Genomic DNA, 116309 nt, shown 5'->3' with positions numbered 1-116309 from the left:
TGGAGGATAAACTAGAAATAATGGTTGCTCTGTAGGTACTTACTGACAATTCCCTAATGACAGCAGTGTTGATTGTCAATTTTGAGAATTCAATTTGCCGAATAATTCGTACAATATAGAATTATAGTTTTCCAACATTGGAAGGAAGTGACGACGCCCCTAAACGCACACATGACGGTGATAAAGGCGCGTATAATTGACGAGTTTTTTTCCGGTGACGGATGAACTCGAAAGTGGTCTATTAATTACGAATGTAACAATAATTATTGATGCTACGGTTACATTGTGTTATTGTTACACTAAATTTATTAAATTTAAATCTTCTTTAGCTGTGTTGCTTAATTCTTTCATATTTCAAATGCGAAAATATAGTTTGTTGTTGAGAACTCGGGCTGAGAAAAGTGTTCACTTTTTGAAGTATTTAACTGCACACATTCTCTTATTACGTCATTATATACTTTGAACAATGGATGAAGAGATTTATTTTACCAATTTTGTTTTGGATGAAAAACTTTATGGATGCATTTTGCGTTTGAAACGAAAATGAAACAATATCAAGACACAAATTTCATACAGCTATAGATACAAACGCAGCTCTAAAAAAATGATACATCAACTCGGAGGCAAAGTTTGCTAACTGCTAAGTTGGATACTATAATCTGAGGTAAACCTAACATCCGTAATGGACGGCAATGCAATCATATTGAAAGATAACATGAAACTACACCACATGCTTTCAACCAAAATATCGGATGGGAATATCAACATTGCGAGAGTAAAAAAGTATTTCTCACCAAAAGCATGGCAAACATTTAAAAAGATTGCCTTATCTTCTAAAAGGAATATCGCAGAATGGAATTGCACGGTATGCGATACAGACGTTCACATCGGAGGGTAGGAGGAGTCCTGATCCTGAAATCCTGGGCTTAAAAACATGAATTGACAATCATGAGACACTTTAAGTTTATGCTGAGAGAGACTACTATATAACGTTATAAAAGCATATAAGCAAACATAAAATGCAGATAAACTAACATGCATGCAATAGCTATTATAAAGCACTAAAAGTAATTCAAGCATTAAGAACACAAATAAAAAATGATGCCTAATAATTTAAAAGCCAGAGTATACAAGATAAATAAATAAATAATAGTCCCCTGAGGAACACTTGTCTATTCATTAGACTCTTGCTTCGTAAACATGGTAAATGTTGAAAGACATACGCATGAATTTAATCAGAGAAAGATCAAATCAAATAACTCAAATAAACTTTATACTAAGTCGACCAATTAAAAAGCATAATTAACAGTAAAACATTTAAACCGACCTACTAAATGTACAAACTCAACATTTAACATCATCGACAGACACACCTGCAAAACCATAGAGTGAGACTTTTAGTTACACAGTGTATAATTGTCCTAAAAAGAGAATTTATCGGGTCCATTAATTGCAAATCGAATGAGGCAAAGCCAAACCGATATGAATTTTATTGACCCGATAAATTCCATATCCTGACTGTTTTGTTATATTACAAATTATCATATTCAAATAAAGTCTTAACTATTTATCAATATTTCGTGTGTATTTAGTCTTAATGCCATCATATTAAGCACCGAGGTGATCTCAGAAGACTGCAGACGATCATATAACCCGATTTAACTTAAAAATAGATAGCGAACTCGTGCAATTATACTTTTTCAGGTCTGTTTGAGTTAATATCGTAGGTTTAAAATATATGTTTATCATTCAATTCAATTCAATTCATTCATTCATTGCTTTATTTATAGTCGGCATGTTACATTACAAATAAACATAAGCTCTCTGAGCTTTTATAACCGACAAATACATACATTTACATCATAGTCATACACAATACAAATATTTCAACATAAAAGACATACAACATACATTTCATGCACATTTAGGTTGCACTATTTAAATACTATATATTATACACATGCATAAGCATAATCACTAAAAGCAAACATAAAAACTAAAGCACAGCATTCACAAATTTAAAAAAAGTTAAGCAAACAGTCACAAAAAAGCAGCACTATTATGTTTCAAGCTGTAACATAACATAAATAAAACTAAGCACATGCATTGCAATAGCATTAGTTGCCATTCCATGAGTTTATTAGACTCTTGTCAAGTTGAATTGTGTAAAAGATGTTTCAGTTCTAAAGTGTTTTTTTTTTAAGTATTTGCCAAGTAGTTTTAAAACATTTAGTTGTCTGTATGCTTTTTTGCTAATGTTTGATATATGTGTGTTGAAATTTAGTTCAAAGTCAATGATGATGCCTAATAGTTTGACCTCTTTTCACAATTTATTTTGTTACCTGCTAGATCAAATGTATTTTTTTTGCCAATTGTTTTTTTTTGCCAATTGCCAAAGCTTGAAAATTTTCAGGGTTTGCCTTCATCTGATTGGAAGAAAACCATTTTTGTACATTGTTCTTTTTATGCAATGGTACAACTTGTGCCTCTTTTAATTTGTCTGGAAATGTGGCTGATTTTATAGTCTTGTTTATCAATTCAGTTATTGGTAAGATAAGATAAGATAAGAAAACTTTATTTTGATTCGGCATACGTACAAATAAGCAACACAAGCTCTAAGGAGCTTTTGACCGAAGATAAAAATATATAAATAACATAAAAACAGTGCATTTTAACATATAAAACAACCTGTAATACCATAAATAATAAACAGCTCAAGAATTATCTGCAAGCAGAACAGCGACATTCCAAGCCGTTCCAGGACAGAAAAAGACTTTTAAAATGTGAAAAAAACTGTTTTCAGTCCTGAAATGGTTTGGAAGGCTGTTCCATAAAGTAGCGGCAGCACATTTGAACGATTTTGTTTACCGTAACGGCTTGACTTTACCTGTGGAGTTTCAAGAATATTTACATACCTGTAAGAATATTTAGATTTTTTGACATTCACCAAATTTTGTAAGCACGCAGGAGCTATGTTGTGAATAATTTTAAAAGTTTCTAGAGCCATTGTTCTTATCCGTCTTGTTTTGTGATAACTGGTTGTGCTAGTTTTAGGAGTTTAACTGATATGCCATCTATTCCTGATGCCTTTTTATGTTTTTTTTTTTTTTAAGTTGTTTATCTACAAATTCATTTGAGATGGCACTAAATTCTAGTTGTTGTGTGGCAGTTTTGGTTTCGTTTTTTTTTTGTAACACTTCGATGGTTATTATTAGCAGGTGTGTTGTTGCCTATATCTTTAGACACATTTATAAAAAATCATTGAAGTGTTCTGCTACATTCTTTTGGTCGCTTATTATGGTTTCTTCATCACATAGAATGATATTTTAAAGTTGTGAAGTTGCTACCTTTGATTGTAATGAAAGGTTTAATAGTAGGCCAGAAATCAGATGTTTTTGGTCCGCCTATGCAGCGTTCGTAAAAGTATGTTCTAATTGATTTTTTTCTTTATTTCATTGACTAGATTTCTCTGTTGTCTATAGAGTTCCCAGTTATTACCTGATTTTTGTTTGTTATACCTATTGTACAGTTGTCTTTTTTTTGTACACTGCTTTTCGTAGCTCCAGGTTCATAAATGGTGCTGGTTGTTTACCTTGTTTTCTTTTTTTCAAGGGAGCATGTTGGACGGTCCAAAACATTTCCCACAGCCTTCTCAAAATCTGAATATATAGATATAGGAAGATGTGGTGTGAGTGCCAATGAGACAACTCTCCATCCAAATAACAATGTAAGAAGTAAACCATTATAGGTTAAAGTACGGCCTTTAACATGGAGCCTTGGCTCACACCGAACAACAAGCTATAAAGGGCCCCAAAATTACTAGTGTAAAACCATTCAAACGGGAAAACCAACGGTCTTATCTATATAAACAAAACGAGAAACACGTATATATTACATAAACAAACGACAACTACTGTACATCAGATTCCTGACTTAGGACAGGTGCAAACATTTGCAGCGGGATTAAACGTTTTAATGGATCCAAACCTTCTCCCTTTTTCTGAAACAATAGCATAACATCACAATATAGAAAAACACACGATAAATATCAATTGGCAGACTTAACTCAATCAAAAAACGTATGATTACACAATGAACGAATAAATTTGATCTGCGATATCTGAATACAAATGCACAGTTAATTAAATATTAGAGACAAACATTCATGACCAAAAAGCTAACAAACAAATTCAAACACACTGAGAAATATTTAACCAATCAATGTTCACTTTAGAAAAAAAACCGGTTTTTAATAATCTTGAAGTTTATACAAATGTTGTAAGAATAAGTGAAAAATTGAAGATATTACAAATAATCAAAGCTGGTGTACAGACAAGATCAATATAAATAAAAAATAACAAAAAAAACATTATAAACAGTATCAACAGGTCGAATTAACAAGAAAATACGATTTGAGAGTACTCGCAGTTACTGACAGCTAGTTAAAAGCCAAAACCAATTAATAGTAAAAAATCCTGCATCAGAGACTAAAATCGACTAAAACACATCACAGGGATTTAGTATTTTAATGTCATTAATAGTCAAAGAAGACATGCCTTGTGCAATGCCAAAAATAAATGTATCGACAGGTAGTAGTATATTGAAGAGCGACTTCTATAGAAATAAAAGTTAACGTGGTTGTGTCTCTATACATCTCGCCTCAAAAGATAATGAAATTTAGTTATGTTTTGATTGGCTGATGACAAAATCAATATTAGTGCCAATGTGAACTATATTCAGAGATCTAATTACAATATTGGTACGATAACCCTTACTTATAAGTTTGTTTAAAGGTTCGATGAGTTTACAAGGATGCCTGATTTATATCTTCTTAATCTATTATTCTAGAAAATTCAATTTTTTTCTAAGTCTTGGTCTAATTTTTGTCGAGCCTGCAACTTTTGTTGCAGAAAGCTCGACATAGGGATAGTGATCCGGCGGCGGCGGTGTTAGCTCACTTCTTAAAAGGTTTATATTTTAGAAGGTGAAAGACCTGGATGCTTCATACTTTGTATATAGATGCCTCATGATACGAAGTTTCCGTCAGTCACATGTCCAATGTCCTTGACCTCATTTTCATGGTTCAGTGACCACTTGAAAAAAAAGTTCAGAATTTTTGTATTGTTGAATTCTCTCTTATTATAAGAAATAGGATAACTATATTTGGTATGTGCGTACCTTGCAAGGTTCTCATGCCCGTCAGACAGTTTTCACTTGACCTCGACCTCATTTCATGGATCAGTGAACAAGGTTAAGTTTTGGTGGTCAAGTCCATATCTCAGATACTATAAGCAATAGGGCTAGTATATTTGGTGTATGGAAGGACTGTAAGGTGTACATGTCCAACTGGCAGGTGTCACCTGACCTTTACCTCATTTTCATGGTTCAGTGGTTATAGTTAAGTTTTTGTGTTTTGGTCTGTTTTTCTCATACTTTATGCAATAGGTCTACTATATTTGTTGTATGGAATGATTGTAAGGTGTACAAGTCTAGCGGGCAGATGTCATCTGACCTTGACCTCATTTTCATGGTTCAGTGGTCAAAGTTAATTTTTTAAGTTTTGGTCTTTTATCAAATATTATATGCCAAAGGTCAACTATATTTGGTGTATGGAAATATTTTATGATCTATATGTCAGTCGCACAGGTTTTATGTGACCTTGACCTCAATTTCACGGTTCATTACACAGTGTTAAGTTTTTTGTGTTTTGGTCTATCTTTCTAAAACTTTACGTAATAGGTCAACTATATTTGTTGTATGGAAGCATTGTTAGCTGTACATGTCTGCCTGGTATGGTTCATCTAACCTTGACCTCATTTTCATGGTTCAATGGTCTTTGTTTAGCTATCTTGATTAATGTTAAGTTTATATGACAGTTGTAATAAAGCTTTATACTTAGGACTATCAACATAATATCAATGATTAGTAAAGAAGGCGAGACATTTCAGTGTGTTCACTCTTGTTTAAAGCGTCTATACGTTTTATACTCTGTGGTCTTATTTGAAATTTGACCCTTTATCTGTACACTGATCATAGTGTGTTCATCACTAATACCACCATTAAAATTTCTTATATTCATACATACTGAGTCAGATTTATTTGTCAGTACAATATTTATCAGAATTGGATTATTCCCCTTAGTATGACATGTAGCTATATATATATATATTCATGAACCAGATTTGTTAAATCACAAACATCACAAGCATCTTTTAAAGAATTACCTTTCTCATTTACTAGCATATCATAATTGAGATCGGCTAACATTAAAATATTATCATATTTTGTTGAAGCTTTGTCAAAGGTATCTATAAAGTCTTTGCTAAATTCTGAATTTGACATAGATGGTGGTCTTTATAACCCTGTTACCAGCCATTTTCTATTATTGACAAATAGGGTTACACACATTGATTCTAATGAGTTAAATTCTAAATCACACTTCCTGTCACCTACCAGATTTGATCGAGCATATGCTACAAGTCTAGCTCCCCGTTCTGATTTCTATCCGCTCTCCAAAAATTATAGTCATTAACACGAAACTGAGCATCTGGAAAAAACTGTCTATTTTAGTTTCAGCAATAAATAACATTTCAACTAGACTAGATGATAGCAAGTCTTTAATTAAGCAAAATTATGCCTTAGGCTATTTATATTTAAGTATGCACAGGTGAATTGCATTAGATGTTTCTTTTTATGTTCTCTGAGTTGGTCAAATACATCACTATCACTTGGTGATTGGTTATTTTCATCAATAGCTGATGTATCATTTTGGTAAATAAGTGATGATGAAAGAGAGGAAAAAGAATTTTCCTCATTACTATTGATCTCATAGGAATTGTTGAAAAAGGAGTCGCTAAATTGAAACGTGTTGCACTCTGGACATACCCACGGATCGTCAGTATTGCACATCTTATAATCTGTTGGGGTGATGTTCGCACATTTGATATGCCACCAGCAGTTGCATGATTCACAGTATATTGCACGATGGTTTTTAGCAACTTGTCTATGACGCTATAGGCCACAGGGTTTCTTTACTGGACCAGGATTTAATGATATATCACCGCTTATTATCAGAATTATCATTAGTCTATGACATCTATGTGATATGTTTATAGGTTAAAAACATAGAGGTGGTCTTCTGTATTTCATATGGTAAAACAGCATTGAATGATTGTCAACATGCAGGTCATTTCAATAATTGTTTTTCCCCTGTATAACGATATTTTTTTTTTATATATAGTTAGTCAATCAGTCAGTCAGTTTGTGAATAATTAAAAAATAAAAATTGAGTGGATGATTCCTTGTCGTGATAATTATGCTCATGTAAAAGATTGACGAAAGATACCAGAGGGACAGTCACAATCATAAATCGAAACTGTGATGATTCCAACAATGATGCAGATAACAATGTATCTTTTTTCAAGATGTTTTCGCCCAACCTCTCCCATTAAACCAATATTTATGTTTTGTTTTTGTTTACATTGATAAATATTTACATATTTTTAAGCAACTTTCATTGTCCCAAAAATATAATTTAATTGGGTGTTACTTTTTCGAGAAACCCCACATCTCACTGCCAGATAATAGAATAAGTTTCTCTGCGTGATCAAAAATATGTAAACAGGTTTTTATCTTATAAATTTATAAAATTGCAAGTCAATACAGAGAAATCAAAAGTAATGGTTTTTAATTCAAACGGAAAGTCTTTTCTGAACGAATTTTATTATAATGGCAAATCCTTAGAGACAGTTAATACTTATTGTTACTTGGGTATAAATATTAGATATAATGGCAGTTTTAATGTCGCCATCACTTCGCTTATGGAAAAAGCTAGGAAAGCGTACTTTAAAATAAAGAAAACAATAGGATTAGATAACCCTTGTAAACTTCTGGAAAAACTTTTTGATTCCTTAGTAGCCCCTATTCTCCTTTATTGTAGTGAAATCTGGGGGATTATTTCGACATTTAAAGACAGTGATGCCTACGAAAAGTTGCATTTAAAATTTATTAAAGAAATCTTGGGAGTACACTGTAAGGCCTCGAATGATGCATGTCGTTCCGAACTTGCAAGACTGCCATTGAAAAATAGGATAATGTTATCTAGCATTAAATTCTGGGATCATTTAATCACTTCAGAAGGAAGTTTAGTTCACCAAATATATAATGCTACAAAAAAAAGCAACCCATGGGTTAAAAAGTTAAATATTATTATTCAAAACTTAGGTTTATCTTATTTGTCAAATGATAACCTTACTATTAAACCCCTGTTTGATTTCATAAAACAAAGACTAACTGATCAGGGTTTTCAGGAACAACATGCAAATATTTCAGCATCTCCTAAATTAATATTTTTCCAGAGTGTCTACAAAATTAATGAACGGGCAGGTTATGTTGATGCTTTAAAAAATAGATCAGATCGATCATCATTATGTAAATTAAGAGTTAGTGCTCATAACCTTGCCATTGAAAGAGGAAGATATTTAAAAATGCCCAGAGACCAAAGAATTTGTGAAATCTGTAAAAGTGGCGAAATTGAAAATGAACAGCACATGTTGCTACACTGTAGCGGTTACTCCAGTATTAGAGAGTCTTTTGTATTAAAAATGTGTAATATTACAGGAAAAAGTGTAACCACATTGTGTGATAAAAATAAAATAAATCTCATACTTAATAATACATCCTATAAGGCACTAAAATTATCTTCCTCTTTCGTAACAAATTGTTTTAATGCTAGAAGTAATCTATTGTAATAGATTTTCATTATACCTTTAATCGTTTATTCACATATATATATAATTGTTTGTATTTTACTACCATGTATAGCAAATTGTTTATCCATTCGGTCATTACCATTTATTGTAAATGCGTTCGTGCCAATAAAATATTGTCTATTGTCTATTGTCTATTTATATTATAAAACATATTTATCGTTTTGGATCAACTGAATCTTATACTCAGAATTACGTTTGTTGTCATGTTTAAATAAAATTGTGTTGGTATTTGGATGAGTTTAAACGCGGACCTCTAAGAGGACACCTCCATGTTTCGTCCTTTCGGAATTTCGGATTTGAGCCTCAGGGAGAATTAATTATTTAAGGTTATAATATTTTTTAAGTGAACCGATCGTTGTGAACACTACAAAAAAAATCCATTTTTAAACAAACATTTTCGAAGTTTCACAAAAGAATAAAACATTTGGAAAAAATATAAATAGAAAATAAGTATAACAATCCTGAAATAGCGGATCCCTTTAATCACGTGATTTATTAGTTTTGAATAGCCGCCATCTTTGCTGTTTCCTGTTTGTGGTCGTTTCCTGATTATCGTGAAGTGTCGCCAAACAATAATCCTGCATAAAATTAAGAGAAAAAAATCATTGCATCAAATGCGTTTTCCATAACTTTATCACATCCTAGCGCTTGCTCAACTAGTAATAGACATAATCTTTCAAACCACGAAGTGGGTGTGAGCACAAGAACACCAGCTTTTCGCAAGACATGCCGGTCAGAAAACAAGGTGCATTGCATTCCTGTTTATCACGACAGTGTTCTCCCCAGGAGTTTTTGAAGGCGCAAAATTCAAGGGCGTGTTACTCTTTTTTTTAGATTGAACTTGAGTGATCTGAAGCAATCAGTTATAAATCATGACATGCTAAATGAGTTATAATGTTTTGTGTTATGTGTTTAATAATGCAGAGTATAAAGTACAAGAATGTATATGAAATAAAATGATTTTAAACATAATTTTTTTTCATATTCAGTCAATTATAAAAGAAGTCAAAATATAAATATTCATCTCTATACTCTCTGCTCCTTCTAGGGATTATATTGTTTCAAGATAGTGTTATTTTGTTGTACAGTCTGTTCCTCAATTTTGTCTTTATCCTCTTTTAATAGGGTTGAAAACCCCCTCTTACAACAAATGTATAATAACTTTTGCTTATATATCCCCTTTAACATATATAAGCTATGAAAAACTCAGGCAGCCATGTTATTGAAACCAGAGACAGGTGCTTGCTGTTATCACTTACTAAAACTTTAGCTCGTTGGTAGGAGAAGCAAAGACATCTGCTTATACTGTCAGTGTAGAGGAAGGTGTATTCCCCCTTTTATTAGAAGTCATTTGGTTGAAAAAAATCTACTTCCATCATCTGCCTTTAGCTTAGAAGTCAACCCTTTGTTATTAGCAGAGAAAATGTTCATTCAGAATTAATAAAATTGTTTACGGTTAAGATACTTGGAATACAACTTTTTAAAACAAAAATGTTTTAATGAACAGCTGACTAGTTTCCGTAGTTTGACATTACTCCCTTCCGTGTGTATTATTCTTAAAACATATCTTTGGCAGGTAAATATAAACGAAACTTTACAAATTCGTTAAAGTTAAAAGCATTGAAATTATTTACTAGTGACAGCAGCGAATCCGTACCCGGTCGTGTTGATTGTCACATATTTCCCGACGCACGGATTTACGATCTATGTTCAATGATCATTTTATTTTTAAAAACACAAGTTTGAGACGAATTTACCTTGCAAGCAACTTTTTATCACTTTCTATTTAAATAAATAACTCCTAGTTATCTTAAATCGAAGTTTATTTAATTTTTTTCATCTACAAATACTCTCATTCATAATTTTCATCGTAAATATCTTTATCAATGTGTATTCAAATTTATCACGTGTAATCAGCGCGTTCATTGGTCGTGTTAAAATAGATTTTTCTTCTCGACCAATGAAAAAATTCGTTATTTAAATGGTCAAGTGATCACACACACGATGCGAAAATACAATGTATTTGCGATCTATTTCTTTAATTTCTGCACGGCAGTTTTTATTTGTTTTAATTTTATTCTACACATGTCTATCTTTTTTATAATCATTTACGCTATTACATGATAACATAGTCCGATAAGGCTGAGATAAGCGTGGCTCAGGTAAAACTTGTTCAGAGTTCAGTATCAGTTATTGCGTAACACTGACTGACCTCTCAGCTGTGATCAGCAACTTGTCAATTTTAACCAATATTTATCATGAAAATGTGAAAATTAACACGCTGCGGGATCAAGTATTAAGGGACAACGGCCAATTAAGACGCTGCGGGATCTACGAAAATATTATGAAGGCGCTGCGGCACCGCAGCGTCATATCGGCCTGGGGAGAACACTGCACGAATATATATAAAATCGGTATATAAAAGGCTCATTGTTATAACCACGTTATATATAATATTACAACAAACACCATTATAATATATCTGGGATACCTGTCGAATCTCGTCAACAAATTACTGCTTATTATTTTTTCAATCACATAGACCTAACCTGCTTACAAGTTTTTTGTTGGTGGTGGTGGTGGGGGGGGGGGGGGGGGGGGGTCTGATCCCAGATCGCGCTTATTGTTTTTAAAGATTCTGTATCCTATTTTGATTGTTAAGTCAGATTCCAGTATACCATTTTTATTGTTTTGCCACATTCTTGTATCCCGTTTACACTTTGTACGTAAGCAATTCTCATTTTTTGTAATTTCCTGTGTCTCTCTAGACCATGTCCTGTTTTCACGACACAATAATTTAACTTGTCACTCTTTCAAAAAAATCAGCAGTCCCACGTCACGCATAGAACCTAATGAGACCCATCTTACATATAGGTAAAAAAAAATGTAGGTTGAAATTCATTTATAATTTGCAGTAAACATACGCATTGGGACTTTCCACCCAGGAACTGTTTACCCTAAGTTCATTTGCCCTGGATTGCTTCTCCCTTCTTTTATTGAAAAAAACATTCATATTAGGGTATTATAATTAAAGTTAAATAAATCTATTCAGATATTTACATGCACATGTATATGGTATATAATTTCTAGTACTATTAATGAAAACACATGAGAATATTTATAATATAAGGGCATGTTTGTAAGCATTAATTGTTCTTAATAATATATTTCTCACTGATTGTTGTAATAATTGTCTTTGATGGATTAATAATTAAAACAACATTTTTATTAGTAAATAAGTACATGAAATTAGTAAAAATAATTGTGTACTAATTGTTAAACATAGAAACAAGGATTCATAAGTTCATTTGTTATAAATATACTGTATTAAGTGACTGACTAGAGTTATAAATATGTAAAAAATATCAAAATTAAAAGATAAATACATTGTATTGCAATATTCATCAATGCAAACCAAAGGAAAATATTTGGTTGCAGCAATACTATTATTCAACAAATTTTTCAACAATCTTTAACATACTCTGTACATGTTCAAATTTTATATGAACATGATTATGCAAGTAGACAACACTATATAAAATAAAAATCAAGGCAAATTGACCCTGACTATGTGCTAGGGCCAATGAACCCAGGTTCTAAAATTATCAAAATACAAAGGCTTTCCCTTTACTATAAAAGTTAACATCTTCTTGATAAATTAACCCAGATAATTCATTCACTCCCCATGAAAGACCTTCTCTACTGTGAGGAACTGAATTCCTTTTATGATTAAAACATGTTCACATTAATGCTCTCTGTGTGAGAGAGCCAATCAGAAGAAATACAATGTTTTTGAGGAAGATAAACACAAACAAAAAAACATTTCCCTCTTTAAATTGAGTTATAAATCTAGTGAAAACAAGACCTACATGTATACATGTAGTTGTTAATTTCTGTGTCGTTTGGTCTCTTGTGGAGATTGGTTTCACACCATCTGTTATAAAAGCAAAATATATTGAGCATACTTTTTACTATCCTCAGCACTGCTGAATATTTGAAATAGATTAAACATGATTACATTGTAAATTGTGTTTTTTTCTTTCAAAAACAGCAATGTGAATAAACTCAAAGGAAAATTTAACCATTCAGATTTATGCAAATAGAAAAACAAATAAGACAAACTGCAACAAACATCAATCACTGAATTACAGGCTTGCGTAGTATATAAAATTCTTATATATTACAAAAAAAATGTATTTTAGTGTTCAAATTTATATTCAAATTGAATATTTTAAAACTGAAATGAAACATGAAACATGAAAAATGTGATTTAAAAAAAAATTGAAAAGTCCTTAGAATGCACATGCAAATTTCTCAAAATTTCTATTCTTTTTGTTACTTCATGTAAGTGCTAGTGATTATATACATGCACATGTATTCAGTGTAAGTTTCATCTTTTGGTTTACAGTTTATCAGGATACATGTACCTGATTGTTTATGTCTTTGAAAATGAAGAGGTCACTGCAAACATGATTGTAAATGTTGCTTCGAATTCCAAACAAGATGTTTAACATCACTTACAATAAAGCAATTTTTTTTTTTTTTTCTTTTCATAGATGCCCACCGGGCTTTAGAGTTGTTAGAGGACTATCATTCCAGGCTAAGTCTTCCACAAGACACTCAGCTCAAGGTTGCCATAGAGAAGGTCATCCGAATTTTCAAAAGTCGTCTATTTCAGGCACTTCTTGGTATGTAAAAGTAATATTTAAAATTGAAGTTCTTCTTTTATTTAAGAAAAAATCTTTGAGCCTTTGGCTCAATTTTTCTACATCAGCCTTTTTAACATTAGGTACGTGCACATTAACTTTTCATTGCATGATACACAAATTATGATTAAGGCATTTATTATTATCCACATGTATATCAAAACTGAAAATTATTGCATTTAGATAAGTGTTTTGATATGATAATATAGGGTTATTGCATGAATATTGTCCCAAATAGAATTTTATATTTCACAAGGTTGCGAGTGAAATATATGTTCTACGAGGGACAATATTCCCCAATATTCATGCAATAAACCTTTTATTGTATTGCAATATAACATTTAAAGGAAACATTGCTTTAAACTTGCGATTTAGATTTTGTTGTTGATGACGTCATGAACTTTGAAGATTTATTGCACTAGTGCAATATTGGAATTTATTGCACGCAATCTGTTGGTTACTTTCTGTGGGAAATATTATATTGCTATGCAATAAATATATAATTTCACACACATGAAAATTAACTGGTACTTTGCACAAAGTTACTCATTTAGTAACAGTTACTACATTACAATTAAATACTGAATTTGGCATGTGCAGAGGCTAAAACTCTGTTCATGGTTGTAACCTATCAAAATTTTACATAATGTACTGTCCCATTAGAATAAAAAAAAGTATCTGATATAAATGGAGCTAATTGAAAATGATACTAACTTCTGTTTTCAGACATACAAGAGTTCTATGAGTATACATTGTTAGATGACTCAAAATCGATACAACAGAAGACATTGGAGACCTTACAGATAGCTAACAAGTGGGAGAGAGAACCACCTATCACTAATGCTCTTTCTAAACTTGAGGTTGTTATTGTACCTAAAAATGTTAATTTATGATTTTACAGAATGCTCAGATATCAATATCATACATTTTGTAATCTCAATACATGTATGTTACCCATTTAAGATGGTACAAATAAGAAGATGTTGTATGACTGTTAATGAGACAATCTTCAATCCAAGTTACTATGCACACAAAATTAAGATTAATAGGACAAAGTATAGCATTCAACATGGAGGCTTGGAAAATTGAGACAAAACTCTATCATATTTGTTTTTACATACATAAATTGACTAAAATTAACAAAGCTGTCTTATAAACCAAAGGAAATAGCTACACAAATCAAATTGTCAAGTGTGTTTAACAGTTCTGTAATAGTTGCATTTTAAATAAATAAATTTGTATACAACCACTAAAGTTTTGCATTAGTACATGTAAATTGTTGTCAGCGTTATTGTCAAAAGACTTTTGGTTTCCAGACAATATCTTAATACAAGTGTATAGATTCACACCACAAAAGTTAGGTTGGGATTGATTTTTGTGATCATTAAAAATTCAAACAGAATAATTGTTCTTGCTAATCAACCAATCAAAATACAGAAATTTGTTGATTCAAGCAAAAACTTTGTACTCTGAGTACTGTGTAAAGTATAATGACAATAAGCTCTAGAGATCAATCTACAATTCATTTTAAACCAATCTTTATCTGTCTGTCAGAAGTTTTATTTTGCAAATTATGTTTATAGAAAACAGTTTCACCTCCTGATGAAGAGTTGCCTCCCCCTCCACCAGAGTTACAAAATAGACAGGTTGAACCAAAGACGAATGCATTAGCATCTGTGTCCCCTGTCAAACCACCAGTTGTTAGCACATACCATGAAGACGATATTGACAACACTCTTCCACCACCGGTAAGTAGAGATATATCCTTCTACACAAGTTACTCACCATTACCTTAATACATGTATCAGCAATTACTTTAGAGTCTTGTTATGGGGTCAACATGGTCTCTTAATGTTACTGTGTGCTTTATCTGTTAGGTTATTGTATCTTCTTGAACTCTTTGTACGGAACATAGAAATACGGAGGGTCTGACCTTCGGCCTGGTCTTGTTAGCGCTCTCATGTGTACATATCATGCAAAAAATCATAGGATTATTTCAGCAATGGTTTGATCAGTGCTGATCAGTTATTGTAAAAAAAGTTATGCCCCTTTGAAAACATTGATTATATGTAAAATTGCAATATTAGCACTTTCATTTGTACAATTCTCGCCAGAATTTTATGCAACTTATATCATAGGTTTATATAAGCTATGTCTTTGAAAAGTATGAAAATTAATTATTTTGAAGAGTTAATCCCCCAAGATATTAATTTTATGGAAAATTGCCTCATGAGAACTCTAATGTGTACAATTCTTGCCAGATTTTCATGAAATTTCATCAATGTCTCAGACAAATAAAAAAATCAGTGCTGATCAACTATTTTTCAAGGAGTGTTTATTTTGATTACTATGGAAAATTGCGTTGGTAGCACTCTCATGTGTATAATTCTTGACAGAATTTTATTAATATTAAAACATAGGTTTATATCATCAGAGTCTTTGGTTTTTTTTAATATCAGTGCTTATGATATTATATTTTTAACAAGTTACCCCTTCGGAAATTGAATTATAGGGGAAATTTCAGTGCATTTGCTCTGTGACATTCATTTCTTTTTAGATATTTATTAATCTTTTTTATTAAGTTTAAGAACAAAAATATGTTTTTTATTTAGTTATTGCCCTTGTACTTTGAATAAATAAAATATGTACAAAACAGGGGACATAAAAACTCTGGTCTTATTAGATATTCATTATATGCCATACTTTTGTAATTGTTTTGATTCTGTAAATTCAGAAAAATTCAAAAGTATGATGCATTTCTCTTTATGATATGCTAAAATATTGTCATTTGTACATGATGGGCTACAAAGCACTGAAGTTTGCTGTACATATTAAAATTTATTTTTATAGCTCTGTTGTAAAAAGGAAATTGATCGTGACTCTGAAAAATATCTAAATTGCCTCTCTTTTATCAAATTGTTACAATTAGCTGTGTTAAGATTTTTGATTAGTTAACATCTGAATAATAACTTCTTGACAATCATTTCCTTCATAACCAAACAGTTCATCTGGATTGCTAGATTATGTTAGGTTCTGTTTCTTCATTGAATTTCAATTACTTTGGAAATTTTACAAATGTTTGTTTCCTGATGAGAATGTTTATGTAGAAGTAATTCTGATACACCATAACGGGTTCAGCTATTATTCAACTGATAAAATTAAAGTATTGTTTTGGTTTTTTATCAACTCTTTAAAAGATGGTATGAAAGTTTTTCCTTGCCATTTTTTTTCCACAGATAAAATTAATAGGACTTTGAAGAGCTTGATACATGTAGTCTATAGGTTGCATTTCTGTAAATATTGACAATGCAATTTCCCATAGGAACTCCTTTTACTACTAAAACTGTACCACTTTTACCATGTTAACTATGAAGTTTTGAAAAAAATCTTATCCTAGTAAGGAAAGTTCATATGCACTACAATTTTTTTCAAAGGTCGAAATATTGAGGCATATTTTCAATGTTTATCAGTCAGAGCTCTGACATAAACAAGTCAGAATAAACTGACTTCTTCAAGTCAGAAAATGTTTTGAAATTCTGACCTGTACGGGTCAATTTTGTTTTGCGTAGTTTTCCGTCAAACCAGAAGTTATTTTGAATTTGCCGCCGATCTAAGACACATACGATCACGTGGTTTTTTGCGAGATATCACGTGTTTGAGAGTCGTTGTTTTGGGAGTTCCTCGAACGAGAAGTTATTAAAAATATAGTGATTATTTACGTTTTTTTTGTGAAAATCTAGGTCAATGTGGTCATTTTCAGAAGGTAATACATATTACCTCCGTATTTTCATGGCCATTTTAATATTTTTTACGTGTAAAGAAGGTCTTTGCAAGTGATTTTGTTGCTGTTTCATGAAGGCGCGTGACCTGTAAATACGGACGCGTGGCCTTTGAAATGACCTGGTGTCTGACAATTCTGACTTGTTCAGGTCAGCAAATGTTGTTATGATAATGAACTGTTATTTTCGGGAGACAACTCGTGTTGTCTTAAACAGTATTAACATTGTTAACCAGTCAGTGCGATTTTAAAAGTAAAATTATTGCTTCGAGCTGAACATAGTCACGTGATTTTTCTATTTTTAAACTTAATCATGAATTGACTTTTTAACCTTTCCGAGTTTGCGGCTTATTAAATATATTTGTTTTTTCGTTTCTCCCAATGAGAAAAACGATCTTTTGAATATTGATATTAATGAAAATGAAATGAAAATCGGAATAATTTTAATAAAGGAAAAAGGAAGGGAGGGTTTAACTAAAGAACCAAATATTTTTTTATTTTTATTTAAAAAAAAATGATTTTAACTTGAGAACATTAAGAGATTCACAAAACGGGTTTTCAGTTATGATTATGGAATAAATGATATTAAAAGCAAATCAAATGAAATGTAGGATGAGTCTCCAGGGAGCACCCCTACCCCTGTCATTTAACTTGTGAACAGTCGAGATCCCTGACCCCTAAACTCAATTTGTTCTCTCTGTAAGGCAGCAACCATTTGATTTTCTGGGGGGGGGGGGGGGGGGGGGGCTATGGATATTTTTTTCGGACCAACTTTTTTTTTTGCGACAGGTGGAAAACATTTTTTTTCTTTCAATTTTAGCATTATACATATAGTGGCAGCTGAGGGTGATACAAACAATTTTTTTTTTCTCAGGGTCACAAATAAATTATTTTTTTCTCCAAAAACTGGAAACAAACTTTTTTTCCAAAAAAAATCCATAGCCCCCCCAGAAAATCAAATGGTTGCTGCTTAAAATATTATGAAATATACCAGGCTAGAATTGTTTTACATTGTCTTATCGGGGCTTTTATAGCTAACTATGTGCGGTATGGGCTTTGCTCATTGTTGAAGGCCGTACAGTGACTTATAATTGTAAATGTTTGTGTCATTTTGGTCTTTTGTGGATAGTTGTCTCATTGGCAATCATACCACATCTTCTTTTTTATATAGTCTCTATGGATCGCCCCACCCCTTGTCATTTGAGAATGATCTTTTTTCTTGAAAATGGTTGAGATCCCCTTTAAACCATACATATACTGTATTTTTTTTTAATAATGTCAAATTGATTTGAATGAAATATACTGGGCTAGACTCTGGGTTTACCCCCTCCCCTGCCATTTGCGAATGTTCTCATATTTTGTAAACGGCCTAGATCCCCACCCCTAAACCATATATATTCTTGTATGGGAAAATAAAACAAACCCAATGAAATATAGGGGAAGTCCCTTGGGGGGGGGGGGTCTGGTCTGGATCACCACCCCTTAACCACATAATATTCCTGTTCGTCATTTCAAGAAGATTTGAATGACAAACAGGGTCAATCCCTAGAAGTTACCTACATGTATGCATTTCACTTTACTAGACCAAACCAATTTGTACTTGAACTTGCTCAATGTCAGGTGACCATGGGAATGACAAATTATTGGAGCTTTGTTTGAGAGACCTCCTAACAGCATCCTGTTACAATTATTTTTATCTGCTGAGAGACCACCTTTACATATTATATTGATCAGTGTTTCAGCAAACAACAGAATTGTCTATTCAGTATTATTTTCCTCTCACATGAATCACTTCTTAATTACATGGCATATCTGTTTTCCTATGAAGTTACACATCTATAATTCTTACCCCAGATGCTTAGCCACATAAAGCATTAACCTTTTATTTAAAATATAGATAGTCTTTGTTTCTACAGAAGTGAGAAGAACATTGGAAGTCAGTATGTTCTGACTTATAAAAGTCGGAATGAAACGCGCGTCTGGCGTACTAAATTACAATCCTGGTACTTTTGATAACTATTCTGACTTTAATTTAATAAGACTCAGAATGATCTGAAGATACTGACTTGTTTTTAATGTTTAGAGTATTTTAGAAAATGAATGCTCTTGTCATGCTAGTACCATAAGAATCCCTGACAAGATTTTGTTCCCAAAAAATATATATTAAAAATAACAAGTGTACAATTGAACATAAATTACAAAGTTATAAATGTTGCTAAAAAATCCATTTAAAAACACACAATAAATAGTTGTCATTCAACTTTGACAGTGAAAATATTATGTATTATATGTACCGCTTCTTGAAGGACAACAAAGTCACCAAACTTAGTCTGATTTTCTAAGTATTTTCTCCTCAACATTTTTTTAAAACATAACATAATTTGACCTGTTTAAGTCAGTTTACAGAAGAAAAAAAATCCGATCAAACTAGGTTTCTTCATCTTAGCCCCCCCTTTTTTCTCCTTATCTGAATCTGCTACTGTTGAGTTAATTAATTGATATATTTTTTTAAGAAACAATTCAGTCAAATGGTTTTTGGAATAATGTTTTTTACAACCAAAACATAACAGAAAAATAGTCGTGAAAATACAGAAATAAAATACATTTTTAAGATATATAATTTGATGAAATTTGTTAACAAAATACATTTGAATATAAAATATACCAAAAACATTTTTTATAGTCCTCATTATTGTGACTTGAGGGGACCTTATTTCGTCATTCTTTTATCTGGTTTCCCATACATTTTAAAATCAATATGAAAATCCTAGACTTAAAAGTGGAAATAAGTTTAGTTTTGACTGACTCTTTGAAGTCAGAACATGATTTGACCTGTTAAAGTCAGTTTACAGAGATAAATTAAATCCAATGAAAACTAGGTCTTCTTCTTCTAAAAGCCCCTTTTCTGAATCTGCTACTGTTGAGTTAATTGATAAGTTTATTAGAAACAATTCAGTCAAATGGTTTAAAATAATATATTTTACAATCAAAAGATCCATGTGTTAACTTAACAGAAAAGAAAGATCATGAAAATACAGAAATATGATAAAATTTAAAGATGATTTGATGAAATTTGTAAACAAAATATATTTGAATACTTTACTATTGGGTGTCTTTTATCTGATTTTCCCATACATTCTTAAATGCATATGACAATGCCAGACTAAAAAGTTGTAATAATTAGCTAAAGTGAAGTTTTTGACTGACTCTTTGAAGTCAGAACATAATTTGACCAGTTTAAAACAGAATAAAATTGAGAATGGAAATGGGGAATGTGTCAAAGAGACAACAACCCGACCAAATAAAAAAACCAACAGCAGAAGGTCACCAACAGGTCTTCAATGTAGCGAGCAATTCCTTTTCTGTACATTTTAAATCAATATGAAAAACTAGACTTAAAATGAAATAAGTTTAAGTTTAGTTGGGACGGACTCTTTGAAGTCAGACCACGATTTGACCTGTTAAAGTCAGTTGACAGGAAAAAAATGTCCAATCAAAACTAGGTCTTCTTCCTTTGATATCTGAATCTGCTACTGTTGAGTTAATTAATTCATATTTTTTTTAAGAAACAATTCAGTCAAATGGTTTTTAAAATAATGCTTTTTTAAAACCAAAAGTTCCAAATCTTAATTAAACAGAAAAAAAGTCATGAAAATACAGAAATAATTAATATTATACACTATTTTTTTTTTTAGATATTTTGATGAAAATCTTTAGAAATCAAAATGCATTTGAATATTGAATATATCAAATTAAAATGTTCCATACATTTTTAAATCAATATGAAAATCCTGGACTTAAAAGTTGAAATTAGTTTAGTTTTGACAGACTCTTTGAAGTCAGAACATGATTTGACCTGATAAAGTCAGTTTACAGGGGGGGGGGGGGAATCCAATCAAACTAGGTTTCTTCATCTTAGCATCCCCCTTTTCCTTTATCTGAATCTGCTACTGTTGATTTAAATTAATTGATAAAAAAAAATTAAGAAACAATTCAGTCAAATGGTTTTTAGAATATATTTTTTTACAACTTTAAGATCTATATGTCATGTATGTAAAAAAGTCATGAAAAGGCAGAAATAGAATAAATTTTTAAGATATTAATTTGATATAATTTGTTAGCAAAATACATTTAAATATAAAATATACCAAAAACATTTTTTATAGTCCTCATTATTGTGACTTAAGGGGAGCTTATTTCGTCAGTCTTTTATCTGGTTTCCCATACATTTTAAAATCAATATGAAAATCCTAGACTTAAAAGTGGAAATAAGTTTAGTTTTGACTGACTCTTTGAAGTCAGAACATGATTTGACCTGTTAAAGTCAGTTTACAGAGATAAATTTAATCCAATGAAAACTAGGTCTTCTTCTTCTAAACCCCCCCTTTTCTGAATCTGCTACTGTTGAGTTAACTGATAAGTTTATTAGAAACAATTCAGTCAAATGGTTTAAAATAATATATTTTACAACCAAAAGTTCAATGTGTTAAATTAACATAGGGAAGGTCATGAAAATACAGAAATATAATAAAATTTCAAGATGATTTGATGAAATTTGTAAACAAAAATATTTAAATATAAAATATACCAAAGACATTTTTTTATAGTCCTTGTTATTGTGACTTTATTATTGGGTGTCTTTTATCTGATTTTCCAATACATTCTTAAATGCATATGACAATGCCAGACTAAAAAGTTGTAATAATTAGCTAAAGTGAAGTTTTTGACTGACTCTTTGAAGTCAGAACATAATTTGACCAGTTTAAAACAAAATTATACATTTAAATATTGAATATACAAAATAAACTTTTTTATAGTCCTCATTATTGTGCCGTATGGGGACCTTATTTCCTCTGTCTTTTCTGTACATTTTAAATCAATATGAAAAAACTAGACTATAAAGTTGAAATAAGTTTAGTTGGGACTGACTCTTTGAAGTCAGAACATGATTTGACCTGTTAAAGTCAGTTGACAGGGAAAAAATGTCCAATCAAAACTAGGTCTTCTTCCTTTAAGCCCCCTCCATATCTGAATCTGCTACTGTAGAGTTAATTAATTCATAAATTTTTTTAAGAAACAATTCAGTCAAATGGTTTTTAAAATAAAGTTTTTTTTTAAACCAAAAGTTTCAAATGTTAGTTGAAGAGAAAAAAAGTCATGAAAATACAGAAATATAATAAATTTTTAAGATAATTTGAAGAAATTTGTTAACAAAATATATTTGAATATTAAATACTAGTATACCAATGCAAATACACTTTTTTATAGTCCACATTTTTGTGACTTTATTATTGGGTGTCTTTTATCTGAGTTTCTTATACATTTTTAAATGCATATGACAATCCCAGACTTAAAGTTGCAATACTTAATTAAAGTATAGTATTTTACTGACTCCTTGAAGTCAGAACATAATGCGACTTGTTCAAGTCAGTTTGCACAACAGGATTTACCTCAATGAAATATTAAGATATCAAAAATATACCAAATAAACTTTTATATAGTTCTTACAATTGTGACTTAATATTTGTGATTTTTTTTCCTACTTGTATCCATACATTCTAACTATAACATCACAATCATGATAATGCCTGACTTTTACAGAACTTTGCAAGCCATTTAGTTTTTGACGGACTCTTTTAAGTCAGAACATGATTTGACCTGTTCAAGTCAGTTTGAAGAACAAAATTTCCAATCAAAGCTAAGTGTTCTTCCTCTTAGTCTTAGCCCCCTTCTGAATCTGCCACTGTTGAGTTTATTTATTAATAAGTTTTTTAAGAAACAATTAAATCAAATGGTCATTTATCTTAGAGGATCTTGCATGTAGTTTATGTGTCTTTTATCTGACTTTTCCATACATAACATTAATATCATACATGTATGGCAATGCCTGACTTAAAAATTTCCATAAACTTAGTTTTTGACTGATTTTTTTAAGTAAGAACATGATTTGACCTGTTTAAGTCAATTTGTCTGAACATGCCCATTTGACCTGTTTAAGTCAATTTGTCTGAACATGATTTGACCTGTTCAAGTCAGATTGCAGAACAAATTTTCCAATCAAAGCTAGGTGTACAATGAGTTCCTTTAAGTCATGCTTCTACATCTGCCATCTGTGAATTTATTATTTGATAAATGTTTAGAAACAATTAAGTGAAATGGTTATTTATTTTAGGGGATCTTACATACATTTCCTATGTTCTGACGTTCCCATACTTTCATTTGATATCATATGTCAGTGCACCACTCTAAAAATTGCAATAAAATTAGTTTTGGACTGACTTGTTTAAAAGAAAATGCATTTAAATATTGAATATATACCAAATAATTTGTTTTATAGTCCTCATTGTGACTTGAGGGGACCTTATTTCCTCTGTGCTATATATCTGGCTTTCCCATACATTTTTAAATCAATATGACAGATCTAGACTTGGTTGAAATAAGTTTAGTTTTGACTGACTTTTTTAAGTCAGAACATAGTGTGACTTGTTTGAGTCAGTTAGCACAGCAGTATTTACCTCAATGAAATATTAAAATAATAAATGTTTTGCTCTTGATAAATTTAGCTTAAAGTGGATGAGAATAAATCCTTTATTTTTCCTTGGAAGATTCAAGGTATTGTCATGGTACTAGTAAATGTATCCAATATTGTATTTTGTAAATCTTTTGATAATGACAGAAAATTGCATGATCCATTTTTTCTCCTCTGGTTTTTGTTTGTATTTTGAAATGATTGAATTTGATGAGATAGATATTTTATGTTAAGATTCTGGTATTAGAAGAAGGTTTGATGAGCCCCACTTTTTAAACTCTTTGATTGGAAACTAGTAATCATTATCATGATTATACTTTTATGGAGATTGGTAACAAAGTGGTAGTAATGACTGCTTCAAGTCAGAACAAAAAATGACCTCTCTAAGTCAAAATGCCTCAAAAAGGGACATAAATCTTATTAGAATATGAAGATATTAAGTCACAATATTTTGTGCAAAAGCTGACCTGTGGAAGTCATTTTATGATAAATTAAAGTCTGACATAAACTGACCTGTACAAGTCATATTCTGTTGAGTGCAAGAAGGGAGACAACACTTACATCAAATTATATCTGACCTATGGAAGTCATTTTATTCTGACTTGTTTATGTCAGAGCTCTGACTGTTTATATGATCTGAACTTTTCAGAGTTTAAACTAACACTAATGTTCTTAACTACCCTTACCTCCAATGAAGGGTTACCACAGATTTCAATGTAAACAATATGCACATGTCTATTTACTGGTAACGTTCCCAAGTTATGTCTCTATGAAATGGAACACAGAGAGCACAACTGGGAACCAGTATGTAAACAAAATTTATTTTCTATGCATATTCAAGATCTCCTTAAAAGAGGCGTTGTTTGAGAAACAGCTGTATATACAAAGTGCAACCTATACAACCATTTATTCAAATAGAAAACTCTTTAAAATAAGTTTTTCTCACATTAATACTCATTTATCAGAATTATAACCTGAAAGAAATCACTGTGTATACTCTTAAGTTTTGTTTTACTGTACATTTTATACCCCAGCTGTATTTACTAAGTGTAATGTTACCTTAAAATCATTTTCATAAGACTGAAAAAATTTTGGATTGTATACCTGTAATGGTATGATGTTGTCTTTGTTGCCCGAAGACACATTTGGTTTCCGGACAATAACTTTAATTCATGTGAATGGATCTCTTTGAAATTTGACAAGAATGTTAAATACCACAAAACGAAGGTTGGGATTGCTTTTGGGGATAATGGTCCCACCAGTTTAGGAATAAGGGCCCAAAAGGGCCCCAAAACAAACATTTTTCTACTTTCAGGAACAAAAACTTGTGTCTAAGTTCGCAATGTGTAATACCACAATTAAAAGGTTTGGATTCTTTTTGGGGTCTTTGGTGTCAACAATTTAGGAATCAAGGGCCCAAAAGGGGCCAAAAATATACATTTTGTAGTTTCTGGACAATACCTTGTGTGTAAGTGTATGGATCTCTCTGACATTGTACCACAAAGTTCCATATCACTTAAAGAAGGCTGTGGTTGAGTTTGATGGTTATTGTCTTATTCATGCAGGAATGAGGGGCCATAAAAGGGCCATACACAATTTTTTCAAATTTCAAACTTTTGAAGTTTCAAGAAGAAATCTTAAATTGCACAGTATTGCACAATAGATTTGTAAGATCTTGACATTTGTGTTGTGTCAGAAACCTATATTATGTCAATAATTTGATCACAATCAAAACTCAGACAGTATTAAGCTGGTAAACAACTGACTTCATACAAGATTAGAGCAGCACTAAAATGGTTCTAAATCGTGAAGGGTTGGTTAAAAATATATTAAACCTGTATAACACTGAGCTTAGCTCAATCATTGATAGGCATGCACCATTAAAATCGATACATCATAATGCGTCCTAAAACTGAGTGGTATACAGACAAACTCCGCTTAGCTATGATAGACCGTCAAAAAGCAGAACAACGAATGGGGAAATTGAATTTGACAGTTCATCGTCAAATATTTCACGATACCTGTCTGAAAGCAAGCAGGCTTCTCCTTAAATCCTAGAAGGACTATTTTTCAACAAAAATATCTGAGATAGAACATGATCAAAAGCAATTGCATTGTTTGACAAATGACTTAATGGGCAATAGGCGAGAAAACATACTACCTTCGCATAAAGATGAAAAAGTTCTGGCTGACAAATTTTGTGAAATTTATGTTTGAAAAATAAGTGCCATTCATGACAATCTCACGGCTAAGAATGATGCAGCAAATTACAACCGTGATACAATGAGAGCTGATATAAAATTCAAAGGTGAATCATTAAGATCGTTATCGCCAGTTTCAAATGACGAACTTTGTAAAATTATCTTGGCTGCTTCAACAGAGTCTTGAAAACTTGATTCGTAAATCCATCAAAACCATATGAACTTATTACAAGTGGAAACCATAAAACAACAGATCATAAAAAAATTGCTAAGACGTTCAATAATTATTTCACCTCTTGTGTTGAAAAATTAAGGCATAGCAGGGCACCAAGCAACTCAAATTTTACTACTCTGACAAACTATGTACAAATGAATTTCCTGAAAAAAGGCATAATAAATTCATCATTCCTCCAGTAAAAGTTTCAGAACTATTTGCTGAAATAACTAAACTAGATGTTAAGACATCTTCTGGTTCTGGCAATATAGGTCCAAAGATTTTAAAACTGAGTGCGTATGGGGATGTCTAGAAGTCTTATTTAGTTCTTCTGGCATTATTGTCCCAAGGTCCTGTGTTGGCAATGTACCTTTGCTTTTCCCATCTACGGCATCATTTGGCATAGATCTATAATTTGTTGTAAAAAGGAAATCTTCAGAAACCACTTGGCTAAAAGACTGACATGTAGATCATATTATTGTCCAGCCTTCGAAAAAGCGAGACATAGCGATCCTACATTTATTTCTTCTGGCATTATTGTCCCAAGGTCCACCTGACCTTGACCTTATTTCATTGATCAGTTATCAAGGTTAAAGTCAAGCAATTAGGTCCATTTCTCAAATACTATAAGAAGTAGGTCAACATGGTTAATGAAATGGTTGAAATGGGTACATGCCATTCTGACTGGTATTATTAGTTACATAGTGTGCTAGTGACCTAATACGGTATATATGGGGTCAGGAAACTCCATATGGGGTGAGAGCAAAGCTTGAATCCCCATATGGAATATACTGACTTCATATATACTGTATTACGTCACTAGCACACTATGTAACGAATTTATCTTACCGACTACTGGTATCTGAATGTGTGAAATTAAGGCAAGTGATTCTCAAAATGAGCAAGTCTTCCATTCTGTTATATAGCATTAAGAAATAACTTCCATTGATCCTTCAAAAACAGATGCCAACAAAAACGACTTGTAAGGTTTAAATGTGTTTTATGAATTTATTTCAATCTTAATCATCAATTTCTTTGTCTGTTGAAACTTTTAAGTTTTTTCTCACTATATCTACCGTTTTGCTTTTATAAAGGGATATAACACCATTACTAACCGTGTATGAAATAAGCCTCTCCCCCTTCTTACCTAATATGGATATAAAGGGACGTATAACTCCACTACTAACTGTGTATGAGATAAGCCCCGCCTCCCTACTAACCTAATATCAAATATACACGGATTGCATGCGGACGCTTTTAACCAATCATATTCCTGGAAATGTAAAGGAGGTAAGATAAAATCTGATCTTGACCTCAGTTTCATGATTCATTGCTTTTCTACCTGTATTCTTGATAAGATTGATCCAGTCTGCCTATATAGAATTATTTGTTTCATCTTTGCAACTGGCATTCTTTTCAATAACTACACATGCTGAGTATATGTGCAATGTGCAAAACTGATATTTTTATGATATTTTTACGATAGTAGAGGGGCATTATGTTTGCTGGTCTGTAGTGCTTTAGGTTTAAGTTTTTGGTCAGGGTAGTTTTTGATGAGGTTGAAATCCAATCAACTCTTAACTTAGTACACATGTTCCCCATGATATGATCTGTCTAATTTAATTGCCAAATTAGATTTTTGACTCCAACTTAACGGTCCACTGAACATAGAAATGATAGTGCAAGGAGGCATCCTTCTTGTTAATGATTTAAAATGGGGTTTTGTAGCCTGCGGAAAGTAAGCCATAGGTTTTGCTTTTAGAGTTGAGACGAGGTAGGTGTCAACAAATTGTTGCTTAATTAAATCAGTGTAATAGAAACTACCTGTGATTGATCAATGATAGTATCTATTTATTCAAATTACTATCGGTACATATCAGTTTGAGGCTAATTTTGAGACCCTGCCCTCTATTTCATAGTCTGGCGACTTTCAATTAATAATCAATTTTTATTATTAAATTTTCATGTTTAATCAGTTTGCTAGAAAGTACTTGTGATAGATCAAGGATATTTCCTACATGATGGTCCAGAGATTGAAATAAAAGCAATTTTCGATGTCAATTTTTTTCTGATCAAATCAGTGCAGATCAATGATATTTTCCCTTATTAATTTTCATTACAATTAATTGCATATCAGTTTTTAAAAACAAATTATTCAGGTTTAGAAATGTCAGAACAAAAATACCTAATTTTTATTCTCATCTTGAAATCAATAGCTTATGCCCCTTTTAAAAAAATCCATTGAAGTTTTAGAATCCAATTTTTTTTTATCAGAATATCAGAATATACTCTTATTGTACAGACAACAGATAAACTAAAAAGAAGATGTAAAATAAAAAAATGATTTATTGAAAATCAACCAATTTTCTTAGAATGAAATCTGAGTTCATCATTATATCATGAAACAGACAGTTTAATGGCCACAGCTATTATCTTTTCTATTGAGTAAATGGTTTCCCAGCACTAATGACTGGTTCTGATGATTGAAACTGCATTGAATGTTCTGCCATATTACACGGAAAGAACATAAATTTATACTAAAGCTGTTCAAATTATAACTATTCAAACAAGTGGAAAGCTTTATTTGTGAAGTATGAATTGAGAAAAAAGATATTCAGGAATACAGTAAATTGTAATATATTTTTTTTAAATTAAGTATGAAGAAAATGTAAGTACTCCTGCCCAATCCTGCCTGTAGTTGTGATTGCAATGGCCTTTCCTTTATAACATATACTATGTATACCCTCCATACTTTTGTATTACTGCTACAGCTGTCAGATCTATGTTGACTGCAGTGACATCAATCTTGCAAATCATGGTCCATAAATGCTTTCCAAAAGTTGAGAAATCTGTGCAAAGTAGCCTTCCTTTGGTTGTATAGGGAGTTATTTAGTGGTGAATGATTTAGGACCCATGTATTTTTATCTATTATCCTAAATGCATGCATTGTTAGTTCAGAAACAAAAAGCAGAAATTTAGAAGACTTGGCAAAACCATTTATAATTCCTAAGCTGAGTAAGCAATACAATGAAGACAAATTTATTTCCATTCAGCATTGTTGGGTTGCTGTAATTATGAGACGATTTAATCACATTAAATCCTGTATAAAGATGTAATTGCAATAAAACCATGTCTTTAAGTGTACAAATCTGTAAATCCCAACCCCCCCACCCCATCTCAATATAGGTGATGTCACTGTACTCGGTGCTATAAAAAACTGCTTAAAGTTTCCTTTTATATTAACTAGGCTTTCACATGGTACTCTATAGTATATATTTTAGCAGTTGATCAAAGTAAACAAGGTTTTTGTATTTCTCATACAATAGTTAAAACTAAGAAAAAACAATCACAGATATCTGTTATAAATATTTTATGACTAACTGTCTTTCTTCAGCTATTTTTTTTCCACAAAATGAAGAAATAATTGTTAATAAAAGGAAAGGCAAGTATAGCCAAGAAAGTATTGGATTGAGTTATAATGGTAATATTAACGGCAAGTTCAGAATAGAATGATTTACTAGTGGGATGACAGTTCACCGAACTTTAATATTTAACAAATCATAGTCTACAAATTCTAATCAGGAATTTTGTTCATTGCTTGGATTGTGGAATTTCTTTAGTTATTGTCATTTGAAAAAATGAAAAATTATCTTTTGCCTCATTTATGCAGAATTTAATGATGTTTGCTCAGTTTCCTTTTGTTTTCCTGAAAAAAAAACTTGTTTGAAAATGGATTTATTTGAAATTTATTTGGAATTTCCAACATTTGACAGTTATTCTTTTCATGAGAATGTCTTCTTTTCTGATGAGTTTGTATAAATTTCATGGCAGGAAATATTGGAAAATTGACAATATGAATATTGTTACATCAGTTTCTGGACATGTAATTAATACAGAAAGCTATTAGATCCTATGACTATCAAATATGCTGTTCTAGGACACTAAGTTTGTTAATACCCTGACTAAATGAAGACTTGAAAGACAATTAACGCAATGTTTTTTGTAGTTTTTACAATGTATATGGATTTGCAATTGGATTTTTCCTTACTGTGTGATGGAATGGAGTGTCATTGAGACTCCAAGCTATTAATTAAAATGAAGGATAGCTCAGATTCAAAGAATGCAAAGTACCTTGGATCAATCTTTTCTTTCTGGGTGTTCCGTTCCAGAAACAAAGGACGATCTGTTAGCTTTAAGAAGTATGTAGATACAATTATGTATGATTATGAGGATGGTACAGTAAATTACATATTGGTAAGTCTAAGTGGATATGTATTGTAGTCGTAAGATCACTTTATTATTTGTTTGATAGAAGTCATTTTATTTAACTGCCTTTTAATAAAACAACAAAGACAACAACACCCTTCAATTACCGCATGGTAAGAGTTTATTATAGTCAACATGTTTTGCCTTTTGTTAGGACTTTTTTACAATTCGAAATAAGCTTTCATTTTTAGCGCAATTGGCACTTTGGGTAATGTGAGCTATTGTAACTGCTGGACATGTACATCTGTTGTTTTTGTCTGTCATCATATTTTTCTGTTGCCATTAACTGTCACAATAACCTTCTCATAAACACTATTCAGCTTTTTATTTGTTTCTTGCCATCAATACACTTTATCACTATTTGTTTGCCATTACTGGACATCACAAAAGTATCTGTAAACTTTTGACGTCATAATAGAAAATATGATACCACAATGGAAAAGGAATGGTTGTATATGAAGTCAAAAGTTCAAGCGGATCAGATTCACAGGTCAAGCCGAACAGATTTCCAAATAGTGATATGGTTTATCAACAGGACTACTATGGCTAAAAAAAATATAATGGTACAATGCATTGATTGTCTTGTATCTTGAAAACCAAATTAAAAAAAGGAAATCTGAAGGCGTAGAAATGTCCCTAACGTCAGTTTCTACCTACTTCCTGTTTTCCATCAAAATTATCAGAATTTTCCCTACAAAGATATTGACTTTGTCATTGCTTTATTAGGGGGTACCCATTTAGTATTTTAAAGTCCTCATTAACCGCTGATTACTGTTTATTGAAACTAAAAATGCTATTATGAACCCTTTGATTTATTTATATATAAGAATTGTTTTTGGGGTTACCCTTACAAAACCATTGCTTTGTATGGTGTTACCAATTTGTATCCACAAATCCTTCTTAACTCTTATATTGAAACTTTCTCACAATCTATCATTTAATGTTATTGTGCACCTATCATATTTTGTATTTTATCCCAATCATAATGACATTCTCACAGTTTTCCTCATCAAATGATGTGCACACTTCAGTACTAATTTATATCCCTTTCTCTTAAACACCTTATCAGAATTTAATGAAATTTTCTCAGAATCCTCGCTATATAATGGCATAAGGCACATTCTATTTGATTTTAAACTCAATTATTTTAAGGTTTCTTATATTACACAATCATATACTTTTGCAAGGGAGTATCATTTTGTGATTATTACTCATAGTACCTTCACAGTTATTTCATGATGAGCATGCAAGATAGATTTTTCTTTCTAGTCTATTAATATTAATATTAAGAATATAATCTTGCTGGTCATTGCTGATGGCTTTGCTTTGTGCTCCGTACATTCATCTGTTGCATGTCTGTTTAAAGAAAAGGATCTCATAATATCTCTGTGTGAAATAAATCAATTATAATATTCTTGTCATTTTTCTGTCATCTAAATGCTAACTCATTATTTAATTTGTTGGAGATTTTCCTAGAAAATGTCTAAAATCTTTTATAATATTTATAAAGTCGATTATTTCCATTTATGGTACAAAGCATTATAGAAAATGTCCTGAAAAAGAGTGGTGATGTCATGATCAATTCTTTAAACCCTCACTTACTGAACATTGCTGAAGGATGTTTTGATAATCAAAGTAAACTAAGATTTGGTATGATATATTTATTTTGATTTAAGCTCCTGTCTCATACAGCTAACCTTTTCATGCTTTTGATTTAAAAAAATGTTATTTGAATGATAATTTCAAATAAAGGTATTTAAATTGGTCTATTGTCTCTTTTCTTGAACAATTTTCTTCACGTTTTCTAGTTATTAAGATATGTACACAAGAAGGCTAATAGTTGAACACATCTCTGAAATGTTTGGTCCCAGAGTATTGACTGTGTTATAAATATATGAGCTCTACTCACAGTTTTCTCATCATATAAACATTTATTTTGAGAAAAAGGGTTTATGTTTACGAGTAAGTGATAATTTGAATAAAAAAGAGAAATTGCAGGCTAAGTACTAACATTTTCAAACATTAGTAGAAATTGAGTTTTGTGCATAAAAGCTGTAAAGGAAATAGAGATTAAGGTGCATGAAGTCACACAGATATTAAGAGACATATCTCTGATTGCCTTAAAAGCAGCTGAAAGTAAAATGATTAATGAAGAAGTATTGGTTTCTAATGGATAATCCATAGTGATATGTAATGGTTTTAAAATATCTGTCTTTTTCAAAAAGATGATGTTGTTTTGCATAAAATGGCTCACAGAAGATACCAAATGTTAAGCTTGTACTAGTTATTGTAGCTTATGGTTCTCTCTTAAATAAACTTTATCACCTTGCATCTTCAACATTTGGTGACCACATTTAGAGTAGTTGCATCTCCTAGACTTCCGAAACACATGATGGATGAGAATGTTTGTATTGATAGGTCAATATTTGATATTGATGATAGTTTTAATGTGCCATGCAGCAAGGATGTAAGTGTCCATAATGGCAAGTTCCTTTGAGGTGTCGAAAATATGACAGAAAAGCCATTTGTTTTTAATCCATTATCAACAATCAATACCTTGGATGACAAACTTCATCCTGACTGTAGACAGAAAGTGTCAACTGATTTTTCATGTGTCAAAAAGTTATCTAATTGTTACATATCTACCTTCATTAAAGCCTATTGAAACTTTGAGGCTATGGAGATTCTAAAGTTATAAAGGCGTGAATGAAAATGAAATGAAATAGAGTGAAGTGTCAAGATGAATATGACTACTTTAAAAGAAAAAACCCAGATCATACACAGTGATGGTATTAAACTACAAACAGCTGCTTTTATAAAAATAAGCACAAAGACGTCCTTTGAAAAATCCCAAAACATACCAATGTATTAACCAATCAAAAGAGAATTGTACTTCCTAAAGTAACTGAAAGGCTTACAAGTCCTTGCATAGTTCACAGCCAGTTTTAATTCCTTTCAACCAAAGTATTTGACAGAATTAGACAAAAATATATATTGTCATTTGATTCTACAAAATTGCAAATGGTAGAGTTTCTTTTGAGTTGATATGGACTCTTGATTTTAAGGAAAGTGACATAAACATACAGACTTTTTTTCGAGGGGAAGGGAGGGAGGTCTGAAGATGCATTTAGGGGAGATTAACTGATAGCAACTATTTTAAAATATGCACTTAAATTTCCAGCCTTTTTCATAATTACTGAAACAAAAAATCATGAAGTAGATGTTGAAATGGCTACATACACTTTTTTAATGCAATTTTTGTGTTCTTCTGAAAATTGTTGCAACATACCCTCTGGGTTTTAGTGGATTTAATTATTTAAGAAGTTTTAATAATGTACAAGACCAAAAGACAGGAAAATTGCTTTTTATACTTGAAAATTGAGTTTCAACATATGCTGTCATTCCCATCTGAAACCTCATTGCTTAATATTGGATTGTCTGACTCTTAAGTATATGAAGACAGTCGTTAGAAGGCTATGATTAAGTGTTAAAAGGATCTGTAATTGACTCAAATAGAACCAAAGTTGACAACATGATTTCTGAGAGGTAATATAAGACCTATTGTATGGAGATCACAATTGGGTTATCATTGTCTGTAAGAATAGCCAATGTCATTAAATGGACAATTCTGTAATCTTTGAAGTGACAGTGGAACTATACCTTGTAGGACAAGTTTGTGAAAGGAATAGGGTCTTTTCTTTAGGGAATAAATTTATATTCCTATTTCCACTGTATTGAGTAGCAGCTATATGTAACACAGATTTTATTGAGATATGTGACACCATGTATTAGGTTTGATTTTACACAAGGCTTCTAATCAGGCTGTGTTAAGTCTGTTTGATTACTTCTTGAAACCATTGAAACCAAAAGTTGATTTTTTTCACAAATTTCCTAGACTTTTAATGATTAAAGTTAGTGATACAGGCCCTTTTAAATCTGTATGGTGATCTCTAGATGTCTGTTTTATAGATAACTTGTTGATCATTTATATCATTGATACCAATATCTACCCACATCTCCTTTAAATCATTTTTTTCCCTACCGAAACAGTTGCTTGCTGAATGATTTATCCAAATAGTTTGATTGGACATAAGTCACATAACATATAATTTTATTGAATGATTTAGAAGAGGACAGCAATGCTATTTTGTTTATGTGTGCATTTAAATGGAGCAGTAGTGATTTGTATATTTGTAGTGATTTTGTTATTCCCTGTAGCTCATTTCAATAGTTCAGTCCACTACATGTCCCTGTAATTTAATCATACTCCTACAGCTCATCTATTCTTGTGGAAGTTTTACATGTCCAATTATAGTTAGGGTTAGATAATCAGATTTGGCAGCAATCAAAACATTTTTTGTTATTATCAATTGTCTATCAATCATCTCTTGTTAGATTGCAGATCTGGGATTTAGTTTACACACATAGATTTGTTGATCTACTGGGACCATGGTCAGCAGTTGTTATTGGTTCACAACATCTATGTTTTTGACAGTAAACATATACTGGTATATAAAAAGATTAGCAGGCCAAAAATTATTATTAAAAAGCAATTTTGCTTTTAGCTGATTTGGTTAACTAGAATTTTGAAACAAAAATACAACAAACATAGAAGTATAGCGATGAAATGAAATACAAGTTTTCACATTGATATGGTATTTCAATTTTTTTATGTTTTACCTGTCCATACTTCCCAAAGTTGGTTTCCGTTCTCTAACTCTAGTTTGCCTCAACCAAATGTTATAAAACTTATATATACCGCACATTACCACAAAACAAAGGGGAAGTTTGAGTTTTGGTGGAGTTATGCCTCTTAACAAATGGAAAAATGCTGAAATTTGTTTCCGTTCTATTAGTAAACTTATGTTTGCCTTTATCAAATGCAATGAACTTTATACACAATGCTTATTACCACAAAATACATATCAAGTTTGAATTTTGGGGGTGTCACTTTTATTGTTCAATAAATATGCCCCTTTACAAATGGAAATATTGCTGAATTTTCAGTTTCTGTTTTGCCTCAACCAAATGTTATGAAACTTATACAAGATACTTATACCACAAAACTCAAATCAATTACAAATTTGGGTCGTGTCTCTTTTACCTTTCTTCAGTTATGTCCCTTATAACTTTATATGATTTGTATCATCTGTGTCTGGGACACATTCCCCATTTATTTGTACTTGAAACATTTATTTCTTTAGAACTGTATGTAACTCTATGAATAATAACTAAAAGAGTTATTTTTATGATATTGAAATTGTAGAAGCACATCATTACAGTTGACACTGTAACTGTATTCTTCATCAATAGTGAAGTTTTTTAGTTGACTTAATTTTGTCCCTTGATAATACTACTACCAGTATGTTCACAAATGTAATAAGTTATTGTGTTGTTCTATTTGTACAAGACCAGTGAAATACTTTTTAGAACTATTCCCATGAGCATAATTTGATTGCTGAAGTTATAGGATCAATTTCCTTTTTTTCGCCCAGTTACATGGCTCAATAATTTGATCAATGGATAGGTTTGAGATTTTTTGGTTTGTTATGGTACTAAAAATCATTAGTTAAAGATTTTGACTAAGGTTTTTTTTCTCAGTAGAACTTGTTAATTTTTAACCTTTGATTGTGTTGCATATCCAAGCACTTGTTGATATTGATTGAAAAAGAACCAGAAAAAATATGAAATAAAACCCAAATGAAATGGAACATTAACTTTTTGACAGAATTTCATGTAAACAGTTTAAGCTGGTTACTTTTTCTTTGAAGTAGCAAACTGGCCCTTAACAATGATGAATACTAGTTCAGTTATAAATGAACTGTAATTTAAAAAAAAAAACACAAGATTTAACTATAGGTTGCTGTACACCTCTAGCTTAAGTGAAAGTCATGTTGACTATTATTTGTCGTACAGTTATTGACAATAACATTCTGGTTATATTTTTTGAAACTTGACTTTGACACAGGAACTACCTCTCATTCAGTTCAGCCTCTCAGGAGCACTTTGAAGATGATATCTGCTAAAAATGGGGAAAATGTATGAATTTATTTTTATCTCAGATTACATAGTGAAATGTTAATCTTTTAACACATGATTTAATGTTAAAGGTGGCATGTGTAATATTCCAACTGTCCAATATACAAGTAGCAAATGTTGGTTCCCATCTATGTTGATTCATCTATGATCCGACCAAGTTCCTAAACAGACTGAAACAAAACATTAGCAGAAACTACCCTCTTGCAGAGTATTTAATGTTGAACATATACTTCTGAATACTTAAAGGTATCTACCGATATTCTTAAATGACCAATCAAAATCTAAATTCCAAAAAAAAGTTGTCAACCATACTCAAAGACAGTTCTCAAGCAAATGAATATTTTTACTTGTATGCTTTATTACACAATACGGTGTGACCAGTGTGTCATAATTGTTACGGGAAAAGTTACTTTATACGATACAATAACATTACACCTTTATATAATGATTCACGTAACAGTAATGGAAAATTCCTTTTAGTATCCTAATATCTTTTATATCTAGTATTATAAACACTGGTAATTAAAAAGAAAAATTAGCCATAATTTGCTTGACATTGACATTTTAAGTTTCAGCTAACTCAAAACAAATCAAATATAGAATTACTATTTATGTTGTTTTCCTGCAGCTTGTACAAAGATATATAATGTGCTTCTTTCACACTTCTGTCGTTTAAGAATTTCTAGATAGAAATTAAAGGCAATGAATGTTGACAACATTTCACACATCTTGTTGTAATGTCCTAATATTGTAGTCTTATCTACATTATGATTTTGTTTTAATAGGGTCTATGTGGAATGGGATTTTTTTAACAATTGAGTTATTAGTCCATTACTTCTGTGAACAGTTTTTCTTGTGCAAGATTCTGTAATTATTTATAAATGCACTGACTTCTTCTTGTCTGTATTCAGTTTTATGATAGTTACACAGAAATATCAAATTTTACTTTTGATGCATCATGTACAAGCTCTTTATGATGGGAAATAACCAAGTCCATCCTTACAATGTTTTCATTAATGTAAACTTTGTAAACTTCTTTTTTCTACATTTGCCTTTTTAAAACTTTTGTTCAGGTAAGAGCATGCTTAAAATTTCTTTTTTTTTCTTTCAATTTTTAAAGTTTTTCTTTTATGTTGTCTCATAATTTAATTAAATGTACATTAATTTTGCTATTTTCATGATATTTTCCTTTCCTTTTGAAGTGTTATTATTATTTAAAATGATATTATTTATGCATGTTTAATTGTGTCAGGAAATGTTGAGGTAATTGTTATTTTAGCTTTTTATTCATCACAACCATTACGTTAATGTTTGCTCTTGGTCAGCATGAAAAACCGAATTTGACAAAATTTAAATGTTCAAAATGTCTCTTTTGCAAATAATCCCCCCAAACCCCCTTACACCAGGAATGGGGTATTAAATAAGTTGCTATCTATCTGTGTGTTAGATTTTCTTTTAAAGCTATTGTATGTGTGAAAACTTTCCAATTCCAAATATGCTTTTGAAAAAACTGCAAATATGTATAAGTTAGGTAGATATTTAGATGGAGAGGATACAGGATGACGTTACTCATACATTCAGAGAGGGAAAGGGGAGTGTATGATTTCGGTCTCATCTGTTGCTGAAGGCGAGACCATTGTTGCTTTTCTGGTGGCATCTTTGACAATTGTCAATTGTTTTTTGCTGGTCAGTTGATAGGAACTACATGTGATAAATCAAGTTATTTTTTGTAAATTTGCATTAATATCTGCATAAAAATTGTTTGACATTTTTGACATTGTTTCTATTTTGATCCCGGTGTCACTATGTCATAAGCAGTTTTCAATGTATCTACTCAAGTTTGTTTGATAGGAACTACTTGAGATAGATCAATTGTATTTTCTGTAAATTTTGCATTGCTCTCAATTTATCTCAGTTTGTCGACTATTTTGAGGCCCTGCCCCTATGTCATGTTCCAGCAACTTTGAATCAATAAGTAATGTTGCTGTCCAATAGAAAATCGTTTGTAGAATTTTCTGTTGGTAGGCGAGATATAATTCAGTGTCCACATTTTGAGAATAAGTATCACTAAGGCATTTATTTGAGTTAAATAAAACGATTATCTTTTTTTCTTTCAGCCTCAAGGTTCAGATGCTGGTGATTCAGAATATGTAAGTTTTATAGATTATATGTTACACTTAAAGTTGTCATGTTACAAGGCAAATGTTTTTGGCCACTAGAATGCACCTTATTGCTATTCCTGGCTGACCCGAGAATCTGTGCCACTTGAAATATTGATGTCATATAACAATCCCTTTTCCATTGTGGCGTCAGATATTTTGTTTTATGACATCAAAATTTTACGGATCCTGTGTGATGTCTAGTAATGGCAGACAAATAGTTAAAGGTTTCATTGTTTGATGTTGAAATATTTTTTGTAGTGGATAATTTTAAATGCTAATACTGATCAACATTTGAAAATCAGGTCATGATCTCTATTTATTTTAATATATTAGAGACTTGGTTATTATGCATTCACAATTTTGCAAAGTGAAAAATTCAATTTCATTTTGAACTAGTCTTTTTAATTAAAAAAGAAGACTATCTTGAAATATTTGAATTGCAACTAAATGGTTAAAAATTTGACAAATGCACGAGGTGATACTATTCCAAGGGAGTTAACTCAAAATAAGACCAAGTTTACTAACATTGCCAACTGCATATTAACATATGCAGTGCTTAAAAAAATACTTTTATCTCTAAAAGACTTTTTTGTTTGTTTTTTGTTTGCATAGTAGGGTTGTTTTGTTAATTGAGGTATACCCTACACATTTATATCTATATCAAGTATTTTGATACAAAAAGATATGTGAAGAGACATTTAACAATAATGTTTATACATTAGAGAAAATACAAGGATCAATAGGGTATTTTTTATATTGCAATCTAGGCCATTTTGAGTGCATTAATTAATACATTTTTTGTATAGTCTGAATTCCTATCTAGTTCTTTGTAAATTCTAAATGTTATTTGTAAATTATTAGGGCCTCGCCTTAAGGCGGGTCACCCTATAGTGATCAGTCTGTCCGTCCGTCTGTCCGTCCGTAACACTTTTGTGTCCGCTCCATATCTAGAGAACCATTATGATTTCATACTTTATACTTTACATGTGTATTAACCACCACCACCAGAGGGTGTGTCATGATGTATGTACAACTTCCTAGGTCAAAGGTCAAGGTAAAAAAACTGGTTTCAGTTGACAACCCCGTGTCCTGTGGTGAAGATCGTGTCCGCTCCATATCTAGATAACCCTTATGATTTCAAAGTTTATACTTGACATGTGTATTAACCACCACCAGAGGGTGTGTCATGATGTATGTACAACTTCCTAGGTCAAAGGTCTGTCTGTCTGTTGGTCTGAACATCGCTAACAAATTTGATCCACACTATATTTTGAGAGGAAAGCTGTTATTATTTCATACTTTATACCTGACAAACATTTTCAACTTAACATATATATTAACCAACACCAGAGAATGTGTCATAATGTATGCATCCTAGGTCAAAGGTCAGTCCGTCGGTCTGTCCATCCGTTCGTTGTTCTTAACAAATTGTGTCCGCTCTACCTCTCGAGAACCGTTAATATTTCATACTTTATACTTGGTGGATCATAATATATTGAAAGCATAATTCTAAAAATATGTGACAAATATCAATTGGGCAGCACCTTTAAACATATTGTTCAAACATCAATCCATATATCCAGAAGTCACCTTAGAGTAGTCAACAATAAGTTCACATCATGCAGTCAAATCACTATTATACTATGAAAGTAAGTTGAGAATATTTATCAGTTTTAACTTAAAATCTTAGAATAAAATCACAAATGAGACTATATGTAATAACTTCAAATAATGCTTCATATCAGATTATCCATACAACTTATTTACCCCACGTTATTGACAGCGGGGCCCACAGAGATGGCTCCCATCTCAATGATATCTAGTTCACTTAAACAGTTTAAATGAACCTAACTTCATGAATGATTCTCAATGGGAAAACAATTATGTAACAAACAAATTCTTTGATAGCTTTCCTACTTGGTAGGATCTGTTTTTATGGTTGTTTGTCAGCAAAGTCAAATACTATACAGTAATTTTGAAATGTTTGACTGATATGTTTTTCTAGAGTTATAGAACTTTGACCATTTTTGGCTTTTTGAAGTAATGATATATATTGAATACTGCACTGAGCCCATATTCTTGCAAGTTTCCATACTAAATAAAATTGTTTGTCATATTATGTAGTCTACCACTCTATATCCCCATTATGGTTTTCAATTTTTGCTAGGGTTATATCCCTGTTCTAGGAAGGGGGTTATATTGCATCTGTCTGTCAGTCAGACTGATTGTCCAAGAAATATATCCTTTACAAACAAATGTCAAATGTATATTACACCAATACTACTGAACGAAATGACTTTATGCAGTAAGCAGTACACCAGTGATGAGTTGTTAAGGACAACACTTTATTTTCATTTTCTTAGCAATTTTCAAAATGTTAAAAATTCCATGAAATTGGAAACAGATATTGGGGAAAACTATAATACCATTGATAAAAATTAGGGATGATTAAAACTGTGTATTCATATACACAACCATGTCTTCATAGCAAGCTATTACTTTTTCTTATGAATAAACATAATAGGGAATGTGTCAAAGAGACAATAACTTGACCAAAGAACACTGAGAAAACCCAAAGCCACACAAGAACTTACCACACCCACAGGTTAGCTCCAGCTAGGGCCTTAACAAATAAGTATACTAGTCCAGTGAAATGAAACCTCCCATTTAACTCTTTGACATACCATTCAACCAAAATAAAAGATAACAAAAAGGCAATTAGTTCCATTTTTTCCCCAAAGTTGGTCCTAATGTATGCAAAAAGCGTCTATTTTGAAGTTTTTTCATTCTTCATGTGGACCTGGATGTCCCAGTAATGCATCCAACTGTAGTTTGCATGTAGGGTGAACCCAATTGAACACATATATAACAACAGTTGTTAGGTCAGAGTGATACTGATCTGGGTACATTAGTCTAAAGAAGGTCATTTGCACCATAATTCAAAATTTTCTGATTTTTTCTGATTATGTACTTAAACTAGACCTGCAACCGGAAGTAGTAATAGCCTAGATGTATTTTGATAATAAACAAAATCAGTAGTAATATGTCTTCTGGTTTACACTACTTGTCAAAGTTTCAGGCCTCATAACGTCATGTTTCAGACCATGGAAGCCCACCCCTCCAAAAACCCAATTTTGTCTCATCGTAAGGGTTAATAGAAAATCTGTAGAAAAGCAAAATATTCTTATTTTCAGAATTTTCATTTGATTTGTAAATATAAGCATCAGCCTTACATTGAAAAAAAGTATTTTGCCATAATCAACTCATACCAACATGTTGATAAAAAATCGAATATTCGAAGACTGAAAACTTTAATATGCATTTTAATGTAACTTTAGGAGTCATTGTATTCAAGTCCCCACTGTGTTTTTTAAATCCCTAAGTTTATACTGTGTTACTGCATATTTAATATGAAAGTTCCTACAATTTTACTTTCAAACATTAACATTACATGTAAGATGAAAGTAAGTCAGTGCAGTAATTGAAAACTGTTGATCTATATTCTCTTGTAAATACCATTTAGTTACCAAACTACCGATGTTTAGTCAATATCTTTGTCTATGATATCCTAGCAATAATATTGAATTTCCCTTTCAATTTTTATTTTGACATTTGGTTATATAAATGATGAGATTTCTGAGAGGTAATTTGAGTATAACACTGCCAGTACTAGTGGGGTTTGTTTGTTGATTATTACTGCCATGTTGTTTATAGCTGTCTTACTAGAATGGAGGTTATATCAGATGGAGAAGAAATACGTATAACTGAAGGGTAAAGTCTTGTCAATTATTTCTCGTCTTTGTCTAAGATGTTAATCTATCTAAATAAGAAGCAGCTTTTTAAAAAAAAATATTTTAGAAATTTTTGAAATTTTACACTTGTAAAGTTTGAACAGCTTGAAAAAGTGATTTTGAAACTGAAATTTTGATTAGATAGGCCATGTTTATTGAATAACAGTTAAAGTTTTGTGCCTTTATCTTTTCGGAAGATGTTCGAGAATGTTTACTTTTTTTTTTGGTTATTCAGCACCTACTTTATGCTTGTCATTAATTTTATTAATGCAGCATTTATCTTTTGGGTGGTACTTATCTTTCTCCTCAAATTCAGTTTATGATTTACACGAGATAGGACCATCTGATTTTACTTGCAGTTGCAGCTTATTAAAGGAATATGCCGCCTGTCAAAAGTAGGTTGTGACCTTTATTGCCAATCTATACATTTTGCATCAATTTTGTAAAATTAATTGACTTTATATCTTGTCTAAAAATTTATGATAAAAACTTGCATGTCAGCAATTCTTCATTGACATTGTTCTGAACATTTATCAACAGCAATATATCTTGGTTGCTATATGTATAAATGACAAAAATATTGATCGGTCATTTCAGTCCTATATATGTTCTTGCAGTCTTCTAATGGATGATCCTTTCCAAGAATGAATATTTTTACTTACATGCATGGTTGTTGAATCTTTATGCCTTTGAGGAAAACACTTCTTGCATTGTAGAGTGAAATTCTGATTTAAAACCTATCTCTCAGTTTCTACACATAGTTTTCTGATCTGTTTAATTCATGTTTAATTAAATACTCTTATATTGAACTAAAACTTGTTCTTATATGATCTATGCTTTTGAAAACTTTGTTAGGGTACACAAGTTTCTTATGCTCTGCAAAATGTATGGTAGATATAAGTTATTATTTAGTAACAGATGTTACTATCAATAAAGTACATACTTCGTGTAATAATGGTACTAAATGTACTTATATTTAGAACTATGACTGTCTTGATGCAGACAATGTTCTACCAGTTATAAATAAACACAATGTATTGTTATGGTCTATTGGAAGGTATGAAAATAATCAACCTTTTATACAACTCATGTATACTGAAAACACACATCTATCTATCATGGAATCCATGGTTATATTTATATATTGAAAGATTTCTGAGATCTTTAGAACATGGTTTATTGTTAAGAGTTGTTACATGGTTTATTTTTGGAATGATCAAGAGAAAAAGATTCTCAAACAAACAGAAATATTTAGTTTTGCCACCTGACAAATCCATTACCTAAGTCAAGATCAATACCATCCAATACATTTAGCATATTATCTAGGAAATAACTTTCATGTGGCTTTTTTCCTCACATTATTGTCATTACATAATGTTTTATTTCAGTTATTTTAATTTTGAAAGTAAAATAATGGAGTAAAAAACGAACATCTGAAATCAAAATACAATTCTAATGTGATTTGTTTGTTTGTTTTTCTGTCAATGATTATTGTGCATCAGTACTGAATAGTCAATAATAATGTAGTATTGTGAAGAATGAGCTGCCTTATTGAATAACTTGATTCTTATATAGAATCAGATCATGGAATTCATGGTTAAATTTTCTTGAAAACAATTTTGATGGTGGTTCAGGTTGCTTGATTTTTAGTTTTCTGTAAAGGGCTCAAATTAAGGACTGTTACTTGTCTTTTCTTTTATGTAATACAGTCTTTCTTTTTAACCTAGGATTTGAAGTTGGCCCTTTGGTATGGTCTAACATTATTAATTTAAAAAAATGGTTAATCAGGGCTCTAGAGGACATGAATGAAATATAAAACTGTCAATTTCAATAAATCTATGCAGTATTTCAGAAAGTTGTAGAATCATCTTCTAAGATTATCATTCTTGTACCGTTACAATTTTACAAAGATAATGATAGAGGTTTAAGAGGCCTCTTGTTTAAGATTCTTTTGGAAATTACCAGTCATATTTTATATCCCCTCCATATGAGTTTCTTTTACTAGTATATCCTTCCTACCATCTGTACATCTCTTTCGTTGAACGAATATGCTTCTTTCAATTTTTATACGACCGCAAATTTTGGAAAAATTTTCGTCGTATATTGCTATCACGTTGTCGTCGTCGGCGGCGTCCGAATACTTTTAGTTTTCGCACTCTAACTTTAGTAAAAGTGAATAGAAATCTATGAAATTTTAACACAAGGTATATGACCATAAAAAGGAAGGTTGGTATTGATTTTGGGAGTTTTGGTCCCAACATTTAAGGAAATAGGGGCCAAAAAGGGCCCAAATAAGCATTTTCTTGGTTTTCGCACTATAACTTTAGTTTAAGTGAATAGAAATCTATGAAATTTTGACACAAGGTTTATGACCACAAAAGAAAGGTTGGGATTGATTTTGGGAGTTTAGGTCCCAACAGTTTAGGAATTAGGGGCCAAAAAGGGACCCAAATAAGCATTTTTCTTGGTTTTCGCAACATAACGTTAATAGAAATCTATGAAATTTAAACACAAGGTTTATGACCATAAAAGGAAGGTTGGTATTGATTTTGGGAGTTTTGGTCCCAACAGTTTAGGAAAAAGGGGCCCAAAGGGTCCAAAATTAAACTTTGTTTGATTTCATCAAAATTGAAAAATTGGGGTTCTTTGATATGCCGAATCTAACTGTGTATGTAGATTCTTAACTTTTGGTCATGTTTTCAAATTGGTCTACATTTAGGTCCAAAGGGTCCAAAATTAAACTTTGTTTGATTTTGACAAAAAATGAATCGGTTGGGTTCTTTGATATGTTGAATCTAAAAATGTACTTAGATTCTTGATTATTGGCCCAGTTTTCAAGTTGGTCCAAATCTGGGTCCAAAATTAAACTTTTTTTGATTTCATCAAAAATTGAATAAATGGGGTTCTTTGATATGCCAAATCTAACTGTGTATGTAGATTCTTCATTTTTGGTCCGGTTTTCAAATTGGCCTACATTGAGGTCTAAAGGGTCCATAATTAAACTAAGTTTGATTTTAACAAAAATTAATTTCTTGGGCCTCTTTGATATGCTGAATCTAAACATGTACTTAGATTTTTGATTATGGGCCCAGTTTTCAAGTTGGTCCAAATCAGGATCTAAAATTATTATATTAAGTATTGTGCAATAGCAAGTCTTTTCAATTGCACAGTATTGTGCAATGGCAAGAAATATCTAATTTCACAATATTGTGAAATAGCAAATTTTTTTTTAATTAAGAGTTATCTTTCTTTGTCCAGTATAGTAAGCAAGAAATATCTGCAAGAATTTTTTTTAATTGGAGTTATCTTTCTTTGTCCAGAATCAACTTAAATCTTTGTTATATACAATATACAATGTATATTCACTTTTTACTACCAACTGATAAATTTAAATAATCTTTACCATTCAGTGATAACAAGCAGTTTTTTTACATCATGTATTTAAATGAGTAGTAATTGTTGCAAACTCCATTAGAATATTTTAATTGAAATTAGTTTTGGAATAAGGGAAAGGGGGATGTGAATAAAAAATTGGGTTAAATTTTTCTCATTTGAAATTTCATAAATAAAAAGAAAATTTCTTCAAACATTTTTTTGAGAGGATTAATATTCAACAGGATAGTGAATTGCTCTATTAAAGAGAAAACAAAAAATTTAAGTTCATTTGAATACATTCATTCTGTGTCAGAAACCTATGCTGTGTCAACTATTTAATCACAATCCAAATTTAGAGCTGAATCCAGCTTGAATGTTGTGTCCTTACTTGCCCCAACCGTTCAGGGTTCAACCTCTGCGGTCGTATAAAGCTATGCCCTGCGGAGCATCTGGTTCTCATTTGAAATTTCATAAATAAAAAGAAAATTTCTTCAAACATTTTTTTGAGAGGATTAATATTCAACAGCATAGTGAATTGCTCTAAGAGAAAACAAAAATTTTAAGTTCATTAGAACACATTCATTCTGTGTCAGAAACCTATGCTGTGTCAACTATTTAATCACAATCCAAATTTAGAGCTGAATCCAGCTTGAATGTTGTGTCCATACTTGCCCCAACTGTTCAGGGTTCAACCTCTGCGGTCGTATAAAGCTACGCCCTGCGGAGCATCTGGTTACCATATATTGAATGATCTTGATATTTTTGTCACACACTAAGTCTTCTCAAATCTTACAGAATTGAATGACTTTGTATGGGGTCAGCAGCTTGACAGTGATGGGTTGTAATGTGTAAATGCTTTCTGTTAGACATCTACATTCTGCTTTCTGATATTTACAATTATAAATAGGGGTTGGCTTAGCTCAGCAACACACACAACTTCTTGTTCAATCAAAGAAGATACATTTTCTCTACTATTTTTACTCTACATTTTCAATACATAAAAGATTGTGAGACACTGCTGTTAGTCACATTTTATGCTTCAGAAAGGCCAATAGAAATGTGTTTCTTGCCAGTGGACTTATAAATACAAAGTTCATTTACTTAGGTGAAATATCTTTTAAGTGTCAGTTGTGCTCTTTTTTATTTCTAAGCACTTATTAGTCAAAATGTCTTCTGTAATTTTGCATATCTTTTTTTTAGAATTTCATGTCTGTATATCTGATGAAAACATTGTTAATCAAAACTGTAATGTTTTATGAAATAACATAGATTCAAAGCTAAAGATCAGAGACAGCTTGAAAGATTTCTGGTTTTAAGGCCTTTGGTCTTCCTCTAATAAGGATCTGAATTTAAAGTAACTTATGCCTAGAAAGATATTCTGCCATTTATACCACGTAAATGCATCCAAATACTCTTGAACTTTATACATTTATATATATATATATGTATTTACAGATGAATGGTGAAGGAGATTGGGAATATGAAGAGATACCATTGGAAAGAGTAAGTAGTCAATACTATATTATCTGTAAACAATTCTCTGTTATTTTAATTTTTTGAATTGCTCAAATATTTGTACCAATCTCATATAAATCACTCACAAATTACCCAGTTTAAACAAGCCTTAGAGAATTTAGAAAAGATTAACCAATTGGAAGAAATAAAGATGAAATCCTTACGTGAGATAAAAAAACAACAACTGTAATTTATCATGTTTATAATATAAGATATCAGAGTTAAAGTAAAAGTTCTTAAAATCAATTAGTGTCTGAACAATAATCTATTGAAATGGTGCACTTCTGATTAGATATTGCTTCAGAAAAGAAACAAAATATATTATTTCTAATTGATATCTGATGCATTGTATAAGTCTTTGTTCATTTGACTACTACCCATCCAAGACCATATGTTTTATGCTTTTGGGGTTTCCCTAAGCAAATCACAGACTTTGTTATCTCACTTTTGAAGAGATTAATTTTAAATCAACAACTCTACCTAAATCCTTTATTAGGATATATTGAATTTTCTGAGAATCTTTACCATATTGTGCACCTTCTATTGTGTTATTTTCTGATCAGGATTGCAATAAACAAGGAACCACTCCTCAATGGCCCCTACATTTTTTGTGGGCTACTAAAATTTCTGCTTTTCTTGTATAGAACCATATATACATTTATTGGCTACATAATTAAGCTGTGGACTACAAAGCCAAAATTGAACTTCAATCCCTGATGATGCACACCAACTTTAGGGTTTCAGACTTTGACATTGTATAATGTGTGGGCTAGGGGTTTGTATCATTAAGGATATCTTATGCATCAACTGTATACAGGGTGCTGCAGCATTTGAACACCTTAAATGTTTTATTAGCACTTGTGAGAAAATATAAATATTTTTAACAGGGAAATACTGGTCTTGGATTTAGCATTGCTGGAGGGGCAGACAACCCACACATTGGGGATGATCCCAGCATATTTATTACCAAGATCATACCAGGTGGTGCTGCAGCTGCTGATGGAAGGCTCAAGTAAGTTTTGATAATCAAGTTACAATATGAAAATTCTATTGCCTATGACTAAAGAAGGAAGGCTTGCTATTTGGTTGCTTGTATTAAAACAAATTGCAACTGGACAGCTTTTTGAGTAGTGAAGGAGGGGAATACCTAGGGCATATTGTCTACTTTTAAAAGAACTGTCTTTGTTGTCGTTTTGTAATGCCCCATTTATGGTTATTATGTTTTCTGGTCTGAGGGTCTGTTTGTTCGTTCATCAGTCCGTCTGTCCTGCTTCTGGTTAAAGTTTTTGGTTGAGGTAGTTTTTGATGAATTTGAAGTCCACATGTTCCTTATGATATGAACTTTCTAATTTTAATGCAAAATAAGTGATTTCTCCTCCATTTTCTGTATTGAACAGAGAAAATATAGAAAATGATAGTGCAGATGGGGCATCCATGTACTATGGACACATTCTTGAATTCTTGAACAGAATTCTTTTCCAAAATTATTAAACATAGACTAGCTCTAAGTAACAACTTTCAGAAGGTAGGGATACTTAATGAATCAATTTGTGAGATCTTCTCGAAGTTTTTTCTACTTTGTGAAATATTTTGATGGTAAAGAAATGACGAGCTATAACCTATAATTTTGTATGTAACGAGTACCTTGTAGATGGTTTTTTTTTTGCCAGAATGTAATTTCCTTTTTTACAGACTTAAATTTGCATTTGAAATTAACTGATTTTAGTGTATTACACTGTTCATCAAATTAGAAATCAAACATATAAATTAAGCAGTTTGTATGATCAAAGCCAATTACCACAATAAGATTGATGAAATTTATTGTAATTGTTCAATAGATATCTGAGAACCCTGCCAGTTATCTAATCAAATTAACTTTTCTCTTTCAGCTAAATTATTTCTATGTTAGCTTTTGTTTTTTTAACTTCTGAAAATAAACCTTTTATGTAAGCAGACTTGACTGTTTACCCATGTTTTTATTGGATAAAACAGCTTGTTTCGTAATTATTGATGGACTTAATTTCTATTCTATGTCAAGTATTGAGTGATTGAATAGGACAATAAATTGTCCTGATCATAGAATAGGATGCCCCACTAAATAGGCACTCTAATAAATTTAATTTGAATTGGGAGAAGTTTATATAAAAAAAATATGAAATCTGACAATGTCCAGGGCATCTGTAAAACAGTGGAAGCAAAGATTTAAAGAATTTATTCCAATCCTAAACACTAAAGTTTGACTAAATTGCCAATACCCTTTTGGAATTTTTGAGGTGGTCTCCTTTTATTCATACTAAAAGATAAAGACAACCAATGTCATTTGACTGGACCATACAGTTAACTAAATCTACCAATTAGAAGAACAAGACAAAAACAATAGCTAATAAAATTTTACTTGTATCATTGTATGTGATAATATTTATAGAACAGAGGACGATAGCACTAATTCATAAAAAATGAAACACTAGTTATATAATCATAGCTCACAAAAGAATGTTCTTTTTTGCAGAAAGCAATCTTTGGTGTTGATATGTTCTTATAACATGCAAGCTTTTAAGTTACAAAAAAAGAACATTAAAGGTTTCTTTGAGATTTTTTTTTACGGGGGGGGGGGGGGGGGGGGGGCTGAAATTTTCCCATTATTATTTTTTTTTTATTGTGTAGTTTTTGAAGTTTTGTCCTTAATTGTTTGTTTGATAACTTCTAGATTTTATATCATACAGTCATGGATTTATAAGGCATATATATGTTGAATTTACTGTAGAAGGAACCTGCATATATTTTATTGCCTAATATTTGAACAGGTGGTAATCACTTCAGCAGTTGTTAATTGGTTAAACATGCTCTATACCTACACAGTTATGTTTATTTATATCTACATCTTATGTTTCAAAATGTTTTTCATGTGTAGAGATGTTTTTTGAATTGCTCATAAATGTTTCTGTTATAAATGCACTGAAAGACGCGACAGATTTTAAAGAAAGAAATGAAAATGAAAATTTGTTTTTGATTTGTTAAAGATTCAGTTTTAACTCTAAATTTATTTTATTATATTTTTCTGTTTAGAGCTTCTAGGTGGAATCTTGATATCCATAAGACTTCAAATTTATATTACTGGTCATATATGTTTAGTGCATGGGATAATTATGCCAAGGCTTCGTGTTGAAGACCATACTTTGACCTCATAACAGTTTACTTTAATAATTTGTGACTTGGATGGAGAGTTGTTTCATTGACACTCATACCACATCTTCTTTCATCTATATCTGTCTGACAGTCAGGTATTATCTGACCTTTAACTCATTTTATGGTTCATTGGTCAATAATAAGTTTTAGTAATTTTGTCAGTTTACCAAACACTATAAGCAACATGTCGACTATATTTGGTGTATGGAATGATTGTAAGTGTAAGGTGCACATAATGGTTTACTTTTATAAATTGTGACTTGGATGGAGAATTGTCTCGTTGGCACTCATACCACATCTTTTGTTATATCTATGTCTGTCTGGCCTGGTTCATCTGACCCTGACCTCATTATCATAAAACATTGATAATTATAAGTTTATGTGCTACTTGTAGTAAAACCTTCATGTTACAGATTTTCAACATAAATTCAATGATAAGTAAGACCGTCAAGACATTTCAGCATGTGCACTCTTGTAATATAGGGTATTCATTGAATATTGTGAAAAGTTCCACCTACATATGGATAAGTAACAGTCTACATGGAAGATGGAAGATCATAAAATCCTTGACTTCAGCAAGGGAACTGGTTTCATCATGTTTAAAATAATCAGACTAGCTAGCTTAAGAGGATACTGATATTGTTAATTTGCTCATGATGGCTTAATTTCTTCAGGTGATAAAAATTATATATATATATATATGATATTATGTGTCAAATTGATATTCTATTGGTAATTTACAGAAATGGTTTCCTTAAATATATTATATATTTTTTTCGATAGAAATCAGGGGGAAAATGAATAACTTCAATAATATGTCCACTCTGGGGAGGGATGTGGTGAACATTTGGTATTAAAATGTAGATAAAAATAGATCTCCCGAGTAAAGAGACAAATGTTAGCTGTCATGGATGAATCATATCTGATTTAATCCAATTAGAAAATGTTGTACTGTTATTGTAATTGTCTTCTCTTGGGATTTACATATTAAAGGAGCAAACTATCATATAATAGGAGTAAACCATTACTTGACATGATCCAGATTTTCCAGCACTTATTTAACATAAAAAAAAAGATATATAGTCCTCCGGTTGATTCTTTCTGTATTGCTTGATAAAAAAATATTGCACTCACTCAGCCATTATTGATTTGTTTTCAATTTTTTTCTTCCAGTCATTTTGAGAATCAAGTTAACGTTCCCACATATTATGAAAGAACATCATATGTTTAAAAAATATTTGTTTTATTAATATTTACATATACTTTTAAGATGTGAAATTAGTTAATTGTGTAGCTATAATATACTGGTTAGTAGCTGGTGATCTAAATATTAATGAATCATCATATACCTATTACTTCTAAAAGACAATTGACTGTATAATTTTAACATTGCCCTATATTATTTATTCCAACTTCACACTGAAGTTTCTTATATAATAGCACTTGTATATTCTAGTAACTTTGTATTCAACATTTGTAAAATGTGTGGTATTTAGTTCAATTCTCTATTTTGATTATTTACAATTCTCTCTTAATGCTTATAAACACAAAACACAGATCAGATTCAAATTGGGTTGCACCACTTTAACAAGTTTTGAGTTACATCCCTTTATAACATTCAATGCTGCAGTCATAAAGTTAAAAACCTACAGAGACAATGATACGAGTCTCATCAAATGATAGTACACACTGTTCTTTAATAACAGTGGTTCTAATATTAACTGGTACCAAAAGGTGAGTGTATTTAACAGACACTTCCTAGTTGACCATTTTGTGCCATCCAGTATCCAGTTGATTGGATCTAAGCATATTGCAATAGTTTTGAATAATAAATCATTGGTAACAGTTTAATAAGTTTAAGTGGTGTTATTGGAAGTTTTATTTCATAAATGATAAATGGGTAATGTACATATAATTGCTGAAGGAACAGTAATGGAGCGGGGCAAATTACCATTGGAACTCATCTATTTAGTATCGATCTGGTCATGTACAACACAGTGATTGGTCTCAATGGTTATTTTCCATATCATGTTTTCATGATGTACCACTAGATTGATGTTACAAACATAATAACATATGCCTAAACTCTTTTTTCACACCTGTAATGAGTTTCGTCTCATGATGCATTCTGGCTGATTGCATTATATGAATTTAACTGCAGTGCAGTATTTATGTAAATGAAACAATTACAGATGCTTCAACAGCTAGGTTTCTGATACAGCTGACACCTTGAGAAGTATTGACATCTCAATGATAGAGTATATGTCTGTTATGCCTCTTAAACCTGTGTCTCTATAATACAGCAAGTGTGCCTAATTTTTTATGCACCTGTTTATGGGATGTATTATGGTATACATGTACCTCTGTCCATCCGTCTGTTGTCAACATGTTGGACATTACTCAAAAAGCTTCAACCAATTTGCATAAAACTTTGGTGAATTGTTTATATCTATTGATGTGTGCTACCTCTTGTTTTTATAAAATTTAGATTTTACGTGATCAAGTTATGGTGTTATATTCATAAAAAAAGGGTGATTTTCCAGTTTTCTGACAATAACTTAAACATGTTTTCCAACCAATTTGCTAAAAACTTTGGTCAATAACTTATATTTATTGACATAAGCTCCCTTTCAATTTTTAAAATTTAAAATTTTATGTTTCTGAGTTAGTCATAAAAAGGGGTGATTTTCAGGTGTTCAGACAATAAGTTATTGAATTTTATTCCTAAAAAAAAATGTAACAGGATTATCATGGGCTCATGGTGCAGCTGTTTATTCCATTGGTCACCTACCGTATTAAACCCCCACTATAGAAATTGGGCTTTACTGCAATAGTAAAGGCTGTCCACTATAGAAATGGGGCTATACTGCAATGATAAAAAGGCTGTTCATTAGTTTTTCCTTTGTCCAACAAATGTTTTCATCACTTTTCTCAGAAACCACTATGCAAAATTTATTCACCATATTTTGGTTAGCAACTTGGCATTGATGAGCTCGTTTTGAAATGTAAACACTTTTGGGATCAGTCAAATACCAACTCACTGTTTAAAATACTGATTTTTTTCTGCATTTTTTATTATTTTGAATGAACTTCAAACATTTCCTTGTAACAACTGAACAGAATGTCATCAAATTTGATAAGAACCTCAACAGTTATGACTTGTAATGTATGTAAGAGTTCCTAGTAAGTGGAAATACCCTTAGCACAAAATGTTCATCCTTTTTGGGACTTAATATCAAAAGTCTCTTCTTTAATGCTCTTTACTGACTTAAGTATTGATGAGTAAAGATGGTGATATGTAAAGTATTTTGTTATGTGCTGATATGAAGATTAATCAATGATCTATAAAGGAGTAGGTTTGGTAAGGGCCGATTTTAGCCTCAAATTTCAGGTTCATCTAAAGAAAGTTTTTGGACACTTTTTAAACACTAAAGTGTCTATTTAAATTTATTCGATTAGTTTATGTGAAAGATTTAACTGATTTAGTCATTAAAACACTTTGACCTAAGCTTAAATATGAAAAATTTATCAAATATGTCAAAAAAACGTCACTTGTCAGATGGCTTTTGTCAAAAATGAAAGTGGCCGCATCCGTGTTCATCCTCTACCTTTATATATGTTTTGTATTATCATCAAATACAACTTATATTTCAATATAATGAATGCGACCACTTTCATTTTAGACGGAAAGCGTCTAAATGTTCACAAAAATGCTAAAATTGTGAAGATTTCAGTAATTTAGCATGACTTTATGGTGCTAGAACACGATATTTGTGCATTGTATTGTCAAAAAACAGCCCATATTTATGTAGCAGAAGCATATTACTTTCCAAAAAATAGCTTAAAGATTACATTTTCACAATTTTGTAAAACTGCTTTATTTTGAGGCCAAAAAGGGGTCTTACTGAACCTACTCCTTTCAAAATTATGTTACTAATGAAAAAATAGATTTTCACTTTTGTGGTGCAGGCAGATTTTTTGAGTGATTGAAAAAAAGTCACTTTGACATTTCCATACAAAGACTTTTCACAACTGTTCAAGCAATGCTCTTCGAATCAAATACGTTGTTACCAACTCAAAATGGAGGTCCAGTTAGGTTTTGATGATCTCTACTTTTGTTCAGGAGTCAGGGCCCTTGCTTGCATACACAATTAACACTGATATATGAAAAACCTGGTTTGCTGTCATGTTGACAGCCTTTTCATTATTACCATAACTTTTGGTAATAAATGCTATTGAATATATGGACATGTACTTACGACTTCATAAAAATGATAAATTTCACATTTACTTAAGAAGCTTGCCTATGTAGGTTACTAGAATTTAAATTGCTTGTTAATTTTCCAACATAAAAAGACAAAACTGGAAGTAGTACACAATTTTCTTGATCAAATCGATTCACCATGATTATTTCAAAAATATCAAAGGAGTGAAAATAGTTTTGTCTTATAAAGTGCTTTTATTGATGTTAGCTTATGCCATTTAAATGAAATTACTTGTAAAATTACAAAATTATGGTTAACTGCTATTCTTGTATTGTTTAATATTTTGAAAATCACTGCAAGTGCAAAGTTCTGGTATAATCAAAGACCACCTCAAAGATGATTGTGTAGCCTTGGACAGAAGGAAAAAATATTTAAGATTTATGACTTAATGCAGCTATTTTTCCTGTCAGTTTTAGCTTTGACACTTTTATTATTTCTAGTCATGTGAAAGTTAGTGGGTTATTCAGCCAACTGCTGTCTGTTTCCAAAGGTCCTAATGATAGTTTTGTTCCTTGGGTCTTTGCTGGGGTCCCAGAATTATTCATAAGTGGTAGGTCATTGATATTTAATATACAGTTGTATTAGCATTAATTTAGCACATCTCATTGGGGATTACTTGGCCCAACCCTATCAGTCATGTTCTATTGACCTTGAAACTTTTTCTCAGTTTACATGTATTAGTTTGTGGTAAGGTAGGTCAGTTCAAGGGGACCACTAGTGGTAGGTAAATGATATTTGGTATGCATTTATATTAGCATTGACACATCTCATTACCCTGTATTTTCAGTTCTGTTTTGCATACCTTACATGTAAAAGTATTGCTATTTTGATTTCAACATTTGCATTTTACTATCAAAATAGCAAAAAGGCAAAACATATCTCTGTTGTTGACAGCTTATTATAAGTAATAAATGTTCTTCAAAGAGAAGGCTTTACCTCAGATAAATATTAATTCATTTTGGCTAACAGTTTTCACCAGTCCGAAATTCAATAAAACCATGTAAAGTTTGTAGTACTTTACCTCTTCAAGTATTGTCTTGCCATACCTTGCCATACCTTATTTAGATGATCACTATCTTGTTACCATTTTTGTACTTTTTAACTTTTTAGAAAACAACCATTTTGACAAGTTTTACCACATACTGACCTTCAATTTCAACTTTCGCTGAAAAGAAATTCTTTTAATGTACATGTTCTGTAATAGAATTTAGCTGAAAATTTGAAATTTGAAAATATAATCATCAAATACTTGCATTCTTCGAAAGATTAAAGTCATAAGAAACGAGTGACCGGTGAAAAATAATGTTCTTCCAATTCTTACACCAATGCATACAAACATCATAAACTTAGTCTTCTGTGCTCGAATTTATCATTTTTTTCGTGTAAATTTCGTATAATCGTCAATTTTTTTTCAATCGGTCAATGTTGTTGTGAAAATATGGCAGGTAATTAAAGTTCGTGTTTTGAAGCCGAAGTTTAACGATTGTCACCTGTTTGTCAACAATTGACAAAATTTAAACAAAAAAGCATGGAAATTGAGCACGTGTTTAACATGTAAATTCAGATAATAGTTTATTTTAAGGACATCCATGGGTATTGTGGTCACCGAATTTTTACGAGATGGGTCACACTGAGATCACCTTGCATACGGAAAATATATAGGGGGAATTGCTTGCTGGAAGGAAGCAATTCAAATAAAGTAAACTTCTTCTAAATATGAATAAATTACAGAATTTTCTTCAGAAAAAAGTATATGTACATAAGTTTTACAATGAAAACTATCCATTGAGTTATAAAAAAACATATGCATTATTTTTTTTTGATTTGAGGTTTCTTATGACTTTAAACTTTGCAGTATATTGCTACCCTTAAATTAGAAAACTCAGTGCATAAGTCCAAGCTTCACTTAAAAACTTCTTCATTTCAGCTCAGTTCAACTCAGCAAATCATTGAAAAGAAAGAGGATCTTATTTAAACCTTTCTAAGTGTAATGCATAATTGATGCATATTTTAAAATTTATGACTAGGGACCCTTTTTCTAATTTCAACATCTAATTGTTTGTCATCAGAATCGATACTTGCTAATCATGTATAATTTTATAATTAATGTTTACAGCATTTTGAGTGCTGTATTATTTTGACCCCAAAATAGTTGTATGATTATATTCCAGTGCTAGACATGTGAATATGTTCTGATGTCTATAGAACCTAGCAATAAAACAATACTACCATTATAAAACATTCATAAGAAAAATTGGATTATGGGGTGTATTGTATTCTTCTTGGGATAATTGAATATTATATTCTTTTTTTTTAAGTTGCATGTTGTGACTGTGGAATAAACATTTATGAAGTATAAAAAGTGTGGATATTGATGAGTGCCATTAATGACGTTCTCTCATTTGTCACATGTTACAAATTGTTTAATATGTAGAGGCAATTGTAGATGAAACGTTTATTATGGACAAATAGTTTTGTGAGTTCAGAAACATAGTATTGTATTCTAAGGAATTAAACTCAAAATGGTTTTATATCCTGGACGTCAAATTTTTGTCTCAAGGTCTGAACCTGTGCTTTATGCAATTCAAATTAGAAGGTAATATTATTATACTTTCTTATTTTCTTTTTGTGTGGTTTATTGCATTTTAGATATTTTATATTTAATTAGCTTTCAACAATGAATAATTATTACGAAAATCTGTTATTAGGATAAATTGGCTGTGGATTGTTTATTTTCGTGTTTATAAAATTTGTCATTTAAAGAAGCATTGTATAAATAATTGACCATTAAAAAAAATGATGTTTGCAAATAACTTCATTGAACATTTAGATTTGTGGTTCACTATTAAAACCAACTTATAGCAAAGAATCTAATCTAAATGGATAGTATTTCTGTGTGCTCAACACATGTTTTTGAAAAGTTAAAACAATACTTTTTTTGTATACCAATATATCTCTTTATCAAATGTGAGTTTTTTTAAAACGAAAAGGTTTAATGAAAAATTTCTCATTTAATTCAATAGATTTTTGTTATCCAGGTATTGGGGATAGTTATAACTTTATATCTGATGGACTATATTATTATGCCCTCGTTGTAACATTGTTACCCTTGTCTGTCTTACGTACGTCCAAAGTTGGTTTCTGTTCTCTTTAGTTTGCCTGAACCAAATGTTATGAAATTCTACACAATTCTTATAACTGGAAAACACAAGTTAAAGTTTGAATATTTGGGGCTTCACTTTAACCTTTTTAGAGTTATGCCCCTTTACAAATGGAAAAAATGTTGAATGTTTTGTTTCTGTTCTCTTACTTTATTTAGTAAGCCTGAAACAAATGTTATTAAACTTCTACACAATGCTTATTAAATGTACCAGAAAACACGGACCAAGTTTAAAATTTGGTGGTGTGACTTGAACTATTCTAGAGTTATGCTCCTTTCCAAATGGATAAATTGCTAAATTTTATTGTTTCCGTTCTCTAACTTTAGTTCGCCTCAACCAAATGTTCAGAAACTTACATGCAATGCTCATTACCACAAAACACAGATCTAGTTTGATTTTTTGGGATGTCACAGTTCTAGAGTTATGCTCCAATACAAATGGAAAAATTGCTGAATTTTTATTTTCCGTTCTCATCTTTCAATTAGCCTCAAACAACTCTTATGAAATCTTCACATAATGCTTATTACCACAAAACTCAGATCAAGTACAAATTTAGGTAGCTTAACTTTTACCATTCTTCAGTTATGTTCCTTTATTACTTTATATGATATGCAACCAGGGCCATCATCTGTGTCCCATGGACACATTTACCATATATATATATATTTTTTTTGGCAAAAAACACAAGTCTTAATTTTGTGTCCTTTCAATTTTGCTCTTTTTAGATGAAATTGATTTTGAGACTCTTCATACAAATTTGAAACTGTTTTTGTTTGCAAAAACATCAAATAATTCTGATGACTTCGCAGTACCCAAATTGCACCTTTTCAAAATAAACAGCTGAGAAATTCTTAAAAGTTTTCTTTTTCAAAAACATCAAATAATTCTGATAACTTCGCAGTACCCAAATTGCACCTATTCAAAATAAACAGCTGAGAAATTCTTAAAAGTTTTCTTTGAGACAAAACAATTTGTATATCGATTATTTGACATTATACATGTCTTACAAAATAGGTGAATATATTCAAATATACACTAAACATTCACAAGTTATATGAACAGCTGAAGCCTTCACTGGAAAAGAAAAATGTACGAAAATGCCCCCATGCGACATTCACAAAAAGTGTACTAATGTCAGTTGTTCTAAATATTTGAAAAGATAAAACAAAACATCTGTTATTCGATTTTTAATGAAGTGAATTTAAGCATGGATGCAATTTGGGTACTTCTCATTACGGAATCATAGATAGTTTGAAGGTTGATTCAAATCCATTTTTCTATGACTCAATATGGATTTAATATCAAATTGGTGTCCCTATATAGTAAAGAAGGATACGGCTACAAAATAAACACAGAATGGCCTTTTATGTTTTGATCATAAAAAAACGTAACTGTCAAAAAAGATGCAATTTGGGTACCATTCTGTTTGTCCTTTTAATCATTGAATAAAAATACCAACTATATCCAATGCCCCATGGTATTTTAAAGACTATTTAGTTTTCTCAAACCATTTTACAATAAGTTACTTGAAAGCATTTTTGTCAGTGTTGAACCCAAATTTTTACAAACCATAAAAAAGAGGTTCACTGTGCCATTGTGATTATTGTCGTCAGGGGGAGAATGATGGATATATATATTGCATGACAAAAAGTATTCTTATAATTAGTTAACTGATTTTCATCAATATTTTATCCAACTGCAATATTTTAGATAAAGAGTATCCAAATTTAAAAATTGTTAATAACAAAGTAAATAGAAACAGATTGGAAAACATATTACACAATGTACTGTAATTGTATGCCTTTTTGTTCAATTTCATTATTTTAGAAATTGATAGTGGTAAAACATGTATTGCTTTGTTTGTTTTAGGATTTGATATGTTAGAAAAACAATGTCATTTGTATATGCTGATGAAATATATTCAGCTATCTAATATTAAGTATGAATTCAGTTAATTATTTCAGATATTGACATTATATTGAAAATTTTTGGGGAAAATTTTCATTCTTCACTAAATATAATAATATTTGAACAAGAAACAAGCTTTTTGTGAAATTTATACCTTGATAAAGCTTTAAGTCAGGCGTGTTCCTGCTGTTTTCTATATCATACACAGCTACTTTTGCATAGGTACTATTTCTGTACTAAAAAAATGCAGTACCGGAAATTAACTTTTAATATTTAGTTCTATTTCTTTACTTTAAAACTATTGCAATATTTAGGTACTTGTATTTTACAGTAATTGATTTGTACTAAATATTTTGGCAATATTCCATGTTTAAAAATCATAACTTAAAGGGATTTTAGATAGATATTTTTTCAAAATGCTGAAAATGTAACAGTAGTAACCAAAAATCTGTAGTACCTAAATTTCAAGTACAAATAAAGTACTGTAAAATTTAAGTACCTATATATTACAATAATTTTAGAGTAACAAAATAGTACTGAATATTAAAAGTAGATTTCTAGTACTGCAAATTTTTAGTAAAGAAATAGTACCTATGCAAAAGTAGCTGTGTATCTGTATGATGGATACCAAATCAGCAGTATTGAAAGAACTATAAAAGAATTGGAATCCAACTGACCCAACTAAAACATAGTAATTTTAATCAAGACTAAACCAATTTATTTTTGTGGAAAACTTTTTTCTCAATTAGCACATTTAAAAGAGTTGTTTTTCATGCCCTTGCTATTGTGGAGGGGCCATTGAGTTTACTCTTGTTTGTCTGTAATTTCGTCCATCCCAACATTGGTTTCTGTTCTCTAACTTGGACAGCATCACGTTTACCTGTTCTTGAGTTATGCCCCTTTATATATTTACAAGAAGGAGGCATCTGTGGCCCATAGAGGCATAGACACATTCTCAATTTATTCAACAATGCTTTTTAATGATGAATGTATATACCAAGAAGTGATTGTTATAAGAATATGAACCTATAAATTACATTTCAATGATCATAGAAACAGTGTAATATTTTAAATAAGTTTTGCGTGACCTAGTTTGCCAATTAGTATGAAAACATCCACAAAAAAACATGTCAAAAGAATGGTATTGTAAATGATTTTAAATAAAGTGAAGGTAGCTGAGTTTCTTATGTTTATTCAGCAATGATTGAAAAACGCTAGGTATCAGTTGATATGAAGAGAAAACAAAAACTTGTCCTACGAAAGCATATTAGCAGACTTGAAACACACACATCAGTATTTACAACCTTTTATCAGCTTTGCTACATAAATCACAAAGTCTAGGACATTTATGCCAGATACCACCCAAAGATCCTTCTAAGAAAGAAGTTGTAACTTTAAAATCATATCTTTGCCTGAAAGACAGCTGAAAAACTGTACAAAATAGTTTATAATAAACTAATAGATGGAAGATTTGTATATTTTGTTCTTACTATATTAGAATTTTTATTTGTATTTTAGAATGAATGATGTTATAGTGAAAGTAAATGAGACAGATACATCTAGTGCAACACACTCAGAAGCTGTTGATGCTTTAAAACAAGCTGGAACAAGAGTAGTATTGGTATGTATTATTATGCCAAGGCTTTAAAACATTTTCATTTACTGTTTTACATTGTTTACTTTCAATGGTTGCAAGTTAGAAATAACCAGATATGTAAAAAAAACAAAAAAAAAACAAAAAAAAATTGTTAATTAGACACCTACAAAATGATACCCAAGAAAATTTAAAACAATCAGGACAAACAAATGGAAAGCTTTACAATACATGCAGTATTAAAAGTGATATGAAAAATTATATGCATTGCTGATGTTTGATTTTGACGGGAATCATGACATTGGTAATGAAATAATACGGTGATGCAATGCAACATGGCACTGTTTACTTATCTTACATATCATATGTATACTGTATGTTAGACAATACTGAAATCATAAATCATTTACAGCAGACATATTAACTGTATATTAATAAGACATTTTGTGTAGATATGCTAACAGGATGTCAAGATATTATAAATGTTGGATAGACTTCCTTGCATTTTCTACTTTATTTACATTGAAAGTCAATGCTATTTACATTTAAATACAATGAAATGAAAAGAATAACAAATACAAGAATTGCATATAAAAAAAATCAGTTCATAGCCAAACAACATTGATAATACACTCAATCACTACTCACATTCGTCAATTAATGTTGTTTCAATGGTTACTTGTGGAATAATTTTCTACATTTGAATCTTGAATTTGGAATTATTAATGTAGACTATGAAGGATTGAGAATTGTTTTTTAGATTTCAATATTTCACTGAAATGAGATGTATTTTGTTTTGGATTGAATATATAAAAAAAAAAAAAGATGTGGTATGATAGCCAATGAGACAACTCTCCACAAGAGACCAAAATTACACAGAAATTAACAACTATAGATCACCATACAGCCTTCAACAATGAACCAAGCTTATACCGCATAGTCAGCTATAAAAGGCCCTGAAATGACAATGTAAAACAATTCAAATGAGAAAGTTTCTTTTTCAGTATGTAAAGAGATTGAGAGCACCTGCTGAAAATATTATGGAACTAGAATTAGTCAAAGGAAATAAAGGTAAAAACAGTCAAAATATATAACAGAAAATACCAAAATACTACAATAAACAAACAAAAATATTATTCTTGTTTAATAGTTTGGAACCTTTTCTTTTAAAATCTTGAAAATAAACACATCCCATACAAAAGTCAGGATGTTAAATCTGCTGGAAATACCAAATAAAAAGAAATATTTTCCCAGGAACCTTAAATATGTGCATTGTTCAGGAGCAACAGTGCCATATATACTTTGGTTTAAGATCACGTTTATCACACTACTGGGTATATACAACTGCTGATGGAAGGTTTGGTCTTGAGGGTGTAATCCACCCAGTAGTCATTGTTAGGCATTCATAATGATTTATAGTGTATAGTTTTATAAATGCAAAGATGATACTTTTTGTCGAGCCTGCAACTTTTGTTGCAGAAAGCTCAATATAGGGATAGTGATCTGGCAGATTTTTTGTTATGTTGAATTCTCTCTTATTATAAGTAATAGAATAATTATATTTGGTATGTGCGTACCTTGCAAGGTCCTCATGCCCGTCAGACAGTTTTCACTTGACCTCGACCTCATTTCATGGATCAGTGAACAAGGTTAAGTTTTGGTGGTCAAGTCCATATCTGAGATAGTATATGCAATAGGGCTAGTATATTCAGTGTATGGAAGGACTGTAAGGTGTGCATGTCCAACTGGCAGATGTCATCTGACCTTGACCTCATTTTCATGGTTCAGTGGTTAGAGTTAAGTTTTTGTGTTTTGGTCTGTTTTTCTCATACTTTATGCAATAGATCTACTATATTTGTTGTATGGAATGATTGTAAAGTGTACATGTCTAGCGGGCAGATGTCATCTTACCTTGACCTCATTTTCATGGTTGAGTGGTCAAAGTTAAGTTTTTGAGTTTTGGTCTTTTATCTAATAGTAATACTATATGCCATATGTCAACTATTTTTGGTGTATGGAAATATTTTATGATCTATATGTCAGTCGTGCAGGTTTTATTTGACCTTGACCTCATTTCCACGGTTCATTTCTCATTGCTCAGTGTTAAGTTTTTATGTTTTGGTCTATTTTTCTTAAACTATAAGTAATAGGTCAACTATATTTGTTGTATGGAAGCATTGTTAGCTGTACATGTCTGCCTGGCATGGTTCATCTGACCTTGACCTCATTTTCATGGTTCATTGGTCTTTTTTTAGTTATCTTGGTTAATGTTGAGTTTATGTGACAGTTTTTAATAAAGCTTTATACTTAGAACTATCAACATAATATCATTGATAAGTAAAGAAGGCGAGACATTTCAGCGTGTGCACTCTTGTTTGTAAACTGTACAAATCTAAGGTAGCAACCTTCTTGGGCAAAGCCAACCTAAAACTGTTTTGGATATTCTTTTAATATAGCTCCCAATATATATATGTATTTGTATATTAATACTCACTTTGGCAGTTGTAACTTTTGAACATGACTTATATAGGAACATACAACTAATGCAGAAATATACCATGACATAACGTATGTTCTCAAAGAATTAACATTATATTGCAGTCTTATAACACAAGACAATTTTACCCAACTTTGTTTAGACCCTAGGTTTAAGATCTTTCGTTCAATGATCATGCAACTTCTGTAACAAATAAAAGTCTTTTAAGTTGTTGTTCGTAAAAATCAATACAAAAAACTTTTCACAGAAAAAAAAAGCAGGTCTTAATAATGTGTGAACTTGGATATCCTGGCCTTGATCATTTCTGATCAATAAAATGACTGTACTAGTTTATAATCAATAAATTCATCAACAAGTTCATCTACATAAACATTGCATCACTAGGGACTGCCATTATACAATTTACAGAAGAAATAACTTAGTTGTTATGATATATATATGGAAAATAAAATGGTTAATACATGTTATTATTGTGGAAACATGACAGTCAAGGTTAATGATCAAACTCAATTGAGATTTCATGTTTTGTCTTTAAACAAAAATAAAAACATAGATTAATTGTTTCTTGCATGACGAAGAATGTTCCAAATTAGTTGTGTTTTTAGTCACTTTAATGGAACAAAAATTATGTAATTTCAATTTATATGATGTGACAAAAGCATAGATGAAGCGTTAAATAAATGTATAATAAGAATATATTTTGTAGGTCTTGGTTTTAGTATTGCTGGTGGAATTGGTAATCAGCACATCCCTGGTGACAATGGTATTTTTGTAACAAAGATTATTGAAGGTGGAGCTGCTGAACAAGATGGCCGTCTGGCCACTGGTGACAGACTCATAGCTGTAATTATTAGGGGTTACTTTTATGATTACAATTACATTTAATTATTGAACAAGGTGTTAACCTGACTACTGGTTACAGACTTGTAGCTGTATTTATTAGGGGTTACTTTTTGTCTTGTTTTCTACAAAAGCAGCAAAATGCACGATTACAATCTGGTTGCTGCAGCGATGTTTACTATTTTTATGCTCCTGTCATATTGGAGGGGACATTCAGTTTCACCCTTTTCCATCTGTCAGTTGTCTGTATTTATGTTCTCTACTTATTTTGCCTAAACTTAATGATATGAAACTTATATACTATGCTTATTACCACAAATAACAGTTCAAGCTTGAATTTTGGTTTCTTCACTTTTACTGTTCTAGAGTTTTGCCTCTTCAAAATGGATGATTTCTGAATTTCCATTCTCTTTAGATTGCCTCAACCAACCAATTGTTCAATGCTCATTTCTACCAAACACAGTCAAGATTAAATTTTGGTTGCATCATTTTTACAGTTCTAAGGTTATACAAATGGAAAAATTGCTGATATTTTTTTTTGCTAACTTTAGTTTGCCTCAGCCAAATGTTATGAAACTTATACATAATGCTTATTATAAAGAATTTCAATTGAAAATTCAATTATGATCTGCAAAGCAGGTGAGACATTTAAGCATGTGCTCACTTGTATAAAAATCATAAGATTCACAGATGTTTTCCTAGAAACTATTTCTTAACCAGCCTGGTACAACACTAGACAATTAATCTGAAGAAAAATACAAATGATTTGACATATATACATAGAACTTGTCACAATGATTCAAATTGAGATGAGAATTGTATAATTTGTCGGGGAAAAAAATCAAACTTAAACAATGTCACACATGATAAGAACTATGATTTTAGGTAAATAATTCAAACTTAGACAATGTCACACATGATAAGAACTGTATGCTTTAAGGTAAATAATTCAAACTTAAACAATGTCACACATGATAAGAATTGTATGATTTTAGGTAAATAATTCAAACTTAAACAATGTCACACATAATAAGAATTGTATGCTTTTAGGTAAATAATTCAAACTTAAACAATGTCACACATGATAAGAACTGAATGATTTTAGGTAAATAATTCAAACTTAAACAATGTCACACATGATAAGAATTGTATGAATTTAGGTAAATAATTATTATACCCCCGCTTTAAAAAAGGGGGGGTATACTGTTTTACCTCTGTCATTCAGTCCGTCAGTCCGTCCCATGAAACTTTCGTCACATTTTTCTCAGAAACTACAATACAAGGATTTCTGAAATTTGGTTATAGGGTTAATCTAAGTCAGCTATACCGTGTGATGCGTTTTCAGATTGATCACTTGACAACTTCCTGTTTACCGAACACTTGTATGATTTTACACATGATAGCCAAGTTGAAAATTTTCGTCACATTTTTCTCAGGAACTACAATACAAGGATTTCTGAAATTTGGTTTCAGGATTTATATTAGTCAGCTATACCGTGTAATGCGTTTTCAGATTCATCACTTGACAACTTCCTGTTTACCGAACACTTGCATATTTTTACACTATTAATATTATCCACTTGCGGCGGGGGTATCATCAGTGAGCAGTAGCTCACAGTTTCACTTGTTCAAACTTAAACAATGTCACACATGATAAGAACTGTATGATTTTAGGTAAATAATTCAAACTTAAACAATGTCACACATGATAAGAACTGTATGATTTTAGGTAAATAATTCAAACTTAGACAATGTCACACATGATAAGAATTGTATGATTTCAGGTAAATAATTCAAACTTAGACAATGTCACACATGAAGATGCAGTGGCAGCATTAAAAGCAACAGCTGAAGTTGTACGATTAACAGTAGCCAAGCCATCTTACCAGCCCGAGCCTACAGAAGAACAATCTCCACCCTGTAAGTAACTGGTTACATGTCCATCAGATAGGGTTCAACTGATTATTACCTCATGTCATGGTCTAATAATCAATTTATAGTTTCATTGTTAATTAAGTTTAGTTTATTGAGTTTCAAAAAATTAAAATGCATTGCCAAACAGGAAGTATGTGTCTGACAAATTCAAAAGTGCTCACATGTTACAACTCATTACTGTCAAGAAAGAACATTTGTCTTTTTATTATTGAATAGCTTTCGCATTTTAAAATATCCTTTCTTTGACTTGATTCTGCTGACAAAAAAAATCAAATACAGGTATAAAGATGATTTACATATATATTACTAATCTATTGCATGAAATCATATAGACTTAGAAAAATTGCAATTATACCATTGCAAGTGCTTGCAGTCAAAATAATATTCACCAATACTCATATTTGATTTAGTACAATCTAAAACACATATCAAATTACAAAAGACTAAAATAAACAGTTAACAATGCATATACTAAGACATCTACGTGAGTGAACCAACATCTAACAGTACAGGCTGTTAGAGTAATCAGGATGGATACCGAAATATACTGTGGTTGTCGTAAAACTCTGGGAAAATAAAGCTATAAAAATACAACATTCTTTATTACTGCAAGGAAATGCTTTATTCTGTTGTACATGTTTCACCCTCTTACAGGGGTGTCTTCAGTACAATTTAATGATAGGTTACAAGTGGTGAAGTACATAAAATGTGGTTACAAACCTTTTTTTGTAACACTATATGAACTATATAAGAAATGATTATAAATTTTTGTGCTTGTCATAAAGATTGAAAATACTAGATCCTGATCCAAAACTGGTCAGTGTAATGCTGAGTCAAATGGTGTCTGTCTTTCTGAAATCCATGAAATGTTTTAAATAGTTGTTTTTTGTATTATTTCAGCACCTAGGAGAGCTAACATTGCTGTAGTTGCTCCAACATCAAGCCCTGATAACAGGACTGCCTCTGATAGCAGGACTGCCTCACATTCAGATCATTCACCTCCTACGCCTCCTGGTAAACCAAACACACACAGTTACGAGGACCTTCCCAGGTAAGATCATTGTTGTAAGGAATTTGATTGGAACTTATTAGAGCTTGAGATCTCTTCTGCAGCAATAAAATAAGCATTTATTGTGGTGTGAAGTAAAAACAAAAAAAGGGATTGGCCAAGAATTCCTATCTATTGTAAGCATGTCCCTATTTGATATTCTCTGAAATGGGCAATCTTGAAACATTTTCTTTCTTTCAACCTTTCAGGACAAAATATAATGGGTTCTATTTAACACTTTAAAGCTATTAAAAGAAATTTATTTATTTCTGAAAGCATGTCAAATTTGAACACAATTTCAAGCACTTAACAAAAGCATGGCGTTTACATTCTCAATTTCATCTATCAAGATATGAAATTTGGTCAAACAAATATCAAGAATTATATCAATATTTGAATTTTCTCCCTTTCAACGGAACACTAGTCTGTCTTACTGTTCTAGGTCAAAAAGTTTTTCTTATTAGGTCTTATACTATCTATTGTGGCATGTTGGAATTTTAGATATTAGAATTGACAAAATCATAGAAATTTTGCATGTCTTAGATTCTTATATTAGCAGTTCCACCTTTTATGAATTTTAGTTTTTGCTTCACATATTTTGTTTTGAGTTGCATTTTATTTTGTTATTGCATGCATGCAGACAGAATAGGCTTGGACTTTGTACTTTTTGAGGGTCAGTCTATGATCATTTTCTATCATCCTGTATTCTGAAGTACTGTTTGGAATGCTGCAATGAAATATTTGTTTGACCTACAAAATATTGATGTACTATAAACAGCTTGAATGAATTTCATTTATATTTATTCCTCTCTTTAATATAAATATTAATATGCTTCAGTACAAAGGGAAATATTTCAATAATATTATTTATGGTTATTGAAATTAATGATGCTAAAAAATCTCATTAGGTTATTCCAGATATAAGTTGATTAATTTATGAGTTTTTATTTGTAATCAATATGATTACAAAGGAGCAACCTTTACTATCAAAACTCAAGTTTGGAGTTCCAAATTAACAGTTTTTAATGGCAAATGAAAATTGTTTTATTGGCAGCTTGAAGTTGCGAGAAAATATTGTTTCTGGAGAACTATTATATGAACGTTTTAATGTGAAAGAAAATCATAAAATTGTTTTAGAATCCAAAAACTATCATGCTTTAGGAAAGTTAAAAAAAATCATAAAAATAGAATCACAAAACTATCATGCTTAAGGAAAAACATTCAAATTATCTGGAATGAGCTAAAAGTGGAGTTTAAAACAATTTATATAAACATGTAATTTGCTGAACTTTAATTATTGAAGTATACACGATAACAATCAATATTTATAAAATAAATATAATAAAATAATGACCATCAGAAGAAGTGCAACACTATATCCCCTTCAGATATTCTTGGATAATGCATTAAATGGATTATTACATATGTTTCAGTCAATTGGCATATAATTCTACACACAGACAAAAATGTATGTTCATTGTTAGATGAAAATTGAGTTTGAGTTGATCAAAAGTTTAAACATTTCTCAATATATAAACGGAATTTGGTCAGAATTGAACAGTCAAATATAACGAAAATCCAACTTAAGATAAATCTCCTCATCATTCAGCATATTAAGGGGGACATATATAGGAAAAACTTTGTATGGTTTACAATATTTAGGGAGAAATATTTAGGCAAACCATGTTAAGGAAAATATTTAGAAAATTCAATTACGATATTTAAAGGGAAATATTTAGAAAAATCTTGATTTCATTTACAATATTTAGAGAAAAATATTTCGGAAAACCCCAATATCATTCACCAATTTCGGGTAAAATATTTAGGAATTTCATCTGATTCTGGTTTAGAGTACATCAGAATTTTATTTGAAGGTAATCTTCATTAGTGTTGCATTTCTTCTGAGGCTTGATATATAAGAATAATTAATACAAAGTGAAGAAAGAGATAAACTGTGACACAACTGTCACTAATTCACCATCATTGGAAATAGTGATGTAAATTTATATATATTGAATGGTAGGTTTTGAAATCCTGATAAAAATTACATAAAAAATGTCCAAATTGATATGATTGAAATTTCTTCTGCAACTGTTTCAAGTATTTTTATTTATTTCTTTGGTGAAGGTTTTATTTAAAGAAGTTTTTTTCTTCTTTTCTTTGTAAGGAGTAAGAAGAGTCAACGATAATAAAGGGAGACAACAAGATAACTGGTTCAACTTGCCATAATAACCTGTGCAATCGGCTATATACATAATATATATATATATGTCTGCTTTATATAATATACATATAAATATTTAAATTTTATGCATTTATGTCAAAATATCATTTTATTGGTTCTATTAAAATCTGATAGATTTCTTGTCTGTCTCCTTTTATCATCAGCATTGTGTTTTATAATCTTATCTACCAAAAATTGAAGTACCCTCTGCTTCTATTTTAAAAAGATGTCCAGTGAAACAACATAACTTAAACATAAGAATGCATTTGTAATGGGTGCTGGATCATAGTCCAAACTGGATTATCTCCTATTTACAAAAGACTCAGAGACAATAACAAAAAATGTATTTCATCACCCAGTACAAATGCATCATAAATATGATATTTAACTAAAGTATAACTTATGTTGTTTCTCTGGAGATCTCTGACAAAATCTGTATACACTCATTAAGAAACTACAACATGAGATAAAATAAATTCACCATTGTAAATAAATAAAGTTCTTGACTGTTTTAGTTGAATTTATAGTTGAGTTATCTCCCATTGACTATAGAAGTCTGATAAATGTGATTTATAGTTTTCTAAATTTGTATTCTATACACATATTTTGTACTGATTAAAATCTTCATATAAATTATAATAATTAATAGAGATACATCAATATGATATGATGAATTTCAAATACTACACTGATTAGAATAAGTTAAAATTTTTATGCATGAAATTTCTTTCTTCCTTCCTTGATATTGCTAGAATAGATCTATGAGTTGAGGAATATTCCCTTTAGTTAAACACATACGTGCTATGCAGTGAAGGCACTTTAGAACTGGGATAACCATCTATAAAAGCAGATTTTAGAATTTCTCTCAAAACTTTCCTTCAACAAAATCATTCAACCATAGTTGTGATGTTTATGTATGTGCCTTCACTGGGTCCCATGTATGTTTTTATGGAATAGGTTCACCTTTTGCATAGTGAGAATGTATTGCTGTTTACTGGCTTCCCTTAAATCATCTGTAATATAGAAAGAGGATTTGTATATATATATTAAAGGTACAGTATTACATGAAGAAAATGATAATTTGGAGGCAAGAGATGACCAAGAACTAGTGGGTTTTTGTTTAATATTTTCTCTCTTCTCAATTGGTACATTTGTTTAAATGATTTCAGTCGAGCTACAGTTGATGTATACCTCTCAACACAACATTATTTTTCAGAAACATAAATGCATTGGTGATTTGAGATTTGATGATTGTATGTGCTTTCTATACAAAATTACATCTAGTTGGAAAGAATTCAATCAATAACATTGCAGCAAATAAATGCATTTATTTCCTCACTTTTCAGTTAAAGTTCATTGTCAAAAGCTTTATGTAAAATTTCATCAAAATCTCTGACATACGGTACATACCTAATTTAATTTACCTTGTTGTGAAAAGCAATTAAAATCAAACCTTGACTTGCCAAGTGGAAGGGATCTATCAGCCAAAGTGGAAGGGATCTACCAATGCTTATTTGTTATATCCAAGGCCACAGTCTCATCATGTTTTCCCATTTCAATAATAGTGTACTTTGAATTGTAAAAACGTAATAAGTTATATAGTGAAGGATTATTTTTTTACCAATTCATCTTCATGGATAGTACATGCACCATTGAAAAAAAAACCACCAAACTGTACAAATCTGCTGTTTGCATAGGAGATAAAATAGTATGAAAATACTTACAAAACGTAACAAAACTTTGTGTTTTTGGGGAAAGACGGCTTCAAGCCGTCAATCCCCTATGGGGTTGACCAGGGTGACACTCCCTCACATCATTCATTTTGTTAGCTCACCTGGCCCAAAGGGCCAAGTGAGCTTTTCTCATCACTTTGCGTCCGGCGTCTGTCGTCGTCCGTCGTCGTCGTCCGTCGTCGTCGTCCGTCGTCGTCCTGCGTTAACTTTTACAAAAATCTTCTCCTCTGAAACTACTAGGCCAAATTAAACCAAACTTGGCCACAATCATCATTGGGGTATCTAGTTTAAAAATTGTGTCCGGTGACCTGGTCAACCAACCAAGATGGCCGCCATGGCTTAAAATAGAACATAGGGGTAAAATGCAGTTTTTGGCTTATAACTCAAAAACCAAAGCATTTAGAGCAATTCTGACATGGGGTAAAGTTGTTTATCAGGTCAAGATCTATCTGCCCTGAAAATTTCAGATGAATCGAACAACCTGTTGTTGGGTTGCTACCCCTAAATTGGTAATTTTAAGAAAATTTTGCTGTTTTTGGTTATTATCTTGAAAAATATTATAGATAGAGATAAACTGTAAACAGCAACAATGTTCAGCAAAATAAGATTTACAAATAAGTCAACATGACCGAAATGGTCAAATGACCCCTTTAGGAGTTATTGCCCTTTATAGTCAATTTTTAACAATTTTTCGTAAATCTTAGTTATCTTTTACAAAAATCTTCTCCTCTGAAACTACTGCGCCATATTAAACCAAACTTGGCCACAACTATCATTGGGGTATCTAGTTTAAAAATTGTGTCCGTTGACCTGGTCAACCTACCAAGATGGCTGCCATGGCTAAAAATAGAACATGGGATAAAATGCAGTTTTTGGCTTATAACTCAAAAACAAAAGCATTAAGAGCAAAACTGGCATGGGTTAAATTGTTTATCAGGTCAAGATCTATCTGCCCTGAAAATTTCAGACGAATCGATAGTCAATTTTTAACAATTTTTATAAAATTTGTAAATTTTTACTAACTCATTATAGATGGGGATATATGTACGCAGCAAGAATGTTCAGTAAAGTTAGATCTACAAACATATCACCATCACCATAACACAATTTGTTGAATATTCACATATACAAATGTACCAAGGTGAGCGACACAGGCTCTTTAGAGCCTCTAGTTTTTATACATGTTATAGTGTGGAAAAAACCCCAACTAATCTTACTTAGATTGAAGAGAAGGAGACCCAGAAATGAATAGTTTGACTGTAAACACTTTTTTACACATTTCCCTTCTGTTTCTCACGAAATTATCGTATCTTGAACTCTCCTTTACTCTATTTACGTTTATTTTACAATCGGGAAAAATTAGTATGGCGAGATATTCTAAATATATCCAACCTACATTGTATTTTATAGTGACGTCATTCTTGGAAGAAGCAGGGATATCCTTCACCAGTTCACTGGTTATTTAAATCATTCTTAGAGATCTTGCACTAATTACAAATTTGTATTTGTTAAATCTAAACATAATATTGTTTACTGTAGATGATTTAAACATCAACATGCAATACTTTAATTTGTAGATCAACAACTTTCAAAATAAACAAAGATCGTGGGGTTACATGAGTCAGGGGAAAGAAACAATTTTATTACTTTTTTCGGGTCTCTCTAACTAGAGACAAAAATCGTCAAGAAGCGACAAAAAGCGTCGAGAAGACTATTTAGCGACAAGAAAACATTACTCTTCTTGTCGCTTCTTGTCGCTATTTAGTGAGACCACTTTTTTCTGTAAAAATTCTGAGAATCTTCCTCCAATTCAGGAGCACCTCAATTGATGAGTATTTATCCACTAAAATAAAAGTTAATGTATTTAAACACTTCAAATGTGACATTTCATTGGATTAGTAGTCTTCTATTAAAACTAAATTTTTGTGTACCTACATAATCATTGTATTAATGGTAAAAAAAAAAAATAATAAAAAATTTGCATTTTGTAGTTTTAACATATTTATTATTTACAAATATTTCAAAATTAAGATTTGGAAACAAACTTCACACAGTTTACATCACTCATATTGTTTTTTTATTAGTACCTGTTTCCCTGTGATGAGAGTTGTAACTCGGAACTTTAACAATAGAAATTTAAAACTGAATAGATTTTTCAGTCTACATTTTCTAAAGAAAAAACTTAAAAATCCAAGAGTACTGTCACAAAAAATGGAAAATGGCCCTAGCCTGCAGTTCAGTGGTACACAATCAAGATTTCAAAAAATATTGTAGTTCTTGTGAAATGACAGAATTCAGTTGAGTTTTAGATAATTAGCTATCAACTTTAATCAAATGTTTAGATTTAGAAGATGCAGATCTCTTCCATTGGTCCAAATTGAATCCTAAACTAAGGAAATGAAATTACATAAACAACAATTGATTTCAATATTGTGAACCTTTCTACATGTTCTAGCTGTTCTCTTTTTCATTCTTCATATGAAAACTATCAAAAGATACCCCCCCCTTTCCAAAAACATAATTAAATAGAAACAAGGGGCGTCTTTCCCCTCAGAGCTATTCAGCTCTTTGATTAACTTTCTTCTTTCAATTTGATATCTGTTGAAATTGAGTTTTAATCTGTTACAACTTTAAACAGTTAATTAAAAACCATTTTAATTTGTATGCCCCTACCTCATTGGAAAAGGGGGGGGGCATGATGTTTTACCCTTGTCCATCTGTACGTCCCCAAAGTTTAGTTTACCTTAACCAAGTGATATGAAATTTAAACACAATGCTTATTTCCACAAAATACAAATCAAGTTTCAATTTTGGTGGCGTCACTTTTACTGTTCTAGAGTTATGCTCCTTTACAAATGGAAAAATTGCAAAATTGTTTTGTTTCTGTTCTGTCAATTAAGTTTGCCTTTACCAAATGTTATGAAACTTATACACAATACTTATTACCACAAAACTCAGATCAATTACAAATCTGGTAGCATCACTTTTACCGTTTTTCATTTATTTCCCTGTATAACTTTATATAATATGAAAGCAGGGTCAACATATATGTCCCATGGACACATTCCCTAATTATTCACTATTGACTGATTATCTCTGTTTGGGTATTTTCGATTGTTCTTTAATTATTGCAGGTAGCGTTTGTCTCAAAAACACAATTTTCTGGTTGGTCAAACATCAAAGGTTTTGACAAACAATAAGTTTTATATGCTATTCGGATTGTTATACACACAAATTGATTGATTTAGAACTTTAAATTAAAAGAAAATCTATTTGATACTTTATAAAATCATATGATTTCAAATTTTCTATACATGTATTTGATTCGGTAATTGGAACTTAAAATACATCACATCAAGGTTAATTTATGTTTGTTTTACTTCAAAGGAATTTTGAAATATATTCCAATTAACTGAGAATTGAAATCAGCAGAGCTCCCCTTATCAGAGATAGTATTGCATTAAACTAAGAGGAGTTGTTACAAAGACTGATTGATCATATATATATATAGCTTGACTCATTTGAGTAAGTGACACAACAAGGTTCAACTGTATTGACTTGAGTAAATCTGCCACATTACAAGACCATTTAACCAGAAAAAATGTTGAGTTAACACCATAAGATTTTCAGTGAAGGACAGCAATACAAGGTTGTAAGCTCTGAACCCTAATAATTGTGAACCAAACATATTACACCAATCACCTTAAAGGTTTTTTGTTCTCAACATCTATGAAACATAAAGAAACAGAACAACCACTAAGTAGTATACCTAACTTGGACCAGTTTCATACATTGTAACAGGTTATACTAGGTTTTATACTTTGTAGTACTATAGCCTTAGACTGTTACATCTTTGAGTTGACAGAAAAAGATAAAGTCAAAAATATACTCTTAGTCTATTCCATGTATGTGTGGATGAAAAAGAAAAGTTACAGTTAGAAATATACATGTATACCAGTATATCTATGAGTGTATGTAAAAAAGAAACAGTAAAATATGTTCCAAAAAGAACTATAAAGATCACAAACAAATGTGTCAGTGGGCCAGTTTTGAAGAGACAACACATTTATGCAAAATACTATATAACCTGATTATAATATCAGTGATATCAAGAATTATTCAGATTCCCTGGAAGCATGGCCAATACACCAAATTAGTTGATAATTCAATCTTGAATCTTTAAAACATCAGCCACTGTACTTCTAAAGAGATTTCTTTAACAGCTTCATTAATTGTGAAATGTAGTGTTATACATATCGTAAATTTAGACCAAATTTATACAACTAGTTGTAAGTCATAACTCATCTTGTATTTAAAGATAAAGAAGTCATTCCTTAAAGTAAATGTCAGGAATTGGTTCACAAAAAAAAACTTATGACTAAGATTGATTGTAAGTATACTGAATTGTTCTTGACTTACGATCAATCTTAATTGTAACTTACTTTTGTGAAAACAACTCCAGATTCATACTATAAAATAAAATAGTTGAAACCATAGTTGTTTTTGTGATCTTTCATCGTTAATTTTTAGGTCTTGTGTGTGACAAAATGTCACATACAGTCTTAAGAAACAATGTTTTTGAAATAAAAAAAACATACTTTCATTGAATTGCAATACATTCATAAAAAAGTAAAACAATAAGAAAAAGTCTAATAAATGAATTATTTAGGAACTAATTATTAATGAGAAAACAGTCCAAAGTTTCAATGAATGCTATAAACATTTATATAATATCCATCTTACATAGTTCTCATTTTAATTTTAAGTTACATGTATATTGATGTATATATTCTATGATGGAAGTTAAAATAGTGATGAATGCATTCAAAATATGAGTAATGTAATATCAGTTAACTTTTAGGACACTAAATTAAACATTTTAATTTTAAAGATCTATAATAATATTCTTATTATACTTAAAATTATTAGTATAGAAAATTAATATAATTTACATGTCCCAACAATTAAATATAAGATTGATATATTATAAAACATATTATGTCATAATGATAACAGAAGAAGGTAAAATTGAATGACATTTTCTCCTTAAAGTCATTTCTTTTGTCACTTATAAGTCCTAAGTAAATCCAGCTTATTTATCAAGGTGATATATCAACAGCTTTATATCCATTAATCATATTGGACCTCTTAAGGCAGATAACAAATTTACAATAGGTAGTGTAAATCATAGTCCAGTCAAATCATTATTGACTAAAATTTGCCTCAAGGTGTTTAATATTTTCTCCCATAATTGGGATTATTCATTTCTCCTTAATGGACCCTCTTTTGAATTTAAAACTTGGGTGTTTGTGTTGTGTTTGCCTATGAATACCTAAAGTAAATTATCGATTGGCTTGTTCAAACGTGGATTGTTATACATGAATTTTGTGCATTTTTAATAGATGTTACAGTTGAGAATTAATTTATGATTATTTCCTGATCTGCTTAAAAAGATGTGACCTTCATTAAATGTGACGGGTTTAATTCATTTCCGTTTTCATCTGGATAATCCACCTCAGGTCATGTCAACGTTTTAATCTAACTGTATTTTACCATATACACTTCTGCTAAGAAATTGAATCAGAAAACCGTTTGAATATGCAGTGAATATCGTATGTGTGCATTTGAATGTTTGTGTGTTAAGATCTTCACTGAGGTTAAATGCAAGTTGGAATATTTATTAATGAATACAAAATGGTGGACTAAAAGACAAATGGCACTGTGAATTTACCTGGAAATCTGATATTATTGAAAAGTTATAATGTTAAAGAAAAAGGAGCCTTACTACTACGATCCCCATATACCCAGGTAAGATGATCTAATTGGACAAAGGTACAAGGAATAGTTCACAGAGGCATGGATTACAACATGCATATATATTGACTAATGTATTGTGCTATGATCAGATGCTGCAGCGCAAACAATAAGATTTTATGTGCATTGAAACCTTATAGAATAGGGGTATTGTATTATATCCATTTATAAGAAAGGGGTTATTGTAAACTATAAATAGAAGAGACAAATTTGAATTCAAAATTGTACTGCCATGAATAAGAAACATTAAAAAATATGCTCAATTGTGTGGGTAGATTTGGATATATATGTTTCAGTTTATTTGATCATGAAAGAAGAAGGAGTTTAGATTTATTCACTGGCAGTTGATTTGGGTTTTTTTACTTCTCAATATGTTTGTTTGTTGTTTACAGTTTGTGTATTTTTTCCCTATCTTTTCTTCTGGTACTTGTTCACTCTAAAGTAGGAATATTTTGGTCATTTTATACCAAGTGTCAAATATGTTTTATTACTTCTACCTTCCTTCCTGGATATTTCTATTTTAACCTATTTCATTTGGTTTTGTGGTTTTGTTTTTCTAATACAAAACGCCTTTGTGATATTTGATTTAGTTTCCTTATATTGTAGGCTATTTTTAAATGGAAATTATCATTGAAATTTCACTTGTCAATGGTGTATTTAAACATGTTATGGGGAAATAGCATTTGTTTTATTGTTTACGTAGTAGAATTATAAGTTCTTAAAGTAAAATTAGAACTTAAGTTAGTAGTAAAATGGGGGTAATTTGCAGCCCAAAAAGTTCCATTGGTTGCCCAATAGATTAGAGTTCCAGTTAGGTTATTAGTAAGTAGATGTTTAAAATCATGGGTACTATTTAAAATACTGCATACTAAACTGGTATCAAGGAATTTGTAAACTAAGTGGTTTTATACATGTAGTATTACAGCTGATTTGGCATCATAGAACTTTGAAAGCTGCTTATTGACAGCCTTAGCAGTGTAAGAGTCTGTCAACTTGGAAAGATTATTAAGGAGTTGGATGTGTGTAAATGTTCTGTATTAAGAAAGGTCTTCAAAGCTTATTTCAATTGCTATTGTTGAAGTGATCATATTTAGATTGTCTTGGTGCCTGATGTTTAAGTTTAGTGATTAACATCTTTTGTAAGCTAATGGACAAAACTTGAAATGCTGGTGAGGTAATGGACAAAACTTGAAATGCTGGTAAGGTAATGGACAAAACTTGAAATGCTGGTAAGGTAATGGACAAAACTTGAAATGCTGGTGAGTTTTTAGTGCAACACTAGTTGGTGTTATTTAAAGGACTATTTGGTAATGCCTTATGGTTTACCTCCTATAATCTGGACAAATGTTGAATAGGTCTCTGTAAATTTGGTTCTGTAACTAGAGAAACTGTAAATACTGGGATCTTTAATTTGGTGCCTGTGTGGTTGAATGGCCTATTGTCTACTGTCTATATGAGTGTTGGGGTCTATAATTTGGTGCCTGGATAACACTTGCCTGTGACATTGAAAGGCCAATTGTCATTTGTTTCTGTGAGGGTTAGGATCTATAAGTTGATTCCTGGATAATAACTGCCTATGTGGTTGAATGGCATATTATCAACTGTCTATGTGAGTGTTGTGATCTATACGTTGGTGCCTGGATAACAACTGCTTGTGTGGTTGAATGGCCAATTATCAATTGGTCTCTTTGTGAGATGGGGTCTATAACTTGGTGACTTGGTTGACAAATGGCTGAGTGGCTTAGGGGCCTTTTGGCAACTGTCTCTGTGAATGTGCAGAATGTTCAGATCTACAACTCTCTGTGATTGGATAATAGCTGCATATATAGCTGAATAGTCTATTAAAAATTGTCTCTGTGGTAGTTTAGATCTATAACTTGGTGAAGGGATGACAAATAAAATTGAGAAGGGAAATGGGGAATGTGTCAAAAAGACAATAACCCAACCATAGAGGCGACAACAGCCAAAGGCCACCAATGGGTCTTCAATGCAGCGTGAAACTCCAGCAACAGGAGGCATCCTTCAGCATACATGTAGCTGAATGGCCTATTGACAACTGTCTGTGTGGCAGAGTAGTTTTGGTAATAGATTGCCAACAGTCTTTTGTTAACTCCTTTTAAAGTACATTGTAGTTGGTTATCTGTTGTGCTTAAGGTGGTATTGTGAATGAGATTTTAAGATAGGACATTGACAACTTATTCAATGGCAGATATACTAGTTTGTTTCCAATTGAGACCGTCTGGTTTACACTTCTGTTATATATGATGGCTAATTAAACATCATTATGAGCTGAGTGATTATTACTTCTTCAATGGAACTTTTAACTGATCTTGTAATATATCTTCCTGTTTTCATCACTGATGATAATTGTATATTTTAATAACATAAGCAGTACTGAAAAGACTGAGAGTTAAAGAAATGGCTATTTCTACAAGGACTTTTAAATATATTACAGTATAAAATGTATTAATCACAAATTCTGTTAAATTGAAAATATTTTTTTAAGAGGCAGACATGGTTGATGTGAACCAGTTAAATAATACTGATGATATTAAAAAATATGTATATAAGAAATACATGAGCGTAATAGTGTAGGTAGTTCTGTATTCTGGCTATATAAGATATTATTTAATCAAGAAGTTCTGTTCAAGTGTATCAATGTGATTTACAAGTTGTATTGATGCATGAAATATTAATTTGGTTACACCTTGTAATCTAGGATCAGTATAATGAAGATTTTACAGGCTAAAAGACCTATTGGGAATACCATATTTGGTTTTCAACAATCTTTATAGGAAATCCTGCTATTTCATTTAGAAAATATTACTTTTATATCCTATCAGCGTTATGTAGATTAAACGAGACTCTACTTACTCCTTTAGTTTTATGTTATATGGTCTGAATTCATGAATTGTCTATGGAAATCTTGACAATGTAAGTTACTTATTGTCTTCTTTACAACTAAATGTATTTTATTGCTTGTCTGTTGAAATATTTTTGACATACTTAGATTAACTGTAAAGAATGTTGTAAAGACATCAAGTTTATTGTAAATATGGGTTCAAAGTATTGAGTGTTTATTGTAAAAAAAAATGTTTGAAAAATAACAACTTTTGTAAAATATTGGTATATTGTAAATGATATCTGAAGTGAAAAAAAAAATAATTAAAAACTCCGAAAGAGTGTTTTATAATTGAACTTACTAGCTGACAGAGCAGCCAACAATTTTTGGTTGTTGCCAAAAATACAAAAATATTGCAGTAAAATACTAAAGTAAGATTAAAAAGCCATATGAATTAATACTAACTGTTCATAAAAGATTTTAAAAATTGTTTAACTGAATCTAAATATTGTTTAATGATACATGTAGCAATTATAATTCCTTAGATGTAATCAATTAAAAATTTGTGAATCTATTATATATGTTGTATATGAAAAGCAATGGAAAATTTTCAGTGTGTTTCATTTACAAACTAGGTGTTGACACTTGGGACAACTTTACCAAAAAGCTTTGAACACTGCTAATTTGTTAACACTTATAGTTTATTGTCTTAAAACACTTTTAATGTTTCAATAGAAATAGTTTGAACCATTTCAAATTGACATTTTAAGTAACAAAAGCAATCGACTTTGTTAATTTATGTACTTCAACTTCACAAAGAGAATTTTCTAGTCATGGATGTCACTTGTTCTTGTATACTGAAATTGAAGGTGCACTCATTTTTATTTGATAAACCAAATTTTGTAATCGAAAATTTATTAATGTATAAATCAGTTTGTGGTAAATTCTTTAAATACTTGTAAATCAATACAGGAAGAAGTATTGTTTATTGATGTTAGTCACACCAGGGTTAGTAAGTTCTTGTATAACAAACCATTATCACAAAGTTGTAATAATATATACAACTTTTGTTTGTAGCATTGTAATTTGGTCATTTTGTTAACCACAAATGTTTGTAGCCTTTTAGTCCTTTTGATTTATATTGGTTTTGTCCTTTCCTTGTTGTTATATCCATATCAATAGTAAATGGATACATTTCAATTTTAACAGATCAAAATTTGTATTAAAAATATTCCATAATCCAATTTATCATTCAAAGATCAAATTCAGATTCTTTGGACCTCAATAGTATTGGACCCAGTTATTCACCCCTATTATAAAATTACATACATGTTATTAGATGAAGTTCAGATTTGCGCTTTCTGCTTTCTCAGAGAATTCGGAAAGGTCATAACTGGCATTTAAAAGATCAATTATATTTTTAGTATAAATTCTTTGTTGTGGTCTATGTTTTCACTTTCTGAATAAAGTTTAAAAAGAATTTGTATGATCAATTCAAATTACTCTCCTTCATATACATATTTTTTTTTAATGGGAACAATATCACTATAAATAGATTGTAAATTAATTGAGGGACTTCATTTCTTGAACAAGTTCCAAACCCTGATCATTTTAACCCCACAATACATGAAGCTAAACACTTACACTTGTACCTGACTGACATAGTTCTGGTAATACTATTATGCTTTTAAAGAGTTTCATGAGCATATAGTTATGCTTTGTCAGTTTGTCCTTCAGCCAGTGTATTTGAAAAGTGGTTTCAAGATGATAACTTGGAGAACTCCTTACTTGATATTACAGAAACTTATCCAGATAGTAAAAGTAGAGGAGGGAATATTTCTTCAAATTTTGGGGTAAAATGGTCAAGGATATGGTCACTGTTACTCGAAATATGAAAAAATGAACAGAAAGCACTGTTTGGCAGTGCAAGGTTTTATCTTAGGCCACACCAATTTGATTCCTTGTTCGACGGACCCGCCCGCACCTATTTTTTTCAAAACAGATTTTTTTTAATTTTTATTATATTCCCGCATCCGGAAATGAAATCATGTCCATTTCCCGCACCGTTTTTTTGTAAATATGATATAAAGATCTCAACATTTGTTTTTTAAAATCACAGTCTAGCCTTTATATAACGATTTTAAACCTATCAGCACCCCACAATACTGTAAATATCTTCGAGAATATTTGTTTCAGCATGAAACCAATTTATTCCAAGCGGGAGTGCTCCGATATAAATAGAAATACCAGTAATGAACAAAACGTTGGTTTCTTTCCCCCTAACTTATATTCTCTATAAAAAACATGTTCGTTGTTAAAATAAAGTACAAAGAACTTCTGAAGGATTTGCTTTAAACTGCAATTATAATGTATGGTGACGGTCATACCCGCTGCAGGTTTGTGCACCTGTCCTGGTTGATTTAGAGACCTGTCGTTCAACAGTTATCGTTTGTTGATGTGGTTCATTGGTAATTTCCCGTTTGGAAATATAATTTAGATCGTTGGTTTTCCTGTTCGAATTGTGTACAATACTAAGTTGTGGTCCCTTATAGCTTGCTGGTTGGTCTTGATCAAAGCACTGTGTAAAAGGCCGTACTTTGACCTATGTTTGTTATTATCAGGTTGGGACCAACCCTCCCTCAGACAAGGGCCTTGAAGGGGTTATTTTACCATGTTTACTGTTCAGTCTGTTGTAGAAAAGAAAATAGAAATACTAAGAATTTGTACAGTGCTACTATACAAAACCTTTGACAAAATTTTTTACTCAAAAAGAGGAGAAATACATTATATTTTAAACAACTTTTCTAAAAGAGGGATGGGTCCACTTATTTTGAATAATATTAAACTGTTAAAGTAAATGTGTTAACATGGTTAAAGTCCAGGAATATTACAAAATTCTTGGACATGTTTTGACCATTTAATACCAAATATTATAGTTCTTTTGGGAAAATATAAGCCCTTTTGTACTTAAAGTGTTTTTACAAAAAAAATATTTTATAACTTTAATATTTCTACCCCTCATAAAAGGGTTATTCATAACATTAAGGGGTTGTTCTGAACCTGATTATGACTTGGATGGAGAGTTGTCTCATTGTCAGTCACACATACACAAACCAGATTTAATTATTCAATTATTTCTTGTTGAAAAGGGAAAAAATACTTCATAAATTAAAGAAATGTCAAGGTACAAGTGATAAATAAAGTTTTAATATAGTCAAAACCTACTATTTTATGTTTACAAAAAAAAATTATAATCGCTCGCCTTAACTTTTTAAGCTTCGCCTCAAAAAATTTCAAATTAAATATTTTTTTATTAAAATTTTCAAATCGCTCGCTCGCCCCAATTTTTGGAGGCCAAAAATCCGTAGAACAAGAAATTAAATTGGTGTGGCCTTATAACAGTGCTGCACAATGAACACAAATGAGATTATAGGAACACTTTTGATCAAATAAACTAGATGTTTTAATTGAATCTGTCTATGAAAGAGGTAGAAAAATACTTCAGTGGCAATAAAATACCATTAGTTGAAGAAAAAGAAAGAAAAAAAATCTGAAAAGATACTTTGATACTGATATAATGTTTGTAAAAGCATTGCAATAATCACATGTCACTTTAGAATTTAAAATATGCATTTGTTTGATAAGTTGAATTAGTAACAGCTTCACTAATAAATTGGTCCTTAACACTAGTGTATTTAAGATAGGGCTTGTGACAAAGAAGCTTTAGCAGTTAAGATAGGGCTTGTGACAAAGAAGCTTTAGCAGTTAGTATAGGACTTATGGTAAAGAATCTATAATGATTAAGATCGGGCTTGTGGTAAAGAATCTATAGCAGTTAAGATAGGGCTTGTGGTATGGAAAATATAGCAATTAAGATAGGGCCTGTGGTATGGAAAATATAGCAGTTAAGATAGGACTTGTGGTAAAGAATCTATAGCAGTTAAGTTAGGGCTTGTGGTATGGAAAATATAGCAGTTAAGATAGGACTTGTTGTAAAGTAGCTATAGCAGTTAAGATTGGGATTGTGGCATATAAACTATAGCAGTTAAGATAAGCTTGTGATAAAGAAACTATAGCTGCAGTAAAAATAGCACTTGTGGTAATGCAGCTATAGCAGTTAAGATAGGACTTGTGGTATAGAAACTATAGCAGTTAAGATAGGACTTGTGGTATAGAAACTATAGCAGATAAGATGAGGCCTGTGGTATAGAAACAATAGCAGATAAGATGGGGCTTGTGGTATATAAACAATAGCAGATAAGATGGGGCTTGTGGTATGGAAACAATAGCAGATAAGATGGGGCTTGTGGTATAGAAACTATAGCAGTTAAGATAGGGCTTGTGGTATAGAAACTATAGCAGTTAAGATAGGGCTTGTGGTATAGAAACTATAGCAGTTAAGACAGGCTTGTGGAACAGGGGCGGATGCAGGAATTTTCGAAAGGGGGGGGGGGGGGTGCTTACCCAGGGCAAAGGGGGGGTGCAAAACATATATCCCGATACAAATGCATTGATCGGCAAAAATAAAGGGGGGGTGCGCACCACCGGAACCCCCCCTCTGGATCCGCCACTGTGGAATAGAAACTATAGCAGTTAAGATAGGACTTGTGGTATAGAAACTATAGCAGTTAAGATGAGGCCTGTGGTATAGAAACAATAGCAGATAAGATGGGGCTTGTGGTATAGAAACAATAGCAGATAAGATGGGGCTTGTGGTATAGAAACAATAGCAGATAAGATGGGGCTTGTGGTATAGAAACTATAGCAGTTAAGATAGGGCTTGTGGTATAGAAACTATAGCAGTTAAGATAGGGCTTGTGGTATAGAAACTATAGCAGTTAAGATAGGCCTTTTGATGTAGAAACTAGCAGTTAAGATATTGGCTTGTGGTATAGAAACTAGCATTAAAGATAGGCTTTTGGTATAAAAGCTATATCAGTTGAGATAGGGCTTGTGGTATAGAAACTATAGCAGTTAAGATAGGCCTTTTGATGTAGAAACTAGCAGTTAAGATATTGGCTTGTGGTATAGAAACTTTAGCATTTAAGATAGGCTTTTGGTATAAAAGCTATATCAGTTGAGATAGGGTGTGTGGTATAGAAACTATAACAGTTAGATAGGGCTGTTGGTAATGAAGCTAAAGCAGTTAAGATAGGCTTGTGGTAAAGAAGCTTTGGCAGTTAAGTTAGGCTTGTGGTAACGAAGCTATAGCAGTTTAGATAGGCTTGTGTTAACGAAGCTATAGCAGTTAAGATAGGCTGGTGGTGTAGAAGCAGTAATATTGTTTACATACATTTAAAAGTTTGTTGATCCTAAAAATTGATTTAAATGCTTTGATTTTAAAGAAGGTGGTTTTGTTGATGTATTAATAATATTCTATGCGGACATGAACTTATCACTTTTTGGGAATTATCAAAAGGAAGTTTTATTGTTTTTATATGTTAACTTAATTGAATAAAGGATTATGATAACAAAAATAATTTGTAAATACTAGTACAACAGAATTTATTGTTACAATTTAGTATTTTCTGATCAATAATATTAACTGTATTTGTGTTGAGGCAAAGACTAGAAATCTGACAAGGGACCCATAAAATATTGTAGATGAGACTAGAGACCAGTAAAAAGCATTAATGATATATATTACAAACAGTTAACTGTTAATGTTCACTTGGGATAGGTCAGAAGGAATAATTTGACAGGAGTTGTATTATTCCATCTGTAAATCTTCCACTTGGAAACAAATGCATATTTCATTGTTAGAATGATGAAAGTAATGATATCTACAAGTGGTATATATTCATACATAATTTTTAGCTCAGATGAAAAATCGGGGAATATCTGATAAAAGTGAATTATTGATTTCTATACTTTAAGATTTTAAGCAAGTTTTCTACTCTAAAACAAATACTATCATGGGTTAGTACCACCAACTTAAAATGTTCAAATTAAGACATATTTCTAGTGATGACTAAATGGAGGTCAAACTCATCTATGATGAGTTTATCAATATTGGTATTTTTGTCTTTTGAAGTCCTGGAGTTATTGTTGTTGACTTATTGGCAATTGAATGGCTCTTTATGTTGAGTCATTATCAAAATATCTCCCCCACCACATTACCCTGACAGACTTCTACACAAATTTTATCCTCTTCTAGTAGTAAAATTTAGAGACAACAATGAACAAACAACAACCACAAAAACAGGAAGTAATATCATGGACACAGAAAGGGACGTAACATGTGCATTTTTCTTTCACTTGTTGTACCAGGTACCCAACAATTTGCAATATCTGATTCTGAGTACCGGTATGTGTCAGTGTTACAATATAAAAAAAATATCTAAAAGTTTATAACATGTCATTTGACAATATATGTTCTTAAAAAGAACTTTTGATTCCATTGATAATATTTGGGGTATCTTGTATCATTACCAGAGAGTGTCAATAGTAAATTTATAGTCAGAGTCATGATAGGTGGACCAAGCCTCTATTGAAGTCACTGTAAGACCATTTTCTTTATTGGGAAGTCTTTAATCTTGAGCTCTACTGTACATCTGCAGCTCCACAATAAATTTAGAAGTTGACAATACATGAGCAGCTCTAAAGGAAATGGGGAGTTCTTTTATCTATTGACATGGTCTCTTTGTCAATTTTTATGAATTTAAGATTTTACCTTTCCAAGTCTACATTTCTATTAAGAAAAAAGGTGATTTTTGGACAATAACTAAAAAGTGCTATGAGCAGTTTTCTTGAAACTTTGGTGACTGATCTATTATAATAACCTCTCTTTAGTTTTTTTTTTGTTGCTTTTTTAGCTCACCTGGCCCGAAGGGCCAAGTGAGCTTTTCTCATCACTTGGCGTCCGTCTCCGTCGTCTGTCGTCGTTAACTTTTACAAAAATCTTCTCCTCTGAAACTACTGGGCCAAATTTAACCAAACTTTACCACAATCATCATTGGGGTATCTAGTTTAAAAAATGTGTCCGACGACCCGGCCAACCATCCAAGATGGCCACCATGGCTAAAAATAGAACAATGGGGTAAAATGCAGTTTTTGGCTCATAACTCAAAAACCAAAGCATTGAGAGCAAATCTGACAGGGGATAAAATTGTTATTCAGGTCAAGATCTATCTGCCCTGAAATTTTCAGATGAATCAGACAACCCGTTGTTAGGTTGCTGCCCCTGAATTGGTAATTTTAAGGAAATTTTGCTGTTTTTGGTTAATTATCTTGAATATTATTATAGATAGAGATAAACTGAAAACATCAATAATGTTCAGCAAAGAAAGATTTACAAATAAGTCAACATGACGGAAATGGTCAGTTGACCCCTTTAGGAGTTATTGCCCTTTATAGTCAATTTTTAACCATTTTTCGTAGATCTTAGTAATCTTTTAGAAAAATCTTCTCCTCTGAAACTACTGGGCCAAATTTAACCAAACTTGGCCACAATCATCATTGGGGTATCCAGTTTGAAAAATGTGTCCGATGACCAGGCCAACCATCCAAGATGGCCGCCATGGCTAAAAATAGAACATAGGGGTAAAGTGAAGTTTTGGCTTATAACTCAAAAACCAAAGCATTTAGAGCTAATCTGACAAAATTTAAAATTGTTATTCAGGTCGAGATCTATTTGCTCTAAATTTTTCAGATGAATCACACAACCCGTTGTTAGGTTGCTGCCCTTGAATTGGTAATTTTAAGGAAATTTTGCTGCTTTTGGTTAATATCTTGAATATTATTATAGATAGAGATAAACTTTAAACAGCAATATTGTTCAGCTGAGTAAGATTTACAAACTTCAAACAGCAATATTGTTCAGCTGAGTAAGATTTACAAATAAGTCAATATGACCAAAATGGTCAATTGACCTCCTAAGGAGTTATTGCCCTTTATAGTCAAATTTTCACCATCATTTTCCACTGAAACTAACCTGACCAAGTTTATTATAGATGGAGATAATTGTAAGCAGCAAGAATGTTTAGTAAAGTAAGATCTACAAACACATCACTATCACTAAAACACAATTTTGTCATGAATCCATCTGTGTCTGTTGTTTAATATTCACATAGACCAAGGTGAGCGACACAGGCTCTTTAGAGCCTCTAGTTATGAATTTCGATGACATTGAGGAGTTTGATTTTTGCATGAAGAGAAGGGACAATTCAATCAAGGTATTATAGACAAGACCTTTGTAAGAAAGTAATTCCTTAGTTTGTCATTATTATATAATATTATCTATTGAAATATACTCCCTTTTGTTTTGTTATAAATTTCTATGACATTGAGGTGTTTAATGAAGGACAATTCAATCAAAGCATTATAGACAAGACCTTTGTAAGAAGGTAATTCTGTAGTTTGTCATTATTATATAATATTATCTAAGCTGCAAGACCACTGTCATCTTTTCTTACACATTTTGCCAGTAATCAATAGACAATGTATTATTTATGAAAATGCCTTAAGTCTGTAATGTCTTTTTCGTAAACCACTGAGAAAATTCTTAGGTTTGCATACAATATGAACAAAAAAATTGTGAATAATTGAAGAAATTGTTATTTTATAATTGTCTTTTATCATTATAAGTGGGTCTTGACAACTGTCTGAGTGCAAGTGTTCCCTAGAGCATGCTGAAAACAATCCCTGTTAAGAATATCTATTAATCCAGAGGTGTGCCAAAGGTATTGCGTGGTAATTGAATCAGAAAGGACAAGTTTGAAGCATGATGGCAACAAAACACATATGGATAATAAGTGGTGTTTACAGTCTTGTTTTCCTTTATTATAACAAATGATTAATGAGATATATAATGGATAGCAAAGCTAGTCCAATTAAGGAAGGTGGGATGTCTAAATCAAAATGAAAGAATAATACTTTGTCAATAAAAATGAAGTTTATATGACGCTTCTTTAAGGTTTTTTTTACAAAAATATACTCTAAAGTGTGTGTCACAGAGCTTTTTGTTTAACTACAGATTAATGCATAATTGTAAGATTTTGTACAAATTATATATTATGGAAAAATCAAGTTTGTGTGAAAAGAAAAAAAACCTATGATTAAATTAGAGTTTTGGAACTAGTTTGCTGGACACAAGACAAAATGCAGTGAAACTTTTTCGGGACTTAGTTTGGTTTTGGCAGATGTTTGTATTAATCAGGCTCACAGCTCATAACATTTGATATGACTGGACTGAAAATGTTTGGTAGAGCCAGGTTTTGGTTTATTCAATATTTTTTTTAGAAGGGTTTCACTGTATTTTGATTTACTGTACATTTTTTTTTCAATAATAAATGATCTAAGTTATCTCCCCTTTTATAGCTTATTTGATTTTTTTTTTTTTTTAAATATTATTAATTCTTATATAATCAATTTCAAAAGATAATCTTTTAATATAGATGAAAAATCAAACAAAAGAATTCCTTTCTAAAATTTTGCATAGTTCATTTAGATGTCTTCTGCAAATTCTTTTATTCTTCTATTTTACAATGCAAAATGCAGATGCACCAGTTCTACATGATAAAAAAGAATACATAAGCAAATTCCTTCAAAATAACTTAAATGAGTTTAACTTTTCTTGCTTTACATTACTGGAGTGTATTAAATGTCATCTTTTGTAATTTTACCCAAATTAGAGGACAATTTTATGTGAGTACATGTATCAAAATTGGTTTATTTTTTGGGAAATTATTAAATAAATTATATTTGACATTACAAAATAAATATCAACTTCCCAGCATTTATATGATACCCATTTCATGGTATTTAAAAAAAAATATATTCACAAAAGCTTGAAAGATGAGGGGAGCTTTTATGTACATATATATTGTAATGGTCCATTAAATTATCTAGTTACATCATCTTGGTTTTCCACATTTATTTAAAATTTTTGTAAATGTTAAATTTTTAAATATTTAATAACATTTTAATGGGTTTATTGTTGTATAACTTTATATGATTCATGTAACTAACTGCCAGTAAGAAATTATATAATACACGTAGACACACTTTGATGTGCAGTTTTAGAACATTATAAATATTTTAAATTTCAAACATTAAAATGTACTAAAATTTCAAATCTATGGAATTAAATTATGATTTGCAATAATATTTTGTTTCAAAAGAAGCAAATACAGGGTTTTGAAATTTTTGAATTACAAGAATAACATATTTTAACAATATGGACTGTATGCATGACCTTGTTTTTTATTTGAGTCTATCAAATATTACTAGCCTCTTTCCAGTCAATATCAAGGTTGAAACTATGTACAGATCAAAGATGACAGGATTTGAAAGTCAATGTAAGGGCATTTCCATAAAAAGAATGTATCCTGACTATAGTAATAAGATCTTGTAAAATCAATATATATGTTGACTGACATCTTATTAGCTGATACTTATTACTGCCTGTGTTTTCATTAAAAATGGTAGTATTATGGTTACAGAAATTGACAATTCTGACCAGGTTGAGGCAGAACTTTCTCTTTTGGGTTAGCTGTTTACCAAACAAACTCATGTATATTTATATTAAATTGTTATTGTTTTGTACCAGTGAATGAGTTTATTTTAATAGACTTTCTTGTAAATCTATACTATTAAACGAGAAGACCTCATTTTGGGTGTCGCTTCTCTTCTTTCCACAATAAATTAATCAACACGCCTCTGTGTCCTATAGGAACAGTGCATAGTGCCATTTGTCATCCATTCATATGATTATTCAGATTGAGATATTTTTTGGAGAAAAACGAGAAAAAGGCATCCGGATATTGTCCCTTCATTGGATGAAATTTTAAGTCAGATTAGACTTCCAGTTTGCATTTTTCTATATACTTTGAACATACATATACAAAGAATAAAGTGCATTTTCAGAATTCTATCTGCTATCATTTTCAAGTTTACCATCCACGGCAGTCACAGAGTTTATTAAATAGAGAGGGTCTGTATACTATATCAATGACCACTATGGATCGATTAGTAAACTTCGAATTGAAAGTAAATACACTATTTATATAGTAATGAATGTTCATAATATACAGATAAGCGCTAAAAATATTCATGTGAACTTTTGATACCTTTTCTGAAATTCTCCAGTCATTAAATCTTTTACAAAATTCATTGATTACAAAAAAAAGAAGATGTGGTATGATTGCCATGTTGAGACAACTCTCCACAAGAGACCAATATGATTTAGATATTAACAACTATAGGTTACCGTACGACCTTCAACAACGAGCAAAGCCCATACCGCATACTCAGCTTTAAAGGGCCCCGAACTGACCATGTAAAACAATTCAAACCAGAAAACTAGCGGCCTTATTTATGTACAAAAAAAATAACGAAAAACAAATATGTAACACATAAACAAACAACAACCACTGAATTACAGGCTCCTTACTTGAATGTTCATATTAAAATTGATAGAAAACCCAAAAATGGGAATATTGGGAATAAAGGAGGAGGGATAAAAAAAAAAAGAAGCATTTTCCTGTCCCCAATAACCTATGACTTAGATACTTTTGCTGAAATTCTCCAGTCATTCAATATTTTACAAAATTCTTCAAACAACACTTTACATACTTTAAACTACGCTCTGAATGCCCGCGATTTCGCGGGTGTGTTCTAGTAAGATTATAACCTAGAAAAAATTTAGCATCCAAAGCTGGTTTAATGATATTTCCCCAAAAAATATGGATTTTTACAGATAATGTCATTGTAATGAATTTTTGTTTTTGGGGGGGGGGGGTGTACTAAGACCTGTCCTTTGACTTAGAAAAAAGCAAGACAGCAGAAGTTAAAACAATCTTTAATATTTTTTCATCCGAATTTTGTAGAACTATTGTGTTTTTGACACAGAAAGGAATTTTACTTGAGGTTTTCTTTTGTGTTTCTTTATTCAAAACTACCAGTAATTAACTTGCTATTTTGTAGTTGTGTTTAGATTTTTTCATCAGAAATCCGTAAGGTGTGTTTTGCCTTTAATACCATTTTCATGTAAACTCATTTTATCATTTCAGGGAGCCTAGAAGAGTAAAATTAAAGAAAGGATCGACAGGGTTAGGTTTTAATATAGTAGGAGGAGAGAATGGGGAGGGAATATTTATATCATTTATACTGGCTGGTGGACCTGCAGATCTGTGTGGTGAACTCCGCAGAGGTGACCAGATTCTTACAGTAAGTTACATATACTTATATGGTATAGCAAGTGTATACTTAGGATCATGAGTAAACATTTCCCCTTTGTTTAATTTCTACTAAGGTAACCAAAAATCACTGTACAGCCCATAATACAATTTTTTTTTACAAAGTTTGCATTGCCAGTGAAAACATCCATCAGTTTTCATTACCAGTTCATACAAATAAAGAAGATATGGTAGAAACAAAAGATAATATTATATTTATATTATTATACATTTTTACCCCCACTCTTAGGTTAAGTCCTAGCCTAGTACTCAAAGCTATATAGTATTCATCATGTTTGTCTGTCAATCCTTCCGTTGATTTGTTCTTCTTTAAATTGGTTCATCAATCCATCCATTTCTAACATTTTTTCTCAGCTACTACTAAACACAATGATAAATAAAATTGAAAATGGAAATGGGGAAATTTAGATTTGTTCAGCTTCTTGGCAGTGATGAGCTTTAAGGTGTCAGGCACCAACTTTCTGTATGCTGAAACCATCGTTTTAAATGTGTTGAATTACTTTTTCCTCATATTTATGCTATAAACAGAATGACTTTATGTTTGCTAAAGTGGTGTGCAGCTTGATCCTGACACTTATGAATTTTGAGTATATGTCTTTTGGTTTTCTGTAGTGTTGTAGGGTTACAATCTCATTGTATGTCTTAAATCTCCTTTTGTTAGTCATAACTAATTAGATTTTATTTATTTTAGGTGAATGGAGAGAACATAAGTATGTGTACACATGAGGAAGCAGCAGGTATATTAAAAGCTGCTGGAGACACCGTGGTGTTAGAAATACAGTACAGACCAGAAGGTAGGTATTCTGTGAGCTAGGAGAAAATGACCCTGTGCTAAGAATCAATTTATTATGTTGTTATGCTGAACAATAATTAAAGCCTTGATTTATCCGAATCATGATAAATACATATTTTATTGACTATAAAAAAGAAGATGTGGTATGATTGGCAATGAGACAACTATTCACAAGAGACCAAATGACACAGAAATTAACAGCTATAGGTCACTGTTCAGTTTTCAACCACGCTTAACTCATACTGCGTAATCAGTATTAAAAGACTTGTATATTTTAATAAAATGTTATGCATTTCAAAATTGATGTTTCAATTAACATAGGAAGATGTGGTTTGTGTGCCAATGAGACAACTTTCCATCCAAGTCACAATCCACAAAAGTAAACCATTATAGGTCAAGGTACAGTCTTCAATAAGCTGTTTCAACAAGAATTTGTCCCTAATCACATGAGCAGTCTAACATGAGTAACATTGAAAAAGATGTAAAGGAAATTATTAGAGGGTAGTCATAGATACTTAATTAATGTAAAGAGATATTCTTGATGGAATCATTAAAATGCATTAATAGTTGTAGTAGTAGAGGATTGACAAAAAGGTGTATTTTTTTTCTTCAGAATATAACAGATTTGAAGCTAAAATACAAGATTTACGGGAACAGATGATGAATACTAGTACTGGTAGCTTACGAACAACTCAAAAGAGAACTCTGTTTGTCAGGTAAAGCAGAAAACGTTTTTTATCTTTCACATTTAACAGTAAATGTATCTCTCATTATCCTGCATAATAACAAAATGTCACTATGGTATATGACACAAAAAATCCTAATGGTGATGGATTAAAGGATGAAGCTTAATCATATATCTGTAAACATCACTGAAAGCTTGATTAAAGTTTTTAAAACCAGGCATAATAAACCAGGACTACAAATTTAAAGAACCCCTGGGGTTGAAGTCATAAAACTTTGCTCAGTGCTTGGAGCACAAAAATCATGCTCTAAACATGAAATCCAACATTTTGATTGGTTGATTTTGGAATGAGAGTATAAAAAACTGACTCGAAAATTTGCAATGAAAATGGGCAACATAGAAAATAACTTTCTGTTTACTAAAGATTAAATATTAAAAATGCAAAAAGAAAACTGCTATTTCTTCAAATTATGAATTGATGTCTCCTTGGTTCTAAGTGGATTTTAAATCTTTTCTTCTTGAATACTGTGGATTCATTATTATTTGTTGGATACCAAATTTTGTTAGATAATTTTAAGGTTTAATTTTGTAGGAAGAGGTTCACCAAAACTAAACTTTAATTTATAATTTGATAATGCTGACTTTGGCAAAACCAATACAATTAACCAGAAAAATTTAAGTTTTCCTAAATCCACAAAAATTGGTTACTATCAAAATAAATGAATCAACAATACAAGCTATACTTTTGAAATGTGTTGAACATAGCTGAAATTTAAATGATTATGACTATGATATTTTAAATGTTTTATGTCTAAAACTTTTCTCTCTCTACAGGGCATTATTTGATTATGACCCATCAAAAGACAGTGGTTTACCTAGTAAAGGTTTAGAATTTCACTATGGTGATATTTTACATGTGACAAACGCCAGTGATGATGAATGGTGGCAGGCTAAACGGGTGATGCCTGATGGCGAGGAAGATGGAATGGGTATTATTCCCAGTAAACGAAGGTAATGATTGCAGGTTTAAAGATCCTTTTTCAATAACAAGGAAAAGACACATTAAGGTGTATCAGACCCTTTAAATTTATCAAATATAAAACATTGTATGATGCAAATATTAATTACAAATTTCAGCACCAAAAAAATGGCTTAGAGTAAGAAGTGGTTTTAATGTTAGCTAAGCTTTAATGAAAAATTTGAGTGCCGCATATTTTCATTAAAATGTTGCTGACTACAGATTTTCAGATTTAATTGAAGAATAGTAACATATAGCACAAAATAACTTTTTTGTACTTTTTCAGTCCGTGAATTAAAAGCTTACACTAGACTTGCAGGTTTCAAAAGATAAACAATATATTGCATATGGATGTTGAATAGATTTGGTAGAGAAAATTGAACAATTTTGTATTACAGGGTAGACAGAAAAGAACGAGCTAGATTAAAAAATGTGAAATTTACTGGTAGAACTACTTCAAATGTAGATAAAGTAAGTGTTAGTGTAAGTATACTACAGTTATTTTTGAAAGGTAAAATACTAGAAAACTACAGGAAATAATAAATAAATGAGAGAAACAAAAGAGTGATTTAGATAGCATCTTGAAATTTTTTACAATTAAATTCTCCCTCATCCTTCTCGTCCAAATTTAAAGTATTTCTACTCTAAGGTCAATAGGCTTTAAGCAAAACAAACACAGAAATAAGGTTAGTTGCTTTCAGTAAAATATTGTCTTCTCTTGCGATACAAATTTTATTAAACTTTATAATACAGGTTTCCCATTGATACAAACAACATAATATAAATACATGCAATAAACATAGCAGCCACTGTATATATACTAATGTAACTCACTTCATGACAATTCGACGTAACTGCGAGCACATTGGATACTAATACATTTAAATGCCAAATTTTATATACATTGTAGTACCATAAAACCCCACCCGTAGAAATCGCCAAAACTTTTCTCGTGCCTTGTGCACATAACATCAAACTTTATAAATAGTACATACTCTTGCAGAACTAGTTACACTAGTTCCCATCTATATATAATTACAATGTACTACAAATACCAAACGGGAAAAACCCAAAAGTTTTATTTGAGCACAATATACTGTGATGAGTTTTCAGATTCATAACCTATTAACATCCTGATAAGTGGACAGATAAATGCCATGTATGAAATTTTGTTGCCTTTTTCTCATAACCTTTGTGTTATAAATACTGCAAGGTTGATTGTTAGTAAATGATTTAAATTCTGTTTATTGTCTGTCCAGTGTAATATATTATTATTTTTTTCACAGCAACAAAGTTTATCTGCTAACGATAAAAAGAAGAAGAACTTTTCCTTCTCCAAGCGGTTTCCCTTTATGAAGAGTAAAGATCAGAGTGGTAGTGAAGATATAAGTGCTGATGAACGTAAGTTAACATACAGTTTGACATAGAGAGAGAAGTTCTTGAAATTTCATTTATAAAAGCAAAAAAAAAATATCAGGATTTTTTTTCATATTCAGGAAATTGTGTTTGTATTGTCCGGGCAAGAATCAGATAGATAAAATATGATCTGATAAATTTATTTTTAGCAATGTTATTTATTTTTTAAATTTAATATTCTAATGAGTTGATTTATTTTGATTTTTTTAAATTAATTTACATATTTGCAAAAATCCTGATTGGTCAGAATGACTTTGCATGGAATGATTTTGTATAAAATATAGAAGGAATAAGGGTGTATGTTATTTATTCTTGTAGTAAAATATGTATTAAAAGACCTATTAATAGTTTGAATCGTGTACATGTAGTACAAATATCTTATTATTAAAATTTTTGGTAGTTTGAATCTTGCAAGGAAGCATTTCTGTATGCATATATATTTATATTTCACAATTACAGTATCCTTATATGAAATAATACTGTTCATCAACATTTTCTCATACTGTGGATTCATTATCAATCATGTGATACCAATTTTCATTGGATTTCCCTAGTACAGAAAAAACATGAATTTTAAGTTTTCATGCTAATTTGCTGTTAGACTTTTGTAAAACCACTAAAATCAAATATCAAAGAAAAAGTCACTTTTCTTCATTCCACGAAAAATGGTACCCAAGAAAATAAACGAATCCACAGTAGTAGTTTTAAGACATGGCATCAGTCATTCATGTTTGATAAAAAAATATCTCTAACTTGTTTGGTTTATTGATTGTTAATATAAGTATTAAAGAGTGAAACTTGTAGCATAGTTCCAACTTAAAATGACATGTATGAAACATTGATTGTTTACTCCAGTTTAATTTGCCTGTATTTTGTTTTTATTCCTTTTAGCTGAAGGTAACAATAGTAAACATCTGTAGATACTAATGTCACTATGCTTGTCTTTATAACATCTCTTTAGTGAAGAAACTATTTCACTTAACTAATACACTTCTGCTTGTTTGTGTTGTATCTTGTGCAAGTAATAAGTATGGTAGTTCTTTGCTATTAATGGAAATTATGATATGTGAGTTTTGAAAATACGAAAAGTTAGAGTTTTGAGAATAAGAATAATTAGATTTTCTAGGATATTGAAAAGTTGTATTTATTTCATTATTCAATATTTTCCAAATGATAAGGGAGATAAAATTTTCATATTAACTAATTTACAAAAGATTTCATTTACATGTTATACATTAGCCTCTATTAACACGTTTGAATGTAAAAATTGGACCAAATTTGTTCAGCCAAACTAACAGATGATTTTCTTTCTTGTCAAGGGTTTCTGTGATAAATATTTATTAATTGTTAACCATTGTTTTGTTGTTAGATCTTTTATAAGTTGTAGTGACACTTACATGTACTATGCTTTATATTGTATGCCTTCTGTTGATAAAAGTAACTTTTTTGCAATAAATATGCATTTTGTGCATATTATTTCTTTGCTTAAAAATCTCAAAAAATGAGAATAATGTATGTCTATCTAATTGGCTGTTAATAAGCACAATTTATACTTATACACACATAATATCTTCATTGCATTGTATTGCTGGTTCATACACATGTACAAAAATAGTTTACATGATTAAAATTTAGATGCTGCCATTACTAATAGTGCTAAGTTTCGAAATTTGAAGATTTATTACTACAGTAAAAAAAATATGTATAAAGTAGTTGGCTCAAAAGTAAAAATTTGTATTATTTTATTCAGTCAAGGCACAATAATAATTCCATATTGGACTTTACCTCCAGCTTATTCTGATTTTTAGACATATTTATGTAAATATGATACACTTTTCCGGCTATTTACTTGCCTACTTATACTACTGTATAACAATGATAACAATAATGAAATGATATATTTTGCACACAGTATAAAGAAATATAATTGAATCATTTACACTTCAAATCATTCATTGTATCATTAATTACATTTATTTATAAACTTCTTGTGTTTTCTATACAACATATATGTTCTATTAAATATTACCCCACTAGAAATGGTTTGCATATTTTATGAAAATATTTATTGAAATATATCATTCAGAAAAAGAAATTAAAAGTTTAAAAATTACTGCCTCTGAGGGGAAAAAAACATAGAGAGGGAATCTTATTAATGTTGTCAATTCATTTCTCACTATGCCTATGCAGTATAGAAAACACACCAACAAATACACAGCTTTAGACTTTAATGTCAATAATAATTCATACTGGATGTCATTTCATTTGTGACTAGATTTTATGATTAAAAAAAAACAGTCAAATATCATCACATTTTTCATGAATAATATGTTTGCATTTACTTAATGAAAAAAGAATTGAATAGCTGTTTTGAAGTTGGAAAGAAGATCCTTTTTAACATTATTCACTAACTCATAACATGATTTCTTTCATTTTTCTATTTTCTACTAGGAATGGGTGAAAATGAGACAAATGGGAGTAAGTAAAGCACCCTCTCTCTCTCTATCTCTCTATACAGCCGTTATAATAATCAGGTCACCACAAACATCGGCATGAAACAAACTATGTTTATTGTATTGCATGAATGTTAATCACTTCAAATTCCATATACAAAGTGTACATTGCTGAGCTGAATGATTTGTTTTAATTTTCAAATAATTTCTGTTTTAACTTTGAAGACTCCATATTTATTGTCAAATTCTGTCAAATATGACATAACAAGTTGATAGTTTTTTTAATATTTTTTTATAATTATGATTTATTTACTAGGAACAGGAAATATTATCAATCAAGGAAATGATTTAATGTAATGTAAATAACTTAAATTCCTGTTTGTCAATTTAAGCAAATTTTGATAAACCGTACTTTCAAATTAAAATCTTATATTTATAGCTAAAATGAAAAATAGAAAATTTCCATAAAGCTAGTTTAATAAAAATGCAGGACCAGGTATTTCAGGATGACTAAAAAAAGATGTATTGATTTATTCAGTTATCTATGCTTATGATGATTAATTACTTTTTGATCAGCCAAAGATAATGTAGAATGTTTTGGGGTTAATTCTTTTTTTCATATTTCGTGTCGGGTTAAAAGTGTATTGCAATGTATACAGATATTTGAAAATTAAAACAGGACAATCATCATAAAGCAACTTTCAGTGATGAAACTAAAAAATTATTTATTATCTACGTTGCATGAGAGATGAGATAAATGTCATACTTAGAGTCTAGATTATAGTGTGCTTCTAACTTTGATCTATCAGTGAACATTCTAACTAGGGATGTTGTCTAGCAACTGCACATAACTTCTGGTACCAAAGGAAAATTAATTGATGTGGGTGATTGGTTGAATTAATTGGTTTATGGTTTCATGGATAACTAGATGTTAAATGGTAAAAGCAGTACTAAATGTTAGCTGGTGAAATCTACTGACCATTTTAGGCTTTAAAAAAATATCACATGGCAAAAAACAATAGATAAGCTTAATAACACCACAGGCTTATGCAATTTGCTTAGAAAGAAAGAATGAAGAAAGGGATAGTTAACTCTTACTCCTTTAGGTACATTAATAGTAATTCCTGTACTTAGGTTGAATAGTAAGATGATTCTTTTAAAGTCTGTATAATATTACCAGAAGGTAGAGAGTAATCTTTTGTTGTAATGGATTGTACAATCCAGGGGTAGATCCAGCCTTTTAAAAAGCAGGGGTTCCCAACCCAGGATAAAAGGGGGTGTCCAACTCATGTCCCCATTCAAATGCATTGATCATCAACACAACTCCCATCCCCACCCCACCCCACCTCACCTACTCTGGATCCTCCACTGCAATTTCACTTAATAATGGTAACAGTTTAATATACCAAGTGTTCTTGTTATTATGGAGAATTTCTCTACAATAAAAGACATATTACACAAATATTGATTATCGTCAAAAAGATAACATTCATTCACACAAAGTGCATTTCCTGTACCTGTCACAGTGCTTATTTTATTGCATAACAGTAAGACAGGATTGGTCCATAGTCTCCTTTACACTTATAGACCAAAAGGTGTTGCACATTCTTAAAAAGAAACTGGAAATTGATCTATACATTTACTTTATGTAGATTGATAAATCAATACAATTCTGCAATATATTAGGTTAGATAAGGAAATTGATGTATACATTTACTTTATGTAGATTGGTAAATCAATACAATTCTGCAATACATTAGGTTAGATAAGACAAGAGGGGTATAGGTATTAATGGACATACTTTCTGTAAAAATACTATCATCATAGGTCACTGCATGTTTATGTTGTCTTAGGTATCTTTACGTATATGTGAAGATAATCTTTTTTTAAATCAGTTTTCAGAAATCAAAATTTGTACATTTAATGGGAAAATTAGGTTTCAACAACTTTTTACACGGTAGATTAAGTGAGGAAATTGCAGGATGCAATTTAAATTTAAATGGCTATATCTTACATATCACTTTTTGTTGTAAATTGTATGGTTCCTTTGAAGTACAAAATTATATCAGATATTAAATACATTTTTTTTAAACCGATGAAACAGGGATTTTTCAGAAATTAACAAAAGCCTACATCCTTATGTCATGGTGAAAAACAAGGAACAGTATTCACTATTGCTTATGTTCAACTGCTTTCAGAATTAGTTTGCTAGAAATTACAAAGTTTTGGAAATAAAGATATGATTGACTAAGTTGATACTAAAATTAAGGACAATAATTTACAGATAATATTTCAGAATCAGGATTTGATTTTTACCACATTTGTGTTTTATGCTTACACTTTTCTGCTCCATGTTTTTCTTTCTAGTAGACATAGTAACATATTTTTAAAGCATTAGATAACTGTTTTTTGGGTTTTTTTAAGTATTAATTATTTGGTAATTTCAAAATAAAATAAATATCATCATAAGATGTGGATAATTGTTTTGAAGTAAGTAATTGATTATGTTCATTGTTTACCACAACACCAGCAGAAGAAGTGTATGATGTCATATCTTCGTAGTGTGTGGTGGGTGCTTTACTTACACATATTTCATAGATCAGAATGTCAGGTGTTAGTAAATAAAAAATACTTAAGGATAGCTGTTATAATTTAAATTATGAAATGGTTTTCTACATTTTAATCACTTTTTGTATCTCATTCACATAACATCACTTCATATGCCATTTTGATATATATATTATTAACATTTGCTCAATTCACCACTTTAATATCAAAAGATAGTAACTTTTGTACAAAAAACAATAGAACCAACAAATTATATTCATGTGATTTTTTGTGTGATAATCATGTTAAAATAGATGTTCTAGATATCATGATAAAAATCCCGTTCATATTATTATTTGATAATATAATTACAATTGTCAACCCACCAGCTCTAGGACAGTGTCTCCCTCTTTTTCTTTCTAAAGATGAAATCTTAGTCTTTTGACCTGTCTCATGCTAGGGAAGTCAAAATCTCTCTACTCAATTTTCACTGTAGTACTAAAGAAATACGTGTTAACATAGTAGAAAGACATCACATGTTGTCAAAAATTATGTTTTAACTTATTGAATCTATGTAAAGAGAAGGGAATGACATTTCATAAGTGTATTAAGATTTCCTAAGTATTGGATTTTTTTGAGGGAATGGATGGACAATGCTGATTCATTATGACACATGTACAATGTAATTGAAACAATTATATCAAACAAGATTATATAAGCTCACTTGAAGTTAAGCAACCGACAATCGGTCAATCAATTAAATAAAAAAATCATGTTTTCCTTACACAGTTCTCACATTAAATCTAATAGTAACAAATCTGACCCATGTATTTCATGCATTGACCATTGGTGTGTGTACTTTTAGTTATGAGTTTGATATTAACTCTGTGTTTATTGTTTCAGGAGGAGAGGAACCAATATTATCATATGAAGCTGTTGTCCAACAGGAATGTAAGTATTTTGAAGTTGCATGCCTGGAGGGTAACTGACTATCCTTTTGGATATTACTGGGCCGAAAGCACTTGCCAAATCATACCCTGTTCTAACCAGAAAAACATTGAAAAATATACCCTGTTCTAGACACCCTTAGAAAATGAATACCCTGTTCTAAACTGTATAAAATAGATGCTGTTCTAGACCTGGACTGTAGACTGTTTCTTAAACAGTTAAATAAGCGATCCTGTTCTAGACAAATACTTTGTTTAAAAACAAAAACTGTTCTCACCAGCATGGTATGAAAAAGCGACCCTGTTCTAAACAGCAGGACATGATACAGGGACCCTGTTCTAAACAGCAGGACATGATAAAGAGGCACTGTTCTAACCAGCAGGGCATGAAAAGGAGACCCTGTTTTGCGGCACACTTATGCCATTAAAAATATACAAAGTAATCCCCCCCCCTTTTCCCCTTTGGATTGCAGGTTATAAATATAATTCAAACCTGTCATTATGCATTACAGCTCTCCATTTTCTACAAGGTATATCCTGTAATGCATTATCAATTTCCTGTTTGTTGTATACCTAAACTTCCTCTGAAGGTCATCTGTATATACTTGTTTAAGTATTTGCAAACCACCTTTAGTTGTCCCTCTCACTTGCGTTAAAGTGCTATAGGTTATGAGGTTAATCCTGAGCTGGTTCAAACCAACACTTCATAGTTGGTATTTACTGTTTAGATATTTGATTTGTTGAGTGAGTTTGTTTTTTAAAAACATCTATAACCTACATGGTTGTTGTGAGGGAACATTTTGCTGTTAGTAGTATATTCGTTTTAAAGAAGTCCTGCTTTGTTTACTTTTAATTCCTATTAAGTTTTTTGTTCACCTGGTTCATTTGGATCTCATCATATGTTGTTGTTTATCTCCCCTGGTGGGGTCTTAGTCCTTACTTGATTAATTGGTGAGATTTATTAATCTTTCTCAAGTTGTAAAACTGGCAGTTATTTCATTTACTTCAGAAAATTGATAAAACCTAGTAATAAATAGATAAGCAATAGAATCATTCCCCTAATAACTAATAAGTTATGTGGACTTACTGGAAACAGAACTTATATCTAACTTTTCTATTTTACAGTAAAATACACACGACCAGTGATAATACTTGGTCCACTGAAGGACAGAATAAATGATGATTTGATATCAGAATTCCCTGATAAATTTGGCAGCTGTGTTCCACGTAAGTATTAAAAACATAAGTTATAAAATTCTGATGTACACAAAATAACTTTCATAACTTTTTTGTAAACATGTTATAACATTTTTAAATAAAAGACCATTGTTTATTAGAGTTAACCAGGTATAAAATAAAGTATAAAGTATGTAATATACAAAGGTGGTATTGTGTTATTTAAAAATTCAGGAAAGGTATCTGTACAACTGCTACACGGTTTGTAGATTGTAAGAAATATCTGTCCATTAATTTATCTGCACTGTTCCGGGAAGGAACTTTTCACAGGAATTTTTCATTGAAATATTTAAAATCTTTTGGGTTTTTTTCATTGTTTGATCTGTCAAAAAAATCATAAATGTATCAACTGAAAATCATTGTAATTGAACATGAAAAACGAATTTCCTGTAAAAAAGCACTCTCACATAAATCAAACTTCAACATGTACTTTCTTTTCAGATACGACACGATCAAGACGTGACTATGAGGAAGACAGTCGGGATTATCATTTTGTAGAATCGAGAGAACAAATGGAAAGAGATATCCAGAATCATTTATTTATAGAAGCTGGCCAATACAATGATAATTTGTATGGTACAAGTGTAGCATCAGTTAAAGAAGTAGCTGAAAAGGTGGGGTTTAATTTTAGTATGAATAATGAAATTTGGAATATTATGTCTGCTTGAAAATTAAGTTTATAGCACATGGAGAAGCAGCAAATAACAATGCTCAAGTCTTGGGTTCACACTATTTTTATCAAACCCTTGACAACATGTATTCCAGGAAAGAAGAGAGGATTGATGTAGTTGGAATACACTGACCTTCATACCAGATTTAACCTTTGTGTCATATGTTGTGTTGAGGGTTTTTTAAATACATAAAAATTAGTCTGAATGAAAATTTCTGCTTTAGAGATTTGTCGATCTGATTTATGGTATTACACTTTCATCCAATTTTAATTGAATTTTCTTCCATTATGAGAACTTTAAGACTTATAAGACAATATGTTCTGCATAACTTTCAAGTTTTCCAAATAATTAAGGTCTAAAGAGACCCAAATGAAATGAACATTGTTTTACTGTACCAACTACAATTATGTATCTGCAGTTCATTTTTTTTTACTTTTATGTGTTGACTTTTTTGTTTTTCAGGGAAAACATTGTATATTAGATGTTAGTGGCAATGCAATCAAGAGATTACAAGTCGCTGGACTATACCCAGTAGCAATCCTTATCAAACCAAAGTCTGTAGAATCTATAATGTAAGTCAGGTTAAAAACATGAAATTTAATTTAACAGATACTTTGGTTTATGAGTGTTAAACATTGTAAGGTGTGTGGATGCTATAGAACTATATTCCAAAATTTTTCAAGATTATCTGATGCAGAGCTCCAGATAAGCTGCGTATTTGCGTGATCACGCAATACAAATAATAGAAAACCCAATGCAATTGTCCATTGAAGGGTTCAACAACCCAATTAATTCAACCCAATTATATGCCAAAACCATGAGTTCTCAACCCTTTTATTGGACATTGTTTGGGTTATTTACCCTTATCTGTTTACAGTCGTCACGTAAACTATTTTTATAATATTTATAATTGGAAATTTCCTGTTGTTCTAAAAATAGATCCCTGCATCAAGTAGCTGAAATCAGGCACTGGTCTCAGAATTTATTATATAAAGTATAAGACGAGTGCCACTGCCTGTGAATACACATATCCTTTTTTGTGAGAAAATACAAAACTGGCAAAAGGTTTGAAACGGGACACAAATTAAACCTACAATAATTGCTCCTCAGTGAATAAACCAAATAAAAGAGCTAAACAAAGACATACAGAAACATATTAATTTAAGATGGAAAAAAAATTGGGGTTGATATTGCCTAAATATTCAATATTGTGTCGATGAAATAACCCAATACATTAAGGAGCTTGGTGGTGAAAAACCCAATTTGATATTAACCTGAGGGGTGAATTGGAATTGATAATGCAATTAAAAAACTTTATCACCCAATTATATAAGAAAATGGTGGGTAAGAACCCCAATTTATGAATTCTTATCTGGAGCTCTGCTGATGAAATGAAATTTGTTTGGATTCTTTCATCTGAAGATTTGTTTGTAACTTCAAACTTATGAAATGAAATTTGTTTGGATTCTTTCATCTGAAGATTTGTTTGTAACTTCAAACTTATGAAATGAAATTTGTTTGGATTCTTTCATCTGAAGATTTGTTTGTAACTTCAAACTTATGAAATGAAATTTGTTTGGATTCTTTCATCTGAAGATTTGTTTGTAACTTCAAACTTATGAAATGAAATTTGTTTGGATTCTTTCATCTGAAGATTTGTTTGTAACTTCAAACTTATCTAATTTATTGCACTCCTTTTTTGAAGAACGAAAGAAAATTATAGAAAATATTGTTGTTTAAAAAAAAAGAAAAAAATAGAAGAAAAATAGATAGATATATATAGGAAATAAAATTGATCAGGAGTTGTCTCCCATAGACCTAGTATTATAAAGAATTATGTAATTTCTCCAGGTCACAGTGGCACCCATAACAACTATGTTTTGTCAATAACTTGGTTTATATCAGGTTAATTAGTGTAAATGTGTATTCATGTGTTGTTTTTGTTTTTTTGTTTTTTGTTGTCTAAATGTACTTTAATCATTCTAATCATTTTCTGTGCTTTATTTTGTAATTCATTCATTTGATTGTATAGCTCAAATTTTGGGCACCATGATTGGTTAATAAAAATAATCTATCTATCTATCTATAGAAATATATATATGAATGAATGATTTATTATAGTGCAACCTGTATATATACAATAGATACATATCAATACAATATTACATTACAGCCAGCCAGATAGGCTTACGATGCACTGACAAATTAAAGTTCAAAATTTGAAAAATAGATAACACATAGTTTTGGACGAATGTCTAAATTATTAGAAAATTCAACAGTTCAAGTAAAATAGTTAAATAATTTCTCTTCTGATACGATCACAGTCCAAGATAAAGTTCGCTATACTTTTGTTGTTGTTAGATAACAGTTCATTTAAGGCAGCATTTGGAGGAAGTTCATTTATGCGTAGAGGATAAGCAGGGTCTGGTGATATTGAAGTAAATAGTTTATTTCTCAAAACAGAGTAACGATCACAGTACAGGATGAAGTGTTGCTCATCTTCAATAGATCCAGTATTGCACATTTTACAAACTCGTTGTTCAATTGGAATGTTTCTATAGCGTCCTCGCTCGACTTCTAGTGGGAAAGTACCACAGCGAATTCTAGCGATTGCAGATCTTTGTGTCCTTGTTAAATGCTTTTGTACGTATGGCTCGGCAAAAAAATCGGTTTTTAAATGTTTATATGTCCTCAACTTTGGCATACTGTTTATTTCGTTAAACCACTTGTCTTTGAAGTCTGCTACAAGTTTACTTTTTACAGAGTCGAGTATGAATCTTGTTGAGATAGCGGAGTCGTTTTCAGTTAGGTGTGAAAGATTGCATCTGTCCAGAAGAGTTTTTGCGCTGTTAAACCATGTGTTTCGGTAACGTCTCGACATTTCACGATCCCAAACAAACACTTTTCGGCAAATCCTATGACCAGGCATGTTCATAAGACGACACCATAGGCGGACAACGTTACATTGATTGTGAATGAAAACTGGGTGCCAGTATATATGAGACAAAAAAAACAAAAACAAAAAACTTCTGAAACCATACAAAAAAATAATGAAATGGTTTTAATCAACTAATGTTTATGTCCCTGTCACTGATATGCCATCTGTCTGTCATTCTGTAAACCAACTGTTAAAATAAAATTGAGAATGGAAATGGGGAATGTGTCAAAGAGACAACAACCCGACCAAATAAAAAAACAACAGCAGAAGGTCACCAACAGGTCTTCAATGTAGCGAGAATTTCCCGCACCCGGAGGCGTCCTTCAGCTGGCCCCTAAACAAATATATACTAGTTCAGTGATAATGAACGCCATACTAATTTCCAAATTGTACACAAGAAACTAAAATTAAAATAATACAAGACTAACAAAGGCCAGAGGCTCCTGACTTGGGACAGGCGCAAAAATGCGGCGGGGTTAAACATGTTTGTGAGATCTCAACCTCCCCCTATACCTCTAACCAATGTAGAAAAGTAAACGCATAACAATACGCACATTAAAATTCAGTTCAAGAGAAGTCCGAGTCTGATGTCAGAAGATGTAACCAAAGAAAATAAACAAAATGACAATAATACATAAATAACAACAGACTACTAGCAGTTAACTGACATGCCATCTCCAGACTTCAAATAAACTGACTGAAAGATTATGATTTCATCATATGAACATCTGTTGTCCAGATTTAGTTTTACTATGCTAGGAAATAACATTATTGATATTGATGACTTGCAGATCCAGTTTACATTTTGTTTCATGCTTCCAGTTTTTGGTGAAACACAACCATTTGGACTAAAAAACATATCTGCAAATTGTTTCAGGGTTTTGTTTTCATACTCATCTATAAACAGTATTCGTTTTCTGTTGTCAAAGTACATGGACTTTCTCCATTTCAGAAGGAGATACACATTAATAAAATTGTTTGGATAACAAAGGTGGAATTATCAGACATGAGAAAAATTGAAAAAAAACTTACTAAATCTGCCTGCTGATTATCATTGCAACATATATGTACATTAAAGTGCATTACAGGGTCCTCTTATCATTATTTAATCCCAGTAAAATAAGTCTTTTCTAGCTAAATTTTGTGAAGTTTTTGTCAAAGTTGTCAGGGTTTCTGCATGTAATTTTTTTTAAAGATTGGATACAAAAAGAAGGAAGTTCTTAAGAATTTTATGGAACATATATGATTTTATTTCAGGGATATGAATAAGAGGATTACAGAGGACCAAGCTAAAATGACTTTTGAGAGAACTCAGAAATTAGAACATGAATTTGGGGAATATTTTACGTGTAAGTAGCCTTTTGATATATTTGTTCATTTAACAAAAATACACCCTAAATAATACACCTTATCGCTATTCCCAGCTGACCGGAGAATCTGTCCCGCTTGAACTATTGACGTCATACAATAATCACTTTTCCATTGTGGCGTCAGATATTTTGTATTATGACATCAAAATTTTACGGGAACCTGTGTGATGTCCAGTAATGGCGGACAAATAGCGATAAGGTGTATAGCACAAAACATTTATAAGAGCTAGCCCATACAGATTTTCTGTAAAGTTTGCCTGGATTGCGGCTGTAATAAATTGTGCTGTTGACTTCAAACTTTTTTTTCAATATTATTTTAAGGTTTTACATAACAATACGTTATCTTTACCATATCTGGAAAAGAATCTAGTTATATTATTTCTGTACCCATGTTGATGAACCTTTTACATGATTCTTTCATTATGTACCAGCTATATACATTTTTTAGTACTTATGGTTTTCTGCATTTCCTGTTGTTAAAACAAGACTTAAGTAAGCATGTTGAAGCTACAACCTCTCCAATGTTACCAACCAGCTCTCTATTTTTTATACGACCGCAAAATTTGAAAAAAATTTCGTCGTATATTGCTATCACGTTGGCGTCGTCGGCGTCCGAATACTTTTAGTTTTAGCACTCTAACTTTAGTAAAAGTGAATAGAAATATATGAAATTTTAACACAAGGTTTATGACAACAAAAGGAAGGTTGGTAGATTTTGGGAGTTTTGGTCCCAACATTTTAGGAATTAGGGGCCAAAAAGGGCCAAAATAAGCATTTTCTTGGTTTTCGCACTATAACTTTAGTTTAAGTTAATAGAAATCTATGAAATTTTGACACAAGGTTTATGACCACAAAAGAAAGGTTGGGATTGATTTGAGAAGTTTTGGTTTCAACAGTTTAGGAATTAGGGGCCAAAAAAGGGCCCAAATAAGCATTATTCTTGGTTTTCGCACACAATTACTTTAGTTTAAGTAAATAGAAATCAATGACATTTAAACACAATATTTATGACCACAAAAGGAAGGTTGGTATTGATTTTGGGAGTTTGGTCCAAACAGTTTAGGAATTAGGGGCCAAAAAGGGACCCAAATAAGCATTTTTCTTGGTTTTTCGCACCATAACGTTAGTATAAGTAAATAGAAATCTATGAAATTTAAACACAAGGTTTATGACCATAAAAGGAAGGTTGGTATTGATTTTGGGACTTTTGGTCCCAACAGTTTAGGAATAAGGGCCCAAAGGGTCCAAAATTAAACTTTGTTTGATTTCATCAAAATTGAATAATTGGGGTTCTTTGATATGCCGAATCTAACTGTGTATGTAAATTCTTTACTTTTGGTCCTGTTTTCAAATTGGTCTACATTAAGGTCCAAAGGGTCCAAAATTAAACTTAGTTTGATTTTGACAAAAAATGAATTGCTTGGGTTCTTTGATATGCTGAATCTAAAAATATACTTAGATTCTTGATTATTGGCCCAGTTTTCAAGTTGGTCCAAATCGGGGTCCAAAATTTAACTTTGCTCTAAGAGAAAACAAAAATTTTAAGTTCATTAGAACACATTCATTCTGTGTCAGAAACCTATGCTGTGTCAACTATTTAATCACAATCCAAATTTAGAGCTGAATCCAGCTTGAATGTTGTGTCCATACTTGCCCCAACCGTTCAGGGTTCAACCTCTGCGGTCGTATAAAGCTACGCCCTACGGAGCATCTGGTTTCTAATTACCTTGGTATGCTTGGTTCAATTAAAAGTAAAGGTTATATTCACAGTTTAATTCTTTTTTCATTTTAGCTGTTGTACAGGGAGATACAGCTGTTGAAATCTACACAAAGGTCAAGGAAGTCATACGAGACCAGTCAGGGCCAACAATTTGGGTTCCAGCTAAGGACAAGTTATGAAAGTAAATAAGACCTACACAGGCTTAACATTACTACAGACCCAAGGATTGTTGTATGAATGGTTGTAAACTGATTGACACAAACTGCCACATAGTTTGTAGTTGGAAAATTGTGATAAATTTTAGTTTTTACAATTGACCAATCAGTAGTTTTCTTATTTCCTGATTGTTCCAAGAACAATTAAAGACATTTTTGATTGGTTTTAAGCAAATGACTGGAAAAAATTGATTGGTGTTAAACATCATGTAGTTCCTCTAAGGTTCTTACTATCTGGGGAAATGCCTGAACTCTCTTAGCTTTTTGCATCTTTTTGACTCATCTAGTATTTGAGCTAACAAATTCAAATCTTTAAGATGTTGACACAAACATTCTTGCAAAAAGAATTGACATCTTACTTGGAATTTATTAGAATATAAATTGACTAACATTTTTTGTGGCATTAAAGTATATAACCTAGGGTATGCATGATATTTGCAGAAGACATCTGTTCAAAGTTCTTACTTCACACTATAGAAAAATCCTAGATTTAATTGAATGACATAGAATGAGAATTGGTAACGGTTATTCAAATTTTACAGTTATGACTGATTTTATAATTTTTACGCTAGATATAAAAAATTTGAAACAAAATTTGGATTGTAAAGGATTAGTAAATTCTTACATGTGAGCATATGTTAAATTGTATAAAAAAAAATTATGTGAGAAAATATTTCCTTCATGTTCTTGGCAGCTTTTTTGTCGACAATCACATGAAATGTCCCAACAGATACATATAAACACAATGTTTTGTCCGTCCAAACCCTCTTGCATTTAAGAATCTCTAAAAGTTTGTTGTTCCCTATTTGTGTCATATCAATCAGACTATTGAATTTTCAAATCAAAATGCCCTTTATCTTGCACTATGACCTGTAAAGAAAAAATCTGATGGTGTCATCCCTTCCTCTAATTAAAAATTTCTATTATCTTTCCATACTTTAATACTTGAATGGAATTAATCCAGCAATATCATGTGTACCCTTATCATTAATTGTCAGTTGTAGATTTTCTGGGGAAACTATTCCATAAATTATTTGTAGTTTTTAGCATGTAAAATGACACAATTTGGGGAATTTTAAATTGTGATTTTGTTTTTTTTGTACAAATGTATATTTTGTTTCTATAGTTATTTTAGCTGTAAATTTTATCTTTTTATTGATTTTAAGGTGTATTTTTACATTATAATGAAATAATTTACCTCCAAATTGCCATTTATACAAGTAAATAGAAGATTCTGTTTACATGTTTGTTATGCTACAGGTATTACTCAAGACACTAAAAATTCTAAGGATTTTTCTTTTTTAGAAGACTGAAATTGTATTAAGAAACATATTTAACTTACAAATATTACTACCTAAAGTGATAAAGAAAACAGATCTTTACAAGGCTTTAACTAGCATACATTTTTTTTGCTTTTTACTAGATTGCTTTCAACATTTTTGTTACAAAATGTCATCTTTGCAGCAGCTTATTATTTATACCAAATACTTTGGAAATCATGATATGTTATTTAATTCGATTGTTCTTGCATTATAAATTCTATTTATAGTTCCATTCTATTTCTGTATCTTATTCACACATTTTCTATTCTTCTCACCTGGTTCTGTCTTTTACATAATTTTTTAATCCTCAGGTACACACAAGTTTGTTAAATATTTTTTTAATTAACATCATCTTCTGTGTACATTAGTGTATAAATTACAATGTTCATGCCTAGTGTGCATATAATGATTTTCTATCATGTTAAGTGTGCATGAATTGAATTTTTAAAGAATATGTAGAATTTTGTATGTTGATATTCATTGCTTTTTTCATATATTTATGTGACTTTTACACCATATTTTAAAACCTTTATAAAGAACTTATGATTTATCACACTGTATGTAATTAATTTGGAATGTCAATATTTTATAATCTAGTGTGTAAGAATTTATAATTGATATTTGAGTAAATCATATCATGAATACTCCCGATATATCAGGATGCATAATGCTAACATAAAATTATCTTGCAAGTTACAGTTACAATATAGTACCCAGTTTAATATAAATAGACACAAAGAATGAAATAGTTTGAAAATTCAAACAAGTAAGTATTGTATTATTTTATTGGCAAGAATTTTAATAATTTAACAACAAATATTTGCTAACTATTACCTGAAAAACAGAAAACATTTAGAGGATTCTTATTTTGAATATTAATATTTTATATCCAAGTACCAGTACTTGAACGTTATATATAAAATACAGACAAATTTCATAACAATTACCGTAAACTAAATATTTATCTCAGCTAGTTGATATTTTTATTAAATGGATAATTTCTTTTTGAATTTGAAGCTGGCTTCTAGTTGCTGTGTAGTGTTTTATATACAAACCATGTATATTTCTAGCTTATCATTTGTATCGCCATGTGAGTCTTCCTTGTTCACCAATGCACTATAGAGAAAGCTGTCACAAAATTCTCATGTACGCGTTAGTTTAAAGAGATACGTCTAGTTTGGAAATATATTGGAGCCATGATGCTTTAAACAACTTTTATAGCAGTATTTTCATAAAAATATATTACAGGTTTAGTTTAAATGAATTTGTTAAATAACTCCATCATGTGATATCTAATGTAAATTCACCTCGATTCTGCATGTTAAATTAACATGCACACTTGCCCATAGTTGTAAATTCATGTCTGAACCTAGTCCATATCATGATATTTCACTGTTCATAATTTATATCATAATTAATTCATCAAATTTAATAGGAAGCAAAAGTTTAGTAGGAATGTAATGTTTGTACTATTAAGAATAAATATGTTTACGAAAAGATAGATGTTTTTCATCTCACCAGCCATTGAAAGTTGCAGAAAAACTTATAGAAGCTTTAAATTCAATACTCAGATACATGCTTTTGTCTCCTTCTGACTTTTTTCTTTTGCGAAGGAAATGGAGTAATATGATTAAGTTGATATTCCTCTTGGAAAGCTTTCTCTGGCACCTTTAAACTTTAGAAAAAAGAACAATGTATTTATAGTATTGAAGATCTGAATTGCTTGCAGTACTATATGGTCATGTGTGCTTTAGTACAGTTATTTTATCGTGTTTTGATGCCACCTATACACATCCATTTACAGTCAACAAAATAAAGTGCAATACGTAACAGCAATGAAGCTTGCATCCACTATTAAAGTTGATAATTTTATAAGTATAAAGGAAATAGAAACTAAACCCAGTGAATATTTAAAAAAAGACATTATTATTTATTTAATTGGTGACTATGAATTAAGATTATAACTTTGTAATTGACTTAATTTTGTATGTAATTGGCATTGTGAGACTTTATAGATTTTTCGTGTTACAGAAATGTTTCTGTAGTATGGAAGTATGGTGATAGCAAAGATAATATATAAACATTATATCACACTAATCATTCTTTCTTAAGAACAGTATAAAAAATTATCAAACAAAATAGTTTCCTTTTCTTTCTAACTTCACAAATTGCTGCCAACAGTTTCTTGCAATAATTTATTTAAAGTTCAACTATTATAAAAAAAAAAAAAAAGAAGATGTGGTACGATTGCCAATGAGACAACTCTTCACAAGAGACCAAATGACACTGAAATTAACAACTATAGTTCACTGTACAGCCTTAAACAATGAGCAAACCCCATACCACCATAGTTAGCTTTAAAAGACCCTGAAAATACAAATTTAACACACTTCAAATGAGTGTATTGGCTGCAAATTCCTAAACAGGTGAGGCAATAACCCCCAAAATCAATCCTGTCCTTCCTTTTTGGTGTGGTACAATTTCATCGCGATCCAGATTTATACTGAAGTAATTGTCTGGAAACCAGAAAATCCTTGTCTATTGGATCCTAATTCCCAAACATGTTTTTTTATGCCATAACCCCCGAAATCAATCCAATCAATCATTTTGAGGTATGAAACCATTTGGTACAATAGCATAGAGATCCATAGATATAGGAAGATGTGGTGCGAGTACCAATGAGACAACTCTCCATCCAAGTAACAATTTAAAAAGTAAACCATTATAGGTTAAAGAACGGCCTTCAACACAGAGCCTTGGCTCACACCGAACAACAAGCTATAAAGGGCCCCAAAATTACTGGTGTAAAACCATTCAAACAGGAAAACCAACGGTCTAATCTATTAAAACAAAACGAGAAACACGTATCTATTACATAAACAAACGACGACTACTGTACATCAGATTCCTGACTTAGGACAGGTGCAAACATTTGCAGCGGGATACACTTATACACAAGTTTTTGCCCAGAAACAAAAAAAAAAGATGTTTTTTGCCCCTAATTTCATAACAATAACCCTGAAAATCAATCACAATTTTTCTTTTGAGGTATGGAACCATGTGGTACAATAGCATAGAGATCCATACACTTACACTCAAGTTATTGTCTGGATAGAAAATGTCTTGGGACGATGATGACACATCAACAACATATTCATACAATTATAAGTTGCAATTTGTGTGGTCCTACAAAAACGGTTGCTCCTTTCTTAAATTTTATACTTGTGTTGGTATTAATTTGGAAAGTGATCTTTTTTGTGGGTATAAAAACTACCAGTATATGAAAATTGGCAAAAATCTGCATTTAACCACTGCACCATGGAAATGATGTTCATGTCAGATGAAACTGCCGGTTGGATCTGTACACCTTAGAATCATTCCATACACCAAATATAGACCTATTGCATACAGTATTAGAAAGACAAAAAAAAAAAACTTACTATAACCACTGAACTATGAAAATGAGGTCAAGGTCAATTGACACCTGCCAGTTGTTCATGTACACCTTACAATCATTCCATACACCAATTGCTAATTGTATCGGAAATATGGACACAGTGAAAACTTAACCTTTACTGATCCATGAAATGAGTTCATGGTCAAGTGAAAATTGATGACCTTGCAAGATACCCATATACTAAATATAGTTATCCCATTACTCATAAAAAGAGATATTTAAACTTTTTTTAAACTATTTTATTCAAGTAGCCACTGAACCATGAAAATGAGGTCAAACACAATAGACACGATTGACAGAAACTTCATAACATAAGGCATCTTTATACAAAGAATGAAAAGTCCAGGTTGTTTTACCTTCTGAAATATTTAGCTTGGTCAACACTGCAACCACCACCGGATCACTCTCCCTATGTCGAGCTTTCTGAGACTTCATAAAAGGACAATAGTGTTGATGAAAAATTACATAATTTCTGGCAGGCCCTTTAGTTTTCCAAGTTTCAGATCAAATCAGCTAACCATACCAAAAGTATGTCCCATGTAGTTTCTGTAGTAGTTCAAGCAGAGAAAAACGGCACCTTTTAATCAGCACGACTATTTGAATACAAAATATCCAGGCTAAAAATAAGGTAATTTAGATCAGTTTCGGGGCTACAATGTCATGGTGTGTGTTCTAGATCTATTGTTAGTTTCAAGTCATTTGATTTCACAGAATTTAGATCTGCACCAAGTCAAATTACCAAAACCAATAAAAAAATCTGTGACCATGTTGTATGAAATGGACCCCATGTGTGCATTACTTTAATATGTCAATTTTCCTCTCTAAAATTCCTTTATGAAATTGTTCCTCCAATACTGGATCCTTGAAATAGGCTTTGAAATCAAACAGCAAGTTTCATATTGAATCAAAACTAAATCATAGCCTTATGAT

General features: G+C 31.1%; 1 protein-coding gene across 6 annotated transcripts; it reads left to right on the top strand.

The window, feature by feature from the left end:
• Nucleotides 1-9275: 9275 nt before the first annotated feature.
• Nucleotides 9276-114061, top strand: LOC134712491 (disks large homolog 2-like). 6 transcript variants are annotated; one of them, XM_063574088.1, is made up of 26 exons: nucleotides 9276-9516; nucleotides 13328-13459; nucleotides 14204-14337; nucleotides 15061-15225; nucleotides 38622-38654; nucleotides 42817-42852; nucleotides 47288-47335; nucleotides 48235-48359; nucleotides 61386-61488; nucleotides 62466-62532; nucleotides 64665-64801; nucleotides 66583-66718; nucleotides 67634-67784; nucleotides 92406-92562; nucleotides 93283-93385; nucleotides 93998-94100; nucleotides 94904-95080; nucleotides 95486-95558; nucleotides 96374-96488; nucleotides 98955-98981; nucleotides 102407-102454; nucleotides 103576-103677; nucleotides 104128-104300; nucleotides 104820-104929; nucleotides 108553-108644; nucleotides 110458-114061. In XM_063574088.1, the coding sequence occupies exons 1-26, from the start codon at nucleotides 9498-9500 to the stop codon at nucleotides 110562-110564; spliced, it is 2673 nt and encodes an 890-aa protein (XP_063430158.1). In that variant the 5' UTR covers nucleotides 9276-9497; the 3' UTR covers nucleotides 110565-114061. The 6 variants fall into 6 exon arrangements, with proteins under 6 accessions (XP_063430158.1, XP_063430157.1, XP_063430160.1 ...); XM_063574087.1 differs by having other exon boundaries at nucleotides 95486-95570; XM_063574090.1 differs by lacking the exon at nucleotides 42817-42852 and having other exon boundaries at nucleotides 95486-95570.
• Nucleotides 114062-116309: the final 2248 nt, after the last annotated feature.

Source organism: Mytilus trossulus, chromosome 3 (assembly GCF_036588685.1).
Source record: "Mytilus trossulus isolate FHL-02 chromosome 3, PNRI_Mtr1.1.1.hap1, whole genome shotgun sequence".
Lineage (NCBI taxonomy): Eukaryota > Metazoa > Mollusca > Bivalvia > Mytilida > Mytilidae > Mytilus > Mytilus trossulus.
This window is presented reverse-complemented; position numbering and strand designations above follow the sequence as displayed.

Excerpts from the sequence above, each read along its gene's own strand:
- LOC134712491 (XM_063574087.1), top strand. Across the intron at positions 14,338-15,060 it reads ATGCTCTTTCTAAACTTGAG|AAAACAGTTTCACCTCCTGA; the intron begins GTTGTTATTGTA and ends TTATGTTTATAG. Across the intron at positions 62,533-64,664 it reads ATTAGTCAAAGGAAATAAAG|GTCTTGGTTTTAGTATTGCT; the intron begins GTAAAAACAGTC and ends TATATTTTGTAG.